The 142737-nt window shown below is 40.6% G+C and overlaps 14 protein-coding genes, 1 long non-coding RNA gene and 1 other non-coding gene across 17 annotated transcripts; 6 read left to right on the top strand and 10 right to left on the bottom strand.

The window, feature by feature from the left end:
• The first annotated feature begins 8575 nt into the window (after positions 1–8575).
• On the top strand, positions 8576–8656 carry TRNAL-AAG. Its single transcript has one exon. It is a non-coding gene; the product is annotated as a tRNA-Leu (tRNA).
• A 1036-nt stretch (positions 8657–9692) lies between these two features.
• Positions 9693–12287, bottom strand: LOC104416854 (acetolactate synthase, chloroplastic). Its single transcript, XM_010028198.3, is given in 4 exon segments — positions 9693–11484; positions 11681–11847; positions 11850–11930; positions 11933–12287. Coding segments are annotated over 4 exon segments (1977 nt in total). The 5' UTR covers positions 12234–12287; the 3' UTR covers positions 9693–10056.
• Positions 12288–13775: 1488 nt separating this feature from the next.
• Positions 13776–17228, bottom strand: LOC104416847 (protein transport protein Sec61 subunit gamma). The gene is made up of 3 exons (XM_039305914.1): positions 17003–17228; positions 16786–16904; positions 13776–14016 (listed from the first exon to the last, which is right to left on the bottom strand). Exons 1-2 carry the CDS (start codon positions 17094–17096, stop codon positions 16789–16791), a joined length of 210 nt encoding a protein of 69 aa, XP_039161848.1. The 5' UTR covers positions 17097–17228; the 3' UTR covers positions 13776–14016; positions 16786–16788.
• A 2686-nt stretch (positions 17229–19914) lies between these two features.
• LOC120290199 lies at positions 19915–20665 on the bottom strand. The gene is made up of 2 exons (XR_005548045.1): positions 20597–20665; positions 19915–20202 (listed from the first exon to the last, which is right to left on the bottom strand). It is a non-coding gene; the product is annotated as an uncharacterized LOC120290199 (long non-coding RNA).
• Positions 20666–24504: 3839 nt separating this feature from the next.
• LOC104416827 (nuclear transcription factor Y subunit C-1) lies at positions 24505–29118 on the bottom strand. The gene is made up of 2 exons (XM_010028173.3): positions 28157–29118; positions 24505–24719 (listed from the first exon to the last, which is right to left on the bottom strand). The coding sequence occupies exons 1-2, from the start codon at positions 28783–28785 to the stop codon at positions 24716–24718; spliced, it is 633 nt and encodes a 210-aa protein (XP_010026475.2). The 5' UTR covers positions 28786–29118; the 3' UTR covers positions 24505–24715.
• Positions 29119–46435: 17317 nt separating this feature from the next.
• LOC104434219 lies at positions 46436–48166 on the top strand. The gene has a single exon (XM_010047191.2). The coding sequence runs from the start codon at positions 46436–46438 to the stop codon at positions 48164–48166; it is 1731 nt and encodes a 576-aa protein (XP_010045493.2).
• A 13061-nt stretch (positions 48167–61227) lies between these two features.
• On the top strand, positions 61228–68172 carry LOC120290160. Its single transcript, XM_039305869.1, has 5 exons — positions 61228–61438; positions 66272–67033; positions 67182–67645; positions 67746–67889; positions 68005–68172. Exons 1-5 carry the CDS (start codon positions 61228–61230, stop codon positions 68170–68172), a joined length of 1749 nt encoding a protein of 582 aa, XP_039161803.1.
• A 20336-nt stretch (positions 68173–88508) lies between these two features.
• LOC104416806 lies at positions 88509–91615 on the bottom strand. The gene has a single exon (XM_010028152.3). It carries the CDS (start codon positions 91555–91557, stop codon positions 89062–89064), a length of 2496 nt encoding a protein of 831 aa, XP_010026454.2. The 5' UTR covers positions 91558–91615; the 3' UTR covers positions 88509–89061.
• Positions 91616–92859: 1244 nt separating this feature from the next.
• Positions 92860–97151, bottom strand: LOC104416784 (protein NUCLEAR FUSION DEFECTIVE 4). 2 transcript variants are annotated; one of them, XM_010028137.3, is made up of 4 exons: positions 96917–97140; positions 96421–96812; positions 93834–94765; positions 92860–93729 (listed from the first exon to the last, which is right to left on the bottom strand). In XM_010028137.3, the coding sequence occupies exons 2-4, from the start codon at positions 96754–96756 to the stop codon at positions 93231–93233; spliced, it is 1767 nt and encodes a 588-aa protein (XP_010026439.2). In that variant the 5' UTR covers positions 96757–96812; positions 96917–97140; the 3' UTR covers positions 92860–93230. The 2 variants fall into 2 exon arrangements, with proteins under 2 accessions (XP_010026439.2, XP_039163663.1); XM_039307729.1 differs by having other exon boundaries at positions 93480–93729; positions 93839–94765; positions 96421–97151.
• Positions 97152–100034: 2883 nt separating this feature from the next.
• Positions 100035–101350, bottom strand: LOC104416773 (thylakoid lumenal 17.9 kDa protein, chloroplastic; the record flags this gene model as incomplete). The annotated part of the gene is made up of 4 exons (XM_010028124.3): positions 100035–100466; positions 100635–100704; positions 100797–100911; positions 101013–101350. Coding segments are annotated over 4 exons (744 nt in total), but the record flags the coding sequence as incomplete, so codon positions are not given.
• A 1042-nt stretch (positions 101351–102392) lies between these two features.
• Positions 102393–104687, top strand: LOC104416762 (mediator of RNA polymerase II transcription subunit 30). Its single transcript, XM_039307467.1, has 4 exons — positions 102393–102458; positions 102506–102945; positions 103915–104016; positions 104326–104687. Exons 2-4 carry the CDS (start codon positions 102568–102570, stop codon positions 104422–104424), a joined length of 579 nt encoding a protein of 192 aa, XP_039163401.1. The 5' UTR covers positions 102393–102458; positions 102506–102567; the 3' UTR covers positions 104425–104687.
• A 195-nt stretch (positions 104688–104882) lies between these two features.
• LOC104416751 (non-specific phospholipase C6) lies at positions 104883–108059 on the bottom strand. The gene is made up of 3 exons (XM_010028102.3): positions 105905–108059; positions 105491–105667; positions 104883–105304 (listed from the first exon to the last, which is right to left on the bottom strand). Exons 1-3 carry the CDS (start codon positions 106992–106994, stop codon positions 105006–105008), a joined length of 1566 nt encoding a protein of 521 aa, XP_010026404.2. The 5' UTR covers positions 106995–108059; the 3' UTR covers positions 104883–105005.
• Positions 108060–109043: 984 nt separating this feature from the next.
• On the top strand, positions 109044–109632 carry LOC104416706. The gene has a single exon (XM_010028060.3). The coding sequence runs from the start codon at positions 109215–109217 to the stop codon at positions 109422–109424; it is 210 nt and encodes a 69-aa protein (XP_010026362.2). The 5' UTR covers positions 109044–109214; the 3' UTR covers positions 109425–109632.
• Positions 109633–109815: 183 nt separating this feature from the next.
• LOC104416716 (F-box/LRR-repeat protein At5g63520) lies at positions 109816–115591 on the bottom strand. Its single transcript, XM_039307334.1, is given in 10 exon segments — positions 109816–110429; positions 110966–111084; positions 112154–112329; positions 113253–113408; positions 114275–114314; positions 114412–114507; positions 114681–114750; positions 114803–114978; positions 115062–115169; positions 115286–115591. Coding segments are annotated over 10 exon segments (1482 nt in total). The 5' UTR covers positions 115478–115591; the 3' UTR covers positions 109816–110080.
• Positions 115592–116793: 1202 nt separating this feature from the next.
• Positions 116794–119297, bottom strand: LOC104416677 (palmitoyl-acyl carrier protein thioesterase, chloroplastic). Its single transcript, XM_010028035.3, is given in 7 exon segments — positions 116794–117168; positions 117458–117526; positions 117601–117778; positions 117866–117979; positions 118256–118334; positions 118337–118388; positions 118630–119297. Coding segments are annotated over 7 exon segments (1200 nt in total). The 5' UTR covers positions 119086–119297; the 3' UTR covers positions 116794–116916.
• A 913-nt stretch (positions 119298–120210) lies between these two features.
• Positions 120211–121320, top strand: LOC104416616 (HVA22-like protein e). The gene is made up of 5 exons (XM_010027984.3): positions 120211–120377; positions 120479–120505; positions 120623–120745; positions 120839–121049; positions 121157–121320. The coding sequence occupies exons 1-5, from the start codon at positions 120331–120333 to the stop codon at positions 121265–121267; spliced, it is 519 nt and encodes a 172-aa protein (XP_010026286.2). The 5' UTR covers positions 120211–120330; the 3' UTR covers positions 121268–121320.
• The last annotated feature ends 21417 nt before the right edge of the window (positions 121321–142737 follow it).

Below are 142737 nucleotides of genomic sequence, written 5' to 3'. Positions count from 1 at the left end.
TCAGCCACCCCTTTGCGAGCAATTCCCAAACTTTCCATTTTTCGCAGAAAGATATATTTGTTCTTATATCCTTTTTCTTTAAGAAAATCATCAACATAGTTCAAAGGAGTACGAGTTCCTTTTAAGGCACGATATAGCTTGTAAATATAAGCGGGCTTTTGAACTCTTACAGAGTCCGCATCCTCGATGATTTCTTTCTATTGTTGACGATCAACGCCTTGAGGACTAGATGGAGGAGAATGACGCCGAGAATGTTGTGGGCTCGGTTGCTGTTCTCGGGAGACACTTCTTCTTGAAGATCGAAGTGCGTAGGCCCCTCACTCATTATTTGTGGTCCCTGTTTGCGATTCTCGAAAACTTTTTTGAAGATGACATCTTTCTCAGTTTTTTTGGAAGATTCCTCGCTTGGCTTTCCCAAGAAAGATGACAACTTTTGAAGATTAAACAGAGAAGACAAACGGGAATGGAGGATCGATGTTTTCTAGGGTTTTGAGAGTGAAGTGAAGAGGAATCAACGGTGCACGATCGGTTAAAAAGAGAAATAAATGAACCGTCACAAAGGAAATAAAAAGATGCCTTTTCAAAATAACTGTCTTTTTCCGTGAAAATAGTCATTTTAAAAATAACTTCTTTTTGGAAAAGGAAACGATGCAAAAATTACGCCGATTAAAGATAGCAACAATTTAAACACAGTCTGACAATCGTACCTTTTCAAGATAAGATTAGAGAGAGAAAGACTTACAGTCTTATGGTCGAACCAAGACTGTCTTACGAGATAAAGTCTTGTATGCGAGTGCGAAAGTCTTTAGACTTTGATTTCCTCATACCTCAAAATGTTGAGTCCGGGAACGGATGGTTTCGAACTGATTTTTCTCCAACGGCTTTGTGAATATATCCGCCAGTTGGTTCTTTGAGTCAACAAATTGAATTGAAACATCTCCATTTTGAACATGATATCTAATAAAGTGATGTCGAATTTCTATATGCTTTGCTCTTGAGTGTAGAATTGGATTTTTAGTGAAATTGATAGCGCTGGTGTTGTCGCAATTAATCTCCGTGTATGAGTCTTTAATTCCAAAGTCTCTCAGCTGTTGTTTTATCCACAGAATTTGCGAACAACAACTTCCAAGAGCCACATACTTTGCTTCTGTTGTTGAAATAGCCATAGTGCTTTGTTTCCTTTAAAACCAAGACATTGTCCTGTTTCCAAGCAACTGGCAAGTTCCCGAAGTGTTTTTTCTATCAATTCTGCAACCAGCCAAATCTGCGTCTGAATATCCCATAAGATTAAGGTCTCCCTTCTTAGGATACCAAAGACCGATGCTTGAAGTTGATGAAATATATTTAATAATACGCTTCGCGAAAGCATTCAAATGAGATTCTTTTGGATCGATTGAAATACGGCACGAGATGCAAACACTAAACAAAATGTCGAGTCTAGAAGCGGTAAGATAAAGAAGAGATCCGATGATACTCCTGTATAGCTTTTGATCGACTCTCTTCCCTTCTTCATCTTTGTCTATCTTCAAGGAACTTGACATTGGTATGTCAGCCTTTTTGCAATTATCTAGACCAAACTTTTTGACAATATCATTTACATACTTTTCTTGATGAATAAAAGTTCCTTCCTCCAATTGTTTTATTTGAAGTCCAAGAAAGAAGGTTAACTCACCCATCATGCTCATTTCAAATTCTTCTGCATAGTCTTAGAAAATTTCTTGCCGAGACTTTCATTAGAAGATCCAAAGATAATATCATCGACATATATTTGAACAAGTAGAAAACTTTTGCTTTCTCTTTTAATAAAAAGAGTAGTGTCCACTTTACCTTTAACAAATCCATTTTGAATTAAAAACTTACTTAATCTGTCATACCAAGCTCGAGGTGCTTGCTTTAAGCCATATAAGACCTTTTTGAGTCGAATACAGAGTCTGGTTTCCTTGGGTCTTCAAACCCTGGTGGTTGTTCCACATAGACTTCCTCATGGATGAATCAATTTAGGAAAGCACTTTTGACGTCCATTTGAAATAACCTGAAATTTTTATGACAAGCAAATGCAAGTAATAAACGAATTGCTTCTAACCTTGCTACCGATGCATAAGTCTCGTCATAGTCGATCCCTTCTTATTGCGTGTATCCCTTGGCCACGAGTATAGCCTTGTTTCTTACGACTTTACCTTTCTCGTCCATCTTGTTCCTGAAAACCCATTTAGCTCCAACAACTGATTTACCTTTAGGTTTTGGAGTTAATTCCCAGACATCATTAATTTTGAATTGTCTGAGTTCTTCTTGCATAGCTTCAATCCAGCTTTCATCGGATAAAGCTTCTTCTATGCTCTTGGGTTCTATTTCAGAAATAAGAGCCACGGCACTAGACTCTTCTCGCCTTTTGGATCTCGTGCGAATTCCTTCATAGATGTCACCAATAATAAGATCTTTGGGATGACTAGACTTATGTTTCCAGTTGCTGGTTAATTTATCATATTGATGATCACTTCCTTCACTTGAATCTTCAACAGTCACTTGTTGCTGATCCTTCAAAGTCTGAACTGCTTCTTGAGATTTAGACTTTGTAGAGTCTGGAGCAGATTCAGTCTCTTCGAGATGAGTCTGAATGAATTCACTTTGTGTAGAGTCTTGGAATTTGACATTCATTGATTCTTCCACAGTTTGAGTCTTCTTGTTATAGACTCTGTATGCTTTGCTTGAGGTTGAATATCCAAGGAAGATGCCTTCATCTGACTTTTCTTCAAACTTACCAACTCGATCATTTGCATTTTTCAATATGAAACATTTGCATCCGAATACATGAAAATACGAAACAATTGGCTTCTTTTCTTTAAATAGTTCATAAGGGGTTTTTTTTTCTAGAATAGGCCTTAGAAAGACTCTATTGATAATATAACATGATGTTGAAACTGCTTCAGCCCAAAAATGTAAAGAGATATTGCTTTCAATTAAAAGAGTTCTAGCCATTTCTTGAAAAGATCTATTCTTTCTTTCCACGACTCTGTTTTGCTCTGGAGTATATGGAGAGGAGAACAAATGTTGAAAACCAAATTCATCATAAAATTTTGTAAAGTCTTGATTTTCAAATTCACCTCTATGGTCTGTTTTTATACTTGAAATGACATACCATTTTTCATTTTGAACCTTCTTAGCAAATTTTTCAAAGTAAGAGAAAGTTTCAGACTTAGTTGCCAAGAATTATACCCAAGTAAATCATGAGTAGTCATCCACAATTACTAGGCAATATTTCTTTCCTCCAATGCTCTGCGTTCTTGTTGGTCCGAAGAGATCCATATGCAAGAGCTGCAGTACACGGTTAGTGGAAACTTGATTTATTGGTTTAAAGGAATTTCTTACCTGTTTTCCCAATATACATGGTGTACATAGATCGGACTTTTGATATGATAAATTGGGTAGACCACGAACAAGCTTATTTGCTGAGATTTTGGCTATCTGCTTCATGTTGATATGCCCAAGCTTTTTGTGCCATAAGTTCGCTTCATCTTGGATTGAGATTAGACATTGCGATTCATCTGGTTTCACGTCCAAAAGGTAGATATTCCCATGTCTTCGACCCATGAATGACTGAGTAGAGTCTTTCTTGGTTCTGAACAAATACCCTCTTGAAAGTTGATTCTAAAACCGGCATCACAAAGGCGGCGTGCGAGCGGATTGTAATTGAGCCCTTCAACTAAAGAAACATTGCTTATTGTGAGGTTCCCAATCTTTTTGAGTTCCAAATCCCACTATTTTTCCTTTGATGTTTCCTCTAAATGAGACTTTTCCACCATTCATTTGAGCGAGCTTTATGAAGTAATTTGAATCCCCTGTCATGTGTCTTGAGCATCCACTATCTAGATACCATTTCACTTTTTTCTTGATAGTGACCTGCATTTAAAAAGAAACTCAAGCTTTCTTTGGTACTCATATTTTCTTAGGTCCTTTTGAGTTAGTCTGATATACGGTTTTTGCCCAGACTTTATTGACAGGTCTCAAAACCATAGGACATTATTTCTCAAAAAGATCTGTACTATTGCATTTTGAACATCTAAGAGCATTGCGACCTACTTGGTTTTACAAAGTTCCTTTCAAAATGATTTTTGTAAGCATTTCTTATGGGTCTTTATTTGATTCTTTCTTTTACTTTAGGAAAATCGATTAAATGAATGGTTTCAGCGGTCATTCCCAAACCAGATTTATTGAAATAGGGTCTTTGAACAGAAAGTATTTTCTCCAGTTTTTCAGAACCTAGAGAAAATCTTTTGGAAATATTTGAAATATCCTTTTTTAAGAATGCATTTTCTTTTAAAAGATTATTTTCACTTTCTTTGAGAGAAGAAACGTTCTGGTCTAAGCATTTCACTTTTTCTTCCAAAGCATTCTCATGTTGTTTTAAAGCAGAATTTTCTTTTTTAAGTTCGGAAATTCTTTTAAGAGAAGTCTTAAGACTAAAACATAATTCATCAATGTATTTTGAAACTTTAATAGGGATTTTGAAGTTACTTACCTCGAATTCACTTTCGAATCTGAATCAGTCTCGGAGTTTGATTCTGAATCCGATTGTGCCATTAGACATATGTTGGCATAATCATCATCACTATCTTCACACTCCGTATCACTCCAAGTTTCAGCTTTGGGAGCTTTTCGATATTTTTCAGTTTTTCCTTTCTTCTTTTTCAGAAGGGGACAGTTGGGTCGATGTGTCCATTTTCTTGCATTCAAAGCGAGACTACATCTTTGTTTGATTCATCGTCTTGATAGACTTTGTCTCGTTTGCTTCGAAAACTTTGTTTCCTTTGAAATGAATCTTCTTCCTTTTCGTTTAGCTTTGAATCTTCTTATCATAAGAGCAAGTTCTTCATCATCCATGTCGTCTTGTAATCTGTTGCATCGAATCATCATTAGATTTTAATGCAATAGATTTTTTACCTTTAGGGTCTTCGTCTTCATTGATTCGTTCCACTTCATAAGACTGAAGGGTCCCAACCAACTCATCGACAGACAGTGGCATGATTCTTTGGGTCTCTCTGATTGATATCTTTATATGATTCCACTCCTTGGAGAGTCCACGCAGTAGCTTGTTCACTTTCATGGGATCAAAAATTGGTTGGCCTTGATTTTCAAGACCATTCACGATATTTGTAAAACGACTAAACATATCAGTTATAGATTCTCCTAGTTTCATTCTGAAGGCTTCGTATTGACCGAAAAGAATGTTGATTCTTGTCTCTTTCACTCGATCGGTTCCTTCATAAGTAATGTGTAATCTATCCCAAACTTCTTTGGCTGTATCACAAGAAGATATTCTGTTATATTCAGTAGGTGATAAAGCATAATACAAAGAATAAATTGCTTTTGCATCAAGAGCTTGTCTCTTGATTATCTCTTCCTGAGTCATTTCGCTAGACTCAACAGAGTCTTTCCCTCTTTCTGAGACAAGAGCAGCTTTGGGAAAAATTCCTTTTTCTACAACGTCCCATTCCAGAGGATCCTTTGATCTAAGAACGCCTTCATCTTGTTTTTCCATATGTTGTGGTCCTTTCCATCAAAATAAGGCGGTCTGGTGTTGCTTTGCCCTTCTACCAGCCCTGGAGCCAACATACTAGCCATGGATCTTTAACTCTAAAGTAAAACACTTCAAACAAAGTGAGTACACAGGCTCTGATACTAATTGAGATAGCTAGTATATGGGGTGAATAGGTGCACAAACAATTTATCGAGATACGGAAGCGATTCTTGGCAAACGATAGAAAGGAAATTCTCTTTTGATTAACAAAATAAAATACGATCAAGGTAAAGAGAGTAAGGAAGAGAAAATTGAACACAGGATTTATAGTGGTTCGGCTTATTCCAAGCCTACGTCCACTCTTCACCGACAGCCCACCGGCTGGATTTCACTATGATCAAAAGAGAGGTTACAGCACGGCTTTGCCTTGATTCCACAAAGGTAGATGTTCTACCACACTTCCTCAAGGTTTCTCACAAATATAGACTCTCTTTTGTATACAAGTATTCGCTCAAAGTAATTATCTAAACAGCAAGAAGCTTTAGACTTTGGAATTCTTCTATCGCGCACACCTCGAACAACTAAGAATATCTTCCTTATATACTCCTTTATGCCATCATACCCGTTGGCACTAACCAAAGAAATTCCTCCAATCTACCTGTTGGACGGAATCAATTTAGGAAGATTGTTAGAGCTATTAAAGGAACATGTCGATAGCCCATCAATCCGTTCGCCCATACAATCGGGATCTCAGTTTCCATAAGTAAAACCTTCCAAGAATATTTAGGCAATCATCGAATCTTCAATCATCGAATCAATCTCGATCAATCAAAGGATTCCGTTACGTCTTTTCCAACCACGAGATCTTCCCCAGTTGATAAGGTTGAATCCTTAACGAAACATCCAGTTACGGATAACCTTTTTCAACGGATTAGCGATGTCAATGAGGATAGACTTTGAGCCTTGAGTCTGGCTGTCCGGAGGTCTTCAGACTTTAAATATCAGAGTCTGCAAACCTTCAGACTAGACTGATGGAAACGTTTTGTCAGCTTCAAAACACTTTAAAAAGATTTCTCCAACACTAATCACCCTTCGGAGTTCTGTCCCAATTTCCCACCAAGGGCAATGGAAGTATCAATAGACCGCATAGCCCTGATGGAAGCAATGCAAGCAGTGACTCGACTTTCAAAAGAAAACAAAAGAAGCTGCAGTGCACTCATGCCACACATAAAACATTCAATAACATGTAACCCAACTCCAATTGCAACTAACAAGGCATTCCTCTTGGTACAAAATCGTCACTTCAACATTACCGTACCAGACTGTAACTACAAGATTTAAACCAGAACAAGTTCAACATAAACAAGAGATATTATTATGAGATCTTCACCATCAAAGATGGAACACCATCACTAAACCGCAATTTATTTGTCCTTCTCAGCAAACTAGTGATGATAACCAAATCAACCTTCACATGCTCTGATATTACCTATGTACAAACTACTTCATGCCATTACAAGTAAAACAACTAACATCTTCCCGTGCATTAGCACAAGTTAAAAACTAAAAGGGAAGGAAGTGCCACAACTCTCATGATAAGGCCGCAGCAACGTACAAGATCATTCAAGACATCAGTATGCTGATCGTCGGGAAAAGTACAAAAAAAGTCATAAACCTATTACATTGTTACCAATTTAGTCCTAAATTTTCAATTGGACCAATTCAATCATAAACCTTTCAATATTGATACCAATTCAGTTTATCTGGCCAATTTTGGCCGGCCGGTGTTGATGTGGACGTTGGCCAGTGACCAGACACTGACGTGGTAATTTTTATGATTTTTTTTTTCGAATTTTTTTTTTTCTTTTTGTCTTCTTCCTAGAGGTGGTCGGCGAGCCGTCGGTGAGGGTCGCGGCCCTCGCTGCTCCGATGGCGCAGGCTGGCCTCGCCCAGATCTGGGCTAAGCCGCGAGCGAGGCAACCCTAGGTGAGGCCGAGTGAGGGCCGCGACCCTCGACAACCGTTGGCGAGGGCTTCGCGGCCCTCACCTCCACCCTGGCGATGGCCGCCATGGCCTCGCCAACTGCAAGCAAGGCTAGCCTCCCCAACCACGGGCAAGGCTGGCCTTGCCCAAATCCAAGCGAAGCTGCCTTGCCGGCGGCCCTAGGAGAGGCCGGGCGAGGGCTGCAACCCTCGCTGGTGGCAGGCAAGGGCTTTGCGGCCCTCACCCAATGGCTAGTGAGCCTCACCGGAGGCTCACTGGTCACCTCCAGGAAGAAGACGAAAAGAAAAAAGAAATAATAAAAATTTCAAAAAAAATCATTAAAAAATCATAAAAATTGTCACGTCAACGTCCGATCATCGGCAGACGTCCACGTCAGTGCCGGCCGGCTAAAATTGGCTGGATGGACTAAATTGGTACCAATATTAAAAGGTTTATGATTGAATTGGTACTAATACAATAGGTTTAGGACTTTTTTTGTACTTTTCCCGTTGATCGTCCATCACCCTCGACTATCACATCTTTAAAAGCCCCACCACTTGGAATCATAGGCAAGACGTGCTCTTGATGGGGAACAATCACTTCTAGCAAGTATGGCCCAGGAGTATCCAGCATTGTCTGAATTGCAGCTCTAACATCTGCTTTCTTGGTCACCCGAGCACCAGGTATTCCACAAGCTTCAGCAAACTTCAACATGTCTGGGAATATCTCAGACTCTCTCGACGGATCTCCTAGGTAAGTGTGTGCCCTATTGGCCTTGTAGAAGCGATCCTCCCATTGGACAACCATGCCCAGGTGTTGATTGTTCAATAGAAGAATTTTAACCGGAAGGTTCTCCACTCTGATAGTAGCCAACTCCTGGACATTCATGATAAAGCTCCCATCTCCATCAATGTCCACAACAATGGCATCAGGTTTTGCAACAGCAGCTCCAATCGCAGCTGGCAACCCAAAACCCATAGCCCCTAATCCTTCGGATGTCAACCACTGCACGTGGTTGGCAGAATGTCATCTGTTTAACGATTAGTAGTATGTCTTCTGGTTTTTAGCTTCATACACGTGGAGATGGCCGAGTTGGTCTAAGGCGCCAGATTAAGGTTCTGGTCCGAAAGGGCGTGGGTTCAAATCCCACTCTCCACACCTCCTCCTCTGTCCTTCTCTTCTTCATTTTGTCCAGAAGAGAAAAGAAATCATTCTTTACAATGCTTTTACTCAAATTCATTCATCCAGACTTCTGATCCTCAATTTATCAATCATAAAAAATCTTTTGCGGACCTCTTCTTTTTTCAGAAGATTTCTGTTTTGGGTTTGATGTTTGCATCCTCCACGTTGTCGGGTCTAATCTTCTTCGTAAAGATTTCTGTTTTGAGTGTTTTGAGTATGTATCCTCCACATCGTCTTTTGAGTTAAAACTCAACAATATCACTGACTCGAGTTATCTGGAGAGATCGTTAGACATGAGAAGAGATCATTCTGGTTGAGGAACGACAGACGGCACCAGTTTTCGAAACTGGGATTCGATTGGCAATGGACTGCATTGTACATCCCTCTTCCCCATCCTAGCATTTAAAACGAAAATGACGACTCCTGAAACTTCAACTCAAAATCTTGAAGCAGACCTACTTCAAAGTGCTCAAACCCTGCACTCACGCCAACCGTGAAGGACAACCCACTCGTGCGATCCCAGCAAGCGCAAGGACCCTGAGCTTGTGTCCCGATTCTTATCAACTCGGAAATTGAACAAAGCATGCACGACCATACCTGAAAAAGTGAATGACACATAGTGTACTTTCCAAACTAGTATTACAAGGAGAGAATTAAAAGCATTGGAAGAACACTTGCCCATCAATCTACCACTTGCAGAACATCAGTAGCATGAGAGTAGGAGTAGGTAAATCATCACCAGAACAACCCATTTAAAGGTTTAACACATTCGGTTGTCATAAACGAAGATATTTCACGCACCCAAGTAAAGATGTCCATTCTCGATGAGCAAACTAATCACCCTTGGAGTTCTGTCCCAATTTTCCACCAAGGGCAATGGAAGTATCAATAGAATGCAAAGCCCTGATGGAAGCAATGCAAGCAGTGACTCGACTTTCAAAAGGAAACTAAAGAAGCTGCAGTGCACTCATGCCACACATAAAACATCCAATAACATGTAACCCAACTCCGATTGCAACTAATGAGGCATTCATCTTGGTACGAAATCGTCACTTCAACATTACCGTACCAGGCTGTAACTACAAGATTTAAACCAGAACAAATTCAACATAAACAAGACATAATATTATGAGATCTTCACCATCAAAGATGGAACACCATCACTAAACCGCAATTTATTCTCAGCGAACCGTTGATGATAACTAAATCAACCTTCACAAGCTCTGATATTACCTAACTACAAACTACTTCGTGCCATTACAAGTAAAACAACTAAAGATCTTCCCATGCATTAGCACAAGTTAAAAATTAAAAGGGAAGGAAGTGCCTCAACTCTCATGATAAGGCCACAGCAACATACAAGATCATTCAGGAGATCAGTATGCTGATCGTCCATCACCCTCGACTATCACATCTTTAAAAGCCCCACCACTTGGAATCATAGGCAAGACGTGCTCTTGATGGGGAAAAATCACTTCTAGCAAGTATGGCCCAGGAGTATCCAGCATTGTCTGAATTGCAGCTCTAACATCTGCTTTCTTGGTCACCCGAGCACCAGGTATTCCACAAGCTTCAGCAAACTTCAACATGTCTGGGAATATCTCAGACTCTCTCGACGGATCTCCTAGGTAAGTGTGTGCCCTATTGGCCTTGTAGAAGCGATCCTCCCATTGGACAACCATGCCCAGGTGTTGATTGTTCAATAGAAGAATTTTAACAGGAAGGTTCTCCACTCTGATAGTAGCCAACTCCTGGACATTCATGATAAAGCTCCCATCTCCATCAATGTCCACAACAATGGCATCAGGCTTTGCAACAGCAGCTCCAATAGCAGCTGGCAACCCAAAACCCATAGCCCCTAATCCTCCGGACGTCAACCACTGCCGAGGCCTCCTATAATTGTAAAACTGTGCAGCCCACATTTGATGCTGCCCGACACCTGTACTTATGATTGCATTTCCATTGGTCAACTCATCAAGAACCTGAATCGCGTACTGAGGAGGTATGGCATCCCCGAATGTCTTGAAACTTAATGGGTACTTATGTTTCTGCTCATCAAGCTCCACCCGCCAAGCAGAAAAGTCAAATTTAAGCTTTGATGCTGTCCCTTCTAACAACCTGTTAATCCCTTGCAGGGCCAATTTCACATCCCCACAAACAGATATGTGAGGTTGCTTGTTCTTTCCGATCTCAGCTGAGTCGATATCAATGTGAACGATCTTAGCTCGGCTAGCAAAAGCTTCCAGCTTGCCCGTCACACGATCATCAAACCGAACTCCAAAGGCGAGCAACAGATCACTTTTGTCCACTGCATAGTTTGCATATACAGTCCCATGCATCCCAAGCATATGTAGCGACAAATCATCCGTGCATGGGAACGACCCTAGCCCCATCAAAGTACTCGCCACAGGGATCCCTGTAAGTTCTACAAACCTGATCAACTCCTCGCTCGAATTCAAACACCCACCGCCCACATACAAGACTGGCTTCTTTGATTCGGCAATCAACCTCACAATCTGTTCCAGGTGCGCCTCCTGAGGCGGCTTAGGCAACCTCGACATGTATCCTGGCAACCTCACAGGCATGTCCCACTTTGGAACCACAAGCTGCTGTTGTATATCCTTAGGTACATCAATGAGAACCGGACCTGGCCTCCCTGAAGTCGCCAGATAGAATGCCTCGCTGACGATCATCGGTATATCTTCCACATCAAGAACCAGATAGTTGTGCTTCGTTATGGACCGGGTGACCTCGACAATAGGGGTCTCTTGAAACGCATCCGTGCCAATCATTCTTCGCGGCACCTAAAGATTGAATTTTTAATTCTTTCGTCAAAACGGTGGGCAATGAATGAAACTGAAAAGCCGTAGTTTCAAAGCTTTGCACCCTATAAGTCCAGATCTCAAAGGTACGAGCTAATGGACTAAAGCTATCAAATGAAACAGTGCAGATAGGTACGACTAGAACAGCAGCAAACAAAGCACGGGTCATCGACGGAACCTGGCCCGTGATGGCGACAATGGGGATGCTGTCGAGCATGGCGTCGGCGAGGCCGCTGACGAGGTTGGTGGCCCCGGGGCCGGAGGTGGCGATGCAGACGCCAGGGCGGCCGGAGGCGCGGGCGTACCCCTCGGCGGCGAAAATGCCGCCCTGCTCGTGGCGGGGAGGACGTTCTTGATGATGGCGGAGCGGGTGAGGGCCTGGTGGATCTCCATGGAGGCGCCGCCGGGGTAGGCGAAGACGTTGGTCACCCCTGCCGCTCCAGGGCCTCCACGAGGACGTCGCTCCCCTTGCGGGGCTCGTCGGGGCCGAATCGTGAGACGAAGGCCTCGGTCTCGGGGGAGGGGGGAGCGGCGACGGCGGCGGCGGCGGCGGCTTTGGAGGCGTGGCCGAGGGAACTGGAGATGAGGAGGGCTGCAGGGGAGGGCCGGGCGGTGGGTTTGGAGGGGAAAGGAGAGAACTTTGGGAGAAAGGGGAGATTTTTAGAGGAGAGGAAGGCGGCGGAGGAGGAGGAGATGGCGGCGGAGAGGGTGGTGGCTGCGGCGGCCGCCATTGTTCTTGTGGAGCTGCTCTTCCGGGGGAGGGAGACAGAGGACGAGGTGGAGGAGGCGGCGAATGGTGACCATTCGGTCCTCCTTTAAATTTCCTGTCCCTGCGCACGTTGCTGTCGCCGTCGCCGGTAATTACGGAATTGCCCCTACATTTTGTGTTTGGTAACTGCTAATTATGTGTCCCTCCCTCCCTCCCTCCCTTTGTCTTTTTCCGTTGGTCCCTAGTAGGATTTGTGCAAAGGCATCGAGGTTTTGCTAAAAGAAATAGACGAAACAAAGGGATAATCGGGGGAGAGGAGGAGATCGGTGGAGGGGCAAATGGGTTCTCCATATTTGTGATTAAAATAGCAAGAAACCAATGTCGTCTTTCGCTCGGTTTGGACAGGGGGATTGCATGGAAAGTCTTGGCCTCCTCGTCATCTCAATCTCTGTCGTTCGGGTCTACTCCCTCCCCACATTTTGGTTCTGTTCTTATCATTCGAGTCTGCACCAACAACCGTAGCAGCAGCCCCTGTCTATCCAAATCCCAAATAAAGTTTCCACTTTTAAAATGTTTAGGGGCCTTCGACCCAAAATAGAAACCAAATGTTTTGGGGCTGCATTGTTCGGCCGCGGAGTTCATTTGTTACTTTAAAGGCCATCGAGAAATGGTGCGAGAGATGCCAAGTTCCGTGCGGAATCACATCTTTTTGCAATAATAATAATAATATCATCACTCACCAAGGTCCCAAATTTGGGTTTTAACTGTCAAAAAGTAAAGGGTCTCGAAACTTGTATGAGGGAAGCAAACTTCGAGCTTCTTACAAGTGGACAGAGAGCTAAAATGGCTTTATCAACGTTACTAAAGTCCACTACTTTTCACCCAGGACCAGCGCCAGAATGCTCGCACTCACTCATCCATGTCACTCAAATTAGGATGCTCTGCAAGCTACGAAGCATGGACACCTTGTCAAAGCTTCCATGTTGTGTCTGACATGTGTCAACATATCCGACACGTTCGGATACGTTCGGACACGCGATCAACACGTGTTGAATTTTTTAACTCGTGATCAACTTTTCTTAACACGGGACGATAGAAAGAAATCTGAGGCGTTGGTGTTAGCTTTGTTGTCTTCTTGTTGATGCCTTGTGGCTTTTACTTTCGTTCCCTTTCACTCTTTATGTTTTTAGCATTTAGAGTGTAAATTTTTATTAGCGCCGAATTTTGTACAGTTGACCAAAGCTCGATATATATTTTTATCTTTGCCAAAAAAAAAAAAAACCGGAGGCGGAGAGAGGGTTGGCGTGGGGTTGGGGGAGAGAAAATCAGAGATATGACGGGTGCTTTTTGGGGGTAGGGAAGGAAACCGAGGGGGTGGGGGAGCAAGTGGGGTGGGGTGATATAATTCAATGATCTCCTGACGTTGAACGGGCGAGGATTCATGGGACCCTCGCGTGCGATCGCATGGTGAAGAGAAGAGACAGACACGACACGAACATGACACGGAAGCTCCGGCAATATGTCCGTGTTTCATTGGTCGGTGCTACTTAGTCTGCAAGTCCCCTGGATCGAATTGTGGAGATAAACCGCAACCTTCTTAAAAAGTACTCACCGATTAATAGAAATGTAAGCAGCGACCGAAACATGAAACGTGTTTTTTTTTCTCAACACGTAGGTGACACAGTTCCTAGAAGTTTAAACCATTACACTATCCATTGTTAACATGCTACCCCGGAAAGAAACCAAAATTGCTCCCGACTTGTACTTCTGCAGATATCGCCATCTTTCTTTCTTATGAGGTCCGCCTGCAGCCAATAATTATAAAGTTTTTCCGATCAAAAAGACAGAAGATAGACAATTCTGATGCCGGTGACCCGACCACCTATGCTTTCAGTATGAGAAACCAGAGATTATGCAAGCAATGCGAGTCTTTCGCCAAACGAAAACAGTCATAAAGCGTCTCTCCTATATGAGCAGTGCACATACTAAGCACCTATCCGACACCATTCGCCAAAAGAAAACAGTCATAAAGCGTCTCTCCTATATGAGCAGTGCACATACTCAGCACCTCTCCTATATGAGCAGTGTACATACTCAGCACGTATCCGACACCATATAGAATAAAAGGTATCGGCTGAATAGGGATAAAAGCCACCGAATAATCCCCTTAAAAGCTTCTGCATTTAAAAAAAAAAGATTTACGTTGCTGAAAGTGAGATACAATGTTCATATCATCATATTTTCTTAGGTAACCACCAAGAATTAGAACTGCTCATGACTATCGACCAAACACTGATTATATACTCAACGGATATGGTGTCATCCTAAATGACCCATCCAACAATTGGGAAGCCACTGCAGAAAAGCATCATCCAATTTATAAGCAAAGAGAGCTGTTCGTTTCAGTTTCCAGTTCTCTTGAAAGGAAACTCATATATTCAACTTAAAGAATATCATACTTGAAATCAAATTAACCATCAATAATGATCTCTAAGAAAACCAGGTTATCAGTCAATTATAGTGGAGTACATCTATGCACCAGAAAACCTCCCAATGGCTACAGAAATTCAAAACACAATCCACTTGGCAAATAACTAAATAAAATCATCTCCCTTCTCAGAGCACGCTACTACAGAGTGGACATTTCTGAAGATGCATTGAATAGGTAGGTTAATAGATTTACTCGTTATTGATCTTACTAGGAGAAGTAAAAAGCTTTCAAGTTTCGCATTGAATTCAATTATAATCAGATACATGTGGAACCCATACGAAACATCAGTTGGGAAACTTAATTTGATATCTAATTGGGACACTGCCATGGATTCAGTGAAAAAGAAACTCACAATGGTGCAGAAAAGGATTAGCATCAATGACTCTGGCATTTCCACAAGGCTAGATCTTTTCCAGTATCACGACAAAAGATACACAAAAGGGCCATCATGCTTTCTATAGGGCAGAGTATACATTTATTTGTATACACCTAGGACTACGAATAGCATGTCTGCTGTGTTAAGAATCACTAAAAGTGAGAACTTCACCTAGAAAAATTCTGCCACCACTAAAAAGCATGTGTTTGGTAACTTCATGGATTGAACAGTAGTTTCAAGGAGGTTAAAAACAACAGAAAAACGGTAATATAATAAGTTTGATTTAAAATAAAACCCCAATTACCACAATGGCTTTGCAAAGCCGAAGAGAGGTAACTGAAAGAGGGCCCCTGAAACTAAAATCGATCTATTTACAATCTGCAACTGAATCCTTCTGATAGACTCTCAATAATGAATGCATGTCCAATCAATCAGCACCTTTCCATCTCTCCCATCACAAAGGTTCGCTCTGAATTAGTGATAGCGTCACGCCACACACAGACACCCAATCATTCCGGATAACGCTTGCTATTACCGCGGCTGCTGGCACAGAGTTAGCTGATGCTTATTCCCCAGATACCGTCATTGCTTCTTCTCCGGGAAAAGAAGTTCATGACCTGTGGGCCTTCTATTTTTGTCCAACTTGATTCTAAGACTAGTAATTCCTATAATTTTTTCTTTCTTTTCTAGGTTCTACATTTTTTTTTTCCATATTTATTAGAAATAGAAATTGTCTTTTCTTATCATAAATTCCCATCCTTGCATCCATTCACTCAAAACTGCTCTGCTTCCATTTCCACTTTCCATAAACGGGCCTGGGCTTTTTCCAGCTGTTCAATGGCCCTGCCGCATAATTCTTCTGAATTTCAAATAGTATTCAAGATCCTCTGTTTTCGATTATCTAATAAATCGCTTAACGAAAGTAGATTATCTTTCCATTCATTTCAAAACTTCCATAATCCCCTCCCAAACCAAACATGAATCTTTCAATTCATTTGGCTCTCACGCTCAATTACTTATGTAAAATTCCCATATCTTTTTTTTTTTTTTTTTTAATGTAATGAGCCTATCTTCACTTCCCTATTCATATTCCTCCAAAAAGATATCAAAATGGATCACTAATCCAAGACCAAAATAATATTTGGATGACTCTTCAGAGGACAAATAGGAAAATTATGGATCCAATTCGGGTATCGGAACAGAAAGATTACAATATATAACACAAAATTTCTCTGCCGATTCCTTCTAGTCGAGCCTCTCAGTCTGTCATTACACCTCGAGAAGTAGAAAGAATTACAATCCCCATCCCACCTAAAATTCTAGGAATTCGTTGATAGTTCGAATAGACTCGTAGGCCAGGCCTACTGATACGTTTTAAATTTAAAATAATTCGTCTGTAGGTGGCCACTTCGAACAATATGCAGATCTTTACAGACGACAGGATAAAAATCCACAGCAATTTCAAGTGATGAATCCGTCACCCTAAAGAACTAGATGCACCTTCAGAAAGAGCCTCCGCGCTAGCCAAAGGAAGCACCTTTCTTTCATAAGAACAACAGAAGGGCACCAGATCTACCTTTGAGATAGAGAATCTAGACAGAAGACAACCCGATAACAAAGAGCCGGGGTCGGGCATTGGGAGATCTACAAAAGCAAGAAAAACACACACACACACACACACAAAACAAGAAGCAGGGCATGCAATACCTCCTAACCGGACCCGACGATGATGTTGTTGATGGGGATGAAGATGAGCTTCACGAAGAACCCAACAAAACCCATGACCACGAATCCAATGGCGGTGCGAAAGGCGACCTTGGTGAACTCTGCAGGGGAAAGACGGAACCGAAACCGATCGATCAAGAAAGTCCAGGAGACGACAGGGCAAGAATGCATTTTAAATGCGCGAACGAGAAGCGGTCACCTTTGCGGTCGGGCTTGTGGCAACGCTTGACGAGGCAGAGGCTGTCCTTGGCGAAGTCCCGGAGAGGGTCGACCACCGAATCCACGGCGTCCATTCTTCCGTTCCCGGCGAGCTAGCGAGAGCGAGAGAGAGAGAGAGAGAGGGATGGAGAGAGAGATGCAAGAGAGAGAGAGAGAGAGATGCAGGGCAGACGCGTTTGACGGGACTTCAAGTTGGACTGTTGAATGATGCCGCGTCGATCTGGTCAAATGGTCAGTGCTTTTACCCGGTCTCCACCCCATACGGGTCGGGTGGTCGGGTGGACATTTTTCGGGTACGGTGCGAGACCCGACCCATGATGGATCCAAGTCCAGGCAAGAGCTCATGGTCCACATGAGAGCCCATAAGTGCTCTCCCAAGCTACCGTTGGCCTTGGGTTGAATTGGGTAAGCTCTAAATCAAACATCTAATGGCACAAAGTGATTTATGGGTCATACAACACCATCACTTCTAGTCCTAAGCTTGGTCCGCGTAAAACGGGCTGATTGTTGTGTCCATAGTTTTCGGTCCTAAAACCTAATCATGCAAATGATTATTTTATAGAGATGTCGCCGCTTATCATGGATATCCCTTTGGGGGACTTGACAAGTCTGGTCAATAGAGTCGGTATTATTTTGCGATAGTCAATATTCCTCATAAAACAATAGAGATGTTAAGACGTGATTCACAAGTAATGCCCACTTCTAAATGACCACTGTCCAATCTTTCTTAGTATTCTTTTTATGAGTTTGATGTTTGGTTTATGCAAAACGGGTCAAGTTGTTACAAAATCTTGCAAAGATAGGACATCCTTTGGCGAAATGTGGAAGCAAAAGAGTAAAACTATTCTATGTACAATTTCAGTCTAAAAAGTCGTGTACATATGTCAAGAGGATCATATTATGTTTACTATTGGTGTGATAATATACTAATGCAATTATGCATTCATTATTATATGAGTGACATGTGTATTTAGAATTAATTTTGTGAACACTGCAATGGCGCGAATGCATGCCTCCATTCTTACGGTGGCAACAGATCCCATAAACATCCATATATCAATATAAGAAAATCTCTACACATTCATCTTTGGACGGATTTAAATATTTACAAGTTTTCGTTTGCGAAAATAGGATCAAGATTTTTGTTTCAGAAATTACTAATAAATTCTACATACAAGTGTCAACATCTTTAGCACCCCATGATGAAATGTACCCAAAGTCATGTCATCTTCCGAAACCTATATTCTTCTTTTTTTATTAAGTAAAACATGAGCAATATTTCTATACACCTGTCAATTACCAAATTTGCATAAGAGAGTTATCCCTAACAAAGAGATTGTCATTGGAGGGATACAGAGTAGCCTTGGACCAAATGAACTTCATTTCACTTCTTCAATCAAAACTCCAAATTAAGTAAACTAAGAGTTCTTCAAATGTCATGAAAACGAAAACACGACAAGGATTGAAAAGTAGCTTCATTGCGAGAGGCTTGATTTGTGCACTTTAAACCTACCGAGTATTTTGCATATCCTATTGCATGAGGTTAATGGTGCACATGTCAACGTTTTTATTTTGGAGAATTATTTATTTTCAGAAATAGTTTTTTTTTTATATTTTTACTTCGGGAACAATTTTTGAGTAAAATAAGGTGTTTGGTAATTATTCATATTCTTGGAATTAAAAAGAATAAAAATGCGTTTGGTAAAAATTTATAAATTTTTGTATTTATTTATTTTTCTTCTTACTCATAGACCGCCGATCGCCAACTACCACCACACAATTGCCGCACGACAATTGCACGCTCGATGCATGATTGCCAACCGCTGCCGCATGACCGCCACACACCCACAGAAAAACCTTCAACCACCGTCACACAACAGCCACACGATTGTTGTATGCCCGTTACACAACCACCGACCGCCGCCGCAAGATTGCCGCCCACAGCCCACTGACTGCGGGAGGGGATGGTGGCTGGTGAGCTGTGGGCAGTGGTCCTACGGCAATAGTTAGTAGCGACTGCAACAACAGGCGGCGGTTGTGTGGCGGTTTGCAATGGTAGGTTGCCAGTAGACGATGGTGGTCATTGGCTGATGGGCTATGGGTGGCGGCCGATGGGACTATAGGTAGAGGTGGCAAATGGGTGGATCGGGTCGGGTATGGGTCGGGTCGAAAATGGGTTGACCCATTTAACTCGTTTTAACCCATATTCTTGTAATGTAAATATAATGACCCATACCCGACTCGACCAATACCCGACCCGACCCATATTGCTAAAACTTACTAATATTCTAAAAAAAATTGTGCTCACTTTAAGCTATATGCTAATTGGATAAAAACAAATTAAATTAAAAAAATAGTAAATAAAATAATTTTTTTGAAAAAACCTATAAATTGAAATATTTATAAAGAATTAGACTATGCACATGCTTCTCTTATTTAAAGTCATAAGATATTTGGATCTTAATGAATGGAGTTTCCCCTTTCTCCTTTGTATAAATCTGAGGCATCAGATGTTTGGATCCTAACAAGGCTCATTGCACAACACGCCTCCACTGCTAACGCCTAAAGAAATGATCACGTGATTTACCTAGGAAATCTATGCACTTAGATGGTGATAAGGATGATTTTCAACATGTCTTTTTTTGGCTTAGGCAGATTAAAATCTTCAGCAGCTTCTTCCATTGCTTCCTGCTAATTGTATGTGACTAAATTGGATCTCTTGCTATGTAAGTCAACTTCAGCTTCAGCCTTATTAACGAAATAAGGGAACACTGAACGGAGAAAATGGAAGGGGACAGAAAATTGATGGGAATGCCATGCTGCTTAAGAAATGCTAAAAAGGACACAGAACTGGATGGAATATGACCCAAGAAGCTACACATGCAAGTTTGCCATGCTGCAAACCTTCAATATAAAATAAATAAATACATATCGCAGCGATGTCTTACTTTCCCACCAAATTCAGTTGTTATCCACCTTGGTCTTGGATTGACTTTGAAATCAGTCTAGCACTCCTCTTGGAAAGCAGGAAAATTAAAATCATACGTAGGAATCATGCTTGTATCTGGACTACTGGACAGGGGCATAACCATCTCCGTGCATGTAGCAGACACCAACACCTTCAGATACACGTTCCAGAACGCTAGTCCAATCTGGACAACCATCAATCTTTCTGCAGACCTAGTAACAAGAAGAATAGAACGGGCATCCAAATATGCTCAGCAGATATGTTCAAAACATTGTTTTGCATAAGCTATGTTACGTGGGTTTTACATGTTGAGATGTCTGACTCACCCAACGCTCAAAAGTTCCAGGATAAAAGGATTCAGTTGAAAAGAATCCAGAAAATGTTACAGGTAGTATATCAGAGACAGATAAACGTAGCAATTGAGGAGAAATTCTCCCTGCGTCTAACCTACAACGAGCACCAAGCCCAATTCACCAATTTTCACTTCCCATGCCCATAAGAACCCGACAAGCCCCAAGTTTCCCTCTTTATCCAAGCAATTCGCAGAAAACATGTTGATCCAAAATAGCAGAACCGCAAACGGAAAGGGAGAAAAAAAAGGGTTACCGATTGGTAGGCGGATTCGAGAGAGTGAGATCCGACGATCTCGCTCTTGATGCCTTGGAGGCCGAACCGTGGGGTGTCGGCCCGGACACCTCCGATTTCGTGGGCGACTCGCGGAGGCGAGCGGCGGAGGTGGGTGATGAAGCTTGTTGACACCCGAAATTTTCGTCGGACACTTTAAATAAATATTTTGCAAAAAAAAAAAAGAAAAGAAAAAAAAACGAACAAAAAAAAGAGAAAAAAAACAAAATGAAAAGGGGAAACGCTCGTGCGAGGAGGGGATTTTTTTTCACGATCAATTCTCTCTTTCAGGCTCTCCCGCGGGCTCGCTCTCTCTCGCTCTCTCTCTCTCTCTCAAATGCTCGAACGCTGATTCTCTCTCGGCTCTCTGGATCATGAACTCTCTCTCTCTCTTGAAGAGCTCTCTCGATGGAGCGTTCTCTCGCTCTCAAAATTCTCGTCGAAGGCTAGGGTTTTCCTCCGTCGGTGCACGATCGGAGGTGTTTCCTCTATTCGGCGAAGAGCTTGCTAGGGGATCCGGTTTCCGAAACCGATCGGTTCCTGCTCTGTTGCAATGAGATGTGTAGAAGAATCACGTTCACGTACTCCAAGTGTAATTCACTTAAAGATCTGAGCTGTAACTAGATGACTTGTGATGGTTCTCTGATTTTAATACTGATTTTAGAATGTTAGATGAGAACATGGCTTCAGTCCCGTTCCATAGCTTGAGTTAATCGTTTTGTTGTACGTGAAGTATTTTGAGGTGTTAGATCTGAAAACGTGTTGATATGAAACATTTCTTAGAAGTTGATTTACCAGGTATATAGATCAGATACCACTCATTGTGCCATTGTTACTGAACCTGTGTTGTTTATTGTGTTATGTGTTCTGAATGACCTTCTGTGCAAATGCCTTGATATGAGCTGGTTGCTATGGTTGTCTGTGTTCGAAGTTTGCATGAAAGTCGAAGATGGTTCAGATATCTTTCCAATGAGCTATAGAATGCCCTGATTGAATTTCATTTGATATGGTTTTCACATGTTCAAAGTTCAATCCGTAATCTATCTTGTTTGAGACCTGATGCGTGTGTTCAAATTTGAGCTAGTAAACATGCTTTGCTGGAGTTGAATCTTTCATGAGAGTCCTTAGAAATCTCATAAGCTTTCTAAAAAGGTATAAGTAGAATCAAATGGTCATCATTAGCAAGGTCAATGACTTCCATAAAGTCACGTTTGAGTTATTGCAATCTATAATGTTGGATTTTTTTGCTCTGTTTCTTTTCTATTTTCATATAGACTTTTGTGAACAAAGTAAGACTTCGATGTCTCATAATAGATAGTCAGGACATTTCCTTCTATATACTTGGACTTTCATAGAATTTCTTTATGTCTTCATTTCAATAAATATCATCCATGTTTTGTGCAATCCCTGCTGTGATTTTAATTGATTGCGTTTTTATGAAAATGTCTTCAATCAAGTTCCTTAAGAGCATACTTGATGCTTGGTGTTTTCTAGACATATTTAGGGCATATCATATTTGAATCTCGTTTAATGAGAATATCATCCATTCATTTGGCTAATTGCAATTGAAATTTGTCAAGCATGACATTCTTAGTTCCAAGTCACTTTGCAATGTTAATGACTTGTGGGACTTCTTTACATTCTGATTTAGGGTTACCCAAACTTTTTTCACATTCAACCTTATATCATGTGCAAGTTTCACATTTTTGTATATTGTCTAGGTGATTTTACGAAATTTTAAACATGCCTTATATTTTGTCCTGTTTGTGACTTGAATTTGCTAGATTCATGTTCATGTCTGATGCCTATGTCTATTCATTATAATAATGATTTCTATGTATTGTCTTAATCATATAAGATGAGGCAAGAGATCCTTGTTTATTAGATTAGTAGATTAGGACCCTGAAGATAGAGAAGGCGTGAAGGTGATGTCCATTCCGACCATTATCATATACCATTCATTTTTTCCGACATAAGTCTCGGGTTCTATGCATGGTATAAAACCCGACGAGTTGCGGGTTTTTTTCCTTTTCCGATTGTTTTCTCTTTTATATTCTTTAGGATTGCATGATTATGTTTATTATTTTTTCCTTGAGTGTTTACTTCATTTCTTGCACTTTCAATATTGTTGATTATTTTCCTTTATATTTTTTAGGAATAGAATACAATGAAAGTAATCCACCATACATACATGGTCATTTAGTCTAGAAATTGATGATCCCGAAAATGTAAAAAAAAAAAAAAAAATTGCATGGACATGTTAGGAAAAACACAGCATATTGTTTACGTACCAGATATGTAGGTTCGGGAACACTCCCGACCCTCAATTGGGTTTCTAGCTATTTAGGTATCGAAAGGCGCTAATAGCAATATTAGTGTGACCTAAGTCCCCGAACCTACATATCTGGTTATGTAGGAATCGAGGGAACACTCCCGACCCTCGATTAGGTTTCTAGCTATTTAGGTACTGAAAGACGCTAATAGCAATATTAGTGTAACTCAAGTCCCCGAACCTACATATCTGGTTACGTAGGAATCGATGGAACAATCCCGACTCTCGATTGGGTTTCTAGCCGACCCCTAAAATGAGGCTAGTGGCGACTCCTGTATATTTTTTAGGTTGTTAAATACTTAAATGCGCGGGTACGAGCTTGGAGAGCTCATGATCTCGTGAGGAAACTCGTGATCAAAGTACCCTCAAACCTGACCTTTCTCCTCCTTGGACATTTTGAGGGCGGCGAGATTGGGTCGCAACAAAGCTCATTGACCTTCAAGGGAGCGGCGAAAGTGAGCCTCAAAGGCGGGTGGCGGAGGTGACTCAGAGGCAAGTAGCGGCAGTGAGTGGCGGAGGCGACTTGGAGGCGAGCCGCGACGGCGAGTGGCGGAGGAGATCGAGGTCGCAACAAAGCTCATTGACCTTCAAGGGAGTGGCAAAAGTGAGCCTCAAAGGCGGGTGGCGGAGGTGACTCAGAGGCAGGTAGCGACAGTGAGTGGCGGAGGCGACTTGGAGGCGAGCCGCGACGGTGAGTGGCGGAGGCGGCTCGGAGGCGAGCGGCAGAGGTGGGTTGAAAATGGGTCAGCGACTGACGAAGGTGAAGGTCAAAGGTCAGCGGCTGAGGAAGTCCATATCTTTTGGTTTTAAAAATGGGTTGAAAATGAGTTAAAACGTGTAACCCATTTTCGACCCATATAAAACTAAACTTAAAATGGGTTGAATGTGGGTTACAAAGTTGTGGGTTATGGCTCATTACAACTTCATAACCCACATTTGACCCATTTGTGAAAAATATGGATGCAAAATGACCCATGTTGCCACCTCTACTTATAGGCGACAGCAACCGTTGCCAGTAGTCACTGACGGTCGCATGTCATGGGTGGTAGAAGGTGGTTGATGGTTGGCAAGCGGCTGATGGTGGCCACAACAAGGAAGAAGAACAAAAATATATATATATATATATATATATATATATATATAGAAAAAAAAAAAAAAACTTATTTTTAAAAATTATTTCCGGGAACAAGAAGCTACTTTTTTTATATTTATTTTCCCGCTCCAAATCTATTCCCAACCACTTTTCTAGAATAGAAAATTAAGTTGGCACTATCAACAGATTTTTGTTCCTTTTTTCTTTTGGGAAACAAAAGAATAGAAATCGAGAGTAATAGAAAGTTACCATGCATGCCCTAAAATGCCATTAATCAAACACATGCAGGACCACAGCTACGACAGATCATTATCTTACCAACCAAAACTACAACACCAACAATCAGAACCCAGTTTTTGATACCTGGGCAGTGACTCCAAACAAGAGTTAGCTCGTAGGCATGAGTGTAGGTTTTCAGGGAATCTGTTCCTAGTCAAGGCTGCTAACAACCGAAGCTTAAGTAAAGAAATGCGGAACAGTAAGGCATGTCATAGCATCAATATTGTCACTACACGGAGTCAGTCATCCACATATTTTGTCAACAGAGTCGCACGCTTAAATCCACTAGTCATGAGCATCAGTACACAGTTCAACAAGTAATCCTAAAAAATATCAGCAAAGCTCATCCACCTTCCAGAAAGCTGCGGAGCATATTAACATCTTCCAGTAGCTTTCGTCAACTGCACCACAAACATGAAAGAAGTCAATTTCTTCTCAGCTTTGATTAAATCAAGAGAAAGTACATGTTACAGCATATAGTCAAAGATACGCTTGGAAAAAGTATTTGGTTGCAAAGAATATAGATGTGCATTAACAGAGAAAGAACCCAGCCTAAAACTTCAAAAGGTCTCATAGTGCACAATGACAAAACATTATCCTTCCTGCAGTTAATATTACTCCACGGCAAACTCTTGTTCTGGATGTAGTTGGGGCCAAACAAGGATAGTAGTGTAGGAAATTACAAAGCAGAATCAGGCAATCAGCTCATGCTTTTTATTTTGAAAGGTTCTCTATAGGCGAGTCATCCGCTGGATTATTACCCTGAAGAGTCCTCGCTAAGACGAAATAATACGACAAATATTTCGGACTTCCCCACCACAGATCCAAATCACTTAAATTACTCTCCTAGAATGATTTTGCGAGTAGCTTTGAGTGGCACTCTGGAGAATATGTTATGCTTCATACTTCCTAGCTAAAAACAAACGTTCTCAGAAAGGAGATATAAGCTTCAGTTAATCCTACAAATTCAACAGGTGAGCAGCCTTTCCATCAGCTGAATGCAGAAAGACCACCACATAAAAGAAGAATTACAAGCGAGCACAGAATGAAAATCACCATACAATTGTTTCTGAAATTAGGGATAAGACTGGGCCGGTCTGTCTCACAAGAAACCAGGCTGACCCAAACTGAGTTTTTTGACCCGAATAGGCATACACACCTAAGCAGAACTCGAAAAACTGGAGATATAGATTAACACAATATTATGCATACCAGAGCAAAGTGAAAACCCATACAGGTCAGTCCAGTTCATCTCATTTCTTATTGACCTTGGGCTGAACCTATCTGAAGCCAATATATGTGCGTCAAACCCAGATGATCTTTGATTTGATCAGATTCTACCTAAATTTTGTTCAATCAGTTTGATTTAGGCTCTGGTTTTCCTTGACACTTTTTGGAACCCACCTAGTGGTATCATCCAGAGATTGGAGAATGGTACGACCGAGATAAGGAATGACATATTAGCAGTAATCTATATGATAGACAGTAAAGGGACAGGAAAAGGTGGAGAATGGTACGACTGAGATAAGGAATGACATATTAGCAGTAATCTATCTGATAGACAGTAAAGGGACAGGAAAAGGTGGAATCATACCTCAGAACCACTTGAGACATGGTGTAATTGAACCACCACTAGGCTATGGTGCTGTTAGATACATCGGTCCACACACACCAGTCCATTTCAATAGGTTTCATTCAGTTTTTTGGTTCTCTTTGATTTGTGGAAAACTCCTATACTGATAACATCCAGAGATTGGAGAGTATGTCCAACTTGAAGCATGTTATACAATGGCACAAGAACTGTCTTTCTTGGAGATAAGTAACAGCGGGTGGATCACAGGAAAGATGCAAACCTAAGATTTGCTGGGTCTTGAGTCAATCAAATAACGAAAGATGTACTACTGCATCTAATATAACGACAAATGAAGAAAAGGGCACTCTTTCAAAGATGCTAGTTCAACAAAATGTAAGTACATGGAGAGAATAGGAAAAGACAATGTCGACACTCAGCCTCCACATAATATTTGTCCAGTTGACCACACAAAACCAAGTAAAATGTTCCCACTTTTTCAGCTTTATGTTTGCACAGCAAGTTAGAGGATAGGAATACAAGCTACAAGTCTCTGCCGAAAAGCCTCAAACGAGATCGACGTCACAACGTCATCAGGAAATGCAAAAGAGAAAAAGAGCCAGACTGTCTACCCAAAACTGGTGCTGACTTTCTTTAGTGATTAATCTTTCAAAACTTTTCCACAATTTTATTTTTTGAGTTGCAAGGCAAGGAAAACGGCTAAAACAAAAGGACTGGAAGGTCTTGTTCAAAAAGGCATCACATGCTCTGGAACAAAAATACCATTACAAGATAGATTGCTTATGCTGAGAAGAAAACTAAATTCAGAAGCCTCTACTATTTAGTGCAGACAGAAATGCCAGTATTTGGTGGGCATCATGACAGTGTAACAAGTTGCAAAGTGAGAAACCAAACAACTAGGAGACTACACAACCAGCGATGTTGCAAAAAGTCGTGACAAGTTCCTTCTTTGCCACTTGAAAATCACTATCTAGCATAAAAATGAAAGACGAACAGTAAAAGCAATAGACGTCACACCACCCAACATTCTCTCTGCTCTCTAGTCCCTACAGAGATGTCCACTTGTCTCTGTTACCAGTTACATTTATCCTAGACAACATTCTCTTGCATCACACTGCAAAAATATTCTGCAAGAGATACAGTGCCACCGCAAGCTAATTGCAGTAAAGGGAGCTGAGAGTCTTTACAGGCACACTAAAAGGTTGCAAAGCTGTAGTCTACTACATTAGCCAATGACTTTGATCTCAAAATAAGTCATAAACTCCAAAGTACCTATTAAAAGAACTACAGAAACCCTTTTTTAACCTCCAATATTGGACACAGTCAATAAACATGCATGACAGAACTGAATAAAGACTCGAAAAGGCCTACAGAAAATTCTCACAAAGAAGCCCAGCTTGGTGAATGTGCTAGTAATAGAATCTGTTTTTCATTTCAAGCTAAATCAGGAATTAATCTGCCCAATAAATATTGAAAGTCATCTTCCTACTTTTATTCCAAGTATGTTGTTTTCCCTCATGCCGAGGATAACTTATTCTGAAACAGCTTCAAAATATTCTGCTTTTAAGAGTCTTTGAAACAAGTAAAAAGAAAACCTAACCATCTCCTCATAGAGCCAAAAGGAATACAAGGTCAGATTAGAAGGAAGATAAAGATCAACATGTTATGTCTGTCAAACAGAAAACTTCAAGAAGATTTCTCATCACTTTCCTTGGCTCGGTTATATGTTCTCACAATTAGGAGACGAAAGGTAATTAGGTCATTCTAGCAGCCATTACGCATCTCAGCAAGGCTCCTCTACAAAGTTGATGCACCAAAGGCCAGAGCTTAACCGAACCTAGTCTGACAAGAATTTACACGCGAGTCTAACAATTTATACACATCGTGCTGCGAGTTTAGACCAGGCTCTTGCAATTGAGCACATGAAAAGGACGAGAATGGCTTCCCAAAGTAAGCAACAGAAATTGCGAACAAACCATCTAACAAGCTGCCAAACTGTTTCCGCAGAAACAGTCTAAGTTCAGCTCTGGCAAAATCAGTAAAGCTATACCGTACCTAATCAGCATCCACAAGTAGGAAACATTCCCTCAAAATACATTCTTACAGTAAAGACGCATCTAAAGGAAAACACACGAGAAGATACAGTCCGAAAATTCTGTAGACACATTGGCAGCATACACTGTTACGGTCAGTTTGAAAATAAGATAGAAAAAACTACAGCCCAATTGCGAGGGGGACCAACATTACCCTTGCCCATCAGGATTGCCCTGGCCGTAGGAGCCATCATCGGCGGCCGAATTCTGCCACACGCTCTGCCACGCCTGAGAAGGCGGAGGCGGCGGCTGTTGCTGCATATAAACCGCACCCGGGGCGGCCGGCTGGCCCATCGGTGGGTAGTAGTAGGGCACGCCGCTGGCGGGGGGGCCCACGACGGGGGCGCCGAGGGCGCCGCCCATGGCCTCCTCCTTGATCTCGTCGCGGGGCACGATGTCGACCAAGAAATCGAAAATGTCGGTCCGGGTGATGGCGGCGGCAATGTCGTTCTTCTGGAGGGTGCGGCGCTTGTTCTCCTCGGCGTGGAGCCAGGATCGGATGGTGAGCTCGAGGATGAAGAGCTCGCAGGCCTTGGCGAAGAGGATGGGGGCCTCGGCGGAGATCATGCGGACGTCCTCGTCGGCCTTCATGATCTTCTTGATGCGGGCCAGCGGGAGCTGGTGGTTCTTGAAGTCGTTCACCTGCTCGATCTCCTGCCGCTGGTACAACCAGAACATCTGCAGCTGCTGCTGCTGCTGCTGCATCAGGTGGTTGTACGGCGGCCCCGGCTGCGGCGGCAGGTACGGCGGCGGCGGCTGCTGGGGCTGCTGGTTCGGGTCCATCCCGCCGCCGGCGACCGCAAAGTCCTCGACTTTTCCGCTAATCGCTTGATGGGTCCGAGGAAAGATTCGCCAAGGTGGCTCCTTGGACCGGAGAATGCGCGAGGGAGGACGAAAGGGGAGGAGGGTCGGGCCGGAAGAGAATGGATGGATCGGAATTGGAGGGCGCAGATAGGATTTTAGCCGCAAGCGCAGCGGCCAAAGTTGTGATTTTTATATATGATACCAAAGTTCGAAACCAAGAGGGAGACAAGAATCGGTTCCTCCCATTCGCATTTCGCGAGGTGCAATAAAGCATGATCACGGCGTCTTCCGGAATGCGGATGCGGCCATGCTGTTTTTGGCATATAGTTTGGTCCTAGCCTAGGCTAGAGCATAATTTTACAATATCTCCGTACGGCTTTAGCCTAGCTTTTCCTCTCTTTTTTCTTTGTGCTTTTCATATGGTTCATTCATCGTGTGATTTGGTCAAGTCATGTTGTCTTGATCGCATAGTTCACAAATCAAAGAGTATAAGAGAATATGCCCCAATGTCTTTCCTACCCTTTTATCATTTTGTCGATACAAACATTATGGAAATGTTCACTAATGTTTTTGAAACTATCTAGATGTTTTACATTCTTTTTAAAATTTGGAAATTGGCCCAAGATTCTATCGATCAAATTCCTATTGTTTAGAACTCCAAATCTTGATTAAATTGTGAGTAGTCTCAACAAAAACACAGAATTTTCATTACTCGACAAAGTAATGGAGAAACTTATCACTCTCATAATGAAGATATTGTACATCTGATTGTAAAAATGTAAAGAAAAGTTTCAGCTGGATCATACAGATTTGGTCAACTTTGGAATTCTTGTATCTTTAGGACAGCTTTAATGAGGAGGATAGGACATATTCGTCAAAAAAGCGACTACTGAGCCAATCCTAGTAAAGAAAATCAGATTGTGCGCAAAGTTACCTTATAATGCTGAGATTAGTCCTTTGATGATCTTTGACCTTGACCTATATTGAGAATCTCTATTAATCCATAATTACCTACCGAATCCGCAGATTTACCGCTAACTATGGATGTGAGACGGCTATATGAACGACAGCTGAATAGAAGACTTGGTCTGAATTGTACCGTCCCGGTGCTTTCCTTCTTCTCCTTCTCCATCTCTCCTCAATCCAAAAACTACATGTTGATCTATGTAATCAAACCAGCTGCTATGGTCCAGAACCATGCAAAAGCACGACTAAAGCCTGCATCCGTATAACAGCTACGCTTTCATCCCCTTGATCGCAACATTGGCCTCCTCGTCCCTCTTAGCATCAATTTCTTGTCCATCAATTCCTTTGCCAATTTCTGTGAGTTCTATTTCCTTTAACTTTCCAATATCCGCACACAAGCAATCCCTGATTGTATCGACAGAACTTGTGTTACCACCTGAAGAAGCTCCAAAGGTATGGATGCGGGATCAAACTCCCAACATTCGATAGGAGCATTTGCACCATCTCGACTTGTAAGCAAATGAGTTGGGACCTAATGAGAGAATCTAAGCAATTTGTCTCTTTTGAAACAGTCTTCAAGCACAAACTTTGATGAATTGAGTCTTGGCAAAGCCAGATCTAACCCAACAAATGGGGCCCAGCTCTTGGATACTTTTAGAACTAAGCCAACGGGTGCATTGAGTTGTTTCGATGATATGGCATCGTGTATCAGAGCATAGTAACGGGGCATCCCATTATCATCATTGTAAGTAGCCTTGACTTGATTATCAACTAGCGAAACCTCTATCCGATTATTGTCAAAATCATGAAAATCTAATTTTGCATCATGCAGTTGCTCGGGGATGAGGATCTTCGCTTCAAGTTCAACATCAAAAGTGGCATGGGAAGCATTTTTGATTGGAACTTTATCTTTACTATCCACAGGCTTCTTATGCAGAACTACAGCAGTGTTTGCACCGTTTACATGAGCTTGGTGCTCGTTGCCATACTTCTCCTTGACATTTTCTTGCGAACAACTTAGTCTATCCGCAGTTTCTTTCTCACTACTCCACTCATTAAGCTTCTTAAAAGTTTCTTCTTTACCTTATGTATCACCATCTTCCTTCTTTTTATCTGAGATAGATCCCTCAGATTGTTGAGTTGATTAATCACATCAAAATTAACCCTTCTCTTATTCTCCGTCGGACTTTTTGAGATCCAGAAAAATTTCCTCTACAAGCTCCTCTACTGCAAATGCTGCAAGGCTGACATCATTTATGACCCTCTTATTTATACTGCCTTCACCAACCAGCCTTTTGGTAATCCCAACAATTTCTAGAGAATTGACATCAGAAGACATGCCAACTGAATCATTAGGATCTTTCTTAGACATGTGAATCATCTTTGAGGGCTTCTCTCTGACTGTAGCTACTTCTTTATGGCCCAATTTCTGATGCCAAACTATAAGCACAAACATGCCTAAGAGAGGAGAATATGATGAGGGGTGCAGGTGCTCTATTATCAATCGCAAATTTGGTTAATGTGCCATATGAAGGAGTGAGCGTATGCGGCAAGTGAATACCAGAGAATCCTATCGAACTAGCACAGGGGCACAAGTCTGCCCTCCAACTTGAGGCATACACATTGTTTCTTGTTCTATCATAAAGAAAAACTTTCAATTAGATGAATCATTGCCATCTATTGGTGGAGAGGGAATCTCAATAGCAACATCAGGTTTAAGGTAGTTGGGACCACGGCAAGGAAGTTGCTTGTTTACTAAGTATTCAAACTTTATTTGGCAAGTACTGCACTGTGTCCAAAATGACATCTTGATAGAAGGAGGAGGGGCTACAGCGCAATTGACATCAGCCACACTCTTACAATTGCAAGTGTGGAAGCATTCCATCTCTTAGGGGTTTGGTCTATATCTGCTCTAGATATGGTCAATTCTTCTTTCCTTATGTAATACCTCCTTTGTAAAGTCAAAATGACTTAATGTCAAATTAATATATCAGCAAATACTCTAGATACACATTTGTAATTATTCTAAAATGCCAGATTTGCTCCTTTAATGCATCTATATACATGTAAAGGAACATGTAAATCGGCAAACAAAATACAACCAAATAATGTCTATATGACCAAATAGGATATTGATCAAATGATGTAAATCCATGTAAACACATGACGAACTTCCAAAACATGCTGGTCGGAATAAAGCAGGGCAACCTTTATTAACAAATTATAGTTCCATCTGCATATGCCCACATAGACAAGAAAATGATGTAATTTCACTTGTACAAGTGACAAATTTCAAAAACAAGAATAATAGTAAGGACAAAGCACAATCCACCGGTTTTAATTAATTATAATTTCATTCGTATACATCCACATAAATGATGAAATGATATTCATCCACACCAATCTAGTGGCGCCAAGCTTGCATAAAAGTGCCATTGAGTTAAGCCAAGGATTGGACTACTAACCAAGATAAAAAGTATGATCACAAAAGAAGATTCCATTGCCTTAGTCAGACTTGTAAGACTGTGACATCCCGATTTTCCAATTCTGGTTTCAATTAAATAAGTCGGGCATTTCATTTTTGCGTCTATAGCTTTCTTCTCTGAGTTGGCCACTCACGAGATAACTAGTCTATCAGGTGAAGCCGTTAAGGAATCTAAATGCAATAGACTTGAGAATTCGACCAAGAAACGACTGCTCGACCGTACTAATCTGCAAGGGTCATTACGGCACGGACCGATTAGAGACCGGAGATAGGTCGATTCAAGAACCATGTAATTCAGTGTGGGTGATTCCACCTAATTGCACAATTCTTGTTGATCGGCACTAGACCGATTTCTCTGTCGTTTTGGTACCCTGTGTCCGTATTTGAAACCTTGAGATTTCTACGACAACCAAGAGTCGTCAATGTGTCGAAGATGCACTTTGTGGCTTGAAAATAATCAACCACAGGTCAATTGCACAGAAAATTCCTAAAAGCTAACCGGTAGATTAGGACGCGCTAAAGTCGCGCCAGATTGAATTTAACCGTAAAATTGAACCCGATTACAGAAATTGAAAGTTCTGTCAAGTCACAATTCATTTTAGGAATGTTGACTCATCTCCAGAAGATTTTTCTACAAACTGAGATTTTTGGCAGAAAAGCAAAGTAAGGCCGTTAATGTTCGGGGTTGTTAGAGGGCTATTTTTAATCGAATCTTCAGGATGCAAGTTGGATCATTTGATGGGGAAATGTCATGAGAAGGCCGAGGACACATGGGTTAATTTAATTGAGTTTCAATTGAATGGAATTGATTGAGAATTTATTAAATTAAGTGTACAAGAATTGGACCCCGGCGGAAAATGAAATTGCAACCATTGGAAGAGGTTGTGGAGGATTGGGTGAGTGGATTGTGAGGTCATCCTAGGTCATGGTGGGCCATGTGTGAGGGATTAAAGAAAAAGAAAAGAAAATGAAAGAAAGGGGTCCCATCTCTCTCTCTCTCCTTCTCTCTCCTCCCTCCCTCTCTCCCGTTGCCTTTCCCCTCCATCTTCTTCTTGTTGCTCGAAGAAACGCAGCAAGCTGAAGAAGCTGAAGACCAGCGAACCGAGTAGCTCGCCCATCGCCGATCGCCGTCGCCGCGGGCCGTTGCTCCGCACGTAGCTCCGCCCCTCTCTCCCCTTCTGCTGGTGTCGGCTTCTTCTCCTTCTTCCTTGTGTGGTTCGAAACCCAGCAGATCTGGGAGGACGACAGAGCAGCCAGCTAGCTGCTGGACCGCCGCCGTCGCACCCCGCTTGCCCGCCGTCCGCCGCTCGCGACACCCACCGTCCACGCATGCCAAGCCCGCCATTCCAGTAGTCGTTCTTGTCGGGGTGTGCGTCCAGCCGCTGTCCAGCACCGTGAGCCACCGCCGGAGCTCCCTCCGGCCACCGTGAAGCCCCGCCTAGGTCCGGTTTGGTCTCCTCCGTCCATCTAGGCCCTTGTGCGCCTCAATCGGTGCCGGACCCGCCCTCAACCAGCAATGGACAGAAGATGGAAAAATGGGTATGGCAGCGGCTATTTGGCCCGTTTTGGCCGTCTTCCCGAGCCCGGATGCTCGGTCCGCTTTGAAGAAAGTCGATCCTCACGTCGTCCTCGTCGTTTTGGTCCGCTCGGCTCGCTAATCCGGTGAGTTTAGCTCACTAAACCTTGATTAGACGGTTAATGATGCTTTATGGGTGCTTAGTTTATGTTAAGTGTTATTAGGTGGTTAGTTTAATTTATTTAAGTATAGATTATATTAAGGTGTTTGATTAACTTAAATTGTGTTTAATTTAAGATTGAGTGTTTATATTAGTATAAACCTTGATGTGACATAAATGAATTTACTTTTGATTTATTTAAATATCTCGAAATTATTGAATAATTAAATAATATTTTAATATTCGAAATTATTAAAATATTATTATTTAATTATTTTCGGAATAAATTAAATTATTTATTAAATTCCGAAAATTTTGTCGAGACCTTAAATTCTCAGAATTTCGTGCCGGTCGTTGTTGTGTAGTCGGATTTTGAAATCGATGATTGGATATTATAAATTGAGCGTGGATCATGAAAAATATGGATATTATTATTATATTAATTTTCGGAATAAATTTAATTATTTAATAAGTTCTGAAAAATTATTTTGGGACCCTAAATTCTCGAGAATTTCGTCCGATCGTCGCTTTGTGTATTTAGAATTTGAATTTGATGATTGATTGTGGCAAATTGAGTGTGATTGCGATTTATAGGGATTCTTTATGAAATCCTAAGTGTAGAAATTGATGGGAGATTGGGCGTGATTGACCACCTATTAGAGGTCGTGCCCAGTGAGGCCGTGATGTACCACCTAGGAAAGGTCGTGCCCGATGAGGCCGTGAAAAACCACCTACAAGAGGTCGTGCCCGATGAGGCCGTGAAAAACCACCTACAAGAGGTCGTGCCCGATGAGGCCGTGAAATACCACCTATTAGAGGTCGTGCCCAGTGAGGCCGTGATAAACCACCTATGAGAGGTTGTGCCCAGTGAGGCCGTGATAAACCACCTATGAGAGGTCGTGCCCAGTGAGGCCGTGATAAACCACCTATTAGAGGTCGTGCTCGATGAGGCCGTGAATTACCACCGATTACGTGTCGTGCCGAGTGGGGCCGTGATTGCCACCGATTGTTAAACCTTCCTATAGGGTTGGGATTGAGAGCAATGATTGATTTGCTAGAATGACATGTAATCGGCTGAGTCGATTGATCGTGAAACGATCCAAGTGGTTGAATTGTTTGATAATGTGATTGTGCCATGGTGGTTTGGTTATCATAATTGTACGTGGTTGAATTATATAAATTGTGCTAACCTGCAGATGAAGGCTGGCGAGGTAAGTCCTCTGTGTGATGTGGCTAGGCCACCCGGGGCGTATTTTCTTTCTAATAGGGGTTTAGGGGTTGAACTTGCCGAGACATCGTCTCATCCCGATTGTGGGATTAAAATTTCAGATCCCCGGTGGACGGAGCGACCCGGATAGCTTTGGTTGGCTTTGAGGAGTTGCGAGGTGAAGTCATAAGACGGAGAACGTGTCCGACTTGTAGGTCGTAGGACAATTCTTTTTTAAGAGCCGGTCTTTTGTAGACTTTTGGCCGTAGACCTCGTTTGTAATTCGTTGAATTATGGAAGTGTTATGTTGTGGTTTTGCTTCCGCTTTTCTATCCCGTATTTTATTGTCAGGGGTTTTATAATACGTTCCTCTTACACAATAACAAATCAATGGGGTCGGCGACACTTCCTAGAATGTCACATTTTTGATCGACCGTAGTGGGATGTGCGCGCGCTCGGGGTTCGGGGCGTGACATCCCCATTTAAGTGGTATCAGAGCATAGTCTGTGTATGGAGTAATAAGGTGCGATGAGTCATGGGATAGTTAGTAGGAAATGCTTTATTTTTGCTGATGCATGTGGTTGATATCTGTTTGGTAGTGTGTTTGTGGGGTCACTCAAATTCTAACTTGATGTTGGAATCGGAAAACAGGCGTCTATAAAGAGCCTGTAGGATGAGTGACCAGGAGTGGAGAACTCCTTGGAAGAGGTCGATAGGACCTGTATCTCGGGGTAGGATGCTGACAAGAGTCGGTACCCGAGGTAGGGCACGGGCTTAGACCAGCGCGAGTGTGAGAGTATCGTCGCAAGTCGGTACTTAGAGTGTAGCAGCACTGAACGATCTTAGGTCCGTTGAGATCGTTCAGGCACTAGTGTCCCTCGGAAGCTTGTTGGGTCAGTAAGTTCAGGACCGAGCCGCCGCTGTTACCGTTGTTTCTACCGCTGCCAGTGTTGTGACCGTTGTTATTGCCGCGCCTGTTGAGGCCTAATCTAGAGTTGTGATCGAGGATTAAGTCGCCGTATCTAAGTCAAGGTTCAGTTTAGACAGAGGTAGAAATCGATTGGGGAGAAAGGCCGATGTCAAAAGAAAGATGCCCTGTTTCACCCAACCAGAAGAGTAGAATTTGAAAGTCAGTGCTCAACTCGATCGATGTGTGTTGTATCTGTAAGAAAAGACGGGGATTTGTTCTATGCTGTAAGAGAGAAATGACTTGTTACAGGTGTCGCCTGTAAGGTCATTTAATGAAAGATTGCCCGTATAGGCAGATGGAGTCACAGCTGTTTCTATCACTGTTGTTGATAAGATAGAACAGAGGAAACATGCTCAGGATGTTCAATGGGGGTACTTGGAACGGATCTCAATGCAAGGAAGGGTGCATGATGTTCCTTGATGGGAGGTAAAGGACTCGCTGATTGTGTGCCGAGATTGTGGAAAGGAGGCTTGAGTCAGCCCAGTGTCAGAGTAAAAAGGAGAACATGCTTTGAGTGTGGTCAGCACGACCGTCGAGATAGGGACTATTCGTGTAAGTCCAAGAGGACTCAAGTATCGCTATCGCCGGCAGGATGCCACTAAGATGGCGAAAGGAATAAGAATGGACTGACCATGCATCGATCAAGGGGAAAATGTTCATGAGGAAATTTTATCAGAGTAGTGCATCAGAATTTTCAGTGAAGGTTATAGGATTTTTGTTGTGGTAATAAAGTGATAGAAAGATGAGTCTCTGACTATAGTTGTACTCGAAGAGTTTGCTTAAGTATGACTTGGAAGTCATTTATGAAAGTGTTTGGCCCAAGGAGCTTTCTGTTATGAATTGTGGCAGTGATATAATTCAGTTTGTTTAGTTAGCGTGTGAAAGTTTTGAATCACTGAAAGTCGAAGAGGAACTTCGATCCTTGTTATTCGTCACTGAAGATAACTTGATTCTGGTTGTTGGTTACTAAATCTACATGGCAGCTGTAGTGGATGCGTCAATTGAGGAGCCGAATATGGAGAATATAATCGTGGCACATAAGTTTTCTAAGGTATTTGCTGAAGAATTGTCAAGTTTGCAGTCAGAAAGAGAAATGGAGTTCGCGATTGAATTAGCACCCGGAACAGAGCCAGTCCCTAAGGCTCCTTACCGTATGGTGTTACCCGAGTTAAAAGGACTGAAGGTGTAGATGCAAGAAGTGTTGGATAGGGGATTCATACTTTCCAGTGCATAACCTTGGGGAGCACCAGTTCGGTACATGAAGGAGAAATGTGGTTCGTTGTGGTTGTGTATCGATATTCCTCAAGATCGACTGGAGGTCAGTGTATCATCAGTTGAGGTTCAGGGAGAAAGACAAACCGAAGTTAGCATCTTGCGCTTGATACGGTTGTTATGAGTTCACTATAATACCGTGTGGTTTGATGGACACCTTAGTTGGTTGTTTGGGTCTAATGAGTAGAATGTTTAAGGGTACTTGAATTAGTTGTGATTATGTTCATTGAAGTTATCCTGGTGTGTTCAAAGAGTGCTGAGGAGCACGAGAGACATTCGGGGATGGTACTTCAGACCTTGAGTGCTTTTGGATTTTACAATAAGCTTAGCAGATGTGAGTTTTGGATGACTCGTATTGTGTTCCTAGGTTATGTGATTTCAGGAGAAGGAATCTCCGTAGACCCTGTCCAAGATTGAAGCGCCGATCGGTTGGCCGATATTGACTGCGGTGAGGAGAGATTAGAAGTTACGGGGATTAGCGAGGATATTACATAAGTTTTATGGAAGGGTTTTCAACGTCGCATTGGTTGATTCGACTACCGAGGAAGTAAGAAAAGTTTGTGTGGACATATGAGTGCGAGCGTAGTTTTCAAGAGCTTAGCGAAGTCGACTATCGCACCTGTGCCGACCGTTCCATCTAGCCCCGAAAGTTATGAGATCTACGAGAGATGCGTCGTTTAAAGAATGGGGTTGCGTGTTGATACAACATGATAGGGTTGTGGCATATGTGTCCCGTCAGTTGAGACCTCGGGAGTTGAATATGAGACAGTGTCGCTAGATGGAACTTATTAAGGATGATAACTATGATATTTCGTATCACTCTGGAAAGGTGAGCAAGGTTGCAGATGCACTAAGTTGAGAGCCCTTAGTTGCACAGTTGGTACTCAAGGATTGGATCCTATTTGAGAAAGTTCGAAATTCGGTTTTCAAATTTAAGGTAGGCCACCTTTTGAATCTTATGACTACCCTCAGAATTGAGCCGAGAGTACAGATCAGAATCAAATCGCTTCAGTGGATAGATTCAGAAATTCATAAGATTCTATAAGAGAATGCAGATGAGAGAGGTTGATTTTCAGATTTTTGATAACAGAACGCTAAGGTTCTGAGGACGATTGTATGTAATTGTCAATACAGAGGTTAAAGAAGAGATCTTATGGGAAGCTCATCATAGCAACTTCAGCGTCGTCCAAACAGTGCGAAGATGAGTCAGAATCTATATCATTGGGATTGGTAGATCGGTATGAAGATGGATATCACCGATCAAGTTGTAAGTGTTGGATGCGCCAGTAGGTGAGAATTTGGTAATGTAAGCTAGGAAAGCTTTTTCAAGTACTGGAGAGAGTTCTGTGTGGGAATGAAAGTATAACATGATGGAATGTTATGACAGGTTATTAAGGAGTCAGGAAGAGCATTGATTCCTTATGAGGTTGTAGTCGACAGATGATTAGAGTCAACTCACCTTAGTGCAGCATGAAAAGAATCCCAATTAGAATAGGTACACCGAAGTGTGTGTGTATATCATATAAATCATCTGCATGGAGTGTCGGGGGTGAATTGCATTTCAAATCTAGAGCAGATGTTCTAAGTTGGTAGAGCTTTCAGATAGTTCTTTCTTAAGCAGTGTATAGCAGAGAATGCAGAATTTCAATTGCTGAGATGAAGTCGGGGAAAGAAAGATCACAGGCCAGGGTCAGTACAGTAGTCAGTGATTGCAGTTGTCGAGATTAGTGTCAGAGTTATATCAGATCTTGATTGGAGGTTCCCAGTTTCAGCAGATCAGTCAGATAGTTTCTTTTTAGTCAGTGTAGAGCAGAGTGTTCAGAACTTCAGTTGGTTGAGTTGTAGTCAGAGATAAAAAAAATTGCAGGTCCAGAGTTGATTCAGAAATCAGTGATTCAATTGCAGTTATTAGAGACATATTTGAGACCGCTCAAAATCGCCAGTTTAGCTTCGCAGATTAGTATCGCAGACCTTGGAATTTCAAGTAGGGGAAATATATTTTCCTTAAATGTCGCCTATGAAAGGGACATCGTGTTTGGTTAAAGAAATGAAGATGAAGCAGCATTTAAATCGGAATCCATTGAAATTTGGGTTCAAAGAAGGATTTTGGCTTTAAATGGAAAAAGAAAACGGTTTGGGACACCCTCGGCGCCTCTAGCCGAGTTGGTATCCGGGTGTGAAGCAGTGGTCCGAAGTCAGGAGTTCGAATCCCGACGCGGCGGTTAGCCGCTTTGTGGAAAAATAAAGAAAAAAAAACCAAAATTTTTGCAGCTTTCATTTTTGTAAAGATGGACAAGTGCTTCACTTCTTTGGGAATCAAGAATTGGTTTGGCCATTTGGAAACGTTTTGTCAACACCGAGGATCTTGGATATCAGTGTGAAGCAGAATGAAGGAGCATAATTGATGAGACGACAATACCCCACCATTTTGAAGAAGAATTTTAATGGTTTAAATTTCGAGGACGAAATTTTTATAAGAGGGGAAGAGTTGTGACATCCCGATTTTCCAATTCTGGTTTCAATTAAATAAGTCGGGCATTTCATCTTTGCGTCTATAGCTTTCTTCTCTAAGTTGGCCACTCACGAGATAACTAGTCTATCAGGTGAAGCCGTTAAGGAATCTAAACGCAATAGACTTGAGAATTCGACTAGGAAACGGCGCTCGACCGTACTAATCTGCAAGGGTCATTACGGCACAGACCGATTAGAGACCGGAGATAGGTCGATTCAACGAACCATGTAATTCGGTGTGGGTGATTCTACCTAATTGCACAATTCTTGTTGATCGGCACTAGACCGATTTCTCGTCGTTTTGGTACCCCGTGTCCGTATTTGAAACCTTGAGATTTCTACGACAACCAAGAGTCGTCAATGTGTCGAAGATGCACTTTGTGGCTTGAAAATAATCAACCACAGGTCAATTGCACAGAAAATTCCTAAAAGCTAACCGGTAGATTAAGACGCGCTAAAGTCGCGCCGATTGAATTTAACCGTAAAATTGAACCCGATTACAGAAATTGAAAGTTCTGTCAAGTCACAATTCATTTTAGGAATGTTGACTCATCTCCGAAGATTTTTCTACAAAGCGAGATTTTTGGCGAGAAAAGCAAAGTAAGGCCGTTAATGTTCGGGGTTGTTAGAGGGCTATTTTTAATCGAATCTTCGGGATGCAAGTTGGATCATTTGATGGGGAAATGTCATGAGAAGGCCGAGGACACATGGGTTAATTTAATTGAGTTTCAATTGAATGGAATTGATTGAGAATTTATTAAATTAAGTGTACAAAAATTGGACCCCGGCGGAAAATGAAATTGCAACCATTGGAAGAGGTTGTGGAGGATTGGGTGAGTGGATTGTGAGGTCATCCTAGGTCATGGTGGGCCATGTGTGAGGGATTAAAGAAAAAAAAAAGAAAATGAAAGAAAGGGGTCCCATCTCTCTCTCTCTCCTTCTCTCTCCTCCCTCCCTCTCTCCCGTTGCCTTTCCCCTCCATCTTCTTCTTGTTGCTCGAAGAAACGCAGCAAGCTGAAGAAGCTGAAGACCAGCGAACCAGAGTAGCTCTGCCCATCGCCGATCGCCGTCGCTGCTGGCCGTTGCTCCGCACGTAGCTCCGCCCCTCTCTCCCCCTTCTGCTGGTGTCGGCTTCTTCTCCTTCTTCCTTGTGTGGTTCGAAACCCAGCAGATCTGGGAGGACGACAGAGCAGCCAGCTAGCTGCTGGACCGTCGCCGTCGCGCCCCGCTTGCCCGCCATCCGCCGCTCGCGACACCCACCGTCCACGCATGCCAAGCCCGCCATTCCAGCCGTCGTTCTTGTCTGGTGTGCGTCCAGAGCTGCTGTCCAGCACCGTGAGCCATCGCCGGAGCTCCCTCCGGCCACCGTGAAGCCCCGCCTAGGTCCGGTTTGGTCTCCTCCGTCCATCTAGGCCCTTGTGTGCCTCAATCGATGCCGGACCCGCCCTTAACCAGCAATGGACAGAAGCTGGAAAAATGGGTATGGCAGCGGCTATTTGGCCCGTTTTGGCCGTCTTCCCGAGCCCGGATGCTCGGTCCGCTTTGAAGAAAGTCGATCCTCGCGTCGTCCCCGTCGTTTTGGTCCGCTCGGCTCGCTAATCCGGTGAGTTTAGCTCACTAAACCTTGATTAGACGGTTAATGATGCTTTATGGGTGCTTAGTTTATGTTAAGTGTTATTAGGTGGTTAGTTTAATTTATTTAAGTGTAGATTATATTAAGGTGTTTGATTAACTTAAATTGTGTTTAATTTAAGATTAAGTGAGTGTTTATATTAGTATAAACCTTGATGTGACATAAATGAATTTACTTTTGATTTATTTAAATATCTCGAAATTATTGAATAATTAAATAATATTTTAATATTCGAAATTATTAAAATATTATTATTTAATTATTTTCGGAATAAATTAAATTATTTATTAAATTCTGAAAATTTTGTCGAGACCTTAAATTCTCAGAACTTCGTGCCGGTCGTTGTTGTGTAGTCGGATTTTGAAATCGATGATTGGATATTATAAATTGAGCGTGGATCATGAAAAATATGGATATTATTATTATATTAATTTTCGGAATAAATTTAATTATTTAATAAGTTTCGAAAAATTATTTTGGGACCCTAAATTCTCATAATTTCGTGCTGATCGCTGCTATGTATTTAGAATTTGAATTTGATGATTGATTGTGGCAAATTGAGTGTGATTGCGATTTATAGGGATTCTTTATGAAATCCTAAGTGTAGAAATTGATGGGAGATTGGCTGTGATTGACCACCTATTAGAGGTCGTGCCCAGTGAGGCCGTGATGTACCACCTAGGAAAGGTCGTGCCCAATGAGGCCGTGAAAAATCACCTACAAGAGGTCGTGCCCGATGAGGCCGTGAAATACCACCTATTAGAGGTCGTGCCCAGTGAGGCCGTGATAAACCACCTATGAGAGGTCGTGTCCAGTGAGGCCGTGATAAACCGCCGTGATAAACCACCTATGAGAGGTCGTGTCCAGTGAGGCCGTGATAAACCACCTATGAGAGGTTGTGCCCAGTGAGGCCATGATAAACCACCTATTAGAGGTCGTGCCTGATGAGGCCATGAATTACCACGATTGACATGTGTCGTGCCGAGTGGGGCCGTGATTGACATTGATTGTTAAACCTTCCTATAGGGTTGGGATTGAGAGCAATGATTGATTTGCTAGAATGACATGTAATCGGCCGAGTCGATTGATCGCTGAAACGATCCAAGTGGTTGAATTGTTTGATAATGTGATTGTGCCATGGTGGTTTGGTTATCATAATTGTACGTGGTTGAATTATATAAATTGTGCTAACCTGCAGATGAAGGCTGAGGCGAGGTAAGTCCTCTATGTGATGTGGCTAGACCACCCGAGGCGTATTTTCTTTCTAATAGGGGTTTAGGGGGTTGAACTTGCTGAGACATCGTCTCATCCCGGTTGTGGGATTAAAATTTCAGGTCCCCGGTGGACGGAGCGACCGGATAGCTTTGGTTGGCTTTGAGGAGTTGCGAGAGGTGAAGTCATAAGACCGGAGAACGTGTCCGACTTATAGGTCGTAGGACAATTCCTTTTTAAGAGCCGGTCTTTTGTAGACTTTTGGCCGTAGACCTCTCGTTTGTAATTCGTTGAATTATGGAAGTGTTATGTTGTGGTTTTGCTTCCTGCTTTTCTATCCCGTATTTTATTGTCAGGGGTTTTATAATACGTTCCGCTTGCACAATAACAAATCAATGGGGTCGGCGACACTTCCTAGAATGTCGCATTTTTGATCAACCGTAGTGAGATGTGCGCGCGCTCGGGATTCGAGGCGTGACAAAGACCCCCTGGTCGCCATAGAGGAAGAGGATGTGAGAATGGAATGTAAATTCTTCCTCCTTAGCCTTCTTTTTCTTCCGCTGACCATGAGGTTGAACTCGGACTCTATTATTCACATTTCATTTCATTCCTGATGGTTTTAATTGGTTTAGGATATCAATAGGTATCAATGCCTGGGCGTAAAACCCCAATCAGCACCAGGTTGATCAAGACCTTGTGACCTTACTAAGAAGAATGCAATTCAAATTCCACCCATGAGATAACTAGATAGATTAGCGGGTTGATAATCAAGTATTGGAACTTATTATTGAGGAATTCATCATTAAGATGGATTGCCCTTACGTGGTCAACGAACTCATACTAATGCAATGACTTGTTGCAAGCGAAGTCGGAAACAACAGAAGTCTATCGAAAGCCCTTGCCGGTTGTATGATCAAAACCACTTATAGCTTCAATAGTTCACTAAAATTTATTATTATTATTTTTTTTTTGGGTATTTCACTGGTTACTAATCTAGTATACTATACAAGTAATAAGCTTTCACACTTAACATAACGATTAGAAATCCACTGTTTTTATTGAATTATGATTCTATTGGCACAATCCATATGAACGAGCAACGAACTTTCATCATAAGCATAGTCATTGTAATCAAACATGATCCATAATCAAACGGTTTGCACTAACATTTCATCTACCCACATCCATATAGAAGAGTGATGAACTTGCAAAAGTATTTTTAATAGTTGGGCTAAAGCACAATCAACCGTTAAATAAAATTGTATAATTCCATCAACATTACTTCCTCTAAAAACACTCAAAAGAATGCATGCAACAGTGATCAAATTGACAGGTAATGCATGCAACAATGATCAAATTGACAGGTTTCTCATCGATGAAACAAAGCGAGCACAATGTGGATCAAATTGCCACAAGTCACCTCATGAACTATGATTGCCTCTAAGGGCATCAAGGAATTCTTCTTTGATGGGTATAAGTTATATCTCCTAACCAACTAAATAAGAAGAGAGATTCACAAACAAACTGCGATGGGACAATAGTTGAAAGTTTATGAGCATGCCTTGGAAATCCTAAAGTATTCAAATACTAATAACAGATAAGGCCACAAAAATCCAAAAAATTTAGCATGGAAATTTCAAACATATTACTTTTTCGCATTAAAAAAATTCAAGTCAATATTTCATTTGGCCCACAAAGATTTTCTCTTTTTAGAGTGCAATTTAAAAGAAACAAGGAAAATTCTAAAAAAAAAGGACTGAAGTGCCCTCATTTCCTAAAATAAGGGCCAAAAGTGGGTCTTATTTTAAATAAGGATCTAAAATACCACCACTTTCTCAAATAAAGATTTGAAGTGAATCTTGTTTTAAAAAGATCATGTAATGGTTATCTTTGTTTTAAATAAGGGCTTAAAGTGGTTATATCCGTTTCAAATAAAAGCCTTACTTTCTAGCGGTCAAGAGTATTTTTGTCATTTGTCATTTTCCATCTTTTTTTTTTCCTTTTTTTTTTTTCATCTGGTTCTTCTTCTTCCTAATGGTAGGATCCTTGCAGAAAATATAAGCCACTTGAATATGAAGATGAGCAGGGTTGAAAAAAGGGAAATGATCATTAAAAATGATCTTTTGTTTTTTTAGCCAAGACATTAAAGTGTGGCTCTAAAAAAATCTGTACTAATTAATTTGCCTATTTTGACAATATTAACCATGGTTGACATGTAACCAGAGGTAGGGTTATTAACTTGTAGATTCTTAAATGATGTGAAAAGGTATGTTAGGGTTATGTGTCTATTCATCAAACATTGTCTTTGTCTTTCTAGATCACAATAGAACCAACTCATCCTTTCGTTTTGAAGTCGGAGTTTCAGATATGAACCATTTTCTGTCGGACATTGCAACTGGTTCGTAGATCAGACTAGTCCCAAAATTCGTAGAGAAAAAGAACAAAAACCTGGGGTTTTCTGCCAAGTCCAAGAGAAGGTAAAAAAAATACGCTTTCATTGCAAGAAGAGAAAAATTTTGGGCGTCAGTTCAATCAATGATGGGATTTTTTAATGTGAAAAATAATATGCATGCAGTTTATGTACTAAACTTGTGGATTTTTGTGGCGTTATTTGCCAAGAGGACTTGAATGCATTAGGATTTTTGACGGATGCTTATTGACTTTCAACTATCATCCAATGGCAATTTGTTTGTGAGTCAATCTTCTTATTTTATCATGGTCTTGGTTAAGAGATTGAATTTTGCTATATCTGAATTCCTACCTATCAAAAAAGATTTCCTTGATGCCCTTGTAGGCAATCATAATCCATGAGGTGACTCGTGGCGATGTGATCTACGGTGTTCAATTGACTTTCATGTCGAGAAGCCTGTCAATTTGATCATTGTTGCTTGCATTTTGTTGCTTACTTTTAGGATGGAAAGCAATGTTGATGGAATTGTAAAATTTTATGAACGGTTGATTGTGTTTTATCCCAACTATTACAAATATTTTTCCAAGTTTATTGCTCTTTTATTTGGACGTGTATAGATGAGATGGAACTGTAAACCGTTTGATTATGGATCATGTTTTATCTCAATGATCATGCTTATTATGGAAGTTCGTTATCCGCTTATATAGATTATGCAGAAAGATTCATAATTTTAATAAAAGCAATGGATCATGCCTTTTTTCCTGACTGTTATAATTATCGTGGAAGTTCGTTGCGTGTATATGTGGATGCATATCATTTCATCATTTACGTGGATGTTTGCAGGTGGAATCATAATTCATTAAAAACAGTGGAAATTTGTCACTTGTACACGTGGATTTACATCATTTTCTCATCTATGTAGATGTATGCAGATGGAATTATAATTCGTTAATTACGATTGTTATGCTTTCTCTAGATCGTCATGCCTTTTATAGAAGTTCGTCGTGTGTATATGTGGATTGACATCATGTGATCTGATCGTATCGTGTTGGTCATTTGCACACCATTCAGTTGTATTTTTCACGATTTACATGTTGCTTTATTGTATAGAAATGTCTTAAAAGAGCATAATCAGACATGTTGGAATAATCACAAATGTTTATCCAGATTTTTTTGCCAATTGTATAATTTTGATATTATAGTTAATTTGACTGTACAGAGCAGGGATTACATAAGGAAAGAAGATTTGGTGATATCTACAACAGAAATTATTCGAACCACTACGAGATGGAATGCAATAAGAATTTCAACGCTAGGGATAATGACAGTGCGGCTGATGCCAATTGTGCTCCAGCCCCTTCTCGTCCTATCAAGCCGTCATTTTGGACACAGTGCAGTGCTTGCCACGTGAAGTTTGAATACTTACTCTGCTACTCAAACAAGCTACTTCGCTGCCGCAATTCCAACTGTCGTAAACCCTTTGTTGCTATCGAGATTGCACCTCCACCAATGGAGGGAAATGGTTCATCTCCTTCAAAAGCTTTCTTTGAAGCACAACCATTTCCAAATAGAATGAGAAACAATGTTTACGCATTAGTTGGAAGGCAGACTTCTCCTACCAATGCTGGTTCAACAAGCTTCTCGGGTATTCATTTGCCCGAAAAGCTTGCTTCTTCAGATGGTACATCAATTAAATTTGTGAGTGATAAAGGTGCCCTTGCTCCTGCATCATATTCTCCTCCCTCGGGCGTGCTTGAGCCTATAGTTTGGCATCGGAAGAGGGATCGTGAGGAGGCAGCAACTACAGTCAAAGAGAGGTGCTCAGGGATGATTCAAAGGTTGAAAGCTGGTAGTGGTTCGGTGGGCATGTCTTCAAATGTTAATTCCCTAGAAAATGAAGGGATTAAAAAAAGTCAAGTTGGGGAAGGTGGCATGAATAAGAAAGTCACAGAGGATGCTAGCCTTGCCGCATTTGCAAATGGTAGAGGACTTGGCTCAGGAAGTACATCTGGATCCCGAAAGAGGAGATTGGAGGATAAGAGAAGGGTTAATTTCGGCGTGATTAATCAGTTCAATAGCTTGAGAAATTTATCTCGTATTGAAACACAAAAGATGTTAATATGTAAAGCAAAGAAGGAAATTTTTCAGAAGATCAATGAGTGGAGTAATGGAAAGGTGACGGAGGGGTACGGCGAAGAGCAGAAAGCTCCTCCAAATGGTGCGAAGACAATTGCAGTTAAGCATAAGAAGCCCATAGATGGTAAAGACAAAGTTCATTTGAAAAAGCCTTCCCCTGCCATTTCTAATGTTGAAACTGAAGCGGAGAACTTTGTCTTCAAGCAAATGCTTATAGCCCCAGATTTTCATGATTTCGACAATGATCGGACGGAGGTTTCATTTGCTAATAATCAAGTTTGGGCTGTTTATGATGATGATGACGGGATGCCCCGTTACTATGCTCTGATCCACAATGTCATAACATTGAAACCGTTCAAGGTGTGCATTAGTTGGCTTGGTTCCAACAGCAACCAAGAACTTGGCCCTATACCTTGGGTTAAATCTGGATTTGCCAAGACCTGTGGGGATTTGCAGGTTAGGAAATCTGTTGTTTATGGCACCCTTAATGCTTTCTCTCATACGATGAGGTGGACGAAAGGCACAGGGGGCTTAATTCAGATTTATCCCTTGAAGGGAGATGTTTGGGCTTTGTACAGTAACTGGACAAATAATTGGAATGAGTCCACTCCAAATGAAGTGAAACACAGCTATGACCTGGTTGAAGTGATTGAAGACAACAACGAGGACCGTGGTATAACCGTTGCTCCACTCACCAAAGTTTGTGGGATGAAGACTGTGTTTCGAAAGAATTCAGATCCATGTAAATTATGGACGGTTCCAAGAGAGGAAATGTTCCGGTTCTCTCATCAGGTCCCCGCTCACTTGCTTACAGGTGAAGAAGGTGCGGATGCTCATATTGGATGCTGGGAGCTTGATCCTGCATCCACAGGGAGCTGTTGACACAATCAACGAGCACTTGTCTGTGTACACTGGAAAGTCGGAGGCAAAGAATTGACAAAAATGGGGAAACTGATGGAAAACAAACGGGTGCCAAGGTAGACGACGTGGCCAGGGGCCAATGCAACAATAAAGGGGATAAAAGCGAAGCTTTGATACAGATGCAGCCTTAAAGAAAGCAGTTCATCGTTCATTTTGTACGCTTTTGGACCATTGGAGTTGGTTAGATTGGATCGATTGATATTTCATTTTTGAACTGGAGGAGATGGATGAGGAGGAGAAGGAAGCACAGAAACAGCACCGTTTAGGATCGAGTCAGTCTTCTTTTCATATTTGTTCAATTGGCCGTCTATATATATATATATATATATATATATATATATATATATATATATATATATATATATATATTACATAGTTTGTAGTTAATATGCTGATTCGGCCAGTAATAATGGGTGGTTAAAGATTCTAAATTTTGGTCAATGTCAAAGATCTTCAGGAGAATAATCTCGGCATTATAGGTAATTTTGGGGACAGCTGATTATCTTTCCTAGGATTGACTCAGTTGTTGCTTTTCTGGTGAAGATTTGTGATTCTCCCCATTAAAACTGTCTCAGGGATACATGGATTACAAAGTTGGCCAAATTTGTATGATCTGGTTGAAACTATCCTTTGTAATTTTTATCAAATGGGTAAAATCTTCATTATGAGCTTGAATGTTCATTCTTTTCTTAGCCCTCTACAGATCGTACCATTGCCTTGTGCTTTTAATGCTTGCATTGACATGTACGGGATGACTGATGAAAATTCGGTATCTCTGCTAAGACTATACTCATAATTTCATGAAGTTTAAAAGTTCTTGGCGATAGAAAATTGATACGTCCATATTTCATGTTTTATCCGAAGTTGCCTCTACGTGATTAGTGGTACAAATCAGTGCAGTGTAGGTCAATATATAAATTCTTTTTTACTTGTACACCCCAATAAGTGAATTGGCTGAGACTTGCCCCTGATTGGAGTAAGGTGAAAATTGTCCCCAATAGTGATTTTTAGTTTGCTAGCAAATAAATATTTGTAAGCGATAAGTATACGTGCAAATAGTATCTCCTCTCATTTATATTTGTCATTAGGTTGACCAAAAAAATGGTCGGACCCTTGCAGAAAAATATAAGCCGCTCATCTGGATTCTGATGTAATTGGAAGTTCTTGGATAGGGAAAATCAATAGGGTAAACAAAAGGGAAAAAATCAAAGAGGTTCTCTGTTTTTTCTTTTTTAGCGAAGATGTTAAAGGCTGCCCTAAGAAAATCTGGACCAATTAATCTGCCTGTTTTCACAACATTAACCATTGCTAACATTTAACCAAAGGCAGGGTCTTAATTTCTGCATAAAAGGACTTGGGTTAATTGTTAAAATATATATATATATTGCTTGACTGAGGAACCGCCGGAGATCACACGATCCTCCGGTACCCGGTGGCACTGTCGAGCCTCGCCGCAAGCCGCAGCAAGAGGATTCGAACCCTCGACCTTTGTGATGAGGGAGAGAACTCACACCAACTGCGCTGCCCGTGATTAGGTGTTAATATATATATATATATATATATATATATATATATTTATATCGAAATACAGTGAAAAGATGCACCTTGTATTTGTCTTTCCGTATACACAATACCAATAACACCCGCTTTCATTTTGAATTGTGATTTTTAAGAAATAACCATTTTTAGTGGGGCAATGCAACTGGTTGGCCAATCAGAGGAGTCCCAGATTTGATATAAAAGGGAAAATTAAATCTAGTGTTGCCTCACAAGTCCAAGAGCGCGCAAAGTTATGGTTTTGAATTAGGAGATACTTATAATCTGTAACTTTAGTACCCTGTAAATATTGTTTCGTTGCATGAAAACTGTAGTATCATCTAGTGTTTTTCGATTGCAATCGAAAAAGAACAATTGCAGCCGCTTAGAACCATTCCAGGCCCAGTATACAGGATTGGTGATATTCACAGATTATGTCTCTTGCTTATGTTTTGCATGTGTTTTCAGATGAGAAAAATGCAAATCCATCCACCACAAAAGACTTCAGAACTATGAGATAAGGCTCAGTTGCAGATGAGCCAATTGCGCAGTCATTAGGCAGCATAATTTAGTGTTCCTGCGATTTCTTGTTCACAGAGAAATTTCATCAAGTGCTAGTGAGCGTCAAAAAAAGATTAGTAGATAAACCGACCGGTGACCTTTTTCTCTTAACTAATTGGCAAATTACCAACCCTTCATGAAATTACCAATTTTTTTTTTAATAATTTGTAAATTGACAATATTTGAACGTGCTTACTGACCAACTTTCTGAACTTATAAACTCTTACATATAATTATCAAAGTAAACTAGTGTAATTTTCTGACTTTTGTCAGATTCGATTACTAGATAGTTTTGAAATACAAACTTTCATTGAGTTACTCATTAAAGTTCAATGGTTTTCTTAATTTATCAGTTTCTTATTGACTAAACAATTTTTATTAGCTCGATTAGTGACCCTGTTATTTAATAGCTTTTTTACAAACTACCAATCTAAATTAGTATAGCTCATCGCCAACTTTTCTCTTATTAAATTACTTACTACTAGATTACTAACTCTCGTTTGAATCTATTACTGACATTTTTGTTTAATGTGCCAACTTTTCTTGTTGTTTACAAATAGTTATTTGTATTTCTTGGCAACGCTAAGCAACAAATTGCTAGTCGAGGATGGTTTCCACCTTACTCCAATCGGAGGCAAGTCCCAGCCAGTTTACCTATTAGAGTGCACAAGCAAAATAGCATTTATATTTTGACTGCACTGTGCCTATTTTTATCTCAAGTTACGTTGAGGTTACTCAGAATAAAACATGAAATGAGGATGTATCGATTTCTATAGCCAAAAACTCCCAAACTTCATGATATTATGAGTAGAGTTTCACCAAAAACACTGAATTTTCATAAGCTATCCCATACATGCAAATGCAAACAATAAGTGCACAAGGCTTCCAAAAGAAGGAACATTCATGCTCATAATGAAGATCTTATACAGATGTAAAGAAAAGTTTCAGCCAGATCATATAAGTCTGGCCAACTTAGGGGGCGCATGATAATCAAAATTTCTGTTCTAGAAATAGTTTTTCTGTTCCAGACCTATTTCTGGAAGAGAAATCCGTTTGATAAACTTATTCCGTTTTTCTATTTCTGGAATAGAAATCTATTCCAGAAATAGATTTGGAAGAGAAATTAGAAATAGAAAAAATCTACTTCTCTATTTCTGAAATAGAAATCATAAATAATTTCTCCCACAAACCCTAATTTCGGTAACTCTCATCTCCTCTACGACGTCTTGCCTCCTCCTCCTCCTCCGTCGGTTGCCGCCCCGCCGCCGCTTGCCATCGGCCGCCGACGGCCGCCACTCGCCGCCGGCCGCCGGCCACCGTCGTCGGCCGTTGGCCGTTGCTGGTTGCCGATCACCACTGCCGCTGCCCGCTGTCGGCCGCCGGCTTCCGGTCGTCGACCATCGGTCACCGGTCGCCGCCGCCGCCGGTCGCTGCCAACGGCCGGTCGCCGGCCGCCGACCATCGCTCGCCGGTCGACGACCCGGAAAGGAATAAATTTTGTGTTGTTATCAAATGAATTTCTATTTTTAGAGTAGAAATTTTGTCTCGTTATCAAACGGTTATTTTTGCTTATAAACTCTTCTAGAAATAGAAATAGAAAAATCTATTTATGTTCAGAAACTATTTCTGGAACAGAATGGTTGTCATGCACAATCCATTTATCAATAAGACAGCTTTAATGAGGAGAATAGGGCATCTTTGCCAGAAAAGCAACTATCGAGCTAAATCCTAGTTGTGAAAATCAGCTGTCCGCGAAGTTACCTATAATGCTGAGACTAGTCTTCTGAAAATCTCTGTCCTTGACCAAAATTAAAATTCTGCATCCACCCGTTATTACCAGCCGGATTTGCAGATTAACAACTATGGATATCAGACGGCTATTTAAACAACCGCTGGAAAGAAGACTTTCCTGGTCTCAATGCTTCCCTTCTCCTCCTCCATCTCTGAAATTCAAATATTATATATCGATCTACTCTTTGTCACACTTCTCGTTGACCTTTTCTTGTGAACAATTTGGCCTAACTCCGCTCATCAAGCTTCTTAAATATTTCATTATTTGCTCTATGTATCAACATCTTCCTTGTTTCTGTCAAAGGTAGATCCCTCAGATTGTTGTATTAATTTATCACGTTGAAATTAGCCCTTCTCCTATACTCTAGTTGACCCCTTTGAGATCAACGCCTACTTCCTAGGGCAACTCCTGTGCTATTTGTAAAGACCGCTTGGCTAGCATCCTCTGAGACTTTCTTAATCATACCACCTTCATCAACCTGTTTTTTTTTTTTTTTTTTTTAATAAACCCTTATAGGGAATAGACATGATAAGGCATGCTCACTGAACCACTACGAGCTTTCTTAGACATCTAAATCATTTCTAGCCACTCTTCTCTGACTGCAGCGGCTAACTCTTTGTAGCCCCTCTTCTGATGCTGAACTACAGGCGCAAACACGCTTGATGAGGGAAGAATATGATGCAGGTTCAGGGGCACTTTTATCACTCGCAAATTTGGTTAGCGTGCCATATAAAGAAATGAGCTCTTGTGGCAATTGAAAACTAGAGAAGCTTGTGGAACTTGCATTGGTGGCACAAGTTTGCCCTCTGACTAATGTGTACACATTGTTTCTCATTCTATTATGGTATTGTTGTGCTTCAGAGAAAGCCTATGGTTTACGACAGTTGAGACTGTGTCAACAAAGTTGCTAATTTAAGTAGTAGATTAAGTGTTCAAACTTCATTTGGCAAGCATTGCACTATGTCCAAAACGACGTTTTGGTAGGACGAGGAGTCGCTAGAGTACAACTGACATCAGCTGCACCTCTTACAATCCTAGGTGTTGAAATATTTTTTGCATTCTATCTTTTAAGGGTTTGGTTGATCCTTGCAAGGCTGACATCCTTTTTGACCCTCTTATTTATACCACATTTGTTGGAATTGTTCAGCTGCTGTTTTCTGTCATGTTTTCCTCTGTTTTACTCTGTTTTTTTTATTATTAAAAAACAGCCAAGTTCATTTAGTTATGCATTTAGTGTTTTTGCTATTTTCTAGGAAGTTAATAGCACGTTTGTGTGCAGTTATATGTTGCACGTACGTGAGCAGTTTTTGCTTTGTATTTAATGGTTGTACTCGACAGTTTTTTTTCTTTAAAGCACAAGACGTATGAAGTGCTATGCTCTGTTTTTTTTTTTTAATCTTTTCTCTCTCTCAAACAACAGAAATTTTTCTGTTTTGATTGTTGTTTTTATGAGCTTTAACATTGGTATCAGAGCGTTTGTGGGATCTTAAGGGACTGTGAAGTGAGGGTAAGTGAGTGAGGATTGCTTCCAATCTGCAAAGAAAAAGCTAATGGAGGCAGGATCGAATGGATTCTCTACAATGGCTGCTCCAGTCTTTACTGGGGAAAATTATCAGGCTTGGGCTGTCAAGATGACAGCATTCTTGGAGGGTCATGATTTATGGGAGGCTGTGGAGAATGATTATGAGGTTGTTCCACTTCCAGACAATCCGACCTTGAATCAGATAAAGTACCATAAAGAGAGAATCACAAGGAAGGCCAAGGCAAAGTCTTGCCTGTATGCTGCTGTTTCACCTACTATCTTCACAAGGATCATGAGATGTGATTCTGCAAAGGCAATATGGGATTTCTTGAAGGATGAATACGAGGGAGATGAGAAGATAAGAGGCATGAAGGTGCTGAATCTCTTGAGGGAGTTTGAGAGACAACAGATGAAGGATTCAGAGTCAGTGAAGGAGTACTCTGATAGGTTGGTTGAGATAGCTGAAAAAATCAGAGTTTTAGGGACTGACTTGAAGGATGAAAGGCTTGTTCAGAAAATCCTAGTGTCTCTTCCAGAGAAGTTCGAAGCCACCATAGCTTCTCTGGAAAATACAAGAGACTTAGCTAATATAAAACTTGTAGAATTGTTAAATGCTCTACAGGCACAGGAGCACAGAAGACTGATGAGAAGAGAAGAGTTTGTAGAGGGTGCGTTGCAAGCTAAAGTAAAGTCAAATGATGGAGGCAAAGGGAAGAAATGAATTCAGTCCAGAGAAAATGCTGGTGACTCCAAGTCTGTAGCAAAAGAAGGAAATTCTGGTGGGTCTAGCAAATGGAAGATGAACAAAAAGCCTTGTCAATACTATGGTGGAACTAATCATTAGTTTTTCAGATGTTGGAGAAAGCCTGATGCTAGATGCGAAGATGTCACAAGTTGGGTCACATGGAAGCCATCCGCAAAGAAAAATTACCAGCGAGCAGGAAAAGCACGGTAGCAAAAGTGAATGAAACCGAGGAATAGCACTTGTTTGTAGCTTCTTTTCTGAATCTTCTCGTTGGGAATGATGCATGGCTAGTGGATAGTGGTTGTACCAATCATATGACTGGCAATTCGAAGCTATTTAGGAGTCTAGACAGGTCAGTCAGGTCCAGAGTCAGAATTGGCAACGGACAGTATATCGAAGTGCAAGGGAAGGGTACGGTGGCTATTAAAGGAAATCAGGAGGTGAAGCTAATCAGTGATGTTCTTTTTGTGCCAAACATTGATCAGAATCTGTTAAGTGTTGGTCAATTAGTTGAGAAGGGCTATAAAGTGAAGTTCGAAGAGAAGGAATGTCTTATTAATAATGCAGATAGCAAAGAAGTGCTAAGAATCCCAATGAGGGACAAGAGTTTCATGTTCAAGCCATAAGAAATGCAACAAATGGTTTTAAAGTGCAAAGAAGAAAATGCAGAGCTATGGCATAAAAGACTTGGGCATGTTCACAGGAAGAGCATGTCGTTTATGCAGAGAAATAGCTTGACAGATGACTTGTCAAGTTTGGAGGAGGAATTTCCACGGTGCAGAACTTGTCTTCTTGGCAAGCAAGCTAGATTTCTTTCAAAGGAGGAGGCTGGAGAGCATGTGAGAAGCTGCAATTAGTCCACACATGTCTGAGTCTTCTTTTAATGGTAGCAGGTATTTCATTACCTTCACTGATGATATGACTAGAATGAGTTGGATTTATTTTCTGCAAGCCAAGTCTGAAGTTGTTGATGTGTTTGTGAAGTTTAAAGCCTTAGTTGAGAATCAAAGTGGGAAGAAAATTAACATGCTCAGGTCTGATAATGGTTCTGAGTATACCGCTCACAAGTTTAAGTTGAATTGTGAGCAAGCATGAATTGTGCAAATAGTTCATTGCTCCCTATTCACCTCAACGAGAATGGGGTTAGTGAGAGGAAAAACAGAAGCATTATGGAGATAGCTAGATGTATGATGCAGGAGAAGAAGTTACCTAAGAAGTTCTGGGCTGAAGCAGCTAATACTGCAGTGTTCTTGTTGAACAGATTGCCCACAAAGGCCTTAGAGAGGTCAACACCTTTTGAAGTCTGGTATGGTGTTAAACCTTCGTGAAAAATTTGAAGGTTTTTGGGTGTTTGTGTTACACTCATATTCCCGAGGTTAAGAGGGACAAGCTAGATAAGAAAGCGAGCTTGGAATCTTCATTGGGTACATCTCCAATCAAAAGCTTACAGAATTTTTCACCCTATGACAAATGAAGGTGACTGTAAGCAGAGATGTTGTTTTTCTAGAAGAAAATGAGTGGAATTGGATGGAAGGAAAGAGTGCAAAACAGCAACAGTTCAAAAAACAACCTGCAACAGATGTAAAGGTTGATGAAGTTATAGATGGATTGGAAGACAGTGTGGATGATTTACCAGTGAGGAGCACAAGGTCACTTGCTGAAATCTATGAAAGAAGCAATGTGGCAATACTTAAACCATCTAACTTTGTGGAAGCTAAGGAGGATCAAAGGTGGATTGTAGCAATGTAGGAGGAGATTGCAATGATCCAGAAAAACCACACATGGGAGCTTGTTGACAGACCATCTAATAAGAATGTGATTGGGGTTAAGTGGGTGTTTAGAACAAAACTTAATCCTGATGGTTCTATCAATAAACACAAAGCTAGAATGGTGGTGAAATGCTATGCACAAATATGGGGAGTAGACTATTCTGAAACATTTGCTCCTGTTGCACGACTTGATACAATAAGGTTATTGTTAGCTATTGCAGCAGAGAAGGAGTGGCCTATATTTCAGTTAGATGTCAAGTCTTCATTTCTGAATGGAGAGCTTGAGGAGGAGATTTTTGTTGAACAACCTAAAGGCTTCAGTATCAAAGGGCAAGAAGAGAGTGTATACAGGTTGAAGAAAGCTCTATATGGACCGAAGCAGGCTCCAAGAGCTTGGTATGGGAAGATAGATCGATATTTGCAGGATTTTGACTTTGTAAAAAGCTTAAGTGAGTTCACTCTTTATGTTAAGAAGGTGAATCACAGTGTTGTAATTTTGTCACTTTATGTAGATGATCTATTAGAGATGGGGAATGATATGGAATTGATAGAGAAGGTGAAGCAAGATTTATTTGCAGTTTTTGAGATGTCGACTTGGGAAAGATGGCTTATTTTTGGGTCTAGAAGTCAAACAGCTTCATATGAGATCTTCATCGTCGGAAAAAATACATGAAGGAAATTCTAAAGAAGTTTCAGATGGAAGATTGTCGAAGTGTAAGCACTCCTATAGCTGCTAAAGAGAAGCTGCAAAAGAATGATGGAACAGATGCAGTAGATGCTTCTATGTATAGAAGTCTGATTGGGTGTCTCATGTATCTTACATCAACTAGACCAGATATTCTATTTGTTGTGAGTGTTTTATCCAGGTTTATGAGTAGTCCTAGTCAGTTACATTTGATTGCAGCAAAAAGGGTCTTGAGATATCTCAAAGGAACATTGTTCTTTGGTGTGAAGTTTAAGAAATGTCGAAGTTTAATTTGTAAGGATTTTCGATAGTGACTCGGGCTGGTTCGGTAGATGACATGAAGAGTACGTCCGGATATTGTTTGAGTTTTGGTTCCGCTTGTTTCTCCTAGTGTTCCAAAAAGCAAGAGATTGTAACTCAGTCCACAGCAGAGGCTGAGTTTATAGCAGCTACTGCAGCTGCAAATCAAGCTTTGTGGCTGAAAAATATAATGAAGGATCTGTGGTTGAATTCTATGTGGATAATCAGGCTGCTTTAGCAATATCTCAGAATCCAGTTTTCCATGGCAAAACCAAGCATTTCAAAGTCAAATTTTCTTTCTGCGTGAGGTGCAACAAAGTGGCAAAGTTATGTTGGTCTATTGCAGATCTGAAGATCAGCTTGCAGTTATGTTCACAAAACCACTTCAGGCTGGAAGATTTGAGCTGTTAAGAGAGAAAATAGGAATCTGCAGCAACAACTGATCCAAGGAGGAGTTTGTTGGAATTGTTCAGCTGCTGTTTTCTGTCATGTTTTCCTCTGTTTTACTCTGTTTTTTATTTTATTTTATTAAAAAACAGCCAAGTTCATTTAGTTATGCAATTAGTATTTTTGCTATTTTCTATGAAGTTAATAACACGTTTGTGTGCAGTTATGTGTTGCACGTACATAAGCAGTTTCTGCTTTGTACTTAGTGGTTGTACTCGACAGTTTTTTTCTTTAAAGCACAAGACGTATGAAGTGCTATGCTCTATTTTATTTTATTTTTAACTTTTCTCCCTCTCAAACAACAAAAAATTTTCTGTTTTGATTGTTGTTTTTATGAGCTTTAACAACCTTCACCAACCCGCCTTTTGGTAATCCCTGCAATTTCTAGAGAATTGACGTCAGAAGACATGCCCACTGAATCATTAGGAGCTTTCTTAGACATGTGAATCATCTTTGAGTGCTTCTCTCTAACTATAGCTGCTTCTTCATGGCCCAATTTCTGATGCAAACTATAAGCACAAATATGCCTAAGAGAGGAGAATATGATGAGGGGTGCAGGTGCTCTATTATCAATCGCAAATTTGGTTAATGTGCCACATGAAGGAGTGAGCTTATGCGGCAAGTGAATACTAGATAATCCCGTCGAACTAGCATAGGGGGCACAAGTCTGCCCTCCAACTGAGGTGTACACATTGTTTCTTGTTCTATCATGAAGAAAAACTTTCAATTAGATGAATCATTGACATCTATTGGTGGAGAGGGAATCTCAATAGCAACATCAGGTTTAAGGCAGTTGGGACCACGGCAAAGAAGTTGCTTGTTTACTAAGTATTCAAACTTTATTTGGCAAGTATTGCATTGTGTCCAAAATGACATCTTGATAGGAGGAGGAGGGGCTACAGCACAATTGACATCAGCCACACTCTTACAATTGCAAGTGTGGAAATCCTAGTTGCATTCCATCTCTTGGGGGTTTGGTCTATACCTGCTCTAGATATGGCCAATTCTTCTTTCCTTATGTAATGCCTCCTTATGTAATGCCTCCTTTGTAAAGTCAAAATGACTTAATGTCAAATTAATATATCAGAAAATACTCTAGATACACATTTGTAATTATTCTAAAATGCTAGATTTGCACCTTTAATGCATCTATATACATGTACAGGAACATGTAAATTGGCAAACAAAATACAACCAAATAATGTCCAGATGACCAAACAGGATATGATCAAATGATGTAAATCCATGTAAACACATGAAGAACTTCCAAAACATGCTGGTCAAAATAAAGCAGGGCAACCTTTATTAACAAATTATAGTTCCATCTGCATATGCCTACATAGACAACAAAATGGTGTAATTTCACTTACACAAGTGACAAATTTCAAAAACAAGAATAATAGTAAGGACAAAGCACGATTCACCGTTTTTAATGAATTATAATTTCATTCATATACATCCACATAAACGATGAAATGATATTTGTCGCGACCTCCCTGAAGCGGGTTGGACCACCTGAGGGTTCAGCTAATGGATTGCTAAGCCTAGACTTAGCTCGAGCTCTCCCAAGCCCATACCAATTCGCGACTTATGGTTTAAGTTCTTAATATGCAAATGATTTTTATCATGGAGTCGCCACTAATTTATTTTTGGTGGGTCGATTAGAAACCCAAGTAAAGTAATGGGAGAATTACTTCACTCCTACGAACTAGAGATTAAATGAGTTCGGGGACTTGATTACGCTAGATTTCTCTAACGCCCTTTCGGTACCTTTTCTCTTTTATTTCAGAAAAATGTTTTGCAGGCAGCTTGAATTGATTTTAGCCTCAAGCACTTAAGTGATCATACGGGTGCACAAACATTAAAGATAACATTAAAAAAAAAAAAAACATTGAGGAATTAAACACAATAAGGCAAGCAACTATATATATTTTTTGGGTTTTCTCTTGTTTTAAAATGGAGACTCACCTATATAACATGTACGTGATGTTTTTTTTTTTTTTTGAAATTCAAAAATATTTACTGAAAATTGACTACTAAACTTGACAAGTTATCCTACTCAAGTTAAGAAATAATTTAGATTAAATCCCATTTTAATTCGGAAACTCATCTCAATTAAGTAGCCGTAACATGCAATCTAATATTAAGAAATCTAACTAGAAAAATTCTAAACACGCGACCCTATCCTATTTAGGAAAATTATTTTTTTTTTTGAATGAGATTATTAAAATATGCCAACATTATCTAAAACCCTATTTTAAAAAAAAAAGTCATTTAGATCCTATCCTAATATATTCTAAAATTGTCTAAACATGCAATCATATTCAAACTAAATAATACTATCATGAAACCCTATATATATCATGACGTGCAAAATGCAATCCTAATTTATGAAGCCATCATATTCCGATGCAAGATTTGATTGATTTTTTTTAGTGTTTTCCAAAACAAGCAATTACCGAATAAACGTTGTACCCAACTCACTTAGGATATTCATCAAATGAAGGGTTAAAATAATCGAAAAATAATCCGTTGTTTCACGAATTAAATTAATGATTATTTTATTCCTAAACATCACAATAGTCAAGAAAAATCAAAATAATTAAAAAATTAATCTGAAGTCTCTCGGATCAACTTAATAATTATAATGATTTTAAAGCCAAGATATCATCAAAATCCACATAATTAAAAAAATGATCCAAATCTTACGGACCAAATTAGTAATTATAGTGATTTTTACCCATAATATCCTACGGATCATGCCTAAAACCTCGATTAACATCAAACATTCCAATTTATGTAATAATATCAAAAAATTGGTTCAAGAAAACTACCTTATTTGGCTCGGCGCCAAGGGTTCGCGAACAACGGCAATTACTCGGCTCACGGTGTGGGCGGGCTCGCGCAGGTGGAGCTTGCGGCTAGTGATCTCGCGGAAGTTGGCAAGGGACGAAAGTTGAAATCAATGGTCAAGGGTGACTCTCGTTTGGCCTCAACCAAAGACAACCCCACCAAGTGCTTGTTCCACGTGCCTCTCTTCCCTTCACTACTCAACTATATGAATTATGTTGTCCACACGTGAAAGCTCAACCTGCATGGAAAATATTTAAAAGAAAAACTCGGCTGGTCGTGTGGCGAGGGTGTCAATAGCAGCTGGCTTCGTTGTTGACGCGGATCGGTGGTCGTGGGTCAGCATTGGTACTCGGGCAGCGGCGGCGTTGCTAGACTCCTCGCAGCGTTGAAGGGCTGAGGCGCGTGGCCGTCAGAGTTTGAGCGCCGTCGGGTTGGTCGTGACGTTGAGATGGGAACAAGTGTGTCGGTCGATGAAGGAACGGCGGCCGTGGACGATGGGTTACGGCCACGAGGGGGCTCCCGGTGCAGCAACTCAGGAGGGAGAGCTGGTGGACTCGGCGGAGAAGCGAGCAAGCCGGTGTTGCGTCAGCGAGCTCAGGACAGCGGGGGCGTCGTGGCTGGTGGTCTTTGGCAGACTGAGAGGCAGCGGCGCGGGCAGCAGCAGGTGTGCCGCGATGAAGGAGCGCGACTTGGCTTGGTCTGGACAACGAAATCAGCAGCTCGTCTTCCTCAACCCAAGGAGCGGCAACTGGATCGGTAGAGATCAGAAAATGTACTGAGACTCGGGGCAATAGCAATGTCGTCACCGGAACATGGAAAGCAACCAAGTTGGTCGCAGCTCGCTTGCCGCCCAGGGAGTGGAGCGACGGCTCTATGGTGCAGCGACGGGCGAGTCGGAGACGTGGGTTGCTACAGGAGGATCAGCAGCAGGTCGAACGGAGGCGTGGCTCTTCGTGGTCCTGGGAGTGGCGGTGGGTCGTCGGCGTCGAGCGGAGACGCGGGTTGCTGCGACGAGCGCTACAGGTTGCTGGCGTCAACGGCAAGGACGGTGGCGCGGCGTCGGAGACGGTGGTCCGGTAGCGCGAGGAGACCGGCGGCGCAGAGGTGGCGGAGCGGCGGTGCGGCACGCGCGCGGTGGGCAGCAGCGGAACGGCGTGCGGCTTCTGTGGAGAAGGAACCCACGAAGAAGAAGCACAGTGCACGCCTTTTCCTTTTCTTTTTTCCTTTTATTTTTCTCTCCCTCTCCCTCTCTCCTCACGTCTTCTTTTTGGTTTTTTCTCTGACAGGCTCTCTATTCATCTCTTTTTTTTAATATCCTCCCCTCTCCTTTCACTTCCCCCCTCACTTCATTTTTCCTTGGTTCTCTCGACGAGCATCTCTTCTTTTTTTAATCTTTTCCTTTCTCTCCACTCGTGTGCCTCTCTACGGGCTCTCTCTTTTTAATAGCTCTCACAGAACCTCTTCAGTCAATTTTTCGTTCTCCTCGCCCTCTCGAATGAATTTTTCGTTCCCTCCCCTCTCTTATTTATAGGCCACAGGTGAACAGGAGGCAGCCGCAACTTTTCCTTACTTGCTCAAGTTGGGTTCTTTTTTTTCAAATATGGTGGCCACCGCCTGACAATCCACCTATTTTATAATATTTTATGAGTTCATTTTGCTTCTTTGAGGCTCCTTACGTCTGCTGAATTGTGTGCATGCATGTGCATGCATTAATGAGCGTGAGACAATGGACGTGTAGGAACCTCTTTCTTCTCCAGCCGATTTGCTCTCTAGGAAGGAAAGAATTCCTTGCAACAACTCTCTTTAAAATATTATAAAATTGTGAGCCCATCTCCTTGCAGACTTTGTAGAATTTTCACGTCCCCATTCCATGCGTGCATGTGCATGCATTAATGAGGGGGAGAAAATGCACGTTCATGGATTCTTCTTTCTTCTGCATGCTTGGGGCTTCTTATACGGCTACTTGTCCCTCTCTTCTGTAGGATAGCCACAATTTTTTACTTTTCTTGTTTGTTATTTGCTTCCTCCTTCAGCAAATTTCTCGTTACTTCTCCTGACAACCCACACTTGAGAGAGAGCATATTATAATATATTATGGGCTTCCCTTTGCTTCTTCGAGGCTCCTCACGTCCGCCGAATTCTTGCGCATGCATGTGCATGCATTAATGAGCGAGAGACAATGGACGTGCGGGAACTTCTTTCTTGATTTGCTCTCCAGGAAGGAGAGAATTTCTTGCAAACAACTCACTATAAAATATTATAAAAAGGTGAGCCCATGTTCTTGCAGACTTTCTCCAGAATTCTCGCGTGTGCAGTGGGGAATTTTTTTCTTTGCTTTCTTCACGCGTGCGGCTTCTCTAGAGTTTTTACATCCGCCGAATTTTATCCACGCATGTGCATGCATTAATGAGGAAGAGACAATGGACGTGAAGAACTCTTCTTTCTTCTTTCTTTCATTGTGTATTTTCAGATCAGCAAGAGAGAGACCACCTTTTGTGCATGTAATCGACCGCGAGCCGCTACGTTTGGTTGTGTTTTGGTACCGATGCAAATGCAACTACATGAAATGTAATTTTACTTACTTTTTTTTCTTTTTTTTTATATGCAACTAATTACTAAATGATTAGGCAAAAATTTAGGTGTCAACAATATTCATCCACGCCAATCTAGTGGCCCCAAGCCTACGTAAAAGTGCCATTGAGTTAAGCCAAGGATTGGACTACTAACCAAGATAAAAGTATATCACAAAAGAAGATTCCATTGTCTTAGTTGGACCTGTAAGACCCCCAGGTCGCCATAGAGGAAGAGGATGTGAGAATGGAATGTAAATTCTTGCTCCTTAGCCTTCTTTTTCTTCCGTTGACCATGAGGTTGAACTCGGACTCTATTATTCACATTTCATTTCATTCCTGATGGTTGTAATTGGTTTAGGATATCAATAGGTATCAATGCCTGGGCGTATAAAACCCCAATCAGCACAAGGTTGATCAAGACCTTGTGACCTTACTAAGAAGAATGCAATTCAGATTCCATCCATGAGATAACTAGATAGATTAGCGGGTTGATAATCAAGTATTGGAACTTGTTATTGAGGAATTCATCATTAAGATGGATTGCCCTTACGTGGTCAACGAACTCATACTAATGCAATGACTTGTCGCAAGCGAAGTTGGAAACAAAAGAAGTCTACCGAAAGCCCTTGCCGGTTGTATTATCAAACCCATTATAGCTTCAATAGTTCACTAAAATTTATTCTAGTTTTTTTTTTTTTTTTTTTGGGTATTTCACTGGTTACTAATCTATATACTATACACATAATAAGCTTTCACAATTAGCATAACGATCAGAAATCCACCGTTTTTAATGAACTGTGATTCTATTGGCACAATCCATATGAACGGACAACGAACTTTCATCATAAGCATAGTCCTTGTAATCAAACGCGATCCATAATCAAACGCTTTGCACTAACATTTCATCTACCCACATCCACATAGAAGAGCGATGAACTTGCAAAAATATTTTTTAATAGTCGGGCTAAAGCACAATCAACCATTAAATAAAATTGTATAATTCCATCAACATTACTTACTCTAGAAACACCCAAAAGAATGCATACAACAATGATCAAATTCATAGGTTTCTTGTCAATGAAACTATGCGAGTACAATGTGGATCAAATTGCCACAACTCACCTCATGAATTATGATTGCCAATAAGGGCATCGAGGAATTCATCTTTGATGGGTATGACTTATATCTCCTAACCAACTAAATAAGAAGAGAGATTCGCAAACAAATTGCGATGGGACGATAGTTGAAAATTCATTAGCATGCCTTGGAAATCCTAAAGTATTTTAAGTACTAGTAATAGATAACGCCACAAAAATCCAAAAAATTTAGCACGAAAATTTCAAACATATTACTTTTTTGTATTAAAAATATTCAAGTCAATATTTCATTTGGCCCACAAAGATTTTCTCTCTTTAGAGTGCAATTTAAAAGAAAGAGGGAAAATTCCAAAAAAGGGCCAAAAGTGGGCCTTATTTTAAATAAGGATCTAAAATACCATCACTTTCTCAAATAAGAGTCTAAAGTGAATATTGTTTTACATAAGGACCTATAGTGGTTATGTTCGTTTCAAATAAGGGCCGACTTTTTGGCGGTGAAGAGTATTTTCATCATTTGTCATTTCCCGCCTTTTTTTTTTCCCCTTTTTTTCATTCTCTTTTTTCCTAGTTCTTCTTCTTCCTAATGGTTGGATCCTTGCAGAAAATATAAGTCACTTGAATATGAAGATAAGTAGGGTAAAAAAAAAGGAAATGATCATTAAATACAGTATTTGGTTTTTTAGCCAAGACATTAAAGTATGGCTCTAAAAAAATCTGTACCAATTAATTTGCCTATTTCGACAATATTAACCATGGTTGACATGTAACTAGAGGTAGGGTTATTAACTTGTAGATTCTTAAATGTTGTGAAAAGATATAATAGGGTTATGTGTCCATTCATCAAACATTGTCTTTATCTTTCCAGATCACAATAGAACCAACTCATCCTTTCATTTTGAAATCGGAGTTTCATTTCAGATATCAACCATTTTGTGTCGAACATTGCAACTGGTTCATAGATCAGACTAGTCCCAAAATTCATAGAGAAAAAGAACAAAAAAATCAGGGGTTGTCTCCCAAGTCCAAGAGAAGGTAAAAAAATACGCTTTCATTGCAAGAGGAGAAAAATTTTTGGTGTCAGTTGAATCAATGATGGGATTTTCTAATGTGAAAAATAATATGCCTATAGTTTATGTACTAATTATGTGGATTGTTGTGGCGTTATTTGCCAAGAGGACTTGAATGCATTAGGATTTCTGGCCGATGCTTATTGACTTTCAACGATCTTCCAATAGCAATTTGTTTTTGAGTCAATCTTCTTATTTTATCATGGTCTTGGTTAAGAGATTGAATTTTGCTATATCTGAATTCCTACCTATCAAAAGAGATTTCCTCGATGCCCTTGTAGGCAATCATAATCCATAAGGTGACTCGTGGCGATGTGATCTACGGTGGTCAATTGACTTTCAAGGCGAGAAGCCTGTCAATTTGATCATTGTTGCTTGCATTTTGTTGCTTACTTCTAGGATGGAAAGCAATGTTGATGGAATTGTCAAATTTTATGAACGGTTGATTGTGTTTTATCCCAACTATTACAAATATTTTTCCAAGTATATTGCTCTTTTATTTGGACGTGTATAGATGAAAATGGAACGGTAAACCGTTTGATTATGGATCATGTTTTATCTCGATGATCATGCTTATTATGGAAGTTTGTTATTCACTTATATAGATTGTGCGGAAAGATTCATAATTTAATAAAAGCAGTGGATCATGCTTTTTTTCCCAACCTTTATAATTATTTTGGAAGTTCGTTGCGTGTATACGTGGATGCGTATCATTTCATCGTCTACGTGGATTTTTGCAAATGGAATCATAATTCTTTAAAAAAAAATGGAAATTTGTCGCTTGTACACGTGGATCTACATCATTTTCTCATCTATGTAGATGTATGCAGGTGGAGCTAAAATTCGTTAATTACGATTGTTATGCTTTCTCTAGATCGTCATGCCTTCTATAGAACTTCGTTGTGTGTATATGTGGATTGACATCATGTGATCTAATCGTATCATGTTGGTCATTTGCACACCATATCAGTTGTATTTTCCATGATTTACATGTTGCTTTATGTGTATAGAAATGCCTTAAAAGAGCATAATCAGACATGTTGGAATAATCACAAATGTTTATCCAGATTTTTTTGCCAATTGTATAATTTTGACATCACGGTTATTTTGACTGTACAGAGCAGGTATTACATAAGGAAAGAAGATTTGGTGATATCTACAACAGAAATTATTCAAACAACTACGAGATGGAATGCAATAAGAATTTCAACGCTAGGGATAATGAGAGTGCGGCTGATGCCAATTGTGCTCCGGCCTCTTCTCGTCCTATCAAGCCGTCATTTTGGACACAGTGCAGTGCTTGCCACGTGAAGTTTGAATACTTAATCTGCTACTCAAACAAGCGACTTCGCTGCCGCAATTCCAACTGTCGTAAAACCTTTGTCGCCATCGAGATTGCACCTCCACCAATGGAGGGAAATGGTTCATCTCCTTCAAAAGCTTTCTTTGAAGCACAACCATTTCCAAATAGAATGAGAAACTATGTTTACGCATTAGTTGGAAGGCAGACTTCTCCAACCAATGCTGGTTCAACAAGCTTCTCGGGTATTCATTTGCCCGAAAAGCTTGCTTCTTCAGATGGTACATCAATTAAATTTGTGAGTGATAAAGGTGCCCCTGCTCCTGCATCATCTTCTCCTCCCTCGGGCGTGCTTGAGCCTATAGTTCGGCATCGGAAGAGGGATCGTGAGGAGGCAGCAACTACAGTCAAAGAGAGGTGCTCAGGGATGATTCAAAGGTTGAAAGCTGGTAGTGGTTCGGTGGGCATGTCCTCAAATGTTAATTCCCTAGAAAATGAAGGGATTAAAAAAAGTCAAGTTGGGGAAGGTGGCATGAATAAGAAAGTCACAGAGGATGCTAGCCCTGCCGCATTTGCAAATGGTAAGAGGACTTGGCTCAGGAAGTACATCTGGATCCCGAAAGAGGCGATTGGAGGATAAGAGAAGGGTTAATTTTGGCGTGATTAATCAGTTCAATAGCTTGAGAAATTTATCTCGTATTGAAACACAAAAGACGTTAATATGTAAAGCAAAGAAGGAAATTTTTCAGAAGATCAATGAGTGGAGTAATGGAAAGGTGAAGGAGGGGTACGGCGAAGAGCAGAAAGCTCCTCCAAATGGTGCGAAGACAATTGCAGTTAAGCATAAGAAGCCCGTAGATGGTAAAGACAAAGTTCATTTGAAAAAGCCTTCCCCTGCCATTTCTAATGTTGAAACTGAAGCGGAGAACTTTGTCTTCAAGCAAATGCTTATAGCCCCAGATTTTCATGATTTCGACAATGATCGGACGGAGGTTTCATTTGCTAATAATCAAGTTTGGGCTGTTTATGATGATGATGACGGGATGCCCTGTTACTATGCTCTGATCCACAATGTCATAACATTGAAACCGTTCAAGGTGTGCATTAGTTGGCTTGGTTCCAACAGCAACCAAGAACTTGGCTCTATACCTTGGGTTAAATCTGGATTTGCCAAGACCTGTGGGGATTTGCAGGTTGGGAAATCTGTTGTTTATGGCACCCCTTAATGCTTTCTCTCATACGATGAGGTGGACGAAAGGCACAGGGGGCTTAATTCAGATTTATCCCTTGAAGGGAGATGTTTGGGCTTTGTACAGTAACTGGACAAATAATTGGAATGAGTCCACCCCAAATGAAGTGAAACACAGCTATGACCTGGTTGAAGTGATTGAAGACAACAACGAGGACCGTGGTATAACCGTTGCTCCACTCACCAAAGTTTGTGGGATGAAGACGGTGTTTCGAAAGAATTCAGATCCATGTAAATTATGGACGGTTCCAAGAGAGGAAATGTTCCGGTTCTCTCATCAGGTCCCCGCTCACTTGCTTACAGGTGAAGAAGGTGCGAATGCTCATATTGGATGCAGTGAGCTTGATCCTGCATCCACAGGGACCTGTTGACACAATCAACGAGCACTTGTCTGTGTATACTGGAAAGTCGGAAGGCAAAGAATTGACAAAAATGGGGAAACTGATGGAAAACAAATGGATGCCAAGATAGACGACGTGGCCAGGGGCCAATGCAACAATAAAGGGGATGAAAGCGAATCTTTGATACAGATGCAGCCTTAAAGAAAGCAGTTCATCGTTCATTTTGCACGCTTTTGGACCATTGGAGTTGGTTAGATTGGATCGATTGATATTTCATTTTTGAACTGGAGGAGATGGATGAGGAGGAGAAGGAAGCACAGAAACAGCACCGTTTAGGATCGAGTCAGTCTTCTTTTCATATTTGTTCAATTGGCCGTCTAATATATATATAGTTTGTAGTTAATATGCTGATTCGGCCAGTAATAATGGGTGGTTAAAGATTCTAAATTTTGGTAAATGTCAAAGATCTTCAGGAGAATAGTCTCGGCATTATAGGTAATTTTGGGGACAGCTGATTATCTTTCCTAGGATTGGCTCAGTTGCTTTTCTGGTGAAGATTTGTGATTCTCCCCATTAAAACTGTCTCAGGGATACATGGATTACAAAGTTGGCCAAATTTGTATGATCTGGTTGAAACTTTCCTTTGTAATTTTTATCAAATGTGTAAGATCTTCATTATGAGCTTGAATGTTCATTCTTTTCTTAGCCCTCCTTGTGCTTTTAATGCTTGCATTGGCATGTATGCGATGACTGATGAAAATTCGGTATCTCTGCTAAGACTATACTCATAATTTCATGAAGTTTAAAAGTTCTTGGCGATAGAAAATTGATACGTCCATATTTCATGTTTTATCCGAAGTTACCTCTACGTGATTAGCAGTAGAAATCAGTGCAGTGTAGGTCAATATATAAATTCTCTTTTTATTTGTGCACCCCAATAAGTGAATTGGCTGAGACTTGCCCCTGATTGGAGTAAGGTGAAAATTATCCCCGACAGTGATTTTTAGTCTGAGCAAATAAATATTCGTAAACGATAAGTATACGTGCAAATAGTATCTCCTCTCATTTATATTTGTCATCAGGTTGACCTAAAAATGGTTGGACCCTTGCAGAAAAATATAAGCCGCTCATCTGGATTCTGATGTGATTGGACCTTCACGGATAGGGAAAATCAATAGGGTAAAACAAAAGGGACAAAATCATTAAAGAGGTTCTCTTCTTTTCTTTTTTTTCTTTTGTAGCCAAGATGTTAAAGGCTGCCCCTAAGAAAATCTGGACCAATTAATCTGCCTGTTTTCACAACCTTAACCGTTGCTAACATATAACCAAAGGCAAGGTCTTAATTTGTGCATAAAAGAACTTGGGTTACTTGTATAATACACACACATAAATACAGTGAAAAGGTGCACCCTGTATTTGTCTTTCCGGAAACACAATACCAATAGCACACATTTTCATTTTGAAGTGTGATTTTCAGAAATAACCATTTTCAGTGGGGCAATGCAACTGGTTGGCCAATCAGAGGAGTCCCAGATTTGATATTAAAGGGAAAATTAAATCTAGTGTTGCCTCGCAAGTCCAAGAGCGCGCAAAGTTATGGCGTTGAATTAGGAGATACTTATAATCTGTACCTTTAGTACCCTGTAAATATTGTTTTGTTGCGTGAAAACAATATTTACAGGTGTTGAAATATTTTTTGCATTCCATCTTTTAAGGGTTTGGTTGATCCCTTCTCTAGATTGATGTTGGAATAGTTTGTAATGTATAAATAATTAAGAGAAGAGATAATTGGATATGAAGAGAAGTGATGGTTGATCATGAAAAGCGGTTATGGTTCCAATAAGATATTCATTACCAAGAGATGCTATTGACTTGAAGAAAAGTTAGGGTTGACCATGAAAAATGATGATGTTTTTGATAAGTAGCTATTCCTAAAAGATATATTGATTGGTTGTCTTTGAATAAGATGAATCATATATTGTTTATTACCATTTCCTCTAGTTCATTACTCCCTTTTTCACAACATTCTCTCTTCTTTTATTTTTTCACACAAATTTAATAAGACATTCAATATAAAACTCCAGAAGAGAAATTGAGTAATTGCTGGATTTGTTTATTATTGCTTTGTTATGTATACCAATATATTTGATTTAAACGGTAACAATATTGAGGGTAAATAATATCTTAAAGACAATGATCGTCACCACACATTAAATTATCAAAAACTATAAACTACTATCCGTATCTTCATTAGCAACCAAATTTTCTTAACATGTAATACCTCCTCTATACAATCAAAATAACAAATATCAAAACGATACAATTGTAAAAAATTTATATACAAAATCCACTACACTACAGTGACTATAAGGAGGTCTGCCTCACAACAACGAAAAATCGGTAGAAAATACACTTCAACAGAACACCAAATTTACCCCAAATCATAGGATAATAGGGATGGCAATCGTATATAATTATTCCAACATGCCAGATTTGCTCCTTCAATGGATTTATATACACATAAGAGAACATGTAAATTGCCAAAATGCAACCAAATGATGTCCAAATGGCCAAACATTATATGATAAAATGATGTAAATCGTTAGAAAAAGCATGACGGTCAACGAATTATAGCTCTATTTACACACGTTTGCATACACGAGAAAATGATGCAGATCCACATATTCAAGCGACAAATTACCACAAGTGTAATGGTAAGGTTAAAGCACTATCCATTGTTTTGAACGTTTTCAATAAATTATGATTCCATCCGCATACATCCACATAAATGATCAAATGGCATACATATATGTATACAAGCAACGAACTTCTACAACAAGAATCATTCGAATTTTATAATAATATAAAAATTATTTAAATTAAATTTATTTAAAACATTTTTAAAAATTTAGAAACTTTAAACATTAAAAAAAAAAAGAATTACAAAATTGCAAAAAATTTACAAATTTACAAAAAAATTAAAAAATTACTAAAAAATTTAAAAATTTACAAAAAAATTTAGAAAGTTACAAAATTACAAAAAAATTTACAAAATTTACATAAAATTTAAAAAATTTAGAAAAAAATTTCAGCCCTCTGCACCCTTTTCTTTTTTTTTTTTTTAATTAATTATTTTTTGTAACTTTTTTAATTTTGCAAATGTTTTTAATTTTAAAATTTTATTTTTAAAATTTTTAAATAAATTTATTTTTAAATTAAAATTAATTAATTTTCTAAAATTTTTTAAACTTTTTTTTAAATTTTCTAAAAATTTTTGAATTTTTTTTATTTTTTTAACTTTTAATTTCTTTTTAATTTCTTTTTAATTTTTAAATATTTTATCAATTTTTATTGAATTTTATAAATTTTTATAGAATTTTATAAATTTTTATAAAATTTTTACAAAATTTTCTAAATTTTTTTTTTAAATTTTTAAATTTTTTAAAATTTTTTAATATTTTTAGTTTTTTTTAAATTTTTTAAATTTTAAAAATTTAAAAATTTTTAATATTTTATAAATATTTAAATAAATTTAGTTTTAAATTAATTTTTTGGCCACATGATTAAAACGACACCGTTTCACACTTTCACGAAAATCCACATGATTGAATAAACAAGCAACTAACTTTCATAATAAGCATGATCATTGAGATAACACGATCCGCTGTTTTTAATGAATTATGATTCTATCCACATGATCAATTACACAATAAACTTCCATAATGAGTGGTTTTGTGAGTGGCTTTTGTTTTTCTTCCAGGGTTCAACCATTTTTTGGTCAGTTAAATGGAAAATATAAATGAGATGATATACTATTTGCATTTATGGCACGATAAATATTACACACTGCAATTTTCCTATTTATCCTGTAACTAGTTTCTAGAGACAAAAAAAAAAAATGTAAACTGGGTAAGTTTCTTTCGCCCTTGGATTCAGATAGCATTAGTCAAGACGGTCAATATTGGGATTTTGGTGAAATGGGAAGTTTATTAGATGCAGTGCTATTGCTTATCCAATCTTTATGAGAGACTCTCTTGCATACACTTGCTCTTTCTTAAGCCAGAGTATAGAGTGATTTTGCAAATGCAATGTGGTTTATAATCACATGGATCTACACCTACAGAACCATTGCAGGCCAAGTATACAAGATGGTGCCATTCACAGTCTCCAGAAAATGCACATATACACACATGATTTTGCATGTGTTTTAGGATGAGCAAATGCACATCCATGAATCACAGAAAGTCTTCCTTTTGGGACTCAAAACTATGAGATGACGCTTAATCGCAGATGAGCGATTGCCCAGTCATTAGGCAGCAGAATTATATTGTTCCATTTAGAGAGCCGATAAATTCCATTAAATGTCGGTAAGTGTGAAAAACTATTAATAAATAAAATGACAGGTGACTTCTTTTTTTCCTGATAACTTATGGTAAATTACCAGCCCTTTTGTGAATTACCAATTTTCTTTTATACTTTGTAGATTGACAATTTTTGTAAGCACTAATTTACCAACTCTTATTTGCATAACTTGCCAACATTTCGAACTTATCAACTCTTTTACAAAATTACCAACTTAAATTAGAGTAAATTATCAAGTTTTTTTAGATTAAATTTCCAACTAGTTTTGGGTTAGAAAGTTTCATTTGAGTTACTTATCAAATTTAATTGTTTTTATAAATTTATCGACTTTTTTTATTAACTTACCAATTTTTATTGGGCTTGACTACTAACCATTTTCATTTACTCACTATTTTTAGAGATTATCAATCTAAATTAGTGCGATCTCTTATTAAGTGATCATATACTATTAGTTTACCAACTTTCATTTAAATTTGTTACCAACGTTATTATTATTTTGAATTTGCCAACTTTTCTTGTTGTTTACAAATATTCCTTTATATTTCTTAACAACGCCAAACAGCAAATTACTAGTCAAGGATGATTTTCACTCTTATTAGCATGCACAAACAAAAGAGTATTATATGTCGATCTGCACAGCAGCTAGTCATGCCGAGGCTACTCAAAATGAAACATGAAATATGGACATATCAATTTCTATAGCCAAGGGCTCCAGAACTTCTTAAGATTATGAGTAGAGTCTCAGCATAAACACTGAGTTTTCGTCAGCCAAACCATACATGCCGATGTAAACACCAAGTGTACTAAGGCAATGTCACGATCTGTAGAGGGCATTGTGGATCAAAGCACAGTAATGGGGCGAAACTTATGACATTGTGGATCAAAACACAGTAATGGGCATCCCACCATCATCATCATCATTAGCTCCCAGACAAATTATCAGCAAACGAGACTGCTGTATGATCGTTGTCAAGATCATTAAAGTCTGGGTCTGCACCAAGCATTTGCTTGAACACGAAGTTTTCTGCTTCACATTAGAAATGACATGGGAAATCTTTCTGATCCAAAGTGTCTTTACCATCCAAAGGCTTCATGTGCTAAACTGCAGTACTCTTTGAGTCATTTGCAGGAGCTTTTGCTCTTTGCCGTGCTTCTCACTGACCTTTCCTTGTGAACATTTTGGTCCATCTGCAGCTTTGTTCTCACTACTCTTGTCATCAAGCTCTTAAAAATTTCTTTCTTTGCTTTATGTATCAACGTCTTTCATGTTTATGTTAGAGATAGATCCCCTCATACTGTTGAACTAATGAATCATGCTGAAATTAATCCTTCTCCTATCTTCTAGTTGGTCCTTTTGAGATCAAGACGTATTTCCTGCACCGACTCCTCCACTATTTGCAAATGCCGCTTGGCTTGCATCCTTTGTAACTTTCTTATTCATGCCAGCTTCATCAAACTGCCTTTCTTTAATCCCTTCAATTTCTAGGGAATTGACACTAGAAGACATGCCTACTGAATCCCCACGAGCTTTCTTCGACATTTTGATCATCTCCTTGCACTCCTCTCTAATTGCATATTGTTGGAATTGGTGATCCATTTTCAACAAATCTAGAAGTTTCTAGCTTAATGGAGAATGAACTTGAAGACACGTGAAGAAGCCCAAGTTAAAGAAAAGAGGGGCACACAATAAAATAATATTTTAGTAGTTGCTGGAGTTTTCAAGAGAATAAGCTCTACGTGCATGGAAAACTCTCAAATAATGAAGAACTTTCTGGTACGTGGGCAGCAGAACACGTGGACAGCAAAAAGGCCAAAGAAAAGTCAACAAGAGCTGCTGAAGAATAGAAAATGCAGAAAAATGGAGAAGAGACCAGAAGATGCGGAAGAAGCCGCACAAGCAAAAGATAAAAAGCAAACTTATAATTTTATATTATTTTATGTACTAAGTCGGTTGTGTATGGCGGTGGATTCACGCCTATAAATATGCTTGTACATGACCATTTGGGTGAGGGGGAAACCCTCCACCGTGTGAGAGGTCCACCTTGTGTGGGAAAACCCTCCATCATGACTATCTCTATCAAACTATTTCATCAATTAATGAAACTATTTTCCCCCATATCTCATGTCTTATATCCTTCAAATTATCTTACCTTGTCCCTTGTTCATCCTCTACAAAATATACCATACACCTGCACACGTCGCTAACCAAAAACTATATCTAATACCAAAATCATGCTTCCGCAGCGCTCACATCCAAACTATATTTTTTTAACATTTTTTTTTATGGGAAATAGTTTCATTAGTTGGATAAAATAATTTTACAATAGTTGAAGGAGGTGTTGGTGAGGGAGCATGATGTGTGGATTTTATGGTTAGCTCCCTTCACCAAAACATGGAGCACTTGCTCCTTTATATAGGCTGCCAAAGTAGGTGGAGGAAGTCTCTAGACTTCTCTACAAATAGTTACTAACATAAGATAGAGAATTCTAGACTTCTCTTGAAGCATTCTAGAATTCTAGACTTCTCTTGAAGCATGGACTTCTCTAGACTTCTCTTGCTTGTTCTAGGATTTTCTTTGATGCTTGGCTTTTGCTTGCTTGCATTCCCATGTGAATCTTCTAGATTCAACTAGCAATCTCCATTCTCAACAATTCTAGAAGGTTCTCACCTTCATGATTAAGTTAGTAGTTTCTAGATATTTTTAGAGAAAATTGATCACAATTTCCAACACTCCCCCTTGATTCATTTTCGGGATATTCCAGACTTATGTTATAAAGTTTTGGACGTACCTTAAAATTTCTCTTGTAATTTATCCCATGCCTTTTATTCTGTCTTCGTTCCACGATCCCTTGCATTATCTTGTTGAAACACTTGCACTTTTTTTTTTTTTTTTTTGGAAAAAAAGTTTTATTAGTTAAACAAAATAGTTTGATGAAAATACAATGAAGGTCTAAGACCTTTCAAGGTGGAGAGTTCACCCCACATACAAGGTGGAGGTAACCTCTCTCACGGTGGAGGTATTTCCCTCTTCTGGTCTCTTCTCCATTTTTCTGCATTTTTCTATTCTTCAGCAGCTCTTGTTGACTTTTCTTTGGCCTTTTTGCTGTCCACGTGTTCTGCTGCCCACGTACCAGAAAGTTCTTCATTATTTGAGAGTTTTCCATGCACGTAGAGCTTATTCTCTTGAAAACTCCAGCAACTACTAAAATATTATTTTATTGTGTGCCCCTCTTTTCTTGATTAACTTGGGCTTCTTCACGTGTCTTCAAGTTCATTCTCCATTAAGTTAGAAACTTCTAGATTTGTTGAAAATGGATCACCAATTTCCAACACTCCCCCTTGATTCATTTTCGGGATATTCCAGACTTATGTTATAAAGTTTTGGACGTACCTTGAAATTTCTCTTGTAATTTATCCCATGCCTTTTATTCTGTCTTCGTTCCACGATCCCTTGCATTATCTTGTTGAAACACTTGCACTTGCCTTTGAATGCGCATGTTTTTTCTTCAACGATGTCCCATACGTCTCGGAACATCAAAATGCATTTAGTTGTAGTTGTTAGCTCGGGCTCGCCTCGGCTCGTAGGCTCCCCCGGCTCCGGCTTTGGTTTTGGCTCGGCCCGGCTCGGCTCTCTTAGCTCTCGCCGGCTCGGCCTTTGATTCCGGCTCGCTCCGGCTCGGCTTGGCTCTCGCTCGGGCTCGGCCTTTTAGTTGAGGATGGTGAGGACAAACGCCCATAACCATCCGATGTGCCTATCTCTCGGCTTCACGATCCTAACACCTGGCTCAGTTACGAACCTGGGTGCAACTGGCTCTGATACCAAGTTAAAAAATATATTTTTGGATGTGTGTGTTGCGAAAGCATGATTTTGGTATTAGATATAGTTTTTGGTTTGTGATGTGTATGCAAGTGTATGGTGTAGTTTATGGATGATGGGCAAGGGATAGACTAGGATAATTGAAAGATATAGGACATGGGAAAAATAGTTTCATTAATTGAAGAAAATAGTTTGATGGAGAATGGTGGAGGGTTTTCCCACACAAGGTGGACCTCTCACTCTTGGTGGAGGATTTTCCCTCACACCCTCAAATGGTCATGTACAAGCATATTTATAGGCGTGAATCACCGCATACTCCACCGACATCTAGTACAAAAATTAATGTAAAATTACAGCTGGCTTCTTGTCTTCTCTTGTTGCGACTTCTCCCGCATCTTCTGGTGGCTTCTCCATTTTTCTGTATTTTTCTATTCTTTACAACTCTCAGCCACTTTTGTTGACTTTTCTTCCAAGATTTTCATGCACAAATTTCCCATGCACGTATGATGCAAGTGCAGGGGCAATTTTATCACTCGCAAATTTGGTTAATGTGCCATATGATGAATAGAGATTTTGCGGCAACTAAATACCAGAGAAGCTTGTCGAAGCTGCATTGGGGGCAGAAGTCTGCCTCCAACAGACTTCTGCGCCCAAGTAGCAGAATCTTAATAGCTACATTGGATTTATGCAAGCCGAGACCGTGGCAATGAAGTCGCTCCCTTAAGTAGCAGAATCAGTATTCATACTTCATTTGACAAGCATTGCACTTTATTAAAAATGACGTCCCAATAGGACGAGGAGGGGTTGGAGCACAATTGACTTCAGCCACATTCTTACAATCCCCGGTGTTGAAATCCCTATTGCGTTTCATCTCTTAGGGTTTGGTTGATTACTGCTCTAGATGGTAGATATCACCAAATCTTCTATTACATATCTCCTTTGTCAATCAAAATATCTAACGTCAAAACAAGACAATTGGCAAAACATCTAGATATAGAACCCATTGTCATATTGACTATCAAGAGGCGAAATCTGCCTTGAACCAACCGAAAGACAGTAGAAAATATGCCTCAGCAGAACCCCCAAGCTATAGGTAAAAAATATCACAAGAACGAGGACTAACATTGTTATCATTCTAACATGCCAGATTATGCTCCTTCAAGGCATTTATATGCAGGTAACACATGAATCGCTAAACAAAATAAAACCAAATGATGTCCAAATGACCGAACATGATAAAATCAAATAATGTAAATCCACACGTACATACAATTTCTACAAAAGCATGATGGTCAAGATAAAGCACGGCAACCGTTATCAACGAAGACAGATTCAACTGCATACGTCCATAGACGAGAAAATAATATAAATCCACGTATGCTAGCTGACAAATTTTCACAACGGGGATAACGGTAAGGATAAAGCACAATTCACCGTTTTTTAATCTACAAAATCAAATAAATGAGCAACGAACTTCCCTAATAAGCATGATTATTGAGATAAAACATTATCCAAAATCAAACGGTATGCAGTTTCATTACATCTACCCACATCCACATAAAAGAGCGACAAACTTCCAATAACATTCATAAGAGTTGGCTAAAGCACGATCCACAGTTACAAAGGTTCAAATTCCATCAACAATACACAATCTGCTCTTCGCCCCACTTCTTTTTGACCTTTGGTTGGGGAGAACGTAGTCCATCTGCACTTATCTCTTGCTACTCAACTCACGAAGCTTCTTCAAAATTTCCTTCTTTGATTTATGTATTAACATATTTCGTGTTTTCGTAGGAGATAGATCCCTCAGACTGTTGAACTGATTAATATTGCTGAAGTTAACCCTTCTCCTATGCTGCAGTTGGCCCTTTCGAGATCCAGACATAATTCCTGCACCAACTCCTTTACTAAGAGCTTTCTTGGACATTTGAATCGTCTCCAAGCACTCCTCTTTGGCTGCAGCTGCTGTCTCTTCACGGCTCGTCTTCTGATGCTGAAATACAGGCTCAAACACTCCTGAGGGAGGGGGATATAATGCAGAAGTAAGGCAATTTTTATCACTTACAAATTTGGTTAACGTTCCATATGAAGAAGTGAGCATTTTCGGCAACTAAATTACAGAGAAACTTGTTGAACCTGCATTGGTGTCAGATGTCTGCCCTCTGGCTGATGCATATGCCTTATTAGGATATTGTTGAACTTCAGAGAAAGCCGTTGAGTTATATGAATTAATGCTATCTATTGGTGCAGGTGGAATCTCAATAGCAACATAGGCTTTACGGCAGCTAGGATTGCGGCAACGAAGTGGCTTGTTTAAGTAGCATAATAAGTATTCAAACTTCATTCGACAAGCACTGCACTGTGTCCAAAATGACGTCTTGAAAGGACGGGGAGGAGCACAATTGACATCATCTGCACTCTTACCATCCCTAGTGTTGGAATCCTTATTGCATTCCATCTCTCAGCGGTTTGGTTGATCCCTGCTCTATATACCACTGAATCTTCCTTCTACCTCCTCTGTACAATCAAAATAACTTAATGTCAAAACAATATAATTGGCATAAAAACTAGGTACACAACCATGTTACATTGACTGTCAAGAGGCTCAATCTGCCTTAAACCAACAGAAAATCAGTAGAAATATATATACCAGCAGAACCCCATATTTATGCCAAACTATAGGTCTAATATCACAAGAATGATTCCAACTTTGTAATTATTCTAAAATACCAGATTATGCTCCTTGAATGCACTTATATACACGTAGAGCAACACGTAAGTTTCCAAACAAAACACAATTGAATGATATCCATATGACCAAACAATGATCAAGTGATGTAAATCCACATATACACACAACAAACTTCTATAAAAAAACAATATGGTCAGGATTAAGCATGTCTGCAGTTATTAACGTATTATAGTTACATCTGCATATGTCCACAGACAAGAAAATGATGTAGATCCATTTATACAAGCGACAAATTTCCACAAGAATAATGTTAAGGATAAAGCATGATCCATCATTTTTAATGAATTAGATTCCATCCTCTTATATCCACATAAATGATCAAATGATATACATCCACGTAGACAGCAACAAACCTCCATAATTTACGTAACAGTTAGGATAAATCATGATCCACCATTTTTAATGATTATGATTCCATCAGCATGCATCCACATAAATGATCAAATAAAAATTAACTATGATTCTATCATCGCAATCCATATGAACAAGCACCTAACTTCCATAATATGCATGATCATTGAGATAAAACACAATCCATAATCAAACGGTTTATAGTTCTATATCATCTACAGGTGTCCACATAAAAGAGCAACAAATTTGCAAAAAATTTGTAATGTTTTGGCTAAAACACGATCAACCGTTAATCAACATTACTTCCCATCCTAAAAGGAACACAATAGAAAGCTTGCAACAATGATCAAATTGACTGGTTTCTCGCCATGAAAGCAAATTGAACACAATGGATCACATCACCACAAGTCACCTCATGAACTGTGATTGCCTATGAGGGCATCAAAGAACTCTTCTTTGATGGGTAGGAATTCAGATATAGCAAAATTATGTCACCTAAGCAAGACCATGACAAAACAAGAAGGTAGACTCACAAACAAGCTGTAATGGGATGATAGTTGAAAAGCCATAAGCATGTCGCAGAAATCCTAAAGCATTCTTGTACTCATGGCCAATGACGCCACAATAATCCAGAAATTTAGTAGAGGAACTATATGCAGATTATTTTTCACTCTAAAAAAAATCCATCATTAATTCAACTAACAAACAAAAGTAAAGAATCCTCATCCAAAGACTAGACTTTTGCCCACTCTTGGACTTGGGAAGCACCACTAGATTTTTTTTTTTCTTTTCTTCTATCAATTTCTGCAACTACTTCGATCTGCCAACCAGTTGCAACGTCCCATGAAAAATGGTTATCTCTAAAACTCTCAATTCAAAACCAAAGAGCGTGTTGCTAGAATTGTGGATCTGGAAAGAAAAAAATTATGTATGATGAATGGATACCTAACCCAACATATATTTCCACTGTATGAAAGAATTTCTCTATTACAATCGACAGGATAGATACCCTACCTCTGGTCACATGTCTTTCCACTATATGTAACTATTTCTCTATTAGAGTCGACAGGATAGATACCCTACCTCTGGTTATGTGCCTTTCCACTGTATGTAAGTATTTCTCTATTACAATCGACAGGATAGGTACCCTACCTCTGTTTATATGTCAACCATGATTAACATTGTCAAAATAGGCAAATTAGTTAGTACAGATTTTTTCAGAGCCAGCATTTAAAGTCTTGGCTTAAAAAGTGAAGAGCCCTTTTTAATGATCTTCTCCCTTCTGTTTAACCTACTCATTTTCCTAGTCAAGAAGGTACAGTTACATAAGATGAATCGCTTTTTTTTTTTTAATTTTTTTGGGCAAGGGTCTAACCATGTTTTGGTCAATCAAATGGCAAATATAAATGACATGAGGTACTATTTCCATGTATGGCATGATAAGTACTACAGACACAGCAATTTTCCTATTTTAGCCAATAACTTGTTTTTTGAGGAAAAAAAAGGTAACTAGGTAAGTTTCTTAGGCCCGTGGATTGAGATTGCATTAATTTATTTTGGTCAGAGAGATTTCATTAGTTAAGACGGTCAAATCAGGATTTGGGTGAAGTGGGAAGCTCAATAAATGCAATGCTTGTACTCTTCTCATCTTCATGCAAATCTCTCTTTCATACACCTGTTCACTTAAGCCAGACTGTGGTGTGATTTCGCAAACACAATGTAGTTTATAATCAAACCGATCTATACTTACTCATGCACACATAACGAAAGGATAAGAGTTTTACAGGAAAATTATCAAAAAAAAAAAACCCTAAACCTATCGTATATATGCCAATTTAGTCCTAAACCTTTTAATTTGACTAATTTAGTCCTAAACATTTTAATAATTTGCCAATTTAGGCATTCTGGCCAGTTTTCGCCAACAATTGCTAACGTACAGGCCAACTGTCCTATGTGGCATAGTTGGCATTGACATCTAGCAATTTTTTATGAATTTTTTTTTTTATATTTCTTTTTAAATATTTTTTTTCCCTTTTCCCCTGTCAGTTTTGGGCCTCGTGATGGCCGACAACCAGCCACAAGCAAGAGTCGACCTCCCCAACTTCTAACAAAGAGTTTAAACAATAACAATAGGTTTGAGTTGAACACTCTGGCGATTGAAAACCAAAGTGCTATAAAAGAATGCCACATGTAGCTTCTTAGCTCTATCAAATACAAAGTAGATAGGAAATATTTTGATGTCACAGTTGATCATATTATTTTTTAAATTTAGCTGAGCTCAAAAAAATTAATTTACATTTCCTGAAGAATAATAGCAATACAACATATTAATATTATCACAAAAAATATTCCTCTATTAAACTTAGCTGTTAGGAGTAAGAAGGGTAAATTAGTCTTAGGGTAAATTAGTCTTTACCACTTTTAGGGTTTATTTTTGGTGTATATATATTAAACTTTATGGAATAATACAAAGTAAGTTTTCCTTACATGGTATCAGAGCCTAGGGCTTAACCCTAGAGCAACCGCTCGCCGCCGTCGATTCGCCGGACCGCCGTCGACTCGCCGGACTGCCGTCGGTTCACCGGAATAGGGCTTCTCTCTCGCGGAGCTCACTCGCGGTGCTCGCGCAGCTCGCGCGACTCGCTCGCGGGGGGCTCGCTCGTGCGGCTCGCCCTTGGGGGCTCGCTCGCGCAGCTCCTCGGCTCGCGCCGCCCACGCTGCCCGCCGCACGGCTTGATTGTGCTGCTCATGGGGCGCGCCGCCCACTGGGCTTGCTCGCGCGACTTCCGCGCTCGTGGGATTTGGTGGTGTAGTTGTGTTGCTTCTTGTACGTGAGGTCTGTGAAGAAGGAGGAGCTGAGGATGCCGGTGGTGTTTGTGAAGGAGGAGGAAAGTTGCTGATTTCGGGATGGTTTTGTGGGTTATAGTTTGCTTTAAAGTTGCTGATTTGGCTGATTAATTTGTTTGAGACTTGTGATGAAGCAAGTTGCTGCTTGGGTATAGTACAATTATTTATTTGATGATTTGAAAGTTGTGGGGTAGCTTCTGTCACTTTATTTTGATAGCTTCTGTCACTTTATTTGGTAGTGGTATTATTGGGTTATTGAATTATTGAGGCTGAGTCATTTGACGGAAGCTAAGGTCAGAGTTTGCTTATTCTTATTTGGAAAATGGGCGATGAGAAGAGCAATGCTGTGATGACTGAGGTGATTTCTTCTTCATCTAATCGAATTACTGATAAGAAGCTCGCAGTAGTGCTAACTTCCACCAATGGAAGAAAATTGTGATGCTTACTTTAACAGCAGAATCAACATAGACACCTAACTGAGTTTAAGCCCGTAGATGATGTTACTTGGGATGGTGTTGATGCACGTATTCTTGGTCAAATGCTGAATTCTATGGAGAGTAATATAGTTGACATGGTAACTCATATTGATACGGGAGAGAACTATGGGAGTATTTGAATGTGCTGTATTCTGGCCAAGATAATTTGTCACGGATTTATGAGCTATCGCAGGAGTTTTATCGATTTGAAAGAAAGGGCGCTCTATTACTCGGTGCTTTGCAGACTTTAAGAGATTGTATGAGGAGTTGAATGTTTGTTCTCCCTATTTCAGCCTGATGTTCAACAAATGCAACGTCAAAGGGAACAATTGGCTGTAATGGGATTCTTAGGATGTCTTGGTTCGAGTGTGAAAATGTTAGATCTCGATTCTTGGAGGAGAGAATATAGCGTCACTCACGATACATTTGCTCGAGTTCTTCGAGTATCTCGTGAGTCCTCTCGTGATACTACATCTATGGTAGGAAGTTCAGCCCTTGTGTCCCAGACTCGAACTGGTAGTGGTAATAGGAGTGATGGAGGAACCCGTGGCGGATATAGTGGGCGTGGTGTCCGAGGAGGAGGCCGAGGCATTGGAATAGGGAGAGGTCAAGGTAATCAGCATCCTTATGGACAATTCCATATATCTACTGATAATTCGGGAACTACACGAGTTTGTCATTACTGTGGCAAACCTGGTCATATTCAAAAATTTTGCTACAAGCTACATGGGAGACCAGGGCAGCAGCACCCGTTGCTAATACGGCATCTAATATTGACCTTACTCCACAGTCATCTGAAGACAAGGTGGTGGTTATGTCTGGTGAGGAATATGCTCGGTACACACAGTCTCAAATCTCACAGCCTGCTTCCTAGTGAACCACTGTTTGTCTTACCACCCCGTATCTTTGGTTGTGTCTATTTTGTTCGTGATCATCGACCCGGAGTATCAAAACTTGATCCCAAGGCACTCAAGTGTATGTTTATGGGTTATTCCCGCACTCAAAAGGGATATCGCTGTTATTCTCCATTACTGAGAAAATATTTTATAACCGCTGATGTTTCATTTTTTGAATCCACTCCTTATCATAATGTTCCAATTGATGTGTCTGAATTAGATGAAGACTTGTATGTGACCACCATTCGGTCTACTATTCCCAATGTTTCACCGCATCTACAGAGAAACCACCTCCTCTCCAGTTTATACACGACGTCATCGTGATGCTACTATCGCTCCCCGCTCCTCATGTCACTACTACGTCGACTTCAGCTCCGCATCCGCCATTAGTTGTCCCTCCTCTTGTATCTCGATCTTGATCTTCCTATTGCTCATCGCAAAGGTACACGTACTTGTACTCAACATTCTATTGCAAATTTTATTTCTCACTCTTCTGTGTCTCCTACTTTTCGAGCCTTTTTAACTACTGTCAAACAATATCCTATCCCCAAGTTTGTCGCTGAGGCGTTACAAAGTTCTGGTTGGAGGACAGCAATGGAAGAAGAATTACAGGCTCTTGAGATTAATCAAACTTGGGACTTAGTACCACTTCCTCTAGGCAAAACTGCTATTGGTTGTCGATGGGTGTATGCTGTAAAAGTTAACCCCGATGGTTCTCTTGCTCGTTTAAAAGCAAGACTTGTTGCAAAAGGGTATGCTCAGCGTATGGAATTGACTATCTAGACACATTTTCTCCGTTGCCAAACTTACTTCGTTCGTATTTTGATCTCTCTCCTGGCCGCAACGTATAATTAGCCTTTATTTCAGCTTGATGTTAAGAATGCTTTCTTGAATGGCACTCTTCATGAGGAAGTTTATATGGAGCAACCTCCGGGTTTGTTGCTCGGGGAGTCTCGGACTAGTTTGTAAATTAAAAAAATCTTTATATGGTTTGAAACAATCTCCACGAGCATGGTTTGGAAGATTTTCTGAGGTTGTATTGTCTTTTGGGCTATCAAGATGTGGGAATGACCATTCTTTTCTTTTATAAACAATCAAGGGGAGGCAAACTATTCTTGATTGTGTATGTTGATGATATTATCATCACGGGAGATGACTTGGTTGGTATAGCCGAGCTAAAAGCCTATCTTCAAAGAATGGTTTCAAACTAAGGACTTAGGAAAATTGAAATATTTCCTAGGAATCGAAGTGGCACAATCACAAAAAGGTGTTGTTCTGTCACGGCGAAAATATGTCTTGGATTTGCTCACCGAAACAGTATGTTGGGATCAAAGCCTCTTGATTCACCCATGGAACAAGGGGTTAAATTAGTTGCTGATGGAGGAGAAATTCTTAATAATCCCGAGAGATATAGAAGACTGGTAGGTAAGCTGAATTATCTTACAGTTACTTGACCAGACATTGCTTTTCCTGTCAGTGTAGTAAGCCAGTTTTTGTCTTCTCCTCGTACATCTCACTGGGATGCAATTATTCGGATATTGAGGTATTTGAAGAAAGCTCCGGGAAAAGGAATTCTCTACCAAAACCATGGTCATAACAGAGTTGAAGGTTTTTCTGATGCTGATTGGGCTGGGTCTCCAGATGATAGAAGATCAACTACTGGATATTGTACCTTAGTCGGAGGAAATCTGGTATCATGGAAAAGTAAGAAACAAAGTGTTGTTGCCCGCTCTAGTGCTGAGTCAGAATATAGAGCCATGGCACAAGTGACGTGTGAATTAGTGTGGATTCGACAGTTATTGACTGAGTTAGGCTTTAAAGATTTAGTACCCATGACTCTGTGGTGCGATAATAAAGCTGCTGTGCATATGGCTTCCAACCCTGTGTTTCATGAAAGAACAAAACACATTGAGGTTGATTGTTATTTTATCCGAGAGAAGTTGCAGAATGGAGTAATTCTTCCTAGTCATGTTCGAACTAGTGAACAACTTGCAGACATCTTTACTAAGTCCTTGGGTAATGGGAGGATAGAATATATTTGTAACAAGCTGGGCATGATTAATATTTATGCTCCAGCTTGAGGGGGAGTGTTAGGAGTAAGAAGGGTAAATTAGTCTTAGGGTAAATTAGTCTTTACCACTTTTAGGGTTTATTTTTGGTGTATATATATTAAACTTTATGGAATAATACAAAGTAAGTTTTCCTTACATTAGCTAAGTATCTACTGCTAGAAAAGCATAAGATAATGCTCAACTTATTGATCTGAAAAAGTTTTATATGATAAGGTATGTGACAGAAATATCAGCCCAAAATAAGCCAAAAGCCTCAATGCATTGGGGCTATAAAATGAATTTAGAACAGTATGCTTAGTTGCAGAACCCCACAAGCCTTCTGCCCATCAATGTATAATGGGAACTCTTCACAGACATTGGTGAAATTAGACAAGAATTAAAGAAACTAAACTGCAGAACTTCCTGTAATATCAGGCATAGATGTTCTTGGTCCAGTATCAGAGAACTCAGTTCAAGGCCATTAGTCAATGTGAAGTCCTAACAAGATGCCAAAGGAGAGAGAGTACACATGTTACCAGAGCAGGTGAGTCATCGTTCTGAAGAAATGCAAAACATAGACCTTGAAGTCTCCCAATTAAGAGCAGCTTGCTTATCTGCATAGAAGTTGTACATACCAATGGCAATTACTCCAGAGAATACTAGAGAACCAGAAGGGCTTGCTAAGTACAGAAATCACCAAAGCATCCAAAATATTTAAGCCAAATAGCTCTGACACAAAACTGGCACTATTGCCCAGTTGTCCCCATATCCAGTTCCTATTAAAACAGTCAGAACGTAAATCTTGCCTGGCAAACAAATAACATAGTTAAAGAGTCCAATGGCCATAACAACAAGGTCTACAGTGGCCTTAGGAGTGGGATTTCTGGTAAATGGAACAAAAACAGGTAACTAGAGTTCAGAGTATGAATGGAAAACTAGCTCTAAGTGACTGATAAAACAGAGATTTTGAAAGCACCGTATGTTGTCTCAGGTAAGCAGCATCCCCAGACTCAACCGAAGAAGATCCAGATGTTTATCATACAAACAAAATACTAGTCACTAAACCCCAATGATTCACAAATCTTACCACGATTATCATACGGTTGCACTAGAACCAGAGGCCACTACTTATAATATAGATATATAAGCCAAAAATCAGCCTTTATGAGTGCCTGCTGCAAGGTGAAATCCTCTCCTCTGCATGGGCCTTTCTTCCATTTTACTCTTGATGCTGCTGCAGCTTCCAGGAAATGTTTTGCCTGCATTGCAATTCGTTTTTGCCTCTGCGATGCCAGCAGCCGGTCCACTTCTCAGGTTTCTCATCTTTGACCTAACTAAGAACAACCTTATTTCCTTCTTGCTCAGTCCTCATTGCCTAAGAGAAGTGCTGCTGAAGGAATTGGCACAGAGAAGAAAACCAGCTAAGCAGAATCTTAATGATAAGAATCAACAGAAATAATGTGATCACAGTTTGAATAATATCAACTAGATCCTCCACCAGCAAGATTACCAATATATAAGCTGCCAGGAGGAGGCAAATGCTTAGGTGAATGAAAAGCATGAACCATCAAGCTATCTTGTTATGATTGTGACCCTCTACAGGTCTAATGATGAACATAGGGGCAGTGGCCAGAATAGGGCCCAACAGCAACTGTAAAAATTAGGGATGCTTTGCCGGGAATGTCAATCATCAAACATATCTGAGACAAAATCAGGCTGCTCGACCCAGCAAACCCCTTTAGTATCCCCACAAGAGGAATCTCTAACTTTGGGAAGTTCCACACAAATAAAACAAGAGCTGCTGGATCAAAGTAACATCTATCCCACAAATACACAGGCAGATCTGCAAAACGAGACTTGGTTTTTGACTCATAACAGCATATGAAGTAACTTCAGATCTTAAGTTAATAAATCTATGATGTTCTTACTTATTTTATCTAGTTTTTATGAAAAAGACAATAAACCTTCTAATAATGAGGAAACAACATGCTCTTCTAAATAGAAGCAAGGTTTCCTTCTACAGCAAGAATTGGTGAATAAGTTGCACCCTCACCCGATAGCACAAACAGTTGTGCATTGCAAAACATCCACAGAAACAAGCACGGCCTAGGATCTCACAGTTAAACATTCCGTAAAACAGCTAAAGCCACAAGATATGTGCTTTTAGGCAGCTAAGCAGGCGCCTAAGCAGGCTAAGTTTTTGAACTAACTTGTTAGGCATCTTCAATCACGGCATCCCAAAATAGAGAAGAAAATGGTAAATTAAGGGGCGAAGCACATCAATGTACTGTAGGATCAAAAGACTGGACAAAACAAAAAGGTCTGTAGCGCCATGATACTTGCCAAAAGAGTTCAAGCATGGACCAGCTTGAAGAACTTGATGCAGGAGAAGGATTAAAGAAAAAAATTGACTTACATCATGGAAAATGATTTTAGCTAATGGAAACGGCAGGAATTAAAAAGCGGAATCAATTTATACTGAGGCCATGTGACAAATTAGCCAATACAAATATTATTGCTCCCTTGTGAGGCATTCTGCCTCTGCAGTGAATGCTGTTGATGGAATCATAACAGGCAGAACGTTGTATGTGAAATTTTTCGACTTTGAATAACCCTCTTCATCGATTGCACAATTTAACTATGGTCGAACATATTAAGTTCAATGCCAACACGATCACATCATAAGAAGGACTTACCATTAACTTTTAGAATAGAAAAGATCCATCTCTTTCAACTCACTAAAAGTACCTTCTATTAGTGCATAAAGTCAACATATTCCATGAATTAGTACAGTAGTCTGTCCTTGAGAATCTAGATCAGCAACAACACAACAGTATAACCACAGATGGTGGCAAGAATACATTAATGAACGGTGCAAAAGTAGGCCTGACCAGTGAGCAAGATCCAAAATATATAAGCTGCTAGGAGCAGGTAGGGAAAAGGTCATATATAAAATGAATATCTATACATCGGAACCTTAGTTCAGCAACATGAATACAAAAAAAGTTAAAAGTAAAGGTGAAGCCAGATTATACAGAGTTGGCCACCTTTGTTATCCCTGTTCCTCTAAGAAAGCATTAATGACGGATATCAGATATCTTCACAAGAAAAGCAACTAATTAGCTAATCCTAGTAAAGAAATCAAACTATCCTCAAAGTTACTATAAAGCTGAAATTTTTTCTTCTGAAGATCTCTGACCTTGAACAAAATCGTGAATTTCCATCAAACAATAATTACAAGCTGAATTTGCAGAATAACTACTAACTACCAATATCAGATGGCTATCTGAACAATGCTGCATGAGATAGTAGAAGCACTGCACTCCTTAGGTGATTAGTTCACATTGTTGTGGTCTCAGTGCTGTCCCTTCTCCTCCTCCATTTCCTCGATTCCAAAACTACACATCGATCTATCCAATCTAAGCAGCTGATATGGCCCAAAAGCATGCAAAAATATACTAAATGTGTCATGACCGCTTCCCTTTTAGTCTACGCTTGTACACCAGCATCACTTCTTCCTTGGCTTTCATTCCCTTCACCGTAACATTGGCCATAGCATCCACTTCGGCATCCATTCCTCTGCTATCAGTTGTTACCACTTGAAGAAGTTCCAAAGGTGTGGACGCAGGATCAAGCTCCCAACATCCTTTAGGAGCATTTACACCTTCTTGACCTGTAAGCAAGTGAGCAGGGACCTGATGAGAGAATCGGAACATTTCCTCCCTTGGAATCGTCCATAATTTCCTAGGATCTGGATGCTTCTGAAACACAGTCTTGAAGCCACAAACTTTGATGAGTGGAGCAACAGTAACACCAAGCTCATCTCTATAATCTTCAGTCACTTCAACCATATCATAGCTGTGTATTATTTCATCTGGAGTTGACTCATTCCAATCAGGAGACCAATTCCTATATAGAGCCCAAACATCTCCCTTCAGGGGATAAATCTGAATTAAGCCCCTTGCACCTTTCGTCCACTTCATCTTATGCGAGAAAGCATTAAGGGAGTCATCAACAACAGATTTCCCTATTCGCAAATGCCCACAGGTCTTTGGGAAGCCAGATCCAACCCAACACATAGGGCCAAGTTCTTGGTTACTTTTGGAACCAAGCCAACTTATGCGCATCTTGAATGGTTTCAATGATATGACAGTGTGGATCAGAGCATAGTAACGGGGCATCCCATCATCATCATCATAAGCAGCCCAGACTTGATTATTGCCAAATGAATCCTCTGTCCGATCCTTGTCAAAATTATAAAAATCTGGGTCTGTAACAAGCATTTGCATAGGGACAAAGTTCTCTACTTCAGATTCGACATTGGAAATAGAATGGGAAGCCTTTTCCAACCGAACTCTGTCCTTACCATCCACATGCTCCCTATGCTTAACAGGACTGGTCTTAGCACCACTTGCAGGAGCCTTCTGCACTTTCCCATACTTCTCCTTGACCTCCCCTTGCAATGACTTTCGTCCATCTGAAAGTTCTTTCTCAACTCTCCACTCATCAAGCTTCATACGAATTTCTTTTTTTGCTTTATGTATCAGCATATTTCGCAATTCTAGTGGAGAAAGATCCCTCAAGCCGTCGAACCGATTAATTAAACTGAAATTTCCCCTCACCCGATCCAGGGGTCCGTTTTGAAGTCCAGACGTACTTCCTGTTACAACTCCTCTACTATTTGCAAATGCTGCTTGACTTGCACCCTCCGAGACTTTCTTATTTATGCCACTCTCATCAACTTTCCTTTTTTCCATCCAATCAGTTCCTGGGGTACTAACATCAGCCGACATTCTCACTGAACCACTTCGAGCCTTCTTAGACATTTGAATCCTCTCGCCATACTCCTCTTGAACTGCAGCTGCTCCCTCCCTACGGCCTCTCTTCCGGTGCCGAATCAGAGGTTCAAACACACCTGAAGCTTGAGGAGCATATGATGCAGGTGCAGGGGCACCTCTATCACTGACGAATTTGGGTAATGTGCCAAAGGAAGAACCAAACTTTGGCGGCAAGTGCGTACCAGAGAAGCTTGTTGAACCCGCATTTGGGGCAGAAGTTGGCCCCCTCACCGATGCATACCCATGATTTCTCATTCTATAAGGATACTGTTGTGCTTCAAAAAAAGCCTGTGAATCAGGTAACCTATGTCCATCTACCGGTGGAGGTGGAATCTCGATGGCCACAAAGGGTTTACGGCAGCCAGGACTGGGGCAGAGAATTTGCTGATTGAGGTAGCGGATCAGGTATTCATACTTCATTTGGCAAGCACCGCACTGCGTCCAGAATGTCGTCCGAGGAGTGGCCGGAGCATAATTAGCATCGGCAGCACCCCGCCAGTCCCGGGCATTGTAATCCCGAGGGGCATAAGCCGAAGTGTGAACCCCATGAGCAGCAGCACCGCCCCTCCAATCCCCACCTCCATTCGCATTCTGATAAGGACAAGCCGAAGCCCTCCTCCAATCCCTCGCATTGTAATCCCGATGCGTACCTGGAAAACCGTGGAATCCATTCTGCCGGCCCGCCGCCGCCGCCGCCGCCGCCGCGGACTTCCCGTTGCTGCGGGCCATCGAATTGCGCTTCAGGTCATACGCGAACCGCTTCGCCTTGTCGGACAGCACGCTCCAGGCCTCGGAGAGAATCTTGAACGCCCCGTCGGCGCCGGCGGCCCTGTTCTTGTCGGGATGGAGGAGGAGCGCGAGCCGCCGGTAGCTCCGCCGGATCGCCTCGTCGTCGGCGGAGGGATCGAGGCCGAGGACCCCGTACCAGTCCGGCTCGCCGTCGATCGCCCGCCGCGCGGCGGCGTGGACGTCGAGGGTGGCCGCCAGCTGGGGGAGGCCGGCGAGGGCGGGGTAGAGGCTCCGGGCCTTGCCGGCGAACTTGCGGGCGCCGTCGACGTCGGACTCCGACAGCTTCCGCTCGGCGATCTCCATCGCCCGGAGAGCCTCCTCCTTGTTGCATTCCATCGCTCATCGCCAGAAGGGGAGGTGGCCTATGAACATGGCAGATTCTTCTCCCCCTTTATGCCAACCTTAAATATATTAAAAAATTATATATAAAAAAATACAATTTATTAGCTAGTGGAAAGTGTTAATAATAGCAGTAATGATAATTATGAAAATAAGAATAATGTTGTTCATAGTGTCAAATAGTGCAGATTCATTTTCTTGCAACGTACAATCCTTAAAATAGTCAAAACTGTCATTCTTTCCACTTCCCAGGCATTGATGTGTTCTTGAAGATCACATGCATAGGTGTCTGTTGTTTCATCCTTGTGAGATCGGCTCACCCGTTATCTTGATTTACCAGGTACATCACGGCCATCTTCCTCTCGATGTTCGGCCATCTTACCATTGTTTGGACAGGCGAGCCGGTGATTGTGATGTGATCAATTGCCCCCTGGAAGTTGATGCGAGAAAACGCACATGAGGGACCGGACACAAGAGTATGACATGACAGTTCAGTTGCAGATGAGCAGCTGCCTGTGCAGATGTAAAGATGGATGGTGTCTCTTCATAATCATCCTGGAACCTGCATAAGCCAATACTACAACTAATGTCCACCAGGACCTGTGTCATTCGGCCAGGTTACCACATCAGCCGTTTGTTGATTGAATACTAATTGGGTCCGGTTGTTTAGAGTAGAATGTACGTGTTTGCAGGTCTAATCTGACGGTCTCTTCTCGTTAATAACTTGAACATAATATACGAGACTCCTTTTCATCAGTTTATCAGAATAGGAGACATTTGGAGTCCTGAAGCATGAACAGATCAGATTCTTTGAGTGAGTTGTAGTCTGCTAATGCTGTCATCAGTGCGACATCTAGCCATACAACCACAATTAGAGATTTGATGTTATAGATTATTTTTCTTGTAATTTGAGCACTTGAACTGTAATTTGAAGTTCTTGACACTGCAAGGAATTCCAAAATCTGACTTCCGATGGATACCGCTAGTATAGTTAACTGAAGCATAAGCTTCAGGAGATGCAACAGGTCGCCTACCCATGTTCCATCCTAAGATATTTGTGGAAAGACTTGTTCCATAAATTTCTCAAAAGGAAATTGTAGCTTGAAGCAGCAACTTTGTTTGATGGGAAGTAAGAAGTCATGAGATCAATCACAGCCTCAGAAAACCGCGATCTGGCATATTCAGTGAAACATTTGAAGTTCCTGGAGACCGATCTGCCTCCAACATCTACTGTTCAGATAACAGCGATAACTAAACCTAAAAAAGAAATAAATGCAATGAAAAGGCACAGATCAGAAGTTAAAGAAGAATTTAACAAGGTATTTTATTTTCCAAGAAGATTCAGAGGAGCCTGTTACAGATAAAAGGGAAGAAAATAATGCTTCAACTACTAGTCCATGAACTAATTGAACATTCTTATTGATCTCAAAGAATATTATATAACAAACTACACCAAGAAAATCTCTGCCCAAAGTGAGTCGAAGGCCTCATAAGTGCAGGAGCTGAACCAAAAAAAATGTACTTTGAACAGCACAGTTTGTGGCAGAGCCCTAAATCCGTAATGATGAATACGCACTTAAAACTGTCAATTCCTAGCCTTCTTCTGTCCAACGACAAAGAACAAGAACTCTTCACAAAAATAAGTGAGAGTGGCCAAGAATCAGACAAACTCAACTGCGAGAATTTCCATAAAGTTGGGCATAGACTCTCTTCGTCCGGTAAACAACAATTAAGCTCAAGAACATTGCAACAATGCAAAGTCCTGACAAGATGCCAAACGTGATTGAGTAACATATGTTACCAGAGCAGCTAAGTGAGTCATCATCCTGAAGAGAATTCAGAAGCATAGATCCCAGAGACAACTTCTTAAGAGCAGCTTGTTTCTCTGCATAGTAGTCGTATATACCGCTGGCAATGACACCAGAGAAAATAAGAGAACCAGCAGGACTTGCTAAAGTAAAAAAATTGTACAAAGCACCGAAACTCTTCAAACCGAATAACTCTGATGCAGAAGCTGGCACTATTGCCCACTGGGCACCATATCCGAGTCCTGTTAGCACGGTTAAAACGTATATCTCACCAGGAAAACCCATGGCATAGTAAAAGAGTCCAATTGCCATAACAACCTGGAATATAGCCATAGCCACTGGTCTTGGGAGGGAGAATTTTCTGGTAAATGGAACAAAAAGGGTAATTAGTGTTCGGGACAATAATGAGAACAGCGAAAGGAAAACTAGCTTGAGTAACAGATAAAACAGAGATTTTAAAAGCACCTTACGGTGATCTCAGATAAGTAGCCCCCACCAACTCGACCGAGGAAGTTCCAAATGCTTATCATAGAAACAAATACACTAGAGTCATTATACCCGAGTGATTCGCAAATCTGACCAAGGTTATCAATAACAGTCACGCCAGAACCAGAGGCCAGTACAAGTGACAAAAAGATAAGCCAAAAGTCAGCCTTTATGAGTGCCTGTAATAAGGTGAAATCCTCTCCTCGGCGTGGGCCTTTCTTCCGTTTTACCCGTACGGCTCCATCTGCAGCGGCCTGGAAAAGTTTTGCCTGCAATTGAGCAATTCGTTTTTGCCTTTCTGATGCTGGCAGCTGGTCTACTTCCTCAGGTTTCTCATCTTCAACCTCACTAAGAATGACCTCACTTCCATCTTGCTCAGATTTACTGGGTTCTGGTTTCTCTTGCCCTGCAAGAAGGCTCTCCTCTGCTGGAGGAATTGGCTCGGAGAAGAAAACCAACAAAACAGGTATGGTAACAGGTAGGAGGATTATGATGATAAGAATCACCGCAAATGAGGTGATTACAGCTTGACTAATATCAACTAGATCCTCGACCAGTAAGATCCCCAATATATAAGCTGCCAGGAGGAGGCAAATACCATAGATTAATGAAAAACTTAAGCCGTCAGAAGGCCTAATTTGTTTATGACCTCCCACAGGCCTAACTATGAACATCAGGGCAATGACAACTATTGATGGCCCAACTGCAACCATAAAAATTAGCGACGCTTCACTGGATGCATTGATCATCAAATATATCTGAGACAAAATTGCGCCACTCAACCCAGCAAATCCTTTCAGTATCCCCACAACAGGACCTCTACTTTTGGGGAAGTTCTGAACGCATGACACGAGAGCTGCTGTATTGAAGTACGTCTCGCCATTTGTTCCCACAAATACACAGATGCAGAGCTGCAAAATAAGACTTGGTTAATGACTTTTAGAAAGGCATATGAACATAACTTCAAAGATCTTGAATTACTCAGTATGTAGGTGATGTTTTTACTTAATTTCTACTTTATATGAGAATAAGACAGTCAACCTGACAATAGTGAAGAAACAACAGTGTCTTCCAAATGGAATCACAGATGTCCTTCTTTTACTGCGAGAATACATAAATAGTTAAGTCCATGATTGATGCACGATTGACCAGCAGTATGAATATTTGTGCCTTGCAAAACATCCACAGAGAATATTGAAGACAGAAGGCGAGACAGCCTGGATCTCACAGGCAATTGTTCCTAGAAAAAGCTGAAACTAAAAGAATTTCAGTTTAAGGCGGAGACATGGGTTAAGTTTCTGAACTAATCATTGTTGACGATGCTAGGAATCTTCACTCACAACATACTGAAATAGAGTTAGGAAATTGGTTACTGAAGGGGGATGGAGGGCATAGTTGTACTGCAGGATCAGAAGCCCAGACAAAAGAAAAGGTCCTTCACTGCTATGATGCATGCAAATATATCAATCCGGACACTTGAATTAGCACAATGCAGCTGCAAATTTCAGTGAGCTACTTAAGCAGCTAGCCATTGTTAGCTTCTCGTGGTACCAGCAATTTATCAATTACAGGAACTAGAACAAATGAATCCTTTCTTCCTTGATGTAGTCCCGACAGTACGACATTGTATACAAAATGCATCTATTTTCAATGACCATTTGTGTCAGCCTTGCAGATTAAATTTGTCAAGCCATCATTACAGACATTGAATCTACCGACACGCCATCAACAACACATCATAGGAAACATCTACCATTTACTCAAGAGTAGACATCTCTTACAGTTGCAACATGCCTAGAACACCTTCCATAAGTAGGAAAAGTAAAGCCTTTTTTTTTTCCACGGACTATTCCAGTAACCAACTCTCAGGAACATAGATTAATATTGCCGGGACAAGTTGAACCATGGATGGCGGAAGGAGTAAGTTAATCCATGGTGCAAAGATAGCCTCGATCAATAAGCCATAGAATTGGGTTTTAAACTGTCCAAACTTCAGCATTGTGAATCGACAGCAATCAGGCTTCTAGATTTGCATCACTAGTCTGCTATATAGCTTTCCAGATCATGTGTCCCAGGAAACTTGCTGAACCATCAAAACAGTGTGGAAGCACAAAGATCTACCTTAGAGGAAGCCAAATGCATTGACCGTCCATGAGACGATCAGCAGGGTGTCATTGCGGTCAACATGTCATTGAGGCAAGGCACCTCAATGCTGGATCTGAACTAAGCACAGTTCTAATGTCCAGAAAAGGAATGCCTTGTAGGATCACACTCTCAGTAGAGCACTTTTCTACACAGTCCTAACGGAATTCATCTCAGTTTTAGCAGCCAAAAATCATCAGAGTTTTAGCAGCCAAAAATCAATTTTAACGAAATAGCAAGTTACACCTTAAGCAACAGTATCTGGGATATGTGGCCATTCAAGAGAAGGAAAACCCAACAATTACAGGGGATCAGATCACAAGGAATAAGCATTACAGCAGGCAAGAAATCAAAGCGACGAGCCAACACCCCATTGACAAGAAAAAGAAGTGAAGAGAAGATGAAAGGGGAGAGAGAGACTGACCACCCAGAGAGGCAAAGACGGCAAGACACCAATGACAATGAGCCAGAGCAAGCCATACCCAACAAAGTTCTGAACCACCCCAATGGCCAATATCACCCAAATCGGCAACACCTCACACAGGCCTCCCGCCACGAACCCGATCGCATCCCCCAAGTCCTTGGCCACCCCGAGGATGGCCACCTCCCGCTGGGTATACCCCATGGCGCTCTTGATCACCGGGGAGATGCTGCCGAACAAGTAGCCCACCCCGGCGCACGACTGTATCCACATGGCGCACACGAACACCAGCCATCTGTTGCCGTAGAATTCGCTCAGCTTCTCGTATACCCGCATCATGGTTCGCAGTCAGGGAGATCCAGATAAGTGGAGATTAACATGAACATACGTAAATGCTGCGGTTGGAGATAAAACGATGATGATGAGGAGGAGGAGGAGAGAGAGAGAGAGAAGCGAGGCGTGGTCAAGGAGCAGTCACTGTCATGGGGACATTCCTGACCTGGACGTATATCGATCCGCTCGTTTACCTCCTCGTTTTCTCCATGTCGTGAATTCAGACACAGCACTGGTAACTCGGCATGATGATAAGGGAGGAGTTCTTTCGAGGGTCACCTGCCATTAATTAACTCCACGACCCACATGCGCAGATGCCAGGCTCCACGTCACTACATCATTTGTCCACCCCAGACAGGAGCAACCCGTGATCAGAGCCGTCGGCCTCATCCATGATGGCCTTTCGCCCCAGCAGGACAGTGCCCGTGCCGGCTTGCCCCCCTCTCTCTCTTTTAGTCAAAGAGATTGCATTGACCACTTTTTACATTCGGCCATGATAGATAGATAGCTGGCACCCCTATCACTTTCTCTCAACCAACCCGTTTCCCCCAAAGGAAAAAAAAGAGAAGAAAAATCATAGCTGCACATCAGGTGCGTGGACCCCCATGCGTGAATCATCGATAATGTGAGCCTCAGATGGAACCTGTATGATTCAAAGATGTACGCAAGTCGGCACACATGTCCAATTTTTTCTTGCTTTTAGGTGATAGTGTTTAATAGGCACACGCAAGCATAACGGTATATTCTAAACAATAAAAATTTAAATAATAATTAATTATAAATTATCGTGAGATTTACGTCTTTAAAAATTTATGATCCATGAATTATTATTTTTATATTAATTCAAAGGCTGTCACCCCGGTAAAACTCTTTTTTATCCGTACAATCTGTGGCGGCTGCTGCTGCTCTTAATTGGGTTTAGTTTGATTGCAGGCTCTCCGAGGAAATAGGGGAATCAAATCAGGAACGTATCATCAGGAGCTGATACGTATTCGCGCACGTTAGGGAGCCGTTCTGTTTGGAATTTTGTATTCTCGTCACCTGTCGGCCATTTTGACGGCGACATGTCGTCTCACGTGGGCTGCATGTTTTGGGAGTAGAACTGGAGTCTACCTTTCTCGCCCCACGTCAGGAAAATTCAACGCGGCTCTTCATCTGGACACACATCCCATCCCATCCTCTCTTCTCCTCAAATCTCGTATTAAATTCGTACGTTGATTTTCCGCATTTAAATAAAGAACGTGCGGTGCCTCGTCTTATTTGTTAATTCATTAATTCTTCGGTCAACAGCGTCCCCAGTTTAATGTAAAGAGAGGAAAAAGAAAAATGTTTGAGAGCTGTCCAGATTGATTTTCACATTTTGTCTTTTATTTGATCTGAATCTTGCGACCGAAAGCCCGTGCCTTCTCTAAGTTTTCCATGGGCCTTCGCAATTGCCAATGCTGCTACAAGTAGTAGCCCAAAAATCATTTTTACTTTTTCCATTTAGTTGAACTTGTGCTAGTGAATAAGTACGACAGAGTATGAAGATTGGTCCATTATATCATCTAAAGTAAGGAAATTATTTTCTTGGGCAGTAATTTGATTAATCAATTCAACTAATTAATCTATCAAACTGATGCAATGCTTCTATGATGACCAAGCAGCGGCAGTGGTTGTCTTGGATTTATCTTCAGATGCAAGGGGCAATTGCCTCGGTTTTGTGCATGTAGATTAAATCCTTCCAACTCATTTTCTTGGTCCCCAGCCCGGACTGACCCGCCCCATTCATCCCTCACCGGCATATACCATGTACAGACCCTCTCCTCGTTAACAAGTGGGCCTCGCAATCAATGCTCTAGATGCTCCAGCGGAGGTGGAGCCCAAAACTGTATCTTCAACACGGTAGCACTGCCAGGGACTTCCTATACCCTTTCTTTGATGGCATCAGAATTACTCTTAAAAGAGTTGGTTCAACTCTCTAGAGAACTTCAACATGCAGGTGCTAGATTCTCTGTGGGCACATTCATTCCTTACCTAGCAATACTCGAACATGTTGCTGCTGCAAAGGCGTTGAGTTCAACCCTGCTGACGTGATCTCTGAGCATATCGAAGGTCCAGTTGAGGAATATGGTGACCATGTCTTCCATGTTCTCTATAGGCTGACTCTGTATTTGAGGCTCCAAGGTCCACACCTCCATAAAGCTCCTTGTTACAGGGCATTGGAAGAATAGGTGGAAGGGTGAAACTACCATCTTTCAGTCATCCATTGTTCAAACATTAAATAGTTCACAATGCACTGGGAGTTGAAGATCTGATAAAACAATCGTTTGCTACCACCAGGAGCAATCTGATATTCCCCCCTTCCATCCACAAGGACGCAAGAAACTACCTGGTCATTTTTAAGCTAATAGCTGAATCACATGCTGGACTGTAATCAACAACCCCCCTCTCCCTCCCTCCTTTCCTCTTCTCCCATCACTCAAGGATGAGCGCATCTGTATGGACGCTACAGTCCCGGCTATGCATGCAAGACAATATGCCTAACTAATTCAAAATAAGCAGTAATGTTGTTATAAACACAGACACCAAAGTGAAAGTCCAGCTGGGGTGGAGGGGAAAGCAAACATAGAACAAATGGTGGCCTTGTTTGCATATGGTTTCAGGCACAATGATACTGACAATGAAGGAATAAACCTAATTTTCCTGAAAAGTTGCAGCAAAGGCAAAGTCTCTAACTCAAAATTTAAGAAAGACTCCCAAAAGTCCACTCTGTCCCCCCCTCTAGAATGTCGGAAAGTCCTTTCTTATATACTTCTTCCCTCCGCATCAAAGAAATCAACATAACATGGAATCATTTGCAATAAGTGGGAACTCTGAGATTAACATCACAAGGACTCTAAGAGACATAAATAAGGAGTAGCATTAATCCTCAGAGTTTAATTACACTGTTACACTTCATCGAGTTTAGCAAACGGTACCATCTCAGCTAAGTGCATTCACAAATGAGGGTAATTATGATCCACCTGAACCAAACTTTAGCCTCATTTCATCTTAAAGAGATGATCAAATAAAAGCAACAATAGTTGCAGGATGAAATGCTGCAAACATGGCAGTTCTTGGTCTAAATCAGCCGGCTGTGACTGACTTTTTTACTCTACAGTCATTCTCCTAGCTGCAAACAAGTGTTCTATGCTTGTTACATATACTGTTCTGGTTGAGTAAAGGTTCTTAGGATGTAAGGAGAAAAGACATTCTAGTGGTATGCAAGACACAAGATGCTGATACAAACAGTGAACAAAGCAGAGGAGGCAACTTCTCCCTGAGGGCGAAAATAAAAGTACTACCTTTAAAATCGTATAATTGAGCTCAGGATGTGCCCTGCCTTGGAAGCATAGACACAACAAATTAAACATGAACAAGGATGTGCAGAGAGAGTATTTAGTTGACTCGATATTGATCCCACACACAGAGCGGGACAAGAAAAAATTGGTTTGAACTATCTCTTGGAATCTCCTAATCCATGGAATCAAAACTGGGAGCATACCATCCCAACTGGTCCGCAATATTCTTCAATCTTTCTTCTTGCCCCTTTGAATCCCCCAAAGCGGTAGTGAAGGGGTAGACATAGGTTACTTTAGCGGCCATACACCTGTAAGCAACCACATCTCCTCTTACCAGGAACTCCAACACATCCCGGCCGAATCCTCCATCAACCTCAGCTTGCAAATATTGGCCTGTGTTAAGGAGAGATCAATTCGTCAAATACGCAATGCTTTGAATGAAACGCAGAGATGAGACGAGAGGGCATTGAATTATGTGCCAACTGGTTGCATGTTTACTAAATGATACGTCAGAAGCATTGCTACAGGGCAGGTGAATTCGGGCAGAGTAGGAGTACATACCGTAAGGGGTATCTTCAATGACCACAAACTTGGGATTTTTCTGGGTTTGAAGGATGGCTTCTTTTAACTTCTGCAAGAAAACAGTGAAAGTAGTAGGATTAAGCTGAAATGCAGACATAGCAAGTGGAGCGAAGGTCAAAGTAGAGGGTAAGAAGGAGAAACCAGGAGGGGGTCGCCGGAGGAAGACCCGGGGATACTCCAGGGGAAGGCGAAAGAGGAGGACTTTGGGTTGGAAGATATGCAACCCGGATTGACAGAGGGGCAAGGCCTGATTTTCCTGCGAGAAACAGACGACAAACAACAGACCCACTTTGAGCAACGAACGTGGGAGGAAAACAGAGGAAGGGAGAGGAGAGGAAGCCCATGGCCGACAATTACCCATCGTCCTGGAGACCCAAAGGGAGGTCCTTGGACTGAGAGAAAGGGGTGGTGGGCAGGGAAGGCGAAGGGGAAGGGGAAGCAAAGGGAGAGCTGAGGGAAGGGATGGCCAGGGACGGTGCAGGTGAGTTGAAGGCGAAGGTCAGGGACAGAGCTAACGGCACGAGCCCAGCAATGTGGAGGCGGTTCTTCTGGGGTGTTGCCTTTGATTCGGCCGGCGGCGGCGGCGGCGGTGGAGGCGGTGGAGGCGGTGGTGGTGGCGGCGGAGGAGGGAGGGAGAGGGCCGGGAATGATGATGGGACGACTCCCGCTCCAGCAGCCGCAGCACCGCCACCCAATCATCTCACGTGGATTGTGGCGCTGCCGATCCTCCGCCGCTCACATCTATCTTTTTTAGTACCTGCGCAATCGACCTTTAGCAACGAAATTACTCGGTATAGATTTTGTAAGTTCTGACGTGAATGGTCGGTAACATGTCCACCGTGGATTTTCTTCCGGAAGCCTAAATAGTATTTTGAAAAGAAAAGAAAAATCACTAAAAATCTCGATTCTTACGCATTGACCCCTAACTTTTTTTCTTATAATAATAAAAACCATAAATTTATACTTGTGCAATGCATTTGTCATTCGTTAATAAGTATGACTTAAGAGAAAATAAAATCACTAAGATGGATGCTTGCTCCTCGATCAAATTTATTTAGAATATTAGAATGACATTTATGATGCTTTTGGATTTTGACAAATATTTTCATAAAAATGATTAATTGTGTCACCTAGGAAAATGAATAAATTAAAAATATTTTCATGACCCCCGAAGGTGTTTAGACATAAATTATAGTTGACAATGAAACATTTTGTCATTTGCTAATTATTTCAAGTATTACTAAAAATCATTTTTAATAAAATTATTCATTTTATTGTGAAAACGAATCTAGTGTTAACCTCTCTTATTTTTCGCGTCAACCCCTCAAATATTTTCAAAGAACCAATGGAAATGAGACCTACATAATTCGAGTAAATTATAAGATTGAATTGGGAATTTGCTAAAATTCTAGAATTAATGACATTGTTATCAAAAGGAAAAATAAAAGAGTCTAAATTATGTTCATTGCTTCTAATTTTTCCGATGCCACTAAAGACCCATCATAACACGAAGATTTGAACTTTTTTTTATGTCATAAGTCATATTTGAAATGATTTTTTATTTTTCAAAGCTCTAAACTTATATCGATGGGATTAATAGCTTGAATGAAATTAAAGTCGAAGGCGAAAAAAGTATATATGTATAAGTTTGAATTTTTCCGCGATAAAAAAAAAAAATTGAAGTTATTTGTAAAAGTTCATTTTCTTTTTTGAATATTTGCGCCGCGGTGACATGATTTACAGTTGCACAAAAAAGGCAGCAGCAAAGCCTGGGCGTCGAGACCCTTCGGATTCGGATCCTCTTCGTCGTCGTCGTCTGCCGCCGTACCTCTCGGTTTCAGGCCTCTTCGTCGTCGTCGTCGTCGTCTGCCGCCGTACCTCTCTTGACCGCTGCTTCCGCCGGCGGCCGGAGATGGATGAGAGGGCCGCCGGGAGCCCAAAGTCGACGCAGGAGCTGGCCGTGGAAGGCCAGAAGCACCTCGAGGACACCATCGAGTCCGCCTTCCACATCCTCTCCTCCATGAACGACGAGCTCTGCAACCCTGCCCTCTGGTCCTCCTCCGCCCCCTCCTCCGCCGCCGCCGCCGCTCCCTCCGCCGCGCCCGCCTCCAACGGGCCCCTCCTCCTCAACGGCGACTCCTCCTCCGACTCCTCCCACCACTTGGACTTCGCCGGCCCCGGCGGCGGCGGCGGCGGCGGCGGCGGAGCCCTCGACGAGGCTCGCCTCCGCTACAAGAGCTCCGTCGCCTCCCTCCGCGCCGTCCTCACCGCCATCCCCTCCTCTCACAAGGTCCCTCCCTCGCCTTCTTTCCCTTTCCCTTTTGCTCCTTCGAGGAACTGGTTTGCGGGAGTGTAGTTTGAACCACGGGCTCTTCCGAAGCGTTAGGGTTTTTGAAAATCGCCAACTTTTGTCCATCTGGAGGGGGATTAGTCCACCGGGAGAAAGACAAGAGACCGCTGAATGTGTATGCCTTGTGCGTTTGCTCAATCAGATGACTCAATCTGTCATAGATACTGTCAGATAGGAACTTGAGGATCTTGATTTTGAGGAATGACCGCTTCTGTTTTGCACTCTCATGTCTTAGAATCATAGCATTAGGCCTTTGACCTCTGGATTGATGTCACTGGCACTAGGTAAGTCTGACCAATTAATTGGCACATGATCTGATCTCCTATGCATATCCGGTACCAAGTCGATTTAGGCTATACTTTCTGCTGCCTGTCGCTTTGTTATGTTGCGGAATTAGCGAAAGGGTGAGAAAAGAGTTGGTGCCAGATATAGCAGTGACAACTTGATTGATGGGTACAAAAGGCGGTTGCTGCTTCTTGGTTATGTTGTGGGGTGCTTGATTCCTATGGCAATCTTAGCTTTAGATGATGATGTCTGCTGGGCTCTGGAAGGATTGGCAGATCCCTCCAGTCCTTGTTGAAGCAGCATATGAGTAGTGTTCTTTTTGTGTATCGAGAAAATTATCCTAAATACATGGAAGAAAATGTTCGCATTTTCAGTTGCTAGATATCCTAAAGAGTAAAATCAGGAAAAGAAAACTATCTGAGAAATTCAATCCTCCAAGAATAGTCATATTAACTTCAGAGAAGTTTGATTATATCATATGTTCCCGAGGAAAGCCGGATCAGGTATTTTTGCATTGCATATCACTGGGGGGAGAGAAGGGGGGGGGTTAAGATCTCCGCTGTATCGTTCAGCCAGCCAAAGCATGTTGGTTTTGTTTGACTCAGTCATCTCTTCTACTTGCAGGCTAAATCATTTGATCCTGGTGCTTCTATAAGCAGTTCAATACCGTTTGTGGACCAAGTTGAAGTGGAGAGGTTAGAAGAACAAGCCTCGAATCTAAAAAAGGTATCTGAGAATTTACTTCTTTTTCATTTTCAAGTGGTTTGAGATCATCCATTTTTCACTCTATGATAGCTAGTTTTTGCTTCATTTAGAACTTGTTTTGGAGGTCCTTTTCTGTGAGTCTTTCTAAGTTGCAGCTAGGGTATTGTTCCTTCCTCAACAGTTCACACTGTCAATTTGTCCTCTTTATTCTTCTCACACCCCAATGCAACGGTGGCATTTTGCTCTTAGACAAGTCTATGCATCATCAATTTCAGAAATCTCCAGCTATTTCCCCAATATTTCTAACCGGCTCTTGTTTCCTTGATGTAGGAGCTGGTTGAGAAGAACAAGCACCTGAAGCTTCTCATAGATCAGCTACGAGAACTTATTGCCGATATTTCTACTTGGCAAAGTCCATGTTCTGTTTAATGCTGACTGACCCCAGTCCGACCTGAGAGGAGTAGTGACGACCTCAATAAGTTCCAATGAAAGTGTCCCGTGGAAGATGTTTCCCCTTTTAGATCATGTTCTCTTAGTGCAACAGTTTCTTTTTATCCATAGGTTCAACCATTCTTTGTTTTGCCATGTACAGCCTTCGAGGCTTTCTCGTTAGATGCTTAGTAGTTGTGGGGATGCTGACTTTTATTAGTCTTGATATTTTTATCCAGAGAATATTCTTCTTTGCCAAGAGAGAGACACATGTAGACTCGAGTTCAGATTTTTGCTTCTTTTGGCTGATCTAAGAAACTCAGATTCTGTCACCTTTTATATGATACAGCGACTTTATGGTTAAAACATCACATGTGGATTTCTAAAACGATGACAGAATGTTAAGCTTAGATTTCGTAACTGGTCTAAGGTGCCTGTTCAGTCGTTTGCTAAAATGCTGGCAAAGTAGTTGCCCTGCTCATTTGACACTGGTTACCCTTTTCTATTCAGTAGTTTTGTAGTTCACAGTTCTACACATGGATATTGACCATGACCAACAGAGAGAGAACGTAACAAATGAATCAATTTCGAATTGAAGATCTCGTAGTGAGTGAGGAGCGCATGTCGACAATAGCAGATCCGTTGGCGCCCATTCTGACAGCCTCTTTGCTTGCTCTAATGAACCTGGAAACAGCACCTTTCACATAATCATGAGCTTCCTTCACACTCATGTTCTTGCTCATCTCATCGCGGAAACTGGTTAGGAAATGGTCCCCATTGAGAACAGCAGCTAACTGGACAATCTCACTCTGGAACTCAGATAATCCACTGTTTTCATTGGCTTCAGAGCTCCTCAGCGGTGTAACGTCGGGTAATGTCTCTGCCATTTATATAAAGAAGCAGGCGTTCAGCCACTTCCACTCATAGCCAAGCAAGACTACTCGAGTTTGTTAAGCTTCCTTTACTAAGTTAAAACAGATGCCCAATGGAGCAATGCCTACGGTGGTGAATGAGTCATCAGATTGTAGGACTAGCTAATAAGTTGGCTTGAACGTAAGATGAGTACCTGGGCAATCGGTTCTAGGAGATTGTAATTCCCCGACGATATGCTCGAATGTCCCGGCCCATGCATCTCGGTGAGTCAAGAAATTGGAGGTGAGGTTGAACATTTTCTTTATGGTTGCGGGAATGGAGGAGTGCTCATACTCCGAGTTTGGAGCTGGTCCTGTCGGGGAACTTATCACTGCAAAACAAAGGCAGAACTGGGTCAGATAACCATCTGTCTAGACAGATCAATAGAACCTCACCTCACAGCCAGCTGCAACATCTTTCTAATTGAATGATGAAGACAGCAGAAACAGTTCATTTCCAATCAATCTCAATAGGATCGTGTGATGCTGCGAGTTCTGTCAATTCTCAACTCCCCTTTCTTTCTGCTGGAAAAAGGATGAAGCATCACGCAAGAGAAAGAGTAACTTACGAGTTCCTTTTTTAATCCAAGGAGAGACCATAATCGTTGGCACACGAACCCCGAGCCGATCAAACTTGAAGAAAAAGGGGGCAGGGCCAGTATTACCATCCGGGTTAGGAACATCAACATATGGAGTTCTGACATGGTCATAGAACCCACCATGCTCGTCGTATGTGATGATCAAAAGGGTCTCATTCCATTGAGGACTCGCCCTCAATGTTTCATAAACCTCCTTCACGAGCTTCTGCCCATTAGCAACATCATGCGATGGATGATCATCGTTAGCCGGCAGGCCCTTGAGATCAAAGTATCTCGGCTCGATCACGGTCAACCTGGGCAGCCTCCCATTTCTGGCGTCTCTCTTGAACTTAAAATCGTATAGGTGGAGATTGGAGATGTACTTCAGTTTCCGCAAATTCCTGTAGAACAGAGTGTTGGGTATGTTCTGGAAGTAGATGCCGAAGTCCAAACCGTCCTCATAAAGCGAATCAAAGATGGTCTTTTGCGGGTACCCAGCAGCTAGTTGCCTCACAATGTGACTGGTTGATCCGTGAGAAGTGGCAGAGTACACAAAGAGCCTGTTGGGTTGCGTTGGTCCTGGAATCGAAGAGAACCACCTATCGAAGACTGCGAATTCCTTGACGAGAGCGGTATATATAGGAATTGATTCCGGGCTGAATCCTTTCATGACAATCTCAGAGAGGTTTTGTGACACGGACTGCGCCTGCTCCACGAAGCCAGACATGGAAGGAATTTCCCCAGAGCCGAACACTTGTTCAGCCACGTCCTCAAAGGAATGCCCCGGATCAAGATCCACGAATTCAGCATCGTCGGTGAAGCAAATCGACTGGGGCTTCGAGTTGTTGGTGGAGACGGGATTGCACTCGTCTCCCGTGACGCCATTTATCATGGGGTTGATGGTTTTCTTCATCCATCCGAGCATGTGGTCGAAGGACCGGTTCTCCAGCACCAACACAACGATGGTCTTGATGGGTTGCTGCTGCTGCTGCTGCGGGGCTGAGGAGACATGGGAGAGAGAGAGGAAGAGCAGGAAGAGGCAGGAAAATGGAGATGGCATTCTAGTTGGCTTTGCTTTCATCTGCAGTTAGGAAGAGGGAGCTTTCGGAAAATGGGTTTGCGGAGCTTTCCAGAAAGACTCTTGCTTGGGTCGGGGCTCTTGTAGTGCGGTGGGGATTGAGAGAATCGAGTGATGTGGCTATCTGGTGTCTTGGGAAAAATGCTAGTTGGGAATCACGTACGTGTAGCGTTACTCAGCTGATTCCTCAGATTAGTTGGCAAATCCACAGAGAAGTTGAAGGGGTTAGTAGGGGGGGAGAACAGTGGCAGTGGCACTGTAGTGCGGCGTGAACCACAGAAGCCAATTTAGAAGCTTCGGGTTTGGTAAAGCAATATAGAGGAGAAATAGGCAAGAGCATTGAAGGGGGAAGTTCAACTGTCAATTCCTACATCCTCAAAGAATCATGCAGAGGAGAAGGACGAGAGAGGCAAGTCCACATGAGCGAATCGGAACACAAGTGAGAATGCAAAAGATCTTGGTAGGAAGAAGCAGCCCCTCATTCTCCAGCTTTTGAAATTTTTTTTTTATTTTCTCATCGGTTCCGAGGGAGAGACGGGGACAAAAAGCTTGGTGCTGGCAAGCAATGGGAAATCAATGCTTTCGAACGCGGATGGAAGCATGTGAACCCGGAAGACGACAAAGGGTGGCCAGATCTTTGATGGCAACCCAAGCTTTTTGCTCCCAGATTTCCCCCTCCCCTCTTCTTCCCTCTACGGTTTGTATGAATGGTTCTGGTAAGTTGGACTTGGAGTCAGCTGTGTCGCGGAATGGCTGGCTTGGTTGTATTTCGGATGCCAGTAGAAACTGTGACAGAGGCAAATAATTCTTGAAAGCAAAACTACGAAGGGACGAAAGTCAAATAAGGTCGAAAGCAATTAAATGATGGTCAGGGAAAGGGACAGAGACAGCCCCTTGAATTGATGGCCGCATCCACATGGGCCCTGCCCACGATGGGACGGAAACGGTGGTCTCTCTGGTTTTGTGCTGGCAAAATCCTCACTGACCATCTCGGCTTCTCTGCGGCGCGGTCGAAGAGGTTAGAACAATGCAGATTGAGCCGATTCACCGAGATCACTTTATATAGGCAACGGATTCTTGTCGGCATTGAATGTTTCTCGGGATGAATGTGCCCCCTACAAGTTGCCACCGTTGGTTTTTAGACTGTGTTTAGTTATCTGAATTTTGAAGGAGACAGAATAGGATAGGATAAATGGGGATTAATAATCCTTTAAGTATCTTTGGATCGTAGAAATATTCAATCAAATGTTCAACGTAACTTAAAATACAATTTAAAATATTCAAAAATCTGGAAGTTAAAGATTGAGAATCTTTTAAAATGCTTCTATTATGAAAATCCCTTCTCCTACGGGATCCTTGTATACATAATGACTCAAATTTTCTTGACCACTACCGTTGATAAGCAGACCTAGAAAATTGATCTTGTGAGCTTGACAATTCTAAACTATAGGCAAGAAGGACCTCTCTCTAGCATTTCATCAAATACTTGATGAACACCTAGTTCAGAGTCAACCAAGAGAGATCATGGAACAATGGAGGCCGAGAATGACTAATTAAAGGTGAAGTAGAGAAAGGAACCAAGACACAATTCGGTGATGGTGGAAAAGCTGGAAAATCAACTGAGAAAGATAGCGAGCCACCGAATGAGGTGAACAATGGCATTGGCGAGAATACTTGAGGAAGCCAGAGCAAGAGATCGTCATGGTGAATGACCGCCGGCGTGGTCGTTGGGCGTCGCTAATGAGAAAATTTTTAAATTTTATATTCAATCTGAGTTTATCCCATCTCTATGCCAAATTTCTTGTTTGGATGCATCCCAATTTATCGGGTCCAAAGAACGTCAACAAATATCGAATAGGATAGTCTGGACTTAAGTTTGGATCACCAAACCCAGCCTCAGTGGAGCATGAATGGTGGAATTAGAGGGTGGGCCGAACAGGGAAATGGCTGGTTTGAGAGCGCAGTCACGAATCGGGCCAAAGCCCCAGAAATGGTCGAGACGGTGTGCACTTTCTATGTTCTAACCTCGGAAGCACCGAGCACGCGCTTGGAGTCCGACAAACAGGTCCCGCTTCCGAGAAACTTCCTTATCTCCAAAACCTCACTATCCGTGTCACAGTCGATTTAAATTCAAGAAACGAAACCCCCCACCGTTCGTGCAGCAGTCGATTCAAATTCAAGAAAAAGTTCACGAGGAGGAGGAGGAGGAGGAGGAAGGGAAGAATGGCGGACTGGGGGCCGGTGGTGATAGCGGTGGTGCTGTTCGTGCTGCTGAGCCCGGGCTTGCTGTTCCAGATCCCGGGGCGGCACCGAGTCGTGGAGTTCGGCAACATGGAGACCAGCGGCGCCTCCATCCTCGTCCACACCATCATCTACTTCGGCCTCATCACCATCTTGCTCATCGCCATCGGCGTCCACATCTACACCGGCTGAAGCTCCTCTCCCGCGAGATCCTGTAGTGTGCACTGTAGTCGGGTTGCCTGCTTGTACAGTTGTACTCTCCTTGACTCGTGATGCACCCGAGTATGCGCTGTTTTGCGCTCTTAAGCAATTTCATATTTTGGTTATGTAACGGGGTCGGATGTTGGTTTCTGCTTATTGCGAATCGCAAATGTTTTCCGGGTCATTTCCATTCTCAAAACATATGCTAATGCGAGTCGAATGAAGCCTAAGAAAGTTGGCTGAGCCTGTTCTTGCCACCGGATGATAAGATCCAATGTGATCCTCTTCCCTGTGAGTAGGTTCTTTGCCTGCTGCTAAAACCATTTGGCGTTCGTTGTGAAAAGTGTCTCTAGCCATTCGATTATAGCAAAAGGCAAAAGGGTGGCAAAGTTAAAAAGACACCTTGATTGACTGTCGGCTATATAACACCTGTTCCATCACGTTCATACAATACATAATGCACCAAAACCAGAGTTCAGCACAAGATCCATGAATGCAGCTGCATATAAAACCCTGGTCACGCTCTAGCCCCTAAGGGTGGTGGCCCCTGGAGGTGCTGGGGTATATGACATTACGAGATAAACGGTGCTATATACATGGCAACAACAACGGGTAGAGCTCTCCTTGGCTACCTTGCTCTTCTGGCCTCATTGAGCAGCGGCCGATCTCCCCGCCACAATATATTCCAGCCAATGGAGCTCCAGGAAAGTTCTCCATGAATGGCGAGATATCAACGTTGGAGCGCCCGGAGAAAAATGGTCCGCGTCCACAGCAAACAAACAGCAAGCCTCCGAATACTTCAGATTTGCCGCATTACTGGTGGCGCCCGCTGCCTGATAAGAGCTCTTGGAATTGCACCCCAGGTTCAAACTTCTTAGATTAGCAGTGACGTCATTACATGAGGCAAGTGCAGCAGCAGGATCCACATAGTAAAACTGAAAGCAATCGCCAGTTTTGATGCCGGCCCCATCGACATAGAGATATTCCTCATCCCCTCTGTCAGAAACCACAAAAGCATCTCATTCTCAGGAAATAATATGGAAAACTAGAACAAATTTAGAAAAGTCTTCAGTCAGAAAAATGTAGTCAGACAGACATCGTCAAGAACCTTTAAGCTTTTACTTCTTTTTAAAGTCAGGGGTTCAATTACATTCATAGAAAACAACAGATAATTAAGGCCCTCTGTCACTGTAAATGGTTAGAAATCATCAAGTGTGATCAGGTGCTTGTTAAAAGAAAATATCAACCACTCATAATGGGGTAATCTAAATTACTCAAAAAATATTGAACTGCAGGTCTTTGTTGAAAGATGCCATCAGACCTTTGCTCTTTCCAATCAGGAACCATTTCTACATCTTAATAGAGCCAACATCCAAAAAAAATAATGCAATGGAGCTCCATGATTTCAATCTCAACAGAAATGCCAAAGAATTTATACCGCAGGTGTTCCCTTTGGAATTTTATATACTAGAGGGACAACATAAGCCTATGGTACATAGATTGAGATAGGGAGGAAAGAAACCGAGGCTCACCCGCGCACCAAATGAAATGACAAAGAGGTAATCAGCTTCACCTTCTCTGCACCAATGGCATGTTTTCTTCTCTTGGTAACTCTGATGTAATATTCAGGGAACTCAATACGATTGTTCATCTGGGAAAGTGTAAATGAGAGGCAATGATAAACATTTAGTAAGTCAGGCAGCATTCCTGCAAGTATAGATCCATTCCCTAGTCACTTAAACTCTGCACCTAGGGCGAGGAGAATTCCTATATGAAAAAAGTGTGGCTAATTTACAGGAAATTAAAGGCAACATAACTTTGAGCTCAACTAAAAATTAAGCGAATCTTTAATTTGATGAGAACTTCATACGATCATCCTTCATTGAAGCAATATAGAAGCAAAGTCGAAGATTGGACAAGCGTTTAATTTCCTTTTTCTTTTTTTTTTTTGGACCTTCAGTCAACTTCATTTTTACTTCTAGAGTATTTTCCATCTATAGATTATGTTATAATTTTTCGTCAGTAAACATCCTGACATAGTGGCAAATGAGGGCAAACAGGAGGCTATATTACACTGAATTTACAGCACGAGCAGAACTCACAAACACATGGTGGAAGGCATGCACAAGAATAAAACGATTCTCACTCTTTCCACCATCACAATTATCTCCCCTACATTGTAGACTTCACTATCTTTACCTTTCCATGCTCTGGGTGGGATGTCCATGCAACCAAAAGGCTAGGCCAGTTCATGAATTTCTCAACATTTCACTGCGTCTGTCGGTGATGCAGTTGAAAGAAGAATAACCCTCATCTACATAATTCTAAATTTGCAACATGAGCAGAGCTCACAACCACACACTTGAACGTTCAAAAGGCCAAGGAAATCCTTTAAAGTAATAGATTCATCAAAAAGGCCAACTAATGTTCTATTTATATCTGGAAACCCTGTAGTTTAAACAGAGAAACTAAACAGCAAAGGTTCTTAAAGAGATGAACCATATTACCTAAATCCTAAGAATCCCAGAAATAAGGAAATAAAATATAAAATCACAATCTCGGTTCAGGGCACATGTCAGTTCCTTTTTACCTAGATTACAGTCCATTTTACGCCCAGTAAAGTATTAATCATTATATGAATAAAAGGCAGAAGAAAACTCACATTACCATTCAAGATTGTGAAGATATGAGACACCCACAACCTTCCATGTATAACATACCTCGCCATAGATTTCATTGAGAATGCTTTCCCCGTCAAGAACTTCTGTTTGTCCTTCTCTTTTAGCAGTTAGCCTGGTAACATCATCACGAGCCCTAACAGAACCAGCCTTGTACGTTGGACCTACCACTGAAACCCCATCTGATAATGCCACATGAAATCTGATTTCACCAACACCTGCTCATTCAAATGAGGTGTCGAAAAAGATCCAAACATTACGAAGACGAAGGCAACAAAAAGTAAATTGATGCCCAAATGACCATGCAACAAACTGTCAATAAAAGAAGGATCAGTGCACCCAAAGACCATGGACATGCTGCATAACTTTGATTTTTCAGATGGCACATGCCATACAATCAGGACCATGTAAACCACGAAATAAGCAAGGTAATGTGCGTTGACTTTGATAGGGAAGGATTCACATGGAAAGCAAGACAATTAGGAAGATTGAGCATATGAACCACACAATTCAAAATGTTAAAAGGAAAGTGCAAGTAGCAGAAGGAGATGACTAACATGGGAAACGCTCCACCCAAGAAGTATGGTCACAAGACCTTACTCAAAGGGTTTGATAAGGATTGAAACACAGAAGAAGTAAAGCAAATAAGACTACTAGACAATTTCGAATATATAAAATGTAACTAAGAATGGCTGGGCTGGACTCTTCATTCTACCAACAATTACTAGATGGTTTTGAGGCACTAGAAGGGGGAAAAAAGAGCTTTCATGAAAACATGTAGAAGAGCATGCAGAATGTTCTTGCCTAAGTTTTCTTTCCTGCACATTATAGTTCCATTGTGCGGATCAAACACAAACAGTCCAAAGAACTAAGACAAGTTCCAAATTTTTACGCAAAAGAATCCAACTTAGAAATGATGCATTCAGCTCCTACCGCATTGTTTGGGAGGGAATGAGACATTGCAAAACCCATATATAATCTCACAATTATTCCTTCCCTTTACTCAACATAGCATAGTAAGGATAAACACATCAGGTAACTACTTATGCAAGCAATGCAAATGTCTAGCAAAAGAACAACTATCTTGGATGTTATATCCTTCTCTGCCAGCCAAAGAGATATACACAGGAGAAAAGACTACCAGGAGTGCTATTCCTTTCTTTGGCAAATATGAGAGCAACGGCATTATCATGACATTTCTGGCTCCCATGGACATTTCTCAAATTATTTGCACTTCTGTACAGAAAGTTGCCTCTCTCATCACCCACAATTGCAGTTTCCACAGGCATTGCAATATCTGCGATGCACAAATCATTTAAAACATCTTATGAAGAGAAGTCCAATCAACCTTCATGAACAGATGAGCCAAAGTAGCAATTAATTGTGAAGATAACATGCATTTATACATTCAGGCAAAAAGTGCCTTCATTTCCTACTAACTGTACCAAAAAGAGAAGGAAAAAAAAGAAAAAAAAAAAAAGGCAGGTGAAGCATGATGAACAGCAATGACAGTGGTGAGTAGATATACCACTGCCTCACAAAATAGAGGTAGTATATGGCAGACACTCATTAAAAGTATAGTGAATGAAATTGCAGACTGCTGAATGAATATGCTATACTTACTATCCTTAAAAAGAATTGGCAAAAAGATTACAACTTTTGGAATTGCAGATAAACCTTGTTTGATCTGTTTGAAGTCCCCTAAACAGAAGACTGACAGTAAGACTGTGTCCTGAGAGTTGGACAAAGGGAAAACCCTCTCTTTTAGGCTCATATTCACTTCCTTCATCATCGTCTTCCAGCATTAAAAACTTTACTTCTTTTCTACCATAAGAAAGGACTAGGACTAAAGCAAAAAGGACTTCCCCTTCATTATCTATATGGCCAAAGGAGATAAGTCGGCTAGCTTAGGTTTCCCCAACAACCCTTCTTCTCAAAATATACCGAGATAAAGGCACATGGTATCATGAATCTACAGTTCAATGACCACCTCCTCTAGAGATTTTCAAATGCATAGTAAAAATGCAATTATGGCCTGGTTGAGCATAAGAAAACCATCTCTTGTACACAAGTTGAGGTCATTTTTATCACACGGTAATGACAAGAGAGAAAAAAGGCACGGAGAGATTCCTTTCTAGAAAAGATGAGGAAGAATAAACTTACCTAGTTTCTCTACAAAACATTTGATGTCAGCACTTCCATCCTACAGCCAGTAAAACACAGTCAAGCTATCTGAGAGAAACAGCAGTTTTGATGAACAAATTTGCAAAGGGAGGGCATAAGTGAAGTTGCAAACATACTCCAATCATGATCAGTCCGACTGGTGATGTGCAACCAGAGATAGAAGTCGAATATTCTCTTATGTCCATGATGAACTTGTCAACCATCGCAGGTTCCTGACATCAGCATAAACTTTCCTAAGTCATTTCGCATACAAAATTCTAGATTATCAAACAAGGGTCTGAAGTACAATGAGTTACGAGCCCCAGAAGTCAGTTTTTATTTTCAATTTCACCAGTTGCACAAGGGTCAGTTTTTATTTTAGCCTTTGGAGTCCAATTCTTTTTACCTTTGCAGGCTGCACAAGTGGGATGCAATCAACTTTGAGTCCAGGTACAAATCCCACCGTCAGGACAATGCTGCATCTGTCGAATGAATTTCATTATCCTCACTATCATCTTCCAATGCAACCTGCAGTTCAGCATTCTTCAGAAAAGGAACAGAACAATCTTCGATTCGAAAAAGGGAACGGAATTCAAGATGATTCAGGTCACCTCTTCGACTTCATTGGTAATGGCATCCATCCCAATGACTCCCGCATCACGAGTTACGATTACAGGAGTTCGAGCTCCCAGCTTGCGACTAATCTGGATCACCAACGAATCGATGAACCCACAACAGTGAAATGCTAAGCTTATTCGGAATTGACGAGTACCGTATTCATACGTACATATTGAAGAACATCCGCCAAGTCAAAACCTAGGCCCACGTAGACAATCGCGAAATGCGGGAAAATGGGCTCGGACAGGACCTTATCGACAACTTCTTGCAAGGCAATCTGGTCAAAGAAGAAGGAAACACGGTAAAGGAGCGATCTTTAACATCAAACACACAATCGAAGAAGAAGGAGGAGGAGGAGAACGGAGGGTGGATGATGGTGATGACGAGATGTACAGGAGCCGAAGTATTGAGGGACAGGGCGGAGGCGAGCTTGGGGCGGGAGAGGATCTGGGAGCAGGCTCGCCGCCACGATGTGCAGACGCACGCCGCCGCCGCGAAGGAGGTCGCCGGCAGCCGCCGGACTATGTTGGCCAGGAGGTCCTCGCTCATCGACGCCACGCCACCGCGCTCTCTCCTGCTCCCCATCCTCCTCTCTCTCTTTCTTCCTACGACCGTTCGACACTCCTAGGATCTCTTGTCAGCCACGCGGGGTTTATGTTATGGTAGCTTTCTAGTAAGCTGAAAATCAACTTTGGAGAAATTTCTGTCAAAAATGGTTCATGAAATTCCACTTTTGACATTATATACATCTACATTATTATACTATTACAACCTGCTTATCCCACGATAGCTAAGGCCAAATCCATGAGGCGATGTCTATCTCTTTAGTGACCTTGTAATTCTCGTATAACCGGCAACCGGTGAGGTAAGAATCCCTAATGATAGGGTTGGATTCGAACTCTCTCCCCTCCGGATGAGGGTGAGAGCATAAAGCCACCGTTGTGCGATGTCCACCTTTTTTTTTTTTTTTTTTTTTTTTTTTTTTTTTTTTGATAAAAGCTTAACCAACTATACAAAAAATCGGCACAAAAAACTTCCACTCAAACATAATGAGTGAAAGGGAAACCGGTGTAAAAGGAAAACACCCGAAGAAATGGGGAGCCGAAAAAACACCACTAGAAACGAACGAAAGCAGGAAACAAGCAAAAGGCAAGATAGCACTAAGCAACAAGCAGGAAACACGAAATGTCTACCTTTTATCATAGTGAAGCCCACAAATTTCCTTTTGAATATTTGTCTTCTCGAGAGGAAGGAATACGAGATGGACACTGCAGAGTCTTCCACCCAAGGCAAATCTTCTACCCGTTCCTTTCCCTTCATTTTTGACCTCGTATATATCTACGTAATTACACTTTTACAAGATTATTTTTTTTTTTTAAGTATCGCCGAAGATTGTTCATTCTTTTCTTTCTTACTTGAAGGGTTTACATATCTATGTTTTCCTTAGAGAAAAGCGGTTATTAAGCGGACGAAAAGATGATGAATGAATGGATCGATTTCTATCATGACCGTGCTTTGCTTCTCCTTCAATATCGATTCCATCCGGTTACCCTTTCGATGAGCTTCATGTCTCTTCATGGAAAGTCATGCATTACTATTCTTGGAAATGTCTTGGATTGTCATACCAGAAAAGAGGGATTTAGAAAACAAAATGAAGAAAAAATCATGAGCTGTTCACTGTGCATTCCCTTGTTGCTGCTCCTACAGATGGAGTGAAAGGGCAAATGCATGTGTCATGTAAAGGGTCACTCTTTACTGACGCCATTCATCTGTGCATATGCATGTATCTACTTCACAGCTACACAGAAGCTCAATGCTTAGTTCTTCGTATAGTTTCTCACAGCTAGATGCTCAGTACTTCCTGCACGTTTCTTGAGATTGTTGCAAGGGCCCAACTAAAATTGGGCCAATGAATATTTCATACAAAAATCAAACTCCCAACAACTAAACGCACAATAAATACAGAAAACATCGAATAAGAAGTTCCCTCAGGAAAACAATCAAAGGAACACTACAAGCTGTTATCACTTAGTCTTGGAATGCCATTCTGTTCTCGCACGAACGATCTCCGCCTTGTCTGCTTGCATCCGGAGAAGATGAGTGTATTCTAGGTCTGGACAGCGGCCGGTTTTATGAGGAGGGTCAGTATCATAGTCTCCAATGCTTGCAGTTGTGCTGGTTAATGACTCCAGTAGATTTGATTGTCGGCATTCACGTCGATATTCCAGTGTCATGCTTGTCAGACTGTAAGCCCCCAGTACGTTAATTGGCACGCTCTGCAGAAATGACATGCCAGGGAGAATTAAAAACATGAAAAAGACGAAAATCTCGATCTTCTGGGCAACGAGCAAAAGGTGGAAAGTCAGATCTTCAGTTCTCCCCTTGTCGTGCATTATCAGCCTTACCTAAACTCAGTGGACTCCGGTACAAGCTTATGCAGATACTGAAAGTAATCATACAGTACAGTGCGATAAAGGAAATATACATCTTTGCAGTCTTCAAACTCGTACTTACGAAATTCACAATATTCGATTCATGTAATATCAAGAAGGTGTAGATAAGTACCTCTAAAATCCACCCAATGTATTTTACATTATTTACATGCTGGTTGGCATCCATGTCATTCCATCTTGGCTGAAAGACAAGAGTTAAACATAAACGGAGGACCCAAAATAATTGAGGGAGAATTAGGATAATCAGAAACTTACGGCTAAGCCCGAGCAAATTCTCCCTGCTGTTGCATCGGTTAGCTTGTCTATTTTATCAGTATCATTTTCTTCTATAGGAATTGCCAATTTGTTTAGGTAGAAGGGTACGACTTCTTGTCTAACTTGATCAGGGATCTTGGATAATCTTCTGGTCTCTCTGTTCATTATCACCCACGTGCTGCACGGTAACAATTGGTTTAGGCAATAATAAGAACAGAGGACAACTGAGTGTCAGAGCTTTCAACCAGGGAGATGCAGCACCCACCTGGTCGCTCTCGTTATGATTTCCTGAGTGTTGTAATCACGGATAATCCAGTCTCTACGCATTCCATTCTTTCCCGCTGCATCGACCCAGGTGTCGATCTCGACAACATCCCCCCTGCCACAGATATTAATCGTGCTACTCTTCCAAGCAAAAGGACATTTCGGTCGTAGAAATCGGTGCTAAACTCGAGAAGAGAGGCTAACTTTTCATTACGATGGTTCATTCAAGCAATTATCAAATCGAAATTCTCGTTTGTCAGATTCTTCGGATGAAACATGATGAAATGCGCGAGAAGAAAATGAATAGAACTGGTAAGACAAGTCTCTTGGTATCAAGATGAAAATTTCTTTTCATAGGCTATGGGAGAGATTGATTGAATGCGAAATATACCAAGAACTGTATCTCTGCACTTGCACATGGATGCGGGTGACCACCCAAATCAGTTTCCGGAGACTCATCTCCCGAGTGGCCCAAATCCATTGCCAGCGAGGCCGGAGCTGGTTACATGGTTAAGGGCTGTCTCCTGCACTAATCATTGACAAGAAGTGAGCATAGAATCTTTTTATCTCATGTTTTCCCTAGGAAATTTTCTTCCCTGCATGGGGAACAAGGTGGACCGGACGATCATCAGACAAATAAGATCCGACGTCTCAGACGGTCTCATCCGCCATGTTCAGGTCGGAGGCAAGACCATCTCAATTACTATTGCTAACCTATGCAATTGCATCACCCGGAACGCAATGCGGATTAAGCGAGGAACTGACCTGAAGGAGATTCATAAGGGTCTCCATGGTGGCAGTTTTGTCAGGTCCGATTTCATATGACCGGATAATGAAGGTTTGCCTGTACACAAACCGGTCATCGACGAACCTGCCAACCAGGCAAGCATGGGGCAGCGAATCAGCCCCACATTCTTTCACCAGGTTGTCCGGATTGCTCGTGGCGGTGGTGTACAACGGAGCTTCATTTATATAAACCCCGTTGATTTTTTTCCCATTGATCATCCCAACCAGCTGATCTCTGTCCATACCGGCGGTCACCAACAGTTTCTGAGGGGGCCTCGATGCGTTGCCCCTGCACCTCCAAGAGCAAAGTCCGACCTTTGCCACGAGCACGACATCGTTCTTCTCTCCTCTGGCCCCTGCTACGGCTCCACGGGGAGGCCATGCAGAGAAGTCACACGTCCCGGCCATGATTTTCATCGACAGAGAGCCATTCATTTTGCAGGGAAGGAGGGCGTCAATCAAGCAATGCCAGAAAGAGGAGGGGGTGAGAAAAGTAAAGGCAGATGTAGCTTGTAGCCCATGGTGGCACTGTTTCAAGGAAGAAATGTAGACTTACTATAGTAGGTGCAACTAATAATACGCAAGGAGGAGGCATAGAAGATTTGCAGCGCGCGGGGGCGAACGAGATGTGTGGGTCAAGCGAAAGAGAGAAAGAGATCAACGTAGCTCAACCACTTTAATGGGGTGGGAGAGAAAATTGGGGGAGGTCCCCAGATTGCACGCTAGCACGCAATTCTCGAGGCTTCCCTCGGTTCTCTCGTTTGAATGGATTATCCCGGAGTCCCCCTAAATTTAGGAAAGAATCAGGTTTTGGTTTTGGTGCCAAGACCAAGCCAACTTAAATTAGCCCGTCGCTGTTCCCCTGACAGGCAGACAGACGGAGAATCCATCCTTCCTGGAGGAGTCCGAGAGCATAAACTAGCAGAACCTGTCAGTGCTAGTGGACACTCAAAAGATGTAACTTTGGGGGTGGTTCATTGCTGTCAAATTCTTCTGCTCATGGCAGACTCCATGGCCACTTGGAAAATGGTCCGATTCTGAGATCAAATGGTGTTCAAATTTTGCCCTTTGGGGCTGGCACGCTCTATACGGGGACCCAACTAAAGCCCAAGAGAGCTCGTTTTGAGTAGTATCTTATCTTTCGGTCCTTATTCCTTAAACTTTTGTGGCCGGGACATGCAGAAGCTCGGCCCGCGAACACTCAAGCCCAAGAAGAGAAATATGACAGAGGAGAAAAGGGGGGAAGGGGGGCACTTGTCGTCACATGGCTGGGACACGTTCCACCGACCGCCCAGATATGATGATACCAAGCTTTGACAAATGGATGAAAGAGAAGATTGAGAAGGTGCAGAGATCGAAAAGGAGGTATGACCACGGAGAGGGATCTTAGGCTGTTTGTTTTATAAGATAAATGGGGACAGTGGCCGGTGGTGATTAATCAACTCGTTAAGAAATGCAGTGCCGACACGTGGACCGACTAAGCCTCGTTAGGATCCCCCGAAGCCTGCCACGTGTCCCCCCGCCCGTGGCCTTCTTATACCGACGTTTCTTCCGAACCTGTGGATCGCATCGTTCCTCTCTCTCTCCCTTTCTCCGTCCTCACTCGCTTCCTCTGTCCTCATCTCTCCACTGAAAGTTCCTCTGATTACTCGCGTCCGCCCATCCGGTCCGACAAAGCAAATGGGTCATCTTTGGACTATCCTCACGCACGCTCACTCCCTCGCCGGGTACTTCTTCCTCTCCTTCCTCTTCTTCGTCGTCTTCTTCTTCTTCAACGTAATATCGAGCGACTCGTGTAACTTACCAATCTTCGATGGAATTCGCGCAGACCCGTGCTGATGCTGCTCTATCCTCTGTAAGATACTGGGTTCTTTCTTCGCCCGATGCTTATTATGTCGGGTCAATCAATTGAATCAAGGCAGGGAAGAGATCTGAGGTTGATGGTTGGTGGTTTTGTTTTCTCTCTTGGCAGGTACGCGTCGGTGATGGCCATAGAGAGCCCCTCCAAGATAGACGATGAGCAGTGGCTGGCTTACTGGATCCTCTACTCCTTCCTCACCCTCGTCGAGATGGCCATCCAGCCCCTTTTTGAGTGGTGAGTGGCGACCTACCCTTGTCTCCTCTCTTGTCGGGTTTGATGACTGAATCATCGAGATGACGAATCGTCATCCTCCTCCTCATCTGTCAGGATACCCATATGGTACGATGTGAAGCTCATCTTGGTAGCGTGGCTGGTCCTCCCTCAGTTCCAAGGCGCGGCTTTCCTGTACGAGAGACTCGTGCGGGAGCACATCCTCAAGAGGCAACCCAAGTCCAAGTCCAAGTCCTCCCCTACCTCCTCCCCCAATGCTGAACCCAAGTCCAGGAAGAAGTTCGTCGACTTCATCATCCCCAAGAAAGTAATAAGTCTTTTTAGCATCATGGCCTTTTGCCTCTTCTCCCTTTCCTTGCGTTCATATATATATAAGCTTTCGCTAACCGAAGTGTGCAACTTTACCATGGCCAGGGGAGCACGAGGCGTATTGATCGGAGTATGGAGTCCCTTGGATTCTCGGCGATTCTCTCTTTTACATGCCAGAGCTTCTTGTTGTGCTTTGATGTTATACGTCCTGTATAGCTACTGATCGAAAGGCTTTAATAGTACTACAGCTTCTTCATTGATTCCCCACATTTTCTTCCTTCCTGTTAACTTGAAATCACTGAGAAAGCTGCAGTTTTGTTACTACACGACAATTTCAAAACCCCACGAACAATTCGCATGAATAGAGCAGCAGGATATGATTTGCTGCGCTACGAACTCGACCACGCCTGATCTTTGAACGGAACTAGTTAGTTTCGTCTGTTCGCTTTGGCTGGAAATGATAACAGAAGCTACAAAATAGGGAAAATGCAAGATATGGAAATGGTCCCCATTGTGCTTGTCTATCCTTTTGACAAATACATCACTCCCCCACCCTGCGTAGATTCCTCTGGTTAGTCGCAAGAGCAATGTGGAAATGGGTGAGCACTAGCTAACTCTGATGTTGACTTATTTATGTGGTCCCCACACGGAATGGGAACTCTCAAGATGTAATCCCCCCTACCTGATCGAGTCTTATCGCCCAAGACCCTGACGACTTTACGTCTTGTTTCCCAGAAATGGACATCTGTCCTAATTAGTGTAATACCTTTCATCAGAGATTGATTTTTCTTTTTATTTAGCGGGTTGAGTGGCAATTATGACGGGAATTGAATATGGAATTGAATATGGAATGAGTTTAAAGAAAGAAATGCAAGTATTGGAAACTGAAAATGTATTGATAAATTGCAAATTCAATAGGAACTTATATCAATGATCGTGCATCCTTTTGCAATGGTTGCACTTGATCGCACATCGACCTTCTCCACGAGCGGGCTACAACTCCTTACGTGCAAATTGAGTTCGGTATTTTTGTCTTGGGCATTTCAACTTCATCTCCTTACTTTATTTCCTTGCATCCAGCACTCAGCCAAAATCATTTTAACACCACCCGTGTGTTGATTTCAGCATCCAATTGATATGTCGGTCGACCACTTACCATCGTGCGTTGATAGCTCTACTTCATGATCATTGATGCACTATCATGGTCATCATCACAAGAGTTCCAATAGTCAAATCTAATTTAACACCGAGCTTTATACTTATTCAAATTGACGCCATAATGATTTTAAGGACTTGGTCATTTTATGGTGTGAACAATTCTCTATCACGCATAAATTCTTGCCCATAGGGTCAGTTAGAGGACTTCAAGACATCGTTGAACCTTCAATAGCAAGTCACGATCGATGTCTTTAAGGTACCGACATTGCTAAAAGAGCTCCTTAATACAGCAGTGTCCGGTTAAAAATCCTATCCATTCCTTTGTCCGGTGGATATGTCGGAAGAATCTTAACGTGTCGAATCAACTCGAGTAGGAATTGTCTAGAGACCCCACTTTGTTTCACAGAGGAAGCAGATTCATTTGACGAGCACAGGGTTCTTATCTAAGCCTCAATTCTAGCGACAGATTGGATATTGTGCAATTGAAGTGAGGACAAGCAGTCGGTGCAAGTGATCAGGTGGACAAAACAAACAAAAGGGAAAAGATAAAAGGGATACGTGAGACCAATGTGACCATCGCCCGAAGTTCAAGTGGAGCAACTATCAGCTATACACCTTAAAGTAATCATGTAAAAGTTGTATGTTAGAAATTTAAGTTGCTTTATGTATTTAATGGCAAATAAATGCCCATTCCTATGAATGAGTCCATGAGATTGATTGCGACTGAATTGTTCTTAAGGGATTAAGAATATGTGTGACAAGTTTACAATTAAATCAAATACTTAAACAGTTCACAATCAATGGATCATTAAAAGGATATTGATAATCTTATTATGACCGGTATGTTCTCAAGTTTCACCATTGAGTATTGGATACATCAAATAATGATAAGTTACAAATAATTGGGAATTAGGATATCCGAGTTAGAACACAAGTGCTTGTCTTTGACAAGTTCACTGAACGTGAAATACATAAAATGATTAGCAATATGGAAGTTTTTAGCGTGGTCAATGACTAATTGCAAAATCCTTAAACTTGAGGCATGATATTGACTTTTATGTTGGATGGTTGTGGTTCACAAGTGTGCATATTGACGCCTCATCAAACCATCTCTATACTTAATGGTCATAGTTTGTTCGCATACAAAGGGACGAGTATGCACAATACGGAATCTACTTTTTTATTATAAAAGTGTAGATATACAAGATAGAAGATTGATGTCCTATGCAATTTGATCGTGACATTCTATTGAAATCCTCGGCCAAGGTTGTAATTGAGAATGAATAATACTTGTCTTGTAGAATATATGTTGGTTAGATTTAGCTATATGATTGAATTAGTGGCTTGACCAACAATTCTACGGGCTTTGTTTGATTGGGACATAGTAAGAAGAAAAATTGTATTATACGGTCACCAAAGCTAACAAGTTCAAATCTTACCCTTACTAGAAAAAAAAAAAAAAAAAAAAAAAAGCTAACAAGTTCATTATGTTCTTCAAATATTCACACTATCTAGGTAGCCATGATATATTGCTATATGTCATTCATGGTTTATAGGAATTGGAGATTAATTGGAACAATTAGTTCTCTTGGTTATGCTAATGTGTTAATATAAATTTTACTGTCAGTTCAGTGATAAACCTAGGGATGTCACACACCATAACTAATTAAAATAAGTTTGAGTGAGTGAGACGATATTGCAATTGAGGCAACGGATTGAGTCGGGTTGAAAATAAAAGATCTGAAATGAGTTTTAGACTTTACGAAGATTTAAAGCAAGTTTTAGACTTTATGATCAAATCAAAGATCTAAAGTGACTTCAAATTCAACAACCGAAATAATAACCTGAAGTGAGTTTAGAATTAATGACATCATTAATGATTTGAAAGTGAGTTTATAATCAATGGCCAAATTAATTATATGAAATGGTTATAGATTTAACGGCTAAATTAAAGATTTGAAATGATTTTAAACTTAATGGCCAAATTAAATATCTAAAACAATTTTAGATTTAACGGTTACATTAATTATCTGAAACTGTTTTAGAATCAACAGATTAAAGATCTAAAATGGTTTTAGATTCAAACAACTAATTAATGCTTTGAAACGGTTTTAGATGTAATTGTCAAATTAATTTTTTCTAACAGTTACAAAGTTAACGCCCGATATAAGTACTTGTAATAATTATAAATTAATGTCTGGAAAAATATTCTATAATGGTTATAGAATTAATATCCGAATTAATGTTTGAAATGATTTCAACACTTAAGTCTAGATTCAATTGCAATCTTATACATTACAGCAGAATTAATTCTCTGAAACAATTTTAGAGTTAATGATTCGATTTAAATGTGATCTAGGATTGGTTATAAAAAGATGATTGAGAGAGCAGATCAAATAATGATCAACAATTGACAATTGAGAGTGTCGATAATGACCAACCAAGTGTCGATAGTGACCAACCAAGTCATTCACACACGAAAGTAATTGCTAGCACAATTGTAAGTGGTGAGATCTATTTACTATTCGACATAAGATTAGTGATGTGTCTAAACTAGAGGCTCAATATTGTGGGGCTGGATTTGAAGAATGTTAGAACCTGCGTTACAAGGAGGTAAGACACTCATGATTTGAATTTGAAGAACATTAGAACTAGCATTACTAAAAAACATCAAACATTCATGGTCAAAATTCCAAGAACATTAGAACTGATGTTACCAAAAGATCAAACTTTCGCAGTCAAAATCTAGAGAACATCATAACCAACATTGTGAGGACATCAGACTTTCGTGATAAGAATATGAAGAACATCATAACCAAAATTTTTGAGTAAGAACCAATGGTAATGTGATTAGCCTCTTTATCACTTTTATTTGTTTTTATTAAATGCACAAACAATTATTTTGAAATATATGTATGGACGTTTTTACTTTCGCTACAAATTAGACTTTGATTCTATTATACCTATGTAGGTATTCTTGTTTATCGAAACAAATCTTAATAGCAATGAATACGTACATGATGCATTTCCCCCATGCAGAAGCTACCATCCGTGCACCTTCTCCTCCATCTCTCGCTCCCATATCAACACTTCTCGCTCTCACTTCTTAAGAACTCCCACATAGGCAGGCAGCGAGCAAGAAAAGTTGGAAAGAAGTGAAGCCATCAAACATGGATTTGATCCACAAGTTCCCAAACCTGGTGGCTCCTCCTTTCACTTTCTTTTATCTCTGCCTCTTCTTGCCCCTCTTCTATGCCACCTCTTAGTTGTGTGAGCCTCGAACAAGTTTCTACAATGTAAGCTCATGTTTCCTAATTGGCACATGTATTTAGTTTGGATTCAATCTCCCTTACAGACATTCGAATCTCATCACAAGCAAGCAAAGCAGCCCTGTTGAGCATGTTCAAGATATTAAGGGTGGAGCCAAGTCCTAACATTGGTATAACCATTGTTACGCTTGGCTTAATAGGATTGGAGGAGCTGACTCATGGGAAACACTTCACTAGGGAAGGGAAGCTATAGGTGGATCAAGACTTGAGAGATGTAGGCTTCAACATTTTATGGAAACCAATAAAGAAAAAATATATCTTTTAAGGAGAGTTGGTAACAATGTAAATGATGATGCAAGTCCAAGTGAATATGTTCCCAATGTGGTTAGTACAAGGATGTGCAAAAGTGATAGTGAACTACGCATGTAGAGGGGATAGTGGTGACTATATGACCTAAAGCAATCATGTAATAGTTATGTGCTAGGGATTTCAATTGTATTACTTATTTAACGACAAAAATATATTCATTGTCTCAATTATATGAATGATTTCATAGAATCAGTTACGACTAGACCTATTCTTAAGTTATTAAGATTATGTGTGACAAGTTGACAATTAAAATGAGTCTTTAAACCATTCTTGATTGATGGATCATTAAGAGAATATCGATGATCATGTTGAGATTGGTATATTCTCAGGCTTCATCATTGAGTTTTCCATACTCAAGGAGATGATGATCATAAGTCATTGGGTATTGTGATATTTGAGTTAAAACACAAGTGCTTATATTGAACAAGTTCATTGAACATGACATGCACACAACAATTAGCAACATGAAAGTTCTAAGCGGGGTCAATGACTAATCATTGACGCTTTGGTTTTGTGTAAAATCTTTAGACCTGAGACATGGTGCTGGCTTGTGCGTTTGATGGCTATGGTCACAAGTGTGTATATTGACTTTTGTCAAATCGTTTGTGTATTTGATAATCATAGTTCGTTTATATATGAAGATATATGCATGCATAATATGAAATATGTCTTCTTGTTATATACAAGATACAATAACAATGTCCTATGCCATCTAATTGTGACAATGTATTAAAATCTTTGACTAGAGTTGTAATTGATAATAAATGGTTTATGCCTCGTAAAAATACATGTCAATTAGGTTTTTGTGTATGATTCAAATTGGTAGGTTGACAAATAATTCAATGATCTTTATTCGATTGGGACATAGTAAAATAGAATGATTGAATTACATGGACGCCAAAGCCTACATATATTATATTCTTAAAATATTCATACTATTTGGGTAGGCACAACATATTGCAAGATGTCCCTTATGGCTTGTAAGACTTGAAAGATTGATCGAGACAATAAGTTCTCTTGGGAATGCAAATATGTTAGTATAAATCCTATGGCCAACTTAGTGATACATCTAGGGATGTTACATACCATAACTAATTCAAAATGAAGTTTGAACGGAAGAAACAATATTGCAAATGTATTTGTAATTGTGGCAATCGGATTGAGTCATAATAAAGATTATGTTTTAAAGTAAACCCAGAGCCAATGATCAAATTAACGTTTTGAAACATTTTCAGAATCAATAGTCAAAAATTGTTTATCTAAAAAGATTTCAAACTTAATGGCCGACTCAATGCTCTATAACAATTTCAAAATTCATGCTCAGCAAAATGCTCTGTAATGGTAACAGAGTTAAGGCCCAAACTAATTATTTGAAATAGTTTCAAAATCAATGTCCAAATTCAGACTCTGAAATGAGTTTAGGCTCAATAATTGAGGTAATGCTCTAAAATAGTTTTAGGATCAATGGTTGAATTGATTTAAATATATTAGATCGAAGATTGATAATGAGAGGTGATAGAGAGATGAAAGAGATTAATCAAATTAATTACATACAGGAATAATTGCTAGCACAATTGAAGTGGTGAACTCTCTTGACTTTCTCTTTATCGTTTGACGCGTGATTGGTGATGTGTCTAAACTAAAAATTTGACATTTTGTGGGGCTGCAACTGAAGAACATCATAACCGGATTACATTAGACACGCTACAAGGAAATTAGACATTTATTGTCTCAAATTGAAGAATATCATAACCAAATTATTTTGGCATGGTACAAGGGTAATGATATTAGTCATCCTTCTGTTTCTAGGTGATTTTTATTAAAATATACCAACAATGTTTTGGAAATACATGCAAAAACTTCTGCTGCAATTTTGATTTAATTTTACTTGTGCATATTTTCAAAAAGTAACCAACAATAAGTACTTGATGTTAAGAAAATTTCCCATTATGTTTTGAAGATTGACAAAACCTTCCTTAAGTGTTTTATGATTCTCATGATAAGTTTTCTGAGGTGTTATTCTTATAGGAAAATTGTTAAGACTCTATTCATCAGAGATTTATTTGTATATTCAAGAAAATCTGATTCTCTACATTGAAGATCTTGTTATATCATGATAATCAAGGATAATGGTATAGTTTGTACGAGGATTGTCAAGATGGTATATGCCCTCAGATGTTACAAGAGGTTTTTAGATCTTCATAGTTAGTATGGATTATATGAAGCACAACGGCTAGTAATCTTGACTTGGATTTCTTTCATAAATTATGATGATTGACCATCTATTCAAAAAGGAAAAAATGTCAACGTAATCCTTCCATGTTAAGGATTCGTAATCTATGCGATAATCATTTGAAGAGAAGAAGTTCTTTCCAAATCAGGAACGCTACTTGTGGAAACCCAAAATTTGTTGTATGGGCAATAGAATCAAGGGAGGCTCTAATCTTGCTATCCAAAAAACAATCTTATTTTCTCATGTCATTTAAGTTCAAACGGTTGATTGGATGAATGATCCCTAGATTTTCTATCCAACGGTTAGCTTGTATATTGAGAAGTGTAAAAGAAGATCGTGGTGCTTAAAAAATACACAAAATTTGAAGTTTACAATTCGAAAGTTAAAAGAGAGCTTTGTCTTTATATACTCATCCGTGTGAGCTTATTTTGTAAACTTTGATAGGTCGTCAGTGAGAGTGTCAGATCAAAAGATACGATCACACATATTTGAGTAGAGAGTACTCAAACTTTGTAACCTCTTATTGATTTTCTAGTGAAATCCAGCCAAGAAGTTATTACCATGGGAGTGTGAACATAGGGTTATCATAAGATGAACCGCTATATTTGTTATCTTCAATTTTCTCCTTCCATTAATCTCTCATTTCATTGATAGTTTATTGCACACAGTGAGATATGATCACTGCACAGTTTATCTTCAGACATTGTTCATTCGCAAAATTGAACTTAGTTATTTTTGAATTCCTCTGAATCACGTATTCATCCCCTATAGATGACAGTAGCCCCAAGACTTGACTAGGCCAACATGGTTCAAGATGACCTACTTTTGGAAGGCATTCTGCCCCGAGATCGTAGAATGGTTGTGCCAGATTATGTATCTTGCTGGCCCTGGAGAACCCCCAACGGAAGCACCCAGCAAGAAGTTGCTGGATCTCCCCGGCGTCAAGAAGCTAGTCTGCTCGAGCACCATTCAGACACCCCAAGATCAAAGCTGACTAGCCCCTTTCCCAGTTCCACTCCTTTTTTATCTTGTTTTGCCCAGCATGTGAGTCTGTATTTTGTCGTATAGGGAAAAGTTACCCTTTTGTAAATGGAACTGGAAATAAAAGGAATCACATATTCTTTTGTTGCCCTGATTTGGTCACGAATTGCCTGGTCATTCTTTTATTTCGTCACAAAGACTGGATGATGTTTATGGCAAGGAGGTCATTGGATCTATTCTCCTCGATCCTGTATTTTGTTGATTTCACATAATTTTCTTGGCCATTCTTTATGTGCGGTTGCTATATGTGGCAAGATTAGTCTACTACCCATTTGTCTCTATCGGATCAGATTTAGACGTCTGGGTGGGTCAGGTAGCATGCGAGTTGCTAAAACTTTGGGACCTAAGAAGAAAACTGTAATTAAGAGAAGTCATGGCCCGTGATGTGCGTGGCGCAGCATCTAGATTGGGGAATCAATGACTATCACTATGGTGGTCGCCAAGGCTTGTGACCACCATGAGAGAATGGTACTGGAAAGTCTGAAACAACGCCAATGCAAACGTGGCAGTGCAAATCCACATCTGTATCAACTCCTTTTATTATGTGTTGGAATTCAAGTCGGCGGAAAACGACTTACCTAATTCCAATGCGCAAACAACAAATAGCCTTGGAACGAACATTGAATTTGCCGATGAAACACAAACAACATTTCCTCACGTTAGTCTAGATGCAATCACAAGGAAAACACCCGATTTCCACGGTGTAAATGCTGATCATTCTTACAAAAGTGAAATGGAATTCCTTTTTCTTCTTTGATGGAAAAGGAGAGAAAATTTGGTGTGAATGAATTGCCAACCATACCAACGGTTGTGTTCGGGAGCCTTTTATACGTCTCCATTCATACCCCTCCATTAGTGTCTTTCCATCGTAACGCATCAAGACGAAACGGTGCGTTCCAATCGCACCCCATCATGGACGTATCAACTAAAGTACTACATCTCTCACTTGGACATGATGGGTTTGATAGCTCTCTATCAAGAATAAAAGCCATTCAACATTCATCAACTTTACAAAACAATTTATACTGGCAAATAAGCCGTGCGACCAGTGAGTACACCTGCACTTGGGAGCTCTAATTATGCACCTGTTAGGAATGACATAATGGCTACAAGCCTGAAAAGAAATAGACAATCGATGTCTCACAGTGTCCCAGACATATTTTGCTACATCAGTCCAAATATACCTATCCCTTAAAGGCTATACTTGATTATTCTAAAAAAAAACACCATGTATTTACAATTACATCCGCAACCACATAGGGTGATATAATTGGTTGACTAGTAAATACATGTGACAGATGTAAAACAATAATAGTCTTCACTCGCACTCATGTCTCTCTTAATTTTAGAACAGCTGCTTTCCTAGACATGTCCCATAGGCCATATCCATTCATGACCACCCGTAACATGCTAAAGTAGCAATATTGATCTTTCACTTCAAGAATATAGTCAGAAGTAACATAGGGCACAAAATTGAGGTAAATTATAAATTACCTCAAGGGCTCACACGATGAGTAAATAGGGATAATTTTACTCACATTCCCTTGTTGGTCGTATAATGCATATGTAGTATGAATTACATGCTATAATGGATTACTCTTTCTATAAGAGCATATGTCATTTATCAAATATATCCACCATACATATCTTAGCCTAAATATAGTCACGTGCTTCTCACATACTCATGTTTAGCCCGAGTGCTATATTAGCTCGCTTTCGGCATCTTACAGGCATACATGATTATGGGACTATCATGTTCAATCTTATTATAAATAAATCACAGACCTCATATTGACTCCAATTAATGCGACATATTTTATGTACCAGACTTACTATTCAGCATTTATTTGTACATAACGTCTCATCTCAATGTGCTTTCTAAAGCACTTGAGGCGATTGCTCGTGTGAGTGAGCTAATCATTGCCTGCTGACATACTTTTCAATAATATATGTGTGTTTGTGCTAGTCTCATAGTGGATTTGTACTTATTGATAAAACATCAAATTACTAATAAACAAACAAATCAATATATATGTCCACAAATACATAAACCAATGATCCTTTACAATATCATATATCACATTCTATGCAATCCTAGTAACATCCTATGGGTCAAGAACATGTCTCTAGGAATAGCCTTCATAAATGGATCAGCAACCATTCTATTGGTTGAAATGTATTGCAGGATCACTTCTTTCTGCATTATAATATCTATGATAAAGTTATTCTTTATGTTAATGTGCTTTGTCCTTCCATGATACTTGGGATTTTTCACATAGGCAATGGCTGCTTGACTATCGCAATAAACTGTCATCAGTCTTGGAACTTCAGTGACAATGGCTAAATTTTTCAATAAACGTTTTAGCCATATTGCTTCTTGCATTGCGACAGAACATGCAATAAATTCTGCCTCCATCGTAGACAAGGCCGTGCATGTCTGTTTCTTGCTATTCCAAGAAATCGCACCTCCATTGAGCAAAAACGCATACCTAGAAGTCGATTTACGCTCATCCAGGTCTCCACCCCATCCACCCTAATCGGCATATGAATAACCTAATAGGCGTAAATCATTCCCTTGGTAACAAAGTCGATAGTCCATGGTACCCTTCAAGTATCTCAGGATCCTCTTCACTGCTTTCCAGTATGCTTGATCGAGATTTGATTGATATCGGCTCACCAATCCCATGACATAACATATGTTAGGTCGAGTACACATCATAGCATACATCAAACTTCCAACCGCACTAGCGTAAGGAACGGTTTTCATCATTTTAATGTCCTATAGAGTCTTAGGACACAGCTTAGTACTTAGGCCTTCACCTTGCATGACAGAGGTATCTATGGGATTACAATGATGCATATTAAAACACTCAAGAATCTTCATAATATAAGACTCTTGTGATAAAGTAAGGAGTTTCCTCGTTCGATCTCTTTCGATCTTAACTCCTAATATATAATTAGCCTCTCCCATGTCCTTCATCTCAAAATTGGAGGACAACCATTCTTTTATGGTGATAACCAAAACCTTGTCATTTCCAGCCAACAGAATATCGTTCACATAAAGTGATAAAATCAGAAATTTGGACCGCTTGACATATACACAGTGATCTTCTTCGATCATTGTGAAACCAAATGTTATTATTGCTCGATGAAAACGAAGATACCACTATCTAGATGATTGCTTAAGACCATATATTGAGTGATGAAGCTTGCAAACTTTATGCTCTTGACCTTTAGTTATGAAACCTATTGGTTGTTTCATATAGATTTTCTCATCTAATTCTCCATTGAGAAATGCCGTCTTTACATCCATTTGATGTAATTCAAGGTCCAAATGTGCAACGATGGCTAGAATAAGGCGTATTGAGGCAAACCTTACAACTGGTGAAAAATTTCCTCATAGTCTATACCCTCTTGTTGAGTATAACCTTTTGCCACAAAGAGAGCCTTATACTTTTCAATGGATCCATCCGCCCTACGCTTAATCTTAAAGACTCATTTGTTTCCAATGGCCTTACGATTGGGTGGTAAATCAACCAAGTCCCAGACATGATTTGCCCTTATTGACTCCATCTCATCTTCCAAAGCTTTTCTTCATTCTTCCTTATCAGAGGACGAGAGAGCCTCTTGAACAGTCTTAGGCTCGGCAACGTCTTTTTGAGCAATCATAACTGCTTCCCCTTCAATTTCAAAATGACGACGGGGAATACTTTTACGATTACTTTTACGCAATTGAATTTCTCTTGAGTTCAATTCATCAGGCGATGCAACACTCTCACTAGATCTTGTGTGTTGAGGTAAATCTTCATTTCCCTCTACAACATCAGTGGGTGTGTTATCAGGATCTTCCATCTCATATAATTGAAAGTTCTTATCAATCTCACTTCTACTAGGAAAATCGTTCTCTAAGAATGTGACATCTCGTGATTCCATTTCAATCACACTTCCATCAGCTTGTTCACCTATTAGCACGTATCCTTTGGAGTGTTCGGAATATCTTATATGAGATACATTTCTTCCCTCTAGGACCTAATTTGCCATGTTTATGAGAAGAATTATGAACATAAGTTGCACATCCCCATGGACGTAGACTACTCAAGTCTGGTTTCCTACCAGTCCATAATTCATAAGGGGTGGAAATGACCGATTTTGAGGGCGCACTGTTAAGTATATAGGCAGCAATCAATAACGCATCTCCCCAATAGGAGATAGGTAAATTTGCTTGCGTCATCATAGATCTAACCATTTCCAATAGGGTTCTATTCTTTCTCTCAGCTATCCCATTTTGTTGTGGAATACCAGGAATAGTCAATTGTCGTACAATTCCATTTTCATCACAAAGAGCCTTGAATTGCTCCGATAGATACTCACGTCCACGATCGATTCTCAATACCTTTATTATTTTGTTTAACTAATTCTCTACCATCGCTATATATCGTCTAAAGCAGTCTAATGCTTCTGACTTATGGGAGATCAGAAAGAAATAACCGAAGCGTGTGAAGTCATCTATGAAAGTGATGAAATATGAGGCTCCATGCCTCGCCCTCACATTCAAAGGACCACAAATGTCAGAATGCATGAGATGCGATGGAAATTCAGCTCTAGTCCATTTACCGAATGGTTTTCTAGTTGCTGTTCCCGCTAGACAATATTCATATACGGATAGACTAACATTAGTGAGTGACCCTAAAAGGCCTTATTTAGCTAATCTTTGCATTCTTTGCAATCCAATGTAACCTAATCTAGCATGCCAAGTGCTTGCATCAATCTCAACGTTATTAGAAGATGCAATTAAAGAAAAACAACAATCAACATTAACATTGTACTGATCATAGTCAATGTCTAACATCATAAAACTCGATACATGACCTAAACCATAATAAACTGTTTTATACAAAATGTCAACACAATCGCTATGAAAATTTAATACATAACTTAAGCTAAGAAAAACAACTACAGAGACCAAGTTTCGTTCAATATTTGGAGCATAAATGACATCATGCATGAATAGGTTTCGACCACCACATAAGATTAATTGACATGTTCCGATACCATTTACTTCAACTCTTGAGTTATTCCCAACATGTATCCATCTTCTTCCAGGCGGTATCCAACGATATTCCACAAATGCTTCTAGAGACATGGTCTGTTGCTTCTGAGTCTACAGTCCACATTGGATGAGATTCAACAATCATTACAGTACTAGAAACAAAAGTATTACTCAAAGTAATTGAGTAATAGGGTACCTTTTTTTCAGCTCAGTGCATTCACGAGCAAAGTGACCTATCTTGCCACAATTGTGGCACTTCATCTTAGCCTTGTCCTTCTTCCCACCACGCTTCTTGCGTCGGAAGGTCTTAGCCCTCTTGGGTCTCTGATCAGTCATCTTCCCTTTGTTGTTGAACTGAAGATTCCTCTTGCGCTTGAAGCCCAAAGCCTTGCGCGAACTCGATTCAACAACATAAGCATGGGTAGAGGATCTCGCAGCCTCTAGGCGCTCATCCTCTAATTCCAAATGACGTGCAATATCATCAAAAGTGACGATGTTCTTATTATGCGTCATATTGATTTTCATATGCTCCCAATTATTAGGAAGAGACCTTATAACAGCATGAACTTGTTGTTCATTAGTAAGAGAGTAACTTGCCGACTTCAGCTCACGGATCATATTTGACATCTCTCGAAAATGCTGCCTCATCGTTACATTTGGGCACTTTCGAAATGTGTTAAACTTGATTGTGAGTCTCCTCAGCTTAGTGGCAGATGTACCCCCAAACTTATCTTTCAAGGCAACCCACATAGCTTGAGTTTTGTCATAACTCTCAAACTTACACATGAGATCATCTTGCATACAGCTCAGCAATGTGATGCGAGCAATTCTATTTTTCTTTTTCCAAGCTTGATAAGCTTCCAGATCTCTCTTGTGTGAGCTAAAGTTCCATGCTCAGGTTCATCCATGGTATGGTTGAGGGTTTCCAAAACCTCTTGTTCCTCAAGGATGTACTAAACCTTTTGGTGCCAAATATCATAATTGTCACCGTTTAGCTTCTCACTCTTATTGAGGTCAGCCACAATGGTCTTGGATGCCGAAGCCATAATCAATTGCTATAATACATTGACATAATAAATGCATAATCAACACTAGTACACTATACAAAGTAACACACATATTTAATTTGCAGTAAAAACAAACTAAATTAATGATAATTCAACAAAAGACATAAAAGCAAAAGTTCACAATGTTCCCAATCAACTTCTATGTACAATTGTTCTATTATCATTAATTAGTTTAATTTGCGCAAATTTTAAGTTCTAGGTGAGAACTCCTTTCAATTCTACCAACCTACGAACTCCCATTAAGAAAAATAATTACATGACCTTATGTAATTTCTACATTTTTCCTTAACACAAAAACATAATATGATAAAAACCAACGTATAAACAACAATCATGCTTCAACTATAATTAAAATTGTAATTCAACATGTAATGGATTTCCTACCATTGTTCTAATTTTCTAGCAACTAGAAAATTGCAAGTATATTAAAATATATACATCATATCATTGAACCAAGCTCTACATAGCATATATAACATTATTTGCACATAAGATAGCTACCGTATCTCCCTAATCACAAGAAAATACAAGTTACAAATGAATAAGCTGCATTAAACCCCAAAAAATTACGCGTATATAGGATTTTCAAAGCATTTTTATACATTTATAAAATTCAAAAATATAAATTAATTATACCACAGTGTAAACAACATTTATACGAACCGAACACTGCTGACCATGCTCCAATCGGAGCTGCACACGCCCCCGCACCGCCTAAGTGCGCGGCGCGTGTTAGGGGTGTGCAACGGGAACTGCCCGAACCGAGAACCGGCTGGACCGGACTGAACCGGCCGGTTTTGGGCGGTTCCCACGGTCGGCGGTCCGATTCCCGGTTCTAAGGTGGGAACCAGACCGAACCGGACCGACCGGACCGAAACAAATTTTTTTATATATAATTTATATACATAGAATTAATAAAATATATAAACATGATAACTTATTGCAACTAAAATTGCAATTTGAGGTAGCATCATCTTATGTGGCCAAGAGATCATTAAAACTATTTTGATTACTCTTTTATTTATAGAAAAAAATCTCATTGTTAGTTTTTGTTGGAAATATGATTTGTTTTTTTGTTCTAATTATCTAAATACGGTTAATTGATTCTATGAATCCATGAGATTGGATATTAGGACAGTAGTATAGGAAACAACATATTTTGTATATTCTTTCCTATCATACTCTTTTCTTGTATTATTAATAGGTGTGTAACACATGTACAAACACAGCAATACACAATACAGAAAATTCCTCCAATTCCTTCTCAGTTTTTGTCAATTTTCTTTCTCATTTTCTATCAATTTCATCTTCTACTTGATGTGGGACTAAGGTTCCAAGAGACCCACAAGGCACTTCAAGCCTCCAAGAGTCCCACATTGACTAAACATTTAAAGAGCAGAGATTGTCTATAAAATTTAAGCCATGCATAACTTTTAGCCAAATTATTTACGGCTTTCATGGTTAAAGTTAAGTGTGAAACACACGAAGTGTGAATCACATTTGAATATTTTGCATGTGGAAACATGTGTGATTAGTTTTGTTGAATTGCTCGACCGAATTGGATTGATCGGTCTAGAGCGCGGTCACTCTTTAGTGCAAAAAAGTAGAGCCGATTTTGTTGGACCGGACCGGACCGAACCAGAACCAATGGTCGGTTCGGTTCCAGGTCCTAGGACCAAACGGTCCGGTCCACAGTTTGCAATTTTGGGAACCGGTGCTCCCAGTCTGGTTCCCGGTTCTAAGGTGGAACCGGACCGAACCAGGAACTGAATACCCCTAGCGTGTGTGGCACACGCACCAACGAGCCAAACGGCTCCTGGCCGGTCCGACCGATCCAACCGGTTCGACCGGTAACCGGTTCGATCGTTGACCGGTCTCTAGTCGGGTCAGGTTGGGTCAACCGGGTCGGGTCTCCGGTCGGGTCGGGTTGCCGGCCGATGACCGGTCGGCCAACTTCGCCGGCGCTGACGTCATTAATGACGTCATCCAAGCGGTTACCGACCATTTGGGTGACGTCATCACGCGTTGGTTCGCCGGTTAGCGCGCGTCGTGCACATGCCGGTTCGCCGACCGGCGCTTGTGGCGCACGCACTGGCTGTGCCAGCGCTTCAGGCGCATGGCGCCCACGCGCAACGGCTTCTGGCTGCGCGTGTGGGCGCGTCCGGCGTCTCCCGGCGGCGCTCGACCCATCGCGACTCATCTCGATGTGCTCTTTCACCTTGTCTGTTCAAAAATTAATTTTGACCAAAAATTATTTCGAAAAATGGCCAAAACCTCATGGATGCACGCGACCCCGAACCTGTTCTTTGCTTCGGTTCAATTTCGAGTTTTTCATATGGCAATTCTGACTTTCAGAGATCCAAATAGTGTAGAATACAATCTCTTGATCTCAATATCAAATGGTAAATGAGAAAACTCGATGAAAAACACGGCAGAAATCACGACTGGGCTCTAATACCAATGTTGGAATTCAAGTCGACGGAAGACGGCTTACCTGATTCCAATGCGCAAACAGCAAATAGCCCCGGAACGAACATTGAATTTGCCGATGAAACATGAACAACACTTCCTCACGTTAGTCTGGATGCAATCACAAGGAATCCGATTTCCACGGTGTAAAAGCCGATCGTTCTTGCAAAAGTAAAATGGAATTCATTTTTCTTCTTTGATGGAAAAGGAGAGAAAATTTGGTGCGAATAAATTGCCAACTATAGTTGTGTTCGGGAGCCTTTTATACGTCTCCATTCGTACCCCTCCATTAGTGTCTTTCCATCGTAACGCATCAAGACGAAATAGTGCGTTCCAATCGCACCCCATCATAGACGTACCAGCTAAATTACTACATTATGAAAACATAAGTTTTGCTTCCTAATTTGCTGCCCACTGCAACGATTCAAAGGAGAGTGCATCGTCAAGCGACAACACCTGTCTTTTTTTGGGACGAAACTTTCTAGTGATTGGTGATGACCAACCAACACCAAGGGCTACTAGAACGTCCTAGGCTAATCCAATTCGTGCGCACAATGTTGTGTGCAGCGTGACCCGGTTGGACAGAACGCCACAAGGAGGTAGAAGCTCCAAAGGAACATTATGAAAAGCATACGCTGATATAACGTAGGAGATTCTTTTACCTTGGAAACGTTTGCCAGATCTAAAGATTCAAAATGGGGAAAGTCAAGCCCTCGTAAGACTTCCTAGTTTCCAGCCGGGGCACTTTAACGTTGGGCGTAACTAAACATTAGTCAAGAAACCTTACTCTAGCGAATATCTTCTAAAGTCAACATTCACACGGGACGCTCGAGAAGAGTCTTCTCTTCGATCAAATGAAATCGCACGTAAAGCAACAAGAGCACAAAAGAAAATACCAGAAAAATGGGCCCATGGAATAGTAATTTAGCTAATGTTGACGCACACTAAATGAAAATACTGACATGACATTACACTGAAGACGTACGCATGACAGATTGTAACTTGGTACTGATAACAACGAGCTCTTCGCTTTGCCGATCACTGTTACCCTGACAGACAGACAATCATCCTTGGAAGAGTCGGAGGGCATAAACTATCTCCCCCTGATCTGATCTTTTAGAACCCGTCAGTGTTGGTGGAGGCTCAAAAGATGTAATTCAGGGTGGGGTGGTTCGTTACCGTCAAATTCTTCTGCTCATGATAGACTGACTACCTGGCCACCTTCTCATCTCCATTTGAAATGTTCCGTGTCTGGCTGGGATCAGCAAATGGTGTTGGAATTTGCTTTTCGGATCTTTAGAATCAAGAAGATATGGTACGCTCATTACAACAACCCAACTGAAAGGATCAAGCTAAGCTCGTTCAAGTAATATATTTATGTTAGAGTATCACGTTTTTATCTAATAGTTTAAGCTTTTAAAATTATCAACAATAATTTGACTAAAACTCCACATGATATCAAAACTGGAAATGTTGAGTTTGAATCTTTTCAAACTCCATTTGTCTAACCCATTAAATTTCACATTTAGTATTAGTTTAAAAGAAAAACTAGACTAAGTGTGAGGGGAGTACTAGAGTGTCATGCCTTCATCTTGTTATCTATAATGTGCCCACATTTTTAAGAATATAGTTTTTAAAATAAAAACTTATTTGTGACCTACATTTTCTCTTTTGAGAAACGGTTATTTCACCATACGGTTTTATGTTTGTACCTTTTTGTGACAACCGCCCATTGGGAAATTGCCTAGATGGGAGGCAATTTATAAGGACAATTGTTCATTTACATAAGGGCAATCACAATGTTTAACATAAGTCCTCTCATTAGAAATACACTATTGGTACTTGAGGGGATTAGTAGAATGTGCCCATAATTAATTTCGAATTTCCATCAAATTTTCATGGATTTTCGACAAACATAAACCCAAACAATGGCTGGAGGTCAGATTTATATTTTGATCTTGTTTTCTGCATATGATTCTAATTCATGCTTCAATTTTATTCTTTAATGCATGATTAGAATCGCTCGTTTTTGTCATATCTACCTTGTTTTTGTCGAGTTTCGAGTGTATTTATGTGGTTTTTTGATAAATTGAAATTGAGCATTTTTGGGCCAAGAAAGAATTTGCCGATTTCGGCCAAATTCTGGCACCCAATGCTCGACTTTGAATCAATACGATTGCATCCCATGTGGTAGAATTTAGGAAAACATTGACGCTTTTCAAGAGCCTTCATGTTATGTCAAACACTTCGACACGTATTTGACACTCTGATATTTGAGTCGGAATTTCAACATGCGAGTTTTCAACACGTAATTGCGACACATGATGTCAATCTAATTTTTCTTTTTTAATAAATGAGAGGTCAAAATGTGTGTGTGTGTGTGTGTGTATATAATAATAATAATAATAATAATAATAATAATAATAATAATAATAATAATAATAATAATAAATGAAAAAAGAAGAAAAACATAGTCTTCTCTTCTCTTTTGACTCTAATTCCTCGTGATCCACGATTCACCCCCAAGTTTTTCTCTTCTCTTCCGACATGTTTGACACACAAGTCAGAATGTGAATTGCTTATTTTTTCCTCCAAGTTTTATGAATTGTTAGAATGGAGTTGAAGTTGTCAAATTGAAACAATGAATGATATTAATAATGGTGGATTTATATTTTTATTGTAAACTTATTCTAGGCTTTTTTATTATTTATTTATTTATTTATGAATTTGAATCAAATTAAATTGATTGAAATAATTATAAAAATGATAATTTATTATGTATATATAAAAATATACATTTAATATACACCGTATCTCAATGTGTTGGATTTTTTTTTTCTGAGAAATAACGTTTCGGCATGTAGTGTCGTGTCGTATCGCGTCGAGTGTTAGTGTCGATACTAGTTAGGGTAGAATACCCGTAAGTCAGCATTTCGATGGTTGCCAGAGGTTAATTGAGCAACGGAAGTCGCGATGGTTAGTGTTTGCGTCTTGGCGGATCTTTGCTTAATTCGGGCTAAATTCTTGACCATTTTTGCCGAAACTTGGATGTATGTGGTCACGCCAGGGTGGTCTCCGAAACCTGTGAATTGTTTTGGTTCGAGATAAGCTGTTGGAAGAGATCCATTCGGTGGAGGGTCCAGCGAGATGGCAAAAACAGCGAAAATCAGAGTCTGTTCGTGCAGAGGAGGAAGAAGACGTGTGGCGCGAGTGCGATGCGCTCCCCACGCGGGCGGCAACAACTTGTGCATGCGCACGCAGCAGTTGCCAAGTGTGCTCAGGCTATGCACCCGACACATTGCTATCTTCTGTGAATTATTGTTTTGCCCTTAATTGGTGAAATTCTAATTTTGCCCTCCCTTTTCGGCAATTTTACCATTCTACCCTTGGCAAATCTATTTACAGTGTTGTCCTTCGTGTATTATTTTAGTTTCACCCCTTGATGAATTAATTTATTGTTTTCCCTTTGGTGCCATTGATTTATCGTTTTGCCCTTGATGCAATTTGTGAAATATTTAATCCACGAAATTAAATGTCTAGTGATCCACATAGAATTTCTTTGATTAAATATTAGCCACAATTTCTCTAACTATTTTAATTATATATTAAGATGTTTTGGATCACATATAAAAAATGACATTAATTGTAATTAATCGTATCATTATTAAAAATTTTCCCATAGGAATTTTTATTATTTTGATATGATTAATTAGGATGAAATATCATATTATTTTTCTTAATTTACTCATAGGAACTAAGAAAATGAATATAATTTGATATTTTCTTCATAAAGTAATTATGAATCTATCTAAATTAAAAGATTAGTTCATAGACAATTTCCAATGTTATGTGATTCATATCATGTGACTTGTTTTACATTGGTAAAACATGATTTATATAAATTTTGCCTCAAATTTTTTATAACAAAAGCATGATTATTTGATATGTAATTTTGTATCCTGTGAATTTCTTTGAATCTAAAAGTAATGTTCATATGCTGAATGGTGAAAATTATAAGATTTGGAAGGAATTAATCATTCTTTAGTTAGGGTACATAGACATTGACTGTGCTATAAGGAAAGTTGAAGCACTTGCTCAAATTGAAATGAGCACTGCAGCTGAGATAACTCTTTATGAATAATGGGATATTGCAATGTTGCAATGTTCATATGGACTAAATTATCTCCCAGTATTTATGGTTCGGTCATCATAGTAATACTGAGATTTTGTTGGAGGCTATTGATGCGTAGTTTGAGACTTAGAAAAAGTGCATGTCAGGACCCTAATTATGAAGCTTTCATTGTTGAAACTCACTAGTGTTGGAGGTGAGTGTGAGCACATCATGAAGATGAGGGATACCGTGGCTCAACTTAAGAACTTTGAAGTTAATAGATCTGAAACCTTTCTTATGTACTACATTATGAATGCTCTTCTACAATAGTATACACCTTTCAAGATCTCTTATAACAAACATAGGAATAAGTGGTCAGTTAATGAACTCACAAACCTGTGTGTTCAAGAGGAAGAAAGACTAATAATGGAATTAAAAGAAAGTGCTCATCTGGCTACAAAAGGAAAGTTTAAGGGGCAAGGCAAGCAGAAGAGAAACATAAAATACTTCCCCAAGCTAATAGTAAGAAGGAATCCAAATATTTCTTTTGTAAATAGAATGGACATATAAGGAAGGACTGCATTAGATTTAAGGCTTGTCTCGAGAAGTAACGTAATGTAATCTCTTGTATTTATTATAAATCTAATATGGCTAATGTGAGTCATAGCACTTGATGGATTGATATCCACATTTCAAATTCCTTGCAAGATTTTCAAAACTACAAGAAACTTGTAGGAAGTGAACAAAGGATTTATTTAGGCAACAATATGCATTCACATGTGGAACCTATTAGAAAATGTAGATTAGTTCTAAATAGTGGTTTTGTTTTGAATTTGGAAATGACCTTTTATGTTCTTAGTTTTTCTATAAACTTAATTTCAATTTCAAAATTTGTACTTTTGGGTTACTCTTTTAACTT

Source organism: Eucalyptus grandis, chromosome 2 (genome assembly GCF_016545825.1).
Source record: "Eucalyptus grandis isolate ANBG69807.140 chromosome 2, ASM1654582v1, whole genome shotgun sequence".
NCBI lineage: Eukaryota > Viridiplantae > Streptophyta > Magnoliopsida > Myrtales > Myrtaceae > Eucalyptus > Eucalyptus grandis.
Note: the sequence above shows the minus strand (reverse complement) of the source record. Positions and strands in the feature narration are given on the sequence as shown.

Excerpts from the sequence above, each read along its gene's own strand:
- LOC104416762 (XM_039307467.1), top strand. The coding sequence starts at position 102,568 with ATGGATGAGAGGGCCGCCGGGAGCCCAAAGTCGACGCAGGAGCTGGCC. Across the intron at positions 102,946-103,914 it reads CCATCCCCTCCTCTCACAAG|GCTAAATCATTTGATCCTGG; the intron begins GTCCCTCCCTCG and ends TTCTACTTGCAG. Across the intron at positions 104,017-104,325 it reads AAGCCTCGAATCTAAAAAAG|GAGCTGGTTGAGAAGAACAA; the intron begins GTATCTGAGAAT and ends TCCTTGATGTAG.
- LOC104416806 (XM_010028152.3), bottom strand. The coding sequence starts at position 91,557 with ATGGAATGCAACAAGGAGGAGGCTCTCCGGGCGATGGAGATCGCCGAG.
- LOC104416706 (XM_010028060.3), top strand. The coding sequence starts at position 109,215 with ATGGCGGACTGGGGGCCGGTGGTGATAGCGGTGGTGCTGTTCGTGCTG.
- LOC120290160 (XM_039305869.1), top strand. The coding sequence starts at position 61,228 with ATGGAAAGCAACCAAGTTGGTCGCAGCTCGCTTGCCGCCCAGGGAGTG. Across the intron at positions 67,034-67,181 it reads CCCTGCCGCATTTGCAAATG|CAAAGAAGGAAATTTTTCAG; the intron begins GTAAGAGGACTT and ends TAATATGTAAAG. Across the intron at positions 67,890-68,004 it reads CCGTTGCTCCACTCACCAAA|GTGAAGAAGGTGCGAATGCT; the intron begins GTTTGTGGGATG and ends ACTTGCTTACAG.
- LOC104416847 (XM_039305914.1), bottom strand. The coding sequence starts at position 17,096 with ATGGACGCCGTGGATTCGGTGGTCGACCCTCTCCGGGACTTCGCCAAG. Across the intron at positions 16,905-17,002 it reads CCACAAGCCCGACCGCAAAG|AGTTCACCAAGGTCGCCTTT; the intron begins GTGACCGCTTCT and ends TTTCCCCTGCAG.
- LOC104416827 (XM_010028173.3), bottom strand. The coding sequence starts at position 28,785 with ATGGACCCGAACCAGCAGCCCCAGCAGCCGCCGCCGCCGTACCTGCCG.
- LOC104416784 (XM_010028137.3), bottom strand. The coding sequence starts at position 96,756 with ATGATGCGGGTATACGAGAAGCTGAGCGAATTCTACGGCAACAGATGG. Across the intron at positions 94,766-96,420 it reads CGTCTTTGCCTCTCTGGGTG|CTCTGCATCTGTGTATTTGT; the intron begins GTCAGTCTCTCT and ends CTTATTTTGCAG. Across the intron at positions 93,730-93,833 it reads TTATCTGAGATCACCGTAAG|AAAATTCTCCCTCCCAAGAC; the intron begins GTGCTTTTAAAA and ends TCCATTTACCAG.
- LOC104416616 (XM_010027984.3), top strand. The coding sequence starts at position 120,331 with ATGGGTCATCTTTGGACTATCCTCACGCACGCTCACTCCCTCGCCGG. Across the intron at positions 120,746-120,838 it reads ATCCAGCCCCTTTTTGAGTG|GATACCCATATGGTACGATG; the intron begins GTGAGTGGCGAC and ends CTCATCTGTCAG. Across the intron at positions 121,050-121,156 it reads ACTTCATCATCCCCAAGAAA|GGGAGCACGAGGCGTATTGA; the intron begins GTAATAAGTCTT and ends TACCATGGCCAG.
- LOC104434219 (XM_010047191.2), top strand. The coding sequence starts at position 46,436 with ATGGAATGCAATAAGAATTTCAACGCTAGGGATAATGACAGTGCGGCT.
- LOC104416751 (XM_010028102.3), bottom strand. The coding sequence starts at position 106,994 with ATGAAAGCAAAGCCAACTAGAATGCCATCTCCATTTTCCTGCCTCTTC. Across the intron at positions 105,668-105,904 it reads TTGGATTAAAAAAGGAACTC|TGATAAGTTCCCCGACAGGA; the intron begins GTAAGTTACTCT and ends TTTGTTTTGCAG. Across the intron at positions 105,305-105,490 it reads TCCTAGAACCGATTGCCCAG|AGACATTACCCGACGTTACA; the intron begins GTACTCATCTTA and ends TATAAATGGCAG.